This window comes from Mchenga conophoros, linkage group LG13 (genome assembly GCF_057382185.1).
Source record: "Mchenga conophoros isolate Kocher_MC1m ecotype Shallow Benthic linkage group LG13, M_conophoros_male_GT1.1, whole genome shotgun sequence".
Lineage (NCBI taxonomy): Eukaryota > Metazoa > Chordata > Actinopteri > Cichliformes > Cichlidae > Mchenga > Mchenga conophoros.
In genome coordinates, this window is record NC_140538.1 from 23,598,897 (window position 1) to 23,720,792 (window position 121,896).

Here is a 121,896-nt window from a genome sequence, read left to right on the forward strand (position 1 = left end):
AGGGCTGGCCTTCCCAAACCTAGTTTCCTCCCAGAGGTTCTGTTGAGAGGCCATACTATAACCCTTTTCCCCCCACAATATTTATTCATCCTTATTCAGCATTTTCTCTTTATATCCATGTGTGAAGGGCGCAAAAAAAGAAAGCTGCAACAATACATGCTGTTGCAGAGATATGTCAAAAAGTCTCTAGTTGTGACATTAAAAGCGGCATCCACATTAATTATGGTCCAATCATTTCATGCATATGATCCCAAAAAGGTCTGTTTTGCTCTTACTTAAATAGAATTGTGAGTTTTTACATAAAAACTTGTTTCGCCACATTGCAAAAAAACAAAAACAAACAGTTTAGTGCCAGTCTTGACATAAATTCAGGGTTGCATCAGCATGGAAAGTTGTTATCAGCTGTTTGTTTATGCCTCTAGTATCCATGGAAAGGTCCAATGTATAGTTCTGCTTTAGCATCCGGTATCTTCTAATGGGGAAATTATTTGGCTCTGTATATTTGCTGATACCAACCTACCAGAAGTGAAGTGAAGCCAGGGAGGAGCTGCCATGAACCAGCTTTCTTTTGCAAAAACAGCTGTGGTTGCAAAAACACTTCCAGTGCTGTAGGATTCTATGGAAAAACAGCCTTTGGCCCTGACCTAAGAAAATACTTTCCTGATGAGCTTATGGACACAGTCACTCCTTTTGGGTTGTACTAAATAAAACTTTAAGTTCATTGTGTAAATTCTGGTCAATCCTATTGTCAACACAGAGAATTATTCTCTTTGGTTTCATCACTACAAGCAGCTGCTTTTAGCTGAAGTAAATAACACCTATTATCTCTTCACCTGTGGGGGGGATATATTAGGGAGCAAGTAAACATTTTGTCTGTAAGGATTTTAGCTAGTTTGACAAAGGCCAAATTGTAATGGCCAAGCCTCATAGATGCACGTGTGATTGAATCCAACAGCCCTGTATATCAATTTATCGAAAAATCTAATGCTGGTTCTGATGTCAAAAAGATGTCAGAATACACAGTGCAGTTTTATGCAATACACATTGCATAAAATTAGGCAGGCGGTCTTAATGTTATGCCTGATCCATGTATATATTTGAGCTATTATTTTTGCAAATACACCAGTAAAGCTCAGTAGTTTCCTGAAGTAAAGGAAGGACCTTCTGATCCCATAAAAGTCCAGAAAAGGAATTAATGTTGATAGAAATAAAATTGAGGTGACTCTTGCTTCTTATCTTACCAGTGCAAAGAAATGGTTTCATGAGAAATCTTTTATAACCTCAAGCGCTTACGCAGTATCTAATCTGCATTTGGCCTTTTTCCTTCCTCACCTGTCAGCGGTATCAAAACACATTAGGTTCAAAGGTCAAGTTTAACACAGGAAGTGATATACTGTCTCGCAGTTGAGTCTTTGTTCATTGAGCTCTGACATTCCTTTTCTTTGTTAGCCATGTGTGTGTGTGTGTGTGTGTGTGTGTGTGTGCGTCTTTGTATGTGTTAGGGAAGAGGGATAACGTTTCCAGTAGCACATCTGCCTCAGAAAAGCTCCTGTCGCTGTATCCATTTCCTGTCACTGATACCATGAAAGCAATCGCAGAGATAACAAAAACCTCATTCAAACACTAAAAGAGGGACAAGGACAGGTAAGGACCTGTTCGCTGTCTTTCCCACAAGTGCAGGTTTTTATAGCCCTTTGGGTGTGTCTTTGGTGTTAACTGATGAAAAACCACTGTGATGCAACTGGGGCTTTATCCATGACAGTACACACAGTGGGAGGGTTTAGCTGTGAGCGCCTCCGGCTTCGTAAATAAATCATCCAAAGTCACTGAAGAGAAAAAGCTCCAACAATAAAAGATTTTTCTTCCCCGACGGGTGAGTCACCGTTTAAAGGGAAAAGAGGCCCAGATTCTCGGCTGTCGAGCATTCAGGCATCAATTTCACTAGTGTGAAAAGCCAGCTGACAATGGAGCTAATTGATGAGGATTATCCAGCAGAAAAGGAGGAAGCCTTGTGACGTGACTCATCGTGGCCATCTGTGCGAGTATACTGTATTTTCACAACCCATGCTTTGAGAGCAGAATAACTTCCTCTTTGGCACAAAGCCCCAGCAAACATCATCCTACCCTGACTGGTTCTGCTACTGCCTGGATAATACTTTCACTTGCACCTGTGTTTTAAACCGCCCTCACTGTCTGACTAGCTGTTGCTGAGAGAAGGCAAGTACACCCACTGAGCGCAATATACTGAGGGAAATGTGAGTCATACTGAGCATCAAAACACTTACCACAAAATGCTGAGACCTGAAATCACACATTCACACACACACAGACGCACACATACACACTCTGTGAAATTCCCAGTGAGTCGACTGGCTAATGACATTTCTCCATTACCAGCTAATCCAGACACAAAGGCATAAAAGAGGGCTCACAGGAAGCTTCCTTTTTTTTTTAATCATTAGAAAGTGTCTCAGCCTCACTATTAAAACTTCACAACTTTATAATCATTTCAGCGCCGGAGAAGCCAGACATCTTAAATATCAGTGACATATCAGTGGAGAGGGCAGAGCCGTGTGCAGCCTTCCACCAGACGCCCTTAATGAAAGCCGGACTGAATAACGAGTGTGCGGTCAAGATCCGCAGCTGAGCTTTAATCACATCTTTTGCCTCAGCGGCTCGATGTCCTCGTTCTTACATCGTCGGCTTTGTTTTCGTGCATTTTCCCTTTCTTTTTTTTTTGCCTTCATTCTCTCTCCGGGCTGTACACACGATCCTCATCATGACACATCACCACAAACTGGTAGTGTCTGTGTCACTGCGGTTAAATCATTTGCCTTGTGAGAGTGATGCATCTCAGTTTCACAAACATAAGGCCACTGGTGCTATTAGATATGCGTCTGAAGGGTGTATGTAGTTGCTGAATGTGCCACAGCTGGCTTTCCTCACAAGGGGAAATTACAGTCTTCAGTAGGTTATTTTCTGAGACAGTCAAAATGAAACTACCCTTTAACATCAAAGTCACCTTACAGGAAGCTCAAATTGAAACACTGGAGGCGGACCTTGTGCGTTTGAGCACATAGACGCGATGGGTATATGAGTGTTTGTGTTTATCTGTGTGAATAAGGGAGAGTGATGAAATAAAATGCAGAAAAAGCTGCCCTGGCCTTCCCCGTGCACACGCATATACACCGCCCTTCCCCCCTCAGCTGCTTCCCTTCTGACTCATGGGGGATTACTCGTCTGATCACTTTGATCTGCTTGTCGTTGCCAAAGCTATTTTCTCCATCCAGCCCACAGACAGGCGAGGCACATTCAGGTTAAATGTGCCTACCGACACCCAGACTGCACCTACTAAAACCCATGCTGCACAGCTAACAGGAGGCAGAGCCAATTTCAGTTAGGACTGGCAAGAACGGTATCTGGTTATTGGAGGATGTTGCACAACGCAGATGAATAACAGTTGCTTCTAACCACAAAACAGTTTGCTCCTGACGCAACAGGATCTTACACATGATACGGGCTCCGATATGAAAGGAGGGTCAAGAAGCTGACACACACGGGGCTTAAACTAAAACTAAAACTACAGGTCATGTCGCTGGCGCCACACGATTGCAGTGCATGAGTCCTGAATGCAAAGCAAAGGAGGGAAGTGTTCTGACTCTTTGACACTTATCTGTTTGAAGAAGTAGATAAAAGAGTGCAGCAGATAGGGGTGCATGAAGCTCTCTCTCACTTTAAAATTTCTCTCAGGCTACTTGTGCAGTCAAGGCACACAAAAAAATTCGATGACACTTTTTTCATGACACATGAATCAACGCGAGAGATGCGAAGCATGCCAGCCAGGCCGATGTGGCTGTGAGCCGTTTCTGCTACGCCTCATCTGGTTCACGATGTTCCTGTCACTGCCTGCTTTTGGCGCCAGGTAAACCACTCCAGCCGGGAAAAAAGATGCAGTTACATGATTCAGTTTCTGTGGGAAATGGCTGTCTTTCTCTTTGTCCGTAATATTTTTCTCTGCAACCTCCACCACCACCCGTCCACCCACCCACCCACCCATCCATCCTCCATCTCGGAGACTCGGAGGAGCCGGCGCTATCAGCGGGTGTCATTTCATGAGAGCCATCATCAAAGGCGGCTGCCTGGTTTCCATGGAAACAGCCCACTTCAGGGGAGAAGATCGGAGGAGGCATGTGTTATAATGCTGCGGGTTACCATGGAGACTGGAGCGACAGCTTACATAAGTATTCATTGTGCGTCTGTTGCGCCGAGCCACATTCCTCCATATAATTAATGCTCAGAGTGTTTGCTCGCTGCTGTCAAAAATTACAACAATGTCATTTCAAGTGGCAGGCAGCGGCAGCTCATCGGCCGCCGCCGCCACAGTCAAGGTCAGGCTAATTTCCCCGCCAATTAAGCCCAGCTTGTGCATGGAACAGCTGTCAACTGCCATCTCCAAGGTGACACATCAAATTGTATTTTTTCCCTTCCAAAAAGCCTTTCAACGCTTTGCTCACAGTCCCAAATGCTCACTTTAAAGACCAAAAGCCTCACAGAAGACACCCGCGCTCGTGCGGAAATAGGAAGTGTTCCCCGAAATGTAATGGGGTGGTGGAGGCAAGAAAGCATGGTGTAAAGGTGGACGTCAGTGTGTTTTATCGGTCCTCAGCTATTCTGCCAATAACTAATGGAGCTCTTTTGAAGAGAAAAAACACTGCAGTCAAATTGCCTCGAGTGCTCGGACTCCAAATGAAAGCAGACAAATGACGTCCATTTTATCTGAACTATGCATAATGCATTTTCTCTATCTCTGATTTATGCACTCATCACATCATATATTCCGCCATCTCCTCCGAGCTGCAGCCTTTTAAGTCCTGATTGCAATTAGGTGCTGTATATATGCTTCACTTTCATCTCAGCTGTATGGAGCTAACCAATATTCTGCTGCAGCAGTTGTAACACACCCAACAAAAAAAATTATTTGCACGGTGAGGGATTGCACCATAAATAAAAATAACTCCATGCCTTTACAAGTGAAACGAAGTGAAGCCTACACTGGCCTCATGCAAACTGCAGTGCAGTTCCTTGGTAGTCTGCATGGCATAAAATGAACACTTGTCTATATCGGTTTCATTTTCATTTATCTATTATCATCAGAGCATGCTATATTCAGAAAATAATGATAGTGTGGTAATTGAATCTCACCTTTACCCACTTCCTGTGAGTCACATAACAGCAATCACATGAGCTTGCAAGCATCTGAAGATGCACGAGAACCACATTTGTGTGACCGCATTTTAAAACCCAGCGTAAAAATTTGCAGGATTTTCGTACTTTTCACCCTGTTTGTGCTCGTGATTTGGCCTTGAAGGCGCTGTGCAAACAGGCTCGGGGGTGGGGGAACTAGGATACAGCCTGTTGTAACCAAAACCATGTGCTGTGTGCAGCATACCATGTGGTGCCTTCTCGACATCTTCAGACTGTTGGAAGGCAGGAGGGTGGGGGTTGGGGAGGGGAGCTGGTTAGGAAACCACAACATGACAAATGTACTAATAACGCTGTCACACCGACCAGTGCCAGTTTGGGGAAGACTGTTGGGTAGTCGTTTGACACATAAACGACTATATAAGGAGTTCCTCTTTGTGCATTCTAGTACTTTAACTTGGGCAAGGAGGGCTGCAGCTTGTTACTGTCGCCTCAGTGTCAACAAGACCCATTAACCGTTTGAGAGTTGCAGAAGTGAACTCATGTGACCTGTGATGCGTTTTAAATGCGGAAGATTCCAGGTTACTTGCATTTTCCTGCGCAAATATTTAGTGCAGTAATGAAGCATGTTTTGGCCACACGAATTTGCCCTTAATTAGTCCCATACATCCAGCATTCAGACTTCAGCGTGACATAGTTAAGCACATAGCAGCACGTCTTATAAAAGCAAGGCAATCTGAATAACTACTGCATGCTACTATAATACCAGAGACAGATGGCAGGAGAGGAATGCCGTCTGACTACCGCAACCCGGAGTGTGACAGGGACATGCTCTACTAAGTGAGAAGAATGCGTTGTGACACTCCTCCGGGGCACCTTGTGAACAGCGTGACAGTGGCATGAAAGCGTCAACATGCCAGTTTTCACAGCACACCCCTCTCTCTTTGCAGGACTGCCAAGACTAGCGACACTTCAGTTCAACTTCCACACCAAAGGAGAGACTTGCAGCCGACTGATCCCGCTGCTCTACCGTTTTGCCATCAGGAAGTTGATCCGTTTCGCCCAGCTTTGGAACAAAAAAATAAAAAAATATGACTCTGTGCGCAGCAGGATGGTAGATGAGCTCAACCGTTGCCCGAGGCTGCTATTGTCACTGATGGCTGCAAATAGATTTTATATAACTCAATCAACACCACCTTGGCTGCACAGTGAGCTCACTCTCCGCCTTTCATAAACAGCTGTTGCACCGGATCATATTCTGGCGTTACACAAAGACCTCGGCAACGCTGTGACTACCGTACAATGGTATTTTTATGTTGCGCACCAACAAAACAAAGATGACTCTGTTGGGTTTGCCCAAAAGCACAGATACACAGTAACTGGTGTCTTTCCAAGCCCAGCCCTCGGGAGTTTTGTGCTGCTTGTTTTGGCAGACAGAGAGTATTTTGGCAGACAATGACAAACCTCCTCAACTGTAATCAAACCAAAAGAACGCCAACACCCTCTTTCAAGTATCAGTATCTGTGTCCCTTTTTGTCTATCACTGTATGTTTGTCTGTTCTTTACAGTAAGTGCACAAACCAGATCCAGCTTCACCCAGTAATCAGTCCAGCACCGTCTAATTTAAGTAGGGAAACAAAATTACCATTAATGTCTTTACCAAATAGGGAGACTAGTAATCTCCTTGTCTTTACGTCAAGGGAAATGGCTCAAAAAATAGGTTGCATTCTCTCAGGATGAATTATTACCATTCATTCTGATGCCCTGCGGGCAGCTAACGCATCATACGGACCCATATTTCTTGGCAGCAAACATATTAGAGTTTGAACCCCTGTCATGACTACTCTGCAACCTTGCTGATACCCTGTAACCACCTCCAGTCGTAATCAGAATGTCAGACTGGAGGAGGGAGGGTGAATAATTGATGCTGTGTCTTTTGGGTTTGCTCATTTCACCAAGCAAAAAAAAAAGAAGTTTCTTGCCTTCATGGCCTGCAGCAAAACACTTAGCTTGCCTGGCACAGCGTTCAGCTTCTAAAGGGATGATGCATTGCTCAGAGAGCGCTTTTTGTGCCAAACCATCACATAAGATTCGACACAGGAAAAACAAACTTGTAGAGGAATAAAACTCCGGATGAACTCCTATAGCGCTGAAAACGAGAGGGAGACATCAAAGCAATTTTTACGACACGCACAAACGCTCATATCCACGAGGCTAAATCATGTCATTAGTGCATGAGATGACATCTTCCTGTAAGTAGAACACATAGTTTAGTAGGTGGAGGTGGCTGTGAGGCTGAAGGGTGTTGGCAGAGTCTTCCACTTCTGCCGTGACAGCCAGACATCAGACAAACAGAGAGCCGACAGAGACTTAGAGCTGAGAATAGCAGAGGTGCCCTTTTGTTTCCGTGCAGCCAGGAAACATTGAACTGTCCTGCAGTCTATCACATCCCACTTTGGGGGGGAAAAAAGCAGGATTTGCACACAAACTAACTCTAACAACATTAAAACAGGACCTGAGTCAAGACCATGTCGTCCCTGATAATGGCTGTCTTTCAACTGGTCATTTGCTAAATCCTGGATTCTGTTGTTTGGTGTGCTTTCTGTTCACACGTGGTACCAATACAGTTTCAATTACTGCTACCTATTACACAATTACAGCATGATAAAAAAAAAAAACACTGCTGGGTTTGAAAGATAAAACATAACACATTACAGTGAGGTGTAGAAGTCCACCCATAAAAATCAAAGATTTAAACTTCAGGGTAGTCTCCTTGGGCGGCGCTGCATTTCTTTTAGTGCACTTTTTGGAAGTCCTGTTTAGATTCAAGCTGGACTTTCACCGTGGACCCCAAACCTGAACAGAAAGCAAGCATCAGCCTCTGAAGACTTCTGAAACAGTCTAACTAACATTTGGTGATATGAACTGGGTCTCTGGCCATAGCCTGGTGACTTACAAGCACTGTAGTAATCTCTAGTATCCAAGGCCAAAGGACACACAAGATGTGAGGATCAGTTTTGCACTGGAGAATTTGGGGTTTGTTTCAGAAGAAACAACCTGCTCTGGAGTGCTTGTGATTTTGCCATTGTGCCGCGCACAGTGAAAACGGAGAAACAGAGTTTCTGGTGATCCCAAGAAAGTCTTTGCTAACAACCCACCCAAAGATTTGGCTCCTAACAACTTCGCCCTCTTCATTAAAATGAATATTATCTGCAGGTAATAAAATTCCATAATGAAACATGTATGTCACTTGCATTGCACGTGTTCTTCAAATAAATGCACAGTTAAAATCGGGTTTTAGAACGGTATCAACTACCTAACAAAAAATACCATGCATACAACTTCAACAAGTACAGTAATCCAAAGCTCAGCAGACCTCCTGACCCTAGTTACTAAGCCAGGATAAGCTATTACAATTGCTGTTTGGGGGAGGACTTGAGCAAATTGCCAAATATAAGTGTTTTTCCAACATTTTACCTCCAGTCTAAAGCTGACATATATCCAGAAAGGATTTGTTTTAGAAATCACTCCCATCTCCACGGCCAATGTGCCAAAGCCACCTGCAATCACAGCTTTTCTCATCTCATGTCAGATGCTAAAGTTAGCTTCTATGGCCTTATCTACAAACAGCACTAAACCCAACTGTCTTTAGCTAGTGTTATCTCCCCGTCTAAGTGATATACAGCACCTGCTGCCTGTCACAGATAGACTTAGCCCACACTAAATCCAGCCAGGATGTCCACATTAACGCAAACACGCCACAAAGTTCACCTGCATTACATGTTTTGGCAGAGAAATCAATGATAAATCTCAGTCTTCATAATGAAAAATGTTCAGGGAAGTACTTATTGCCAAGCAATAATCCCAAGGATGGGTTATTGTATTTTCTCTATTGATCCTTCAGATTTATGCACCCACACTTGGATTTGTTGCCTGTTGCTGTAAAGAAATAAAATGTATCTAGCATAGTGAGAGACACATTTCCACACAAAAAAACCCTCTTTAGTTCTTGGCAGGCTCGATATTAGCTCTTAAAATCAACCATTAATCCAGAGACATCTTGTCACTGTCAATCAGACAGGCGGATCCATGTGTTTGTCTGTGTTTGTCTCACAGTCGCTAGTCAATATAAAAAAACAACCTTGGCATCAATTTGTCAGCTTGTCGTGATGGGTCTTAAAATCAGGTCATTATCGCAGCAGGCACAAATCCGCTCTTAGATTGCTTGAGGTAGCGATTCTTACATAAGGCCACCCAACAACTTCCAAAACCATAAACTTATGAGAAACATCCAACAGGTTCAGACTGCATATCGTTCAGGGTGAGCTCTTGTTTGTACTGACCAGTAATCTGAACCTTTTCCATGTCGAGGTTAACAAGTTGCTTCTAAATTGGCAGATGAAGCTCATGTGCAGATGCACCCACTGGGTTTCTGATGCAACATGTTAAATAATGAGAATCGGAGTGGTACTGCTTTCTGCAGCCAACAAATAACTGAAGGGAAGTCGGGTTTGAACCCCAGTGGGATTTTTAAAGCTGCAACTTAGCACAGACGGGAAAAAAATTACAAAAGTGATATGTTTTATGGGCTTTCTCTTGATTGGCTGTCACCGAGCTAAGAAAATACTGCTCGGCTGTATCCTCCAGAGTGTCACTGCTCCAGTAGCAACAGGAAATTTATGGCAGTCCAAGCTCTCATAAGGTCTCTGGAAAAAAAAAAGAAATAAGATGGAGTCACTGGAAACAGCACACACTGTACTTTATTCTGTAATTCCTCCTTTTACACAACTAATTACGATTCAGTCAGCTTGGTGTCACAGGACTTGTCATCTGTTTGGAGATGACGCCAGCTGCAAGTTGTTCAAAACACAAACTGAGTCATGAGCCCAAAGCATCCAAAATCAGAGTTTGGTTTTGATCCTCGACAGAGAGTTTCCTTTAAAAAATGTTCTGGCAAAATCAAACATTTTATTTACAGTCAACAAAGGATTTTCACTCTCATTTTCAAAGTGAAAGTTCACCTTTCTGAACCGCTCACCACAACATATACCATTCATTAAGTATATTTTTGACTCATCCTCACCAGAGCGCGCCTGCTTTTCTGGAGGGCACTGCATGGTTCAAGACCAGGGTAGGGCGTGTACCTTCGAGTTTATGTGTGTGTGGGTGGCTGGTTTAGTGTCTGAATGAAACAGCATGGGAGAAGAGGGAGAGGAAGAGGGGGGGAATGAATAACGTGTCAGGCTTTTTAGTTGAGAGACTTCTTGTGTTGATGAATAATTGAGCTGTAGTCAGGCAGAGAGCTATTTCATGAGCTCCTCTGTCTCCTAGATAAAATTAGACCCTTCTCTCTGTGTAGACAGTCTCTTTGAACTGCTACTGTCTCAGAGCATCACTCGGCTCTCTCTACAGCCCGCTTGTGCCTTTTTGAGCAATAAGTCTCAGTAGATATGAGGAGTGAGACAAACATGCTCGGTGGACGAGGGGAAATCTGTGTTATACAAGCCAGGAAGCAGAAAAATTGTACTTTACCGGGCTCTGTTGTAGGTGAATTTCGTGTGTGTGTGTGTTAAACGTATTAGAATAAAAGCACTAGTATTATTCTTGTGTTGATTTGGGGCCCTAATTTGATATTCAGAGCTCCCCTCTGCAGAAGCTGTAATGAAGTTCTGTCTCTCCTCCGTCTACCTGTCATACCAAGATCCCCCAGGCTTTCCTGTCTTTGCCCGGCCTCTGAATACCCACAGCCCATCTCAATCTGTCACTCCTGTCAGACCCACAACGCCACCAAAGAACCCAGAAAGTAGGACACTGAGAACTCATAGCACACACACACACACACACACACACACACTGAGAGAAATGTTTCATAAATTGTAGTGAAAAATACACATTTTGCGACAGAGGCCTCAGAGTCCGTCAACGTAATATCTGGTGTTATCTGTGGACAGCCAGCTCTAAATGGGGCATTCAGTGACTCTTCAAAGCCCCCGTTTCTGCGGGGCAACTCGGGCTGCATTGTTACTGTTTTAATTAGAACTGCTTCTCGCCTGCTCCCTGAGATCCACCCAGCCTCAACATCAAAGCGCTGCTCTGAATAATGATGTACCCCTCCATGCCTCAGGTACAGCCTGAATCCCCACCACCCCAACCCACCTCTTCTCCTTATATCCCTACACCCCTCCCTCCACACCTCTTTGTACCTCTCTGCTTCCCAATTTACTGCTATTTCTCTGCGTGCTGACATAACACTATTTTGTCATGTTCAGGGCAGCGAGTTGACGGCGGGCTTTCCGTGCGTTCGTGTTCAATGAGGCTATGGTAGTCTGGCGCTTACAGTCTCGAGAGTCAATTTCTTTCCATCTGTCCTCTACGTACTGGGTTTAAATCTAACTTCGGTTCTTTCTATGTGGAATTTGCATGTTTTCTACAGGTACTCTAACCCCTTCCCAGAATCCTCAGCCTATGCAAGTGATCTTAACAGGAGATTCTAAATTGGCCGAAGCAGTAAATGTGAGTTTGCTTATCTGTCTCCATGTGTAACCCGTAGAGTGACTGATGACCTGATAAAGGTGTAAACCTCCCATCGCTCTAGATCCACCACCCAACCTCTGACCGTGCACTGGATAATCCAAAGAAAATTGATATAGATTTAATTTAGTCACATATCTAATTTTTCTGAACAAAAATCATTACAGTCCTTTATCAAAAGTCCAGAAAGCACAACATACAGTAAATGTATGACCTAATTTTACAGATCACATTTACAGAGAGAGATGAAGTCGATTTCATGGCGGCGGTCCCTTTATATCACAACAGAAGAAGAGAAAAAGGAAGTTTGATGTGTTACTTTCGCTCAGCAAACTAAAAGCCTCACAGTTCAGTCTTTGCAATGGAAATGCCAGCTGAACTCAAGGTCAAGCTTTTTGTTTTTTTCCAGCAGCTTTCGACTGTTCGAAATGATCTTCACCTGCATCAGTTACGAGCTGCCTCATCGAACACAGATTAAATTAATGTTGCGTAGCTCAAGATTAGCATTATAAGGGACAAACTCATTTATGGCTGCGTAATGAAATTCATCAGACTGCTAGTGAGGGCATTAACAGGCTCTTTAAATGCTTATTTGTACAAAAGCAATTATTTGTCACTGATTTACAATACATAAGAAGTAGACACACTTAAATGTTGCAAATAAAGAAAGCTACCCTCTTAACAATCAAACAAAGCTATAATAACAAGAGAAAGTAATCCATTGAGAATCTTTCTGCCCATGCTGGGCTCAAGCTTAGCTCTTTCCTTTAAAAACATCACCTCATATAATCCATCCTCTGTCTCATATTGGCTTTCACTGGCGTTCCTCTGTGCTGACTCAGAGCTGCATTCCTCATACACTCCTGTAAACACACACAAGAATGAGGCAACACCAACAAAGTCTCATGAAATATAAAGGTTATGCAATCTCTTGAATCACTGTGCACTCAGCTGATTATTCACTAGGCATGACACCCATTAAGGCAGATCATATTTTAATGAGTTTAAAACATAGTAGCATCTAGGAACCTAGGAAGCAATGCACAATTATGTAACTCTTAACCTTCTCTTGAATTGCATTGTGTATTGTATTCAAAGCAGGTCACGGATCATCCTCCAGTCAGATGGCGGCTCATTGTGGGGGCTTAATTTAATAATCTGATTTACATAAAACTGGAAGGGGTGTTTAAAATTGCAAGGAAATCTTCACCATGTGTGACTTTTCAAAGTCGTACAATGTTTCGGCTGAAGTATCAAAACTTTGCTAAAGTAAAGGTTATTTTAGCTCATCTATTCCCCTTTCCTGTAAACGGAAACAAAACATTTTCATTATAAATATAAAATCACCAGAACTTCTTTCAGGAGTTTGTCATATAATATTTCAATATTTAGCAATAATGTAACACAACAAATATATACACTCTAGTGTTCTCTAGTACAAAGTTCATGTAATATAACCTTGTGAGAATAGTGCAACTAATTATTTCCTAAATTCACAGCTAGTTGGTGTCATTTTTAAACCAAACATATTTCCAGTATTTCCACTAGTGCTACATGCTAGGCTAATTATAGCTAAACATAATTCTTACAAGTAAAACTGCCTTAATATAGCAAATTTGTCTTAAGAGGCATAAATGAAAGAATAGTTTTGACATTTTTAGAAAAGACATTTGAAAAAATAGTTATTCAATAATGAAATAAACAGAACTACTGGTAAACATGGCGCAGTAGCCAGGAGACAGCTAACTCAGCTTAGCATAGCAAATGAAAACAGAAGGTATGGTTAGCTTTCTATGTCCAAAATAGAGATATACTTACAAAAGTCACAAGAAAGTCCCTCAAAAGACATGCAGATAGCCCCCACTACAACTTTTTCCATTCCCTATTTGTGAAATGTTGTCAGTGACTAAGGATTTTTCTGAATAACTGTTGCTATTCTTAGTCTTTAAGCTAATCTAAACACTTCCTGACCTGCCTCTTTCAATGTATTCTTCAATGCATTAGCCAAATGTTTAACTAATCCTTTAAGAGCAGCAGTGCTAGTTTCAGGCTGTACATGTGATGTACAAACCATGTTTCAGCCCAGAAATGATGTAAATTAAGACTCCCTGCTACAGTAATAAGGTCAACTGAAGAAAAACACATGTTCTTGTATAAATCACATTAGCAAGCATTGCAGAAGGGATTGAAAATACATAATTTTTCCAACCTTTATATTCCACCCCTTCTTTTGTTACAGCAAGCTTAGCACAGTAATCCTACTTTGAGCGTGCTGCATTTGAATTTTTAATCTTAGGTAAAGGCGGTGTGCCGCTTTGCTTGTTAGGACGAGAATAGCAGTGCTACAGCAAAATTACCATGTGGCCTCCGACATCTTCATCAGGCAACAAAGTGCCTATTTTTGTTTGTTGTCTGGATAAAGGCCTGTCAGCTGGCTACAAGGCCGGGATTAATTGCCGTGGTTGAGGTGATGTAGTGTTTTCTTTGGTCATGTATTGATGGGGGTTGCTTTGGCCCGTTTAACCTGTGAGGCCTTTAGGGAGTAGAACATTGAGAGCAACCTAAGGCCAAAGTCTGACGCATCTATCATGAGGATTACATCACTTACACCATCAAAGGTCAGTCACATTAGGTGTTCACAGTTTCCTCTGTGAAAGAGTTGCAGCAGTTTAAAGTGTTGCAGTGAGTTAGCTGTAAAATGTCAACATGTTTCTTTGCAATTTAATCATTTTGTGTGGCGTCGGCTTCTCTTCTGCCTCAGTTAATGATGGTACTCAGACAAATAGATGGAGTTTTCTAGAGTAAGTCTTTCTACTGCAGCTTCCCGCTGGGAAAACGACCGTACTGAGAAAACAGTGAACTCACTGTACTCTATTTTTGTGTTATTGGATGAATACATGCATGTTTGTGTTTGTGCGATGGGGCGGGGTGGGAGCAGGGGGGTTGTGTTAGCGTGGGCGAGCCAGTGAAACAAAAATCAATGCTGTAATTGGCGCGCACCTCCTGATGAAGCTATTTGAGAATCGCAGCCCCAGAGGTCACGGAGAGGATGACCCATGACGATGACATCAGAGCCCAGAGCACAACAACAAACGCGGTCTTGTTGCAGCAAAAACAAAGGATGTTTGTTTGCCGGGTCCTTTTTTCTCTTTCAAGATCCATCCTGTGAGTTGAGAATGTGACGACGCAGTACACTGACCTTTGTTTCTCTGGTAACAGACTCTCTCTGTCGGTCTTCAAAGTACTGAAGGGGGCGAGGGGGTGGGGCTCAGAGTAGCCTTTGGTGTTGAGTGCTGATCACATGAGAAGCTGAAATAACAAAGCAGCCTGATCTACACACAGTCATGTGAGTCAGATCTCTAAATACCTGGACTAACACTGATTCCTGATCAAGTAAATAAGCATAAAGGAGAAAATGAGCCTAAGAAATGCATATTAAAATGGATCTATAAATCCTATACAGCCCTGCTGTGGAAGTACATTGAAATAGTATCATGACTTTCATTTCCCAGCCTCCTCAATGTCCCAGACACTGAAGATAACAACACCAGTGCAATGAGTCAGCACAGTCATCCATCCTTCTAAGGTTATTGGCAAGCCCCTCTGAGGATAACATGACATGACAGTGGAGCTGCTAAAGTCTTCTGTCTCCTGCCTCTTCACAGAGGTGTACGCAGTTATGAGGGGAACAAGATGCAAATTGCAAATGTTAGACCAAGCATGAAAATGCGAGGGAAAGTGATTTATGGTGCAATCTGTGAGTATCCCTCTTAATTAATATCGTGTCATATTGTCCATGGACGAGGTTTCTCTGATGAAGCACGGGAACGAGAAGACACTGGAAATCCTGGACGGCTTTCAGTAAAGGGGCACCGAGATAAATCAAAGATAGTTTTTGAAGTACGAGCCATAAGGGACGTGTGATTAAGTAAATGACACGGCGTCTTTCTCGCACACGGCAGGCCAAACGTGGCTGTAATATTACTGCCACGTGTGAGATGAATGGAAATGGGAACGTTGTGTCATTTACAGCCAGCAGAGAGTGTTAATGGCAGTGTGATGGCTGACATTAACATTTCAGGCATGTAACAAGCTGCCGGCATGGAGCAGCTACCTGCGATTCGTGCACATTATCACCAACGTGATAAGCCAAAGTCTGTGTTACAGATTGCTGCACAATTGTGTTATGTGTTTATATACCACCTTGCATTTAATCGTGAAATATTATTACGCTTTATTAATCCTCAGGTTTCATCCTGTTAAAAGGGGGTTTTTCTTTCCCGCTGTCACCAAGTGCTTGCTCAAAGAGGGTCATCTGATTGTTGGGCATTTCTCTCTATTTATGTAGGGTCTTTACTTTATTATATAAAGTGCCTTGAGGTAACTGCTGTTGTGATTTGGCGCTATAGAAATAAAACTGACTTGAAATTGGTTCTCACATATTTGTATACCACTGAAAAATGCAAAGCACGGGATAATAATGAGAACTACTGTAAGGATGTTTTTAATTAAATGAAAGGAGTCTGCACAAGTGTAATAAAATAGCAGCTTCAATACTTACCCGATGAAAGAAATACAAATCACTTTTTTTCTTCAATTAAATTGTAGTTAAACTTAGCAGTTGTGGTTATTGAATGAATGATAAATGATGCATCTGGTATTTCTATATCATTTATGTTATGCAACAGGAATGCAATGTTTTTATGTGAGATGACAATAAAGCTCTTACAAAACTCTTGAATATGATAATCGTAATGATTGTGAAAGTAAAATCAGATATCATAGTATAAAATTATGCAAGGTTACATCAGGGTTTCTCTGATTCTGTTGCTCTTTCTATTCTGATGCCATATAGGGAAATATATAACAGATATACTGAATTGTTGGATTTGTCATTACAAATGACATTACTTACGTGGGACAAGTTGAATCATTTCATATAAGTCTCACAGGTAAAAAGTGCTTGATAAAATAATTTAACCTTAATTTCCATTTGGTAGCTGTTTAGAAGCGACCTGGGTTTTTGGAGTTCAAACTCCATCTGCTGATGACAATTGTGTTGCTAATGGACAACCAAATGGGCTTTTACATTTGTTGTGGATGTCAGGAGTGAGCTCTGAAACTCTAGATGAAATGTAGTTTGGATCAAACGCTGCATAAAACTTTGATTGTGACAGGCTATCAGCAGCCCCTCCCTTCATGTATGAAAGGCAGCCAGAAATACTGCCAATCATCGGAGATAGAGAGCGCATCCAATCTTTGTGCTCACGTCTGTGCCCGTCGCTCAGCCTGGTACTGTCAGCAGTTCCGCACCCCCTCAGGATTCCCGCAGCGCCATGTGGCAACGAGGGTCACATTGCATTCTGGGAGAAACTCTCCTATGATCCCCCTCTGGGCACAAACCCCCACCTCTCCGCTAACAATCTTGCCCGGTCTCCTCCAAAAATTCCTCTGCCCCCCAGGGCACTGCACAGCCCAAAATAACAGGACACATCAGCACTTTCATCTGCACCCCTGAGCAAGCTCAGACACTGCAGCAGCAGCTGTTAGACCACTCGCAGGCACGGATAGTTCTGAAAAGTACTAAGGCACTATAGTTGGCACACCCCTTTCCCCCTCTAGTGATACGAGCACAGACTGAGCCAGACTTGGATAAGAGTGCCAAGCTAGGTGGGGCTGACAGAGTTGTCCTTTAGCCGTCCTTCAGAGAAAGACACTGTAAGATGAACACACTGCATAAACACCAGTTTGCCGCTATGGTATCCTATTAAGGCTAAGTCGGGGTATTAGATGGTAAGGTAATCAGTGACATGTAAGGGCTTATTGTCAAAATTTATACCACGTATGGCCACAAGATACATTCTTAAACTCCTCTGGCCTTCCTAAATTTCCCTGGCTATTTGATGAAAGCCACAATACAGACAGAGCAGAGAGAGTACTGAGATAAAGGAGGATTTCTTCCTGGGATACAAACTATACACTTCAAACAAAGCACAATACAGGCTGTTCCACAGATAAATATATTTATCGCTGTAAAATAAAAAAAATAATGGTATCAGCAGAGTAGCAGAAAAAGTTACTTAGATAAAGGTCACAGAGGCCGGTTAGGTTACTGTGTCACTTTGTAGATCAACACAATAAAACACATGACCTCTGTTGAAAGTTGCGACTTTGCAACAGAGAAGCCTGATGTATCTGAAGAGATTGTTTCGCAACACCTGATGGAGGAGTATAGACCTGCCGGTAATAACTCACAGTCAAGCTGTTTGCTGCAGGGTACAAACATCAACCTTATATGCAAAGGAGGAAACAGAAATATGTACTGTAGTGTAGGAAGGATACAAAAACCTCAGTACTTTGAAGATAAAATGATTTAGATATTAAAATATTTTTTTCAAAAGCATTATATTTTGTTGTAAAGGATTTCTTTACTTTTAAAGGAATGTGACACTCTAATTATCCATGAACATTAAGATTAACGTTGAGCTAACCAAGCTGCAAAACATGAAGACATGAAGCTGGCTCTCATAGACGGTATAAAACATTTTTCCAGGTTGGAAAAATAAAGACTTCCAATCCCATAGATGTCTGTTGGCTTCTGTCTCTACCTCTGTTAACGCATTCCTGCTGGACTTATAGCCTCATTCACTCATTTTGGGTCATATTAAATTAAAAAAGGTTGTGTTTTGTAAAGCTTGTTCATACCATGTTTCAAAATGAAGAATCTGTGATATCAAACCTCAAAAGACAGTCAGCTGTCAATAACAGGAAATTACCCAGTGAGCATGTAGTCTAATATTAAAACCCGCCCTTCTACTTTTGTGACATCAAGATGACAGAAAGGCTCAGCTCAACACTTCAAAACAAGATTTCACAAACCAACAAATTACGTAAAAGTAGGTCACAGTCATTATAGCTAAGTTGTCTTTTTTAATGTGTTATGGCTCCAAGAGGGACTCAGTCCTTATACACTTTTCATAAAGTTAAATAATAGATAGAAATACTTTTTTATACAACCTGCTAATTTAGCACTGACTGGAAAATGTTAATATCTAAACATTTCTTTACCAAGACTATTGCAACTTTGTGTGACTGGCTGCTTTCAATACATGTAGCGTTAGCTGCTAGCTTTTAACTTCACTTTAGCTCTGCTAATTGGCATCAGAGAGCTCGACTCAAATTGACTGTGGTTAACATACAAACCATCGAAGAAGGCTATACTCCAGCGCTGGTGAGTGATGCTCTCTTATTTTATAGTTATGCTACTTAATTAGCAGCTAGCTGTACGTTAGCCAAGCTAGCTAGTCGCTTTTATCATGTAATGCTAAAATCCAGGTGAAGGTAGCTTCACTTCTCATGTTTTATTCCCAGATGCCACATTTTATAAAAAAATAAAAAAAAACCTTTCTTTTTTTGAGTTTTTCTAATTTAAGTTAAATTTAATTACAAATCCCATGAACTGTTTCTTCAAGGCACTTTATAAACGTTTAATGGTGTGTTGCTAAATAAGTCACAAGCCTGCATTTCCAAGTTCCTAGTTGGAATTTGATTCTGGAACTCCCCCTCAACTCACATTTACCACTCGGAAAGTTGAAGCAAAGTCGAACCAACCCAAACGTAACATTGCAAGATGGCAACACATAACGTAAACAGCAGTAAAACTGTAAACTTTTAATCCCTTGCACTGATCAGGCTCTACCCATGAATGTGTTTTTAAGGGCACAAACTAGTATTATGCTGTACTACTAGTGAAACCAACCAAAACGAATCCTGTTTTTCCTCAAATTTTCTGGGACATGCTAACTCAGAAGTGACATCACTCCCAAGTTACAACATCCGAGTTCTGAGGTATCTGGAGCGAAGCAAAAGATTAACCATGAGAAAACCCCAACAGCCATTTGCTGAGACTGGTTGGGGGTAAAGGTTGAATGACCCAAATGAAGTGCTGACACTTTTTAAACCAGACCAGCAAATTTTACTGCAGCAAAGATATTTGGTCCCTGATCACATTTACTTAATAAACACAACTGACCATGTTCGAGGGTGGGAAGCCAGTTAGGGATGATGCCCTTCCAGCAGCTCTTGGTGGTTGGCTAAGTCCATGGGGGTTCATCATAACCCCCCTTTAGTAATGCTCTTCCCTAGCCTGGAGAGTAATACAGCTTCATTGAGCATTTTTGAGCTGGAGTTTAAAAAGAGGAAGAAGAGTGTAAAGTGTAGCAATAAGGTTTTCTATGGACTGTGTGTGCTCTCGCTGTTTCCCTGGCAACGGACATATTGACATGCTGCAGTGCTGCTGCTGGAAGTTGGCGGGCAGCCAGGAAGTACCCTGCCTGCACACAATCTCACATTCAGTTCTTTGCCAGCACTATCACTCCAGCTTCACGCAATTCCCATCTCACTTTTGTTCCCCATGTTGGTGGGTTTCTGAGACCAGCTGAACGCCAGTCTGAAGACTAATGACTTGGGTGGATTGTGCAGCGTGTGTTTGTTGGGTGTTGTTAGGCAGAGAGAGGAAAAAGAAAGACAGCACGATGGGGGGAGGGAGAGCGAGTAAGAGCCAGAGAAAAACATGGAGGTAGGAGGGAGGGGTGAAGTCTGTGCCATGCGGTGCTTGCATGTTAAGATGAATAGAGGGAAAGGAGAGGCTTGTGTTATGTTACAGGAACATAGTAGAGGCTCGGGGGGTTGGGCTCTACATCAACAGATGGATAAACCCGAGAGAAGAATGCGTGCCAAGCGCCAAATGTATCAGCGGCTTGCTGGGGCATGAAAATGTCAGGTGTCAGCGGCGAGCCACGCGGTCGCTGCTATTTATACAATCCACCATGTGCTGAATGTACACATAAGGCCTTGTGAACGAGGATGACGGGGGCTAAGGGTAGGAGTATTGCCATGCAGAGGAGGAGGAGAACTGGATAGATGAGTGGCTGACTCACCTCTTTATCTGCCATGGATACAGACAGCCTGAGAGGAGCCTCTGTGGCCCTATGTGTTCACTTGGGTTGGGCACGGAAATGTCAACACTACAGAGGGTTGCACATATCTAACAACCTCATAGAGGGATAAGGGCTAGCATTATCTCATCACTGCTGGGAAAGCTGTACTTAGATCTGGGGCAAGTGTTGACTGGTCATGTTAGGAACACACAAAACACACACTAGCTACCACATTTCATGCTTTCTTTTTCTGCCGCCGTCTTCGAGGGGCAACAAAATGACACATGCAGCTCGGAAAGGAAATTCGCCACAGCTCCATGCTGACTGAAAGCAATTTAGTGGGTTCTTACTCTCCAATTAGTGACCGGCTGGTGAACGAGTAACCCCATCAAAACACATCAGTTGGCATTTTGTTGCACGGCCTTTTTGCAAAGCCCTCGGGCTCTATGTCAACTGCGTCCTTGTCCAGACAAAGCCTCCTAAACCCGGGATTTCATTTCCACATTGTGCCCCGGTGTCCCCTTCATTGTTGATTTTTCCACTATGTGCAAGGCCAGGGCATTTGTACCAGTCTGTTAGGCCCACGTCAAAAGGAAAAGTATCTGCTGTTGATGGCTGGGCCATTCTTGTTATTCATGTCATGCCTGGTGGTTTAGTAGGGCAGGGTGCAGAATTTTCCAGAAGCAGCTGTGTGCTAGTGAAACTGACAGCGTGCCAGCCCGAAAGGGTTTCTATCTCTCTCCTCTCTCTCTCTCTCCAAAAGCCTCCCGCCCCTCCCTTCCCCTCCATCGGCATGCTTGGCTCGACGCCCGGACTTACTCAAACTCACACTCAACCAGAAATATCCGCTCTCTCCCCCCTCCTCCCTCCCTTGAACATATCCCTCTGGCTGAACAGAGAAGCTTCCATCACTGCGGATGACATTGGATCATTTTTCTCCCCCTGCACATTCCAGCCAAAGAGGAGGACAAGGGAGGGGAGCGGCTGCTGTTCCTGCTCTGTGATTATATCATTACAGAGCAGCAGACATGTATACAGTATATCAAGCGCAACCTGTCATTAGCATACTTTATTTCGTGATGGCTAAATACAAGTGCGCTTTTGTTGGATTCAAATAGATGGATGGATCGCCTTTGTGCCCGCACGGCAGAGTTAAATCTGCAAATGCTTTCCTCCGAGCACTCTGAATTTCACTCCATCAACCTTGAGCTATAAAAACCCTTCTGTTATTTACTGTACCATTATCCGCCACCCCCAACCCCAGACACCTGTTGTGACATAGCTCTGCCCGAGCTATCAGATACTCCAAAACGGCTCTGCTTGCGATCTAAATAAACCTGCCCGAGCGACGCAGGTTGTGTAACGCACTCGAAGTCACCGGCTCTAATAATAGACCACACCTGTCAAGCACAGGCCCTGCTTGTTCTCTGTGCTGACCTGACCTCCTCTCGCTCCTTAACGCCAACTCAAACGTTCCGCTGCTGGGAAGATAACCTAAACAGTTCCCGAGAAAATTAGTTCAAACAAACACAGAAAACAATAGGAGCAGAGGGGGAACGAGAGGTGGAGGTGAAATCAAGAGAATAGAGCACTTGATTGGCAAGGGAGACCAAACAAAGGCGATAAAAGCTTTATTCTGCCTCTGTAGAGATTGTGCTATGGCTGCCACTATAAGCCTTGATTGACAACAACATTAGCACTCGGTGAAGAAATGGCTCCCACTCACTGTTATGTAACATAAAAAAAATACAGCGAATTTGTGGACGGGTGTTCGTACGTGTGTGTGTTTGTGTGTGTGGGCATGTACGCATGACGTATTCCCAGATAAAAACAAAAGTGACAGGATATCTAAGAGTGTTGTTCTTATCTTCTGACAACTGTATGCCTTTAAGGAGATGAAAGGCGATGTACAACACACTGAAGATCTCTCAGGAATCCTGGATTTATGCAGCACATAAAAGTTGTCTCAGACATTTTGTGTGTGTGTGTGTGTGTGTGTGTGTGGTGCTTTGTTGTTTGGCAACACGACAGTGAAAGTTTAATTGCGTGTTTGCGGCGGAGGCAGCTGATCTCGTTGCACGCAGACACGGAGTGCTGTGTCCCGGCTTGAACTGGCCATAATTGCCCCCCTCCCTCTCTCGTCCCCTGGCCATAACCCTAGAGAGGAGCAGGCAAGGAGCAGAAAGGGACGGCAGGAAATGAGCAACCCGTAATACATCACCACAGATCTGCTGACACACCCCAGGGACCAAGCGATTCATCAGACCACCAGCCCGCCCTCTCATCAGGACATTCAGATACAGACCAGCAGTGCAAAGAAGGCTGCAATCAGAAGGACGGCTAAAACATTTTTTTTGCTGCATCATATCACTGCAGTGTTTCCTTTTTTTTGTCTCAACATGAATCATGATTATTAGAAATGATCTGTTTAACCTCTGTACTGTGATCGGGGCACACTCGACTCTCCGTACATAGGCTTGGCATCATTATTCAAGCTTTAAAGGCAGATGGCCCTCAGAAGCCATCGCATCCATGAAATCCAGGCTCTCAGCTGACTAAACAAGCATCTTGGGGGTGCAGAGAGACAGACAGTCACCTGAACACCCCCCCCCCCACACACACACACACACACACACACACAGACACGCAAACACAAGCTTGCACACTGTAACCACCACAAGCTGACAGCTCAACCAAAGCTTCATTCACCAAACACACAGGGGAAAAGACAGCACTTTTTTGAGCAACACTCCACCAGACAGTCAATCACTATGATTGCATCTGAGTTTCTGAAAAGGTCTGGCTCCCAGTCCTTCTGTATATATAGTGCATTTTCATGAACTCTAGTTCATTTTGGATCTTTCCCAAAAAAACCTCAAAGCACTGAAAATCCACAGCAGGGCGGCAGGCTGAGGATCCTTCTAGATCAAAGTGTTGCTCGCTGCTCCCGTATTTACTTTTAGCATGGCTCTTATTGCCAGCTAAATCTAACTTTAGTTTGGCATGTCAAAGGCAGCAGCAAGCATCTTACTACCCTGACTGGCACGCATCTCCCAAAGGCCCAAAATACTGTGTCCGGAAGGTAAAGAAGTCGTGGCTTCTATTAAACACGACTGCATTTCTGTCATTATTAAAACTCTGCAGGGGTGTGTTTATGTTACAAATGTCTCCAGTGGAGCAAATTTAGACCTCCTTGTGGCCTATTTTCTCCAGCCATGTTGTTATGTACCAAAAATTCTCGATTGCACGCGATAACAGTCCCCTCACACGCCTCCTGTTTTTCATTTGGCATAGTAGCACCACGCCATCTTATCAGCTGATCCTGAGCCAGAAGCTAGGAGTAGTTGCTCAGCAGAAAGAGGAGGGATTGTGCTGGGCTCGGCTATAATATGAGAGAAAGCCCAAATGCTCTTGGATCAGTCCCATGCTTTGTCCTCATCCCTCATGTTGCCTCTCTCCCTCGTTCATTTTTCATCCTCTCTCCTTTCATCTTTTTCTCCTACGCTTCTCTCCTTCCTCTGCATCCTGCTCACTCTCTTCTTCCACCTCTCTCTCTCTGCTCCACTTATAAGATTTGGCAGCACTCCAAGATCTGAGAAAAACATTGGAGGCATAGCCTCGTTCTGATGTCTGGAAAGAGGGGGAGACTGAGAGAGTGAGAGAGCGCCAGAGTCCTCATTTCCATTTCACAGACTCCATTCACTGCAACACCAGAGCAAAAAGGGAGAATACAGGAATACGGAGAGATTGAGTCAGAGAGAAATGGATGGATGGAAAGATAAGGCAGGAAGCGATCGCAAGGAAGAAAAATGGAAAATTAGGTTCCCAAACCGCAGCGATAAAGCTAATAAAGAAATCCAGAGACAAACATGAAGCATGAAGTGAGGGAAAGGTGTCCCCATACTATCTTTTAAACAAAAAAACAAACAAAAAAGCTGTGTGTGCCCTCTTAAAGACACTGTTTTTGTGTATGTTCAGTTCCACTGCCATCCAAAACTACATTTAAACACATGTAATTACAGCAGAGAAAACACTGAACAATTCATGGTGCTCTTGCAGTAAACAAGCCTCATACCAGTTTGAGGGGAAAAACACACATACACACACATTTGGCACTCAGCATTGTAATCATCTTAACTTTGCTGGCCTTCATGGTAAACAGGCCAGTCAGATGTAACACCCCCCCGGCCCCTCTCCCCACTCTGCGGACCAAGCCAAGAATCAGAAGGGAAATTTTACACATCCTGCGGATCCTCCTAATTGCTGGTTGAAGCCCCAGCTTCTCCCCCGGTGCTGAGAAGAGAAACCGTCATTACCAGTCTCGCAGGAGCCCGAGCCCAGCACCAAAGGGAAACTTTGATTGATGAAGAGAAAAAGAAGCAGATCTGAGCGTGTCCTCGATACAACATTTGCTGTGACCTTGTTTTCCCTGACAGGTCTAAAATTAACCAAGCGGCTCAGTTATACTGGGAGTGGAGAAATGTAGACCAGATTCTCCTTTTGGCGCGTCCCCGTCTCTGCTTCGCTTTCAGGGGATTACAGCAGCACGAGCACGCCTTTTGATTTATTGTGCTAAACATGGATTCATTAGTGAAACAGCTGGCTACATTGAGTGCTTTAGTGTCTCCCACACAGGCCTTCACTCCCTCCACCCACTCACTGGACCATATTCAACATTTTTTGATGTAAAATAAATGCCTAAGGATTAGAATTTGTAGTTGTGTTTTTCAATGAACACGCTTGTCAGCATTGGCGTCACGCTTGGCTGATGTTTCGAACAAAACGAACGTCAACAAATACGATTATCTTTTTTAAAAACGGTGTCATTTTTTGAGTATTTTTCCATACGTGAAGGAGAAACGCTTATCTGTGCGGTCAAGTGCTAGAATAAACTCATCTAGTGCTGTAAAGACAACAAATATGAACTCTGAGTTTTACTATCGCGCCGACATCTTTGCGTAATGCCCGAGTTAATCATTACCAGGAGAGGCAGCCAAGCAGCACACACTGGCTGCGTCACCTGTCTGTTATTGCCTTTCACTTAGCTTGATTAACTGGATTGTGTCGAGTCAATATCGATCAAACAGTCAGTGAAGGATTTTATGACCATTGATTGGACCCGCGGCCGCCTGATGAAAGATCGCCGGATTTCAGGGATATTTCAAACACTTGACTGTAGCCCAGCAAAAGCCCCAAGTTGCTATCCGGAAGCAGTGGGAAGAGAAGGAATCGAATTAAACTTTACCCAAGGTTGGACTTGGATTTCACCCGGTCAGGTTTTCTATAAATCATTTGAGGGTAAAAACACATCAAAGTCAGGAGCGTTCGCCTCACAAGCAGGGCTTAGATATTAAAAATCCCTGAAGGTTCGTGTAAGTAAACATAATAAAAACGTGAGTCGTTAACCACAAATGGTTCCTGCGTGATCGTACCGAAAGCAGGAGAGATGATTCACTTTTTTTTTTTTTCTAAAAAAGAAAAGATGTATAATCAGAAAAATTAAATCCGAACTTCATGCTATCAGCTCTGTGCGGCCCTGATCCTCACATGCAGGCTGTTTACAGAAAAGCTCCCTCCCTGCATATTAACCAACAGCCTGCACTAGAGCATCTGCCGTGCACCGATTTCACCGGTAACCACGCAACACCAGAGTGCTGTGTTATGACAGAGCCACTTCCAGGGACACAGTATCACTGTATTAGATATGGCGCAAGCTATTTCAGTCACCACTGGACAAACAGGTACTGCGTCTGCTGTCATATATCTTTACGAGCACAGAGGAAAGCGAGAGAAGGAGACGTGTTCATTTACGTCTCATTGCATCATCTTTCCAGGTTATAAAAACCTGGCTCTCAACTCTGATATTCTCAGATGTGGCAATTTTAATTTGGTTGGCAGTATAGTGTGATAAGGAACAAGTAGGTCAACGAGTCAACTGATTAACAAAAAAAATTTAATAAAATCTCTGAGAACACCACGTAAGGTGGAATAAGGGCGTGTTGTTGATGAGCACAGTAAAGTGCTGTCCTTTATCAATGTGGGCTGCATTTCTCGTTTTAAAGTCCAACTGATAAGATAGCTTTCCAAAGAACGGAAAAAGGGTGTATAAACAAACAGCTGCCTGGAAAACGCGCACTCATGAAAAACACGTTTCAAGCTTTAAATCATACTGTAAAAGCGTACGCGTGCTCTGAAGTTACCTTTAGAGTTTCCTTTATCCTTTGCAGCCCTTCCAGTCTTCTCGGTTAGGGGACAATAATTATACCTGCTATTCTTAGTCGGCTAAATGGGCGAGTGCAAAGGCTGTGTTTTCATTCAACATCATGAATCAATCAGTTAATCGGGGACACCATGCAGCCTGTTAAAGAAGCGGGTAATCACAGCTTTCAGGTGCCTTCCAAAAATACCATCTTAAACATGTCTGCCAGAGCAAGAAGGTCAGTAAATCCCCGGCTGAATAGCAGATTCATGGGGACCACGGTGAACAGTAAAGCAACAATGTCAGAGCAGTTTGTGGGCCTTTAATGAAGAAGAAGAAAAAAAACAATCTGCTTTTGGATTGTGTGCTCTGTTTGAAAAATCAGGGAGCTAGCAAGAAGCAGATTACGTCTGAAAATAATTACGCAACTGCCTGCTAACACCAAGCCCTCCTTTCTGCTAGATATCATCCTCCATGTCTGGGTCTGTGTGGTCAGCTACTCGGGAGCTCTTTGTCTGAGAGAGAGCAAAAATAGTCTCAGGATTGCTTTTCATCTAGACATACAGTAGCTGCAGTTTGTCACTTAATGGCCCACTGTAAGCTCCTCAATGCTTGTAGAGACCAGTAAGGGCTGCCATTAGCGATACAAGAGTTTGTAGGGGGTTTTGTGCACGTTTGTGTGTGACTCCACTGTCAAAGAAATTGCAGCAGCAGTTGCATTTACATTTGAAGGCATACAGAGCGAGGCTGGCATGTAAGGCAGCGTGGATGTTTACTCCGTTCTCAGCGTGGGGAAGGGTGCTGCATTATGAGTGCATGTTCAGTGTGACACAAAAGGCTAAAACCGAAAGCAAACAGTGTGTTGCTGCAGTGCTAATTGTACCTAACGTATGCTTGGAGTTGGTTTGTGAAGCTGATTTTATTCATTATCTGGAGTTTGTCATCTGCAGACTAAACCAAAAGTATGTTTTTTAATAAAAAAATTCTCTCTCCTTACATATATATATATATAGGGAGAGAGAGAGAGATAAGTTATATGTGTAATAAAACAAAAAAAGCCAAACACCTTTGTGACGTCAGACACAATCTGCATACAAGCTTGGAAAATACACGTCACCAGAAAAAAAACCCAAGGGTGGTTATTTTCAGGAAAAGTCCAAATTTGCGGTCACACGGCGTGGTTTGTACTATTGTATCATGTTGACATTCATGCACGTTTTCATTACTGACTCGACAGATTCCAGCTGACTGAACATGACTTGGCACCTAGTTCTGCAATCAGTTACAGCGATGCACAAAAGTCGAGGACAGTGTGTCTTGTATTTTTTTTCTTTTTTCTTGTTTTTTTCCCAGCCAAGCTTCTCCATGAATCACATAAGACATGTGTGCATAAAGAGAGACAGAAAAAAAAAGGCTCTTCCGTCCTGCAGCTTGAAACAGTAGCCTGCTCATGTTGTGCTGTGTTGTGTGCAGCGTAAATCAAGTCTCCTGAGCCGTCACAACAACAAGCCTGCATGTCAGAGCCGAGAGCGCTATCTCGTCATCTGTCCACAGCCCCTTGTGTCACTTATTCACTCAAAATGAAGCAAGCTCAGACAATATGTTCATACAAGATCAGAAATTGTATTTGGCAATTTTTAAACAAGTGCATACAAGTACAGCTAAAAGCATTTTTAGTTTTGCCAAGTGCTCGTAGAGTAGCATTAGTCACATTCTACGTTAAACAGGAACTGCCACCAGACCTAGAAGTACATCAAGAATTTTTTGTTAAACATCAACAAAGAGGAACGTAGTTCATTATAATGAGTACATACCTTTATCTTCAAAAATATAGAAACACAATGTATTCAAAAATCAAAAATTATACAACCATGTTTTACGAAGTATACTCTTCCCTTGGGTCCAATATGTACAAGTCCGTTAGTTTGTTTGAATGGTATGTATGTGATATTTATATATTTATACTCATATTTTTTTGCTTCCCCTCCCCAAAGAAGTGTTCAGACAAAAAAAAAAGAAAAAAATCAAGGGTCCCTCTCCTTTTTTACTTTGACATCTCCTGCAAGGATGGTGGCGATTTCTCCTTGCATGAAAGCCCATGGTACGTTCGAGCCAACCAGGGGGCATTTCTCTCCACTTGGACAGTACACTTCACCCGTGGCGCCTTGCTGCTTTATGCTTTCCCTTGAGCATGGGAAGCAGAACTTGTGAGAGGGCACAGACGGGCACTGAACAAAGTGTGTGTCCTCCAAACGCTCGTGGCACAGCGTGCAGCACAGAGGTATGCTGCTGGGTACAGAGGAGTCCGGAATGCTTTGTGGGGGGTGCACTTGGTCCATGCCTGGCACATGGGGGGTGCCTGCACTCGGCGCCTCTCTCTGCGCCAGCCTCCTCTGATTAATGGAGGACGGCGACAGGGGACTGCTGCTGTTCCTCCGGGTGGTGGAGTGGACTTGGTTGGCGTCCTTGGGAGAGCTGTTCCCACCTGCGTTGTCTGCAGCCATGATGAGCGCCGCCATGGGGGACTGACCATTCTGAGCTGCCTCCGGTGGGGTGGTGCGGGAGTGAGGGGATATTGTGGAAGGGGGAGAGGCGAAGCTTGGCGGGGGAACTGGAGGCATTTTCAGTCCGTCAGTAGGTGGTGGTAACCACTGCTGTCCCTCTCCGTTGAGCTTGGCAGCTGTCGCCTCTCCCTCCGGTTCAGGTGATGCTTTTCTCTTGTTGCTCCCCCGGGGATGTTTTCCTCTGTCTGGAGGTAGGAAAGGGTTAAACAGAGCAGTTGAGTTGCACAGCTCATACAAGGATCAACAATTAGCCTGAAAGGGAGATGTGAATTTTGCCAATTCGTGCTGCACCACAGGCTACAAAACAATAACAAACACAGCAAAGGATTCAAAAAATTTATTTATAGCCCTTATAATATTAGGGCATGGCTTTATAAATACCATTTTTACCATCTTGACACATTCCTGGGTGGAAAATTAATAAATCGGTAATAAAAATTACAATTTTAAAAATGCACAGTATAGATAAAATATTCCTGCCTTTTAATGCTCACCTGACTTGGAAAGAGTGGGGCCGGGCTCATAGACCATAGCTCTTTGTGGCATGGGCACATGGTCCTTCTTGTACCTGGTCTCGAACGTGGTGTGCAGAGCCATCAGGTCCCTCACCGTTTTGCCTTTGCCCATCCAGTCCGGGTCTGCCCTGTTTTTGTGGCTCTCCGAGATCTCCGGCGTGAGACTGTCGGGTCTGTGCTTCTCCTTCAGCTCTCTGTCGTGCTCGGTGCTGGAGACCGAGGCGGGTCTCTTGCCCATGTCGGCGGGACTACCGCCCGCCAGAGTGGAGGAAAGCCCGATCGGGTTCCTGCCGTTGACGGCATGCCCCGGGGTCAAGCCCCCGTTAGGCAAAGGCACTAAATTCGGGGGCACCGTGTTATTCCTGCGCGGGTTGGGGCTCTGGCGGTTCAGCTCTGGTGGCTCGTCAGGCTTAGGAAATCCATTAGGGAGCTGGATGCCGTTTGTCTGCCCTCTAGGCTGATACTCTGGACCCAGCCTGGGCGGGCGGTCGGACAGAGGGTAGCGGTCCAGAGGCTGCGGCGGCCGGGAGCCCGGATCTCCCCCCGCAGCGTGGTTGATCGCCTGGATCTCCTTCCCGGAGAGCTGCGACTTCCCCGGCCCGGGAGACCTGCCCTCCTGAAAACCGTGAGCCCTTTTAAGCTGTCGGGCCGTCTCGATGACAAACTCAATGCGGTCTGCTCCTTCGTAGTTGACACATCCCCTGCAGACGGGCTCGGTAAAATCCCAGATCATGGCCCAAGGCATGCGGGGCAAGTCGCATAAATAACACGACTGCCTCCTGGAAGAAGCAGCGACCGCCGCGGACGACATAGCGCTCGTCGTCGACCCCCCGAAAAGAAACCCAAAATGTTGCCTTCTTCCCCCGCTCTCTCTTGTTTTTTTTCCTTCCTCCCGAACTCCCCCGCAAAAAGAAAGCGAATAAAGAGCAATTTCCGTTAGTCGAACAACAACAAAAAAATGTAATCTCGTCCTCTCTCCGACTTCTAGAGCAACAAGGTTGAAGTTTTAGAGGGAGAAGTTCATGACGGTGTGTACTTTACTACGGCGCTCCTCTATCTATCTCCACTGACTCTCCTCTACTACTGGCTCAATGTAGAAAGTGACGTCACAGCACTAAGCGCCTACATCCACTTCAGTTTCTATTGACTTGATTTCTTCGACAGACCCCTCCACCCCCCCTCCACCACCATCACTACCACCACCACCACCTCTCCCCCCACTTTACTGCAGCCTCTTGTCACTCACCACTTTTCTCTCTCTCTCCCTTTTTTAATATTTTAACTTAATCACCTGAGCTTCTGCCAACAAAAAAGGCACCCAGTTCAGCTTCACCTCCGACTCCGGAATAACCCACGCTACTGTTATTATTATCATCAAACCTGCAAAAAAAATAGGTCCACCGGTACCAGCCTGCACGCTGCTAAAAGAAATATGGCTGTAGGTTAGCAACAGACCGCCAGGGGATAATAAAAAAAAAGCGACTTTCAAGCTCCTCCGGTTGCTGCTTTGTCCTAAATTCAGAGCATTATCCGGTTCAGGCTGCAGCTTGTTTTTCTCAATGCACCGCGCCTCGACGCAGTGAGCTGCTGCTGCTACTACTACTGTGCACTGAATGAGGTGGGTCGACCCTGAGAAAAACAGCAATTGTAATCCAATGGCAGATCTTATATTTATACAGAGGGTCTCAAAAATGTGTTATTGTAGCACATGGGCACAATTTACAGGCTTATTGGAGCGACTTTACAGCCCGCATTTTCTCTCTTTTATTTGTGCCAGCTCACCAGGGTGAATTCAGGATGTACACTGTTAGCCTTTTAGTTATGATTAGATAATATTTTCCTGGCTTGTTAATGTTTAAAGAAAAGAATGAGAGAGGGAGAGGAGAAGAAGAAGAAAAAAAGGCGCCTCCACCAGCCAGTAACCAGGAAGCTCAGTCATGAGGTGGGGATTTCCAGCCAGTGTGTTGTGAACTTGAATGGATTGGGGTTACAGCATGAATATAGCCTGCTGTAGCTGTGCCCACATATATATATATATATATATTTTTTTTTTTTAATATTCTTGTGCACGGAGCAGTCCAAATCTGCCACTGCTGAAATGAAATGAAATGGCACTGGAGTGAATTAGCGATTCAGACTCATTTCAAGCGACTTTAGCAGTCAAAGCAGCTCAACAGATATTAGTATGAAAGATTTAACAAGATTAATGACTCCACTCTAGTGTGGCATGTTTTACAGAAAGGCAAAAAGAAAGAAATGTTATTAGAAACAGGTCATGTGGCATAACCTCAGCCAAAATCCCCTGAAGTAAAAGTGGAGAGGCTTTTTGAAGTGGAGGAGTTGTCCCAGTAGTTCATTCCTCCCTCTCATCTGGTCTCATTCCAACTCATTGCAGCTTAGCCTCAGGCTTTGGGTGAGGCAATGCGTCTGAAACCTGCAGACACAAAGCAGGATATGTTTGTGCAAGTCCATGTGACGTTGGAAAAGAGGAAGCAAGATGTTTAGTCACGTACCCTCATCCGCCTCACCCTTCGACAGAACATCAGGCTATTCTGGCTCCCTGCCTGCCACCGTGATCCTGCGCTGTGGCGTTTTCTTCAAAGGATTACCAGAAACAAAACAAGACACGTATGCTCATGTGTTACCGCCAAGTACTTTGCCATATTGTTTTGTTATTCCCGTAAAGCTGCCGATATGTGAATGGGGACATTTTGCAGTGAAAGAGGATATTTAAAGAAAGTTTAACCCCCCCCCCTCCACCCCACCTTCTCTGTTAACACTGCATTGTCCCACTGCTTCCCATCGCCGCTTTCTCTCAAAACTCAGTCCCGTTTTGGATGGACAACACTAGGAAGTGTTGTTCGGCTTTATGACATAGTTAGGAAACGGCTGTTGTGAGGGACAAACTAAACAAATTCTTTCCTTTCTTCAGATTGGTGGGAAAATTGTTGCCTAATGCTTTGATCCTTTGGTTTCCACTCAGTCGATGTTTGTGCAAGCAAATAGCTGCACGGCCAAATAGCTATTATGCAAGACAGAGGCATGGTGTGATTCAATTAAATCCTAAATGACCTGATTCTATAATAAGTAGATCTACTGATTTGAAAAATAAAATGCTGCAGTGTGCTATGAAGCAAAGGCAGAGCTGTACTGAACAGAGGCAGCAAAGGTCTGAGAGGAAGCCAGACATGCACAGATTGTTCTGACTGGCCAATATGAATCGTGTACATACAGTGAAAATCACCACAGTGTCACCTGGGCAGTGGCAGGGTGTATAAAGCTGTATAAAGCAGTTTTGAACTTTTTTTTTTTTTCATGAGTATGTAAATTGAGACGTGAGGAGGCTAAATAAAGAGTGCGAGGTAGGTGACGGCCAGGGGAATACCCAGCATGTGACAGCATCGCGGGGCTGGTGAGATGATGATATTTGCGTCTCATCGCTCTCCGAGACTGTTAAATTTTATATTGGAGATCTTTTATTTATGCCAGCGAAACATTACAGATTCTCTGTGAAGTCTTCTGCCTAAGCAGAGCGCAAGCACTGGATTTTTTTTTCCTCTTGTGTCGTCCTCACTGCCAACATTTTATGTTATATAACCTTTTTAGAAGAACTGCTGAGGCGAGCATCAAACAAAACTGTAACATGTTGCACCGACACAAAGGGAGGTTACAACAGGATAGTGCGAGTTAAGCAGCTGTGGTCGTGACCCTGTCTTGAAGATTTAACTGGCAAAAGCTGCTAAGTATAAAGAGTCAATGTAAGGACTTTAACGTGCATGCTCTGCAGAGCTCCTGGAGCTTGGAAGAGGAAGAGGTAACCATAGAGATTATCACAGTAGGCTACCCCCAGCTACCATATATATCCTGTTTACGGTGCTATTTTTAGCCACACTTTTGCACAGCAAGGATTAAAGGGCTGATTATTAAAAAAAAAGGAAAAAGATCTGCAGAGCTCTGAAAGCTAATGAGCATCCATCTGCCGCCTCACCTCCCTTATTAGCGTTAGTTTGAGTATGTTTTGATTTTTTTTTTTCCGTGCAGATTCGTTCCTCATCGTGTTCGCTTGTGTTTAGAGCGGAGAAGCCGTGTGTGCGGCACATGGCAATTACAAACAAACAAATTATGGGATTTTTAAAGTCAGGTATAAAATGGTGGAATTCAAATAAAATGGAGGGTCGAAAGGGGGAAAAAATGTGCTGGGCGGCTGGAATCTGGGGGCTGGAGGCTGCAGAGGTGATGTCATTGGGCCGGAGCAAGAAGCGAGTGAAAAACAAGTCTCTCTCTTTATTCTGATCCTCTTTGCAGTCCTAGCAAGGGGAGGGGAGGAGAGGGGAGGGGGGGCTGGCAGTCAGCCAAGGCAAGGGCTGCTGGGAAATGGCAGAGGATGCCAAGCAGGCCCCACCGCCAACATTAGAAGCTCACATCTTTGTTCTCAGAAACCTGGTGTGCTGCCAAAGGCCTCATTTCAGCTCCATGGCATGATTACACTGGATGTAGGCCAACTACTGAGAGCTACTCTCCCTCTCTCGCTCTATCTCTAGCTCTCCCTTTATGCTCCCTCTCTCTCTTTTTCCACTGCCTTCAAAAGCTTTCTGCCAAACATGCAGCAGTTGCCATGGCTGCAGAGAATGGGACATAAAAAAAAGTGAGTAATGAGTCAGGCTTGGACCCAGATGTGCCACATGTGTATCCATTTAGAAAAAAAACTCAAGATGGTAACATATCCTCTTAATCTGCCGGGCTTTTTGGGACTCAGACAGCTTGGTTAAAACAAAAAACAAAAAAAAAACCCCACTGTGCTGAGATGGGAAAGTGGAAGAATTAAAAAAAACAACAAAACAAGAAAAAATCCCCACAGAAAAATGTAAATGAACAGCATTGTTTTCACATCCATTTTTTTCAACAGAAGGTAGTTTCAGTGGCCTGCAGTACAGATTCGGTTTGGGCAACCAGGAACAGAAAGAGCTGAACTTTGCTTCTGTAATGCCGCGCTTAAGCGAGCTTGCATGCATGGCTGGCTGACGACATCATTTCCTGTCCAGTGGAAACCCCCGTGTATTTTCAGTCATAACCAGACGTTAATGTAAACAACCTTTCTCTTATTTTTTGTTTTGTTTTGTTTTGTTTTTGTAGCTAAATCAGCACATGGCGTGACCTCAATGAATCACAATGCAGCTTCAGCCTCTTTTCATTATCTGAGGTTCAATTCAAAAGCCACTATTAGCCGCATTCCTTGCACAAGTCAATGCTGTCTTATTTATTGGCCTTAAAAGGCAGTTTCAAACCTGACTCACGGTTGTTATGTTTAGCATACTGAAGTGATCTGCGGAGTCATTTCAGCTCTCTGTGGCTTACTCAGACAAAATGTTAAAAATGTCAACACAGACACATTTATAATTTCCAGAAGGACAACATCGCCCACGGCCACTCCTACAGCAGCAATGCAGTGGTTTCTGTGCACCTGGTTTGTTCTTGACAGATCACCCTGCAAACTCCAAAGACATCACTCTGTAGAGCTCTGTAGTGTGTCTGAGCACATGTGCCTGTGTTAGATGGAAGTATAAATTTGGACACATAGCTTCTTTTTTTTAAAAATAGAGAAGCATGAAGAGTATTTCATGTGTTATGTAACCTCTTTCTCTGAGCATGAGTCAAAATATAACTTTTCCAAAGTAGGCTTATTTATTACTGCAGCTCCTGTCCATTTATTTGCTAGAAATGGACTCTGATGTTCCCGGAGAAAGCAGTTGGCACGGCACAGCTCAGGCTCGCAGATTCTTGCTGTCCTTTCCAGTTATTAGTTCGAAAACACAACTGATTTGTTTCATTCTTTCAACTGAAGTTGTGTGTAAATCCTTGGCAAATAATCCCTAAAAGAACGTATGCACATGCATATTTATAACTCCTTTATTTAGAAGCTGTTTCAGCGTGTCTGTTGGAAGAAGATCAAAGCTGCTCCTTTTCTAGTAACGTTTGCCTTGAAAGCAAATGGATGTATTATCCCTCTGATGTACAGAATACAAATAACACGACTGTGAGAGTCACCAAGAATAGCAATCTGACCTAATTGGAAAACCTCAAGTCTTCTCATTTTGGAGGAAGTTCTTCATAAATAGCATGTGGCTTGTTCAGCTCAGGAAAGCAAGGAAGATCATGGATAATGTGACTGTGGTTTATCATTTACAGATGCCGTGGTTGCATTGGGAAAGTTGTATTTCTTCTTTGGTTACCTCTAAACACGTTCACTTGGAAACAAACCTTTTCCAGTAGTGCCCATAAATCAGCGGAGGTTCCCGTCACAGATTCCACAGATGCTTATCTGCCCTCGCTTTGATTGTCTGGTTTATGGGGGACGTCTCATCATACGCTGTGAGCACAAGTGTCCTTCCTCCCCTTTCCATAAAAGTGCAAGTTGTCACGATGGTGTGGCATTCATTATCCGCCTGTGGTTTCGCAGGCCTGGCCCCTGCGCAGCTGGGGTGCGCTGGTTGTCAAAATCACTCTTCTGCCGCGGTGAAAGATAGAAGGGCAAGAGCTGAGTGCTGTCCCCCTTGTCTGCGTGATAAAGACCCCTTAACCACAGCGGCTGGGCAGCTGGGCGCACGGTGTCTCACCTCCCTCATCCACTTCAAAGCCTTGTCTCAGGAAACGGCTCACTGTGAAGAGCTGAAATAGAAAATAGAGTCCTGATGACAAGGACAAGCGTGTGAATGTGTACTGAAGGACAGTTTTTATAGTGTGGAACATTGTAGTCACAAATGTAATTGCATGTTATGATAATACCATAGATAGATAGATAGATACCTTATTGATCCCAAAAGATAAATTGTTGTGTTACAGGAGCATGATAAAGACTGAAAAGTAGTACAAATGAAAAACAGACAGTGCCACAGATGCCTGGTAAGGGCCGTATACTATGAGCAGAAATCTGTAAACACAACAGTGATTTAAAAAGAGAAAGAAAGAAGAGTAAAAATGAGGTTAGGTAGAAAAAACCAGTATGTGCATATATATGCTCCCAGGAGGCACCTTTTAAGGCTTCCTGCAATTGTTTCACCAACTGCAAGCCGCTTTGTAACCCACCTCCACCAAAATCCTCCTCTTTTTTCTGTAAGCTAACATAATTAATGTAACAGTTGTTGTCACTGACTTTCCTGCTACACACTGTGGAGTCTTTGCTGCTCCCCCTGCCTTAGATGGAGACAATTTATTATTACACAGGAAAACCCAGATAAATAGATGTTGTCCAGACTTGGCTGTCTGACCTGCTTTGTGCCCTTTTGCCCTAAAAAATAAAGAAGGCTGTTGTTGGCTTTCCTGAGGCAAAATGGGGAAAACTAGTAAGCGTCGCAAAATCTGTAATTCTGAAGACAAACCATCTGAGCAAAAGTGTAATGAATGAGCTTATTTTCAACACCATAGATTTTCTGACTGTTTAAATAAAACTACTTGCACAGCTAATTATATTACTTATATACTCAAAACTAAATTAGTTCTTGCTGTTATTTTTCCCCAGAAAAGTGAAAACTCCAGTGAATAAATTGCTAAAGATACTGGTAGGAATTAAGCCCAACAGTGAAAATGTATTTGAGGCTTTATTGTTATTATTTAAACTGAAACAAAAGTGCTGATGGTCTTGGGAACTTATGATCACATTTCCCAGCATTGTAATTGTCTATGACAAACTAGTTTTGCAACACAGCCACTGGCAGACGCTGGCTTACATACAGTCAGTCCTTACTAAGACATAGTGGATGGTTTAGTCACCACAACGAGCTCAGCTGAAGAGGTACAGTAAGAGTGTGGGAAGCACATGGAATGACTGTTAAACTCTTATAGCAACAGTTGAGGTCCCAGAGGAACGCAGGCGGGACAGAGCAGAGCACTGTGGGAAAGTTTGGTGCCCTTGAAGGAGCCTGATAAGGCAAAGGTGATATTAACCCGCATGTTTGTGTTGTGCAAATTCGTAACGACTACAAGCACGCCGCTGATACTGAGCCGTCTTACGCCATGTGTTTGCAAAAACCTGCCTGCCTGTCCAAAGGGCATGTGGAGCTGGGTGTGGTGCAACCTTTGTGATATCAGTGTGTGTGATGTAGGCTAACCCTTGTTTTGAGTGTGTGCGTGGAGGGCGGGCTTGGAGTCGTCCTACAGGTTTGGGCAGAGGCTGTTTTCCGTATAAAAGGTTGTGATTACATCTCCCTGTTTTTCTGTTAAGTGCTGGGATTCTCATTGTGCAGTAGGTGCACAGTGTGCAACCTGATCCTGCTCCATGCAAATGACTTGAAAGCTGTGTCTCTCACCAAACAGGGATAAAGTTCACCCACCCTGCATTGCCACACAATAGGGAGGGGGGAGGAGGAGCCAGACAGCCTTGAAGAGGAAACGCTCTCACACCGACTGTCAAGTCTAGCTGCACCCAGGGTTGCCCTGAAGGACAACGCACCAACCACCTCCTCCCCCTCCCTCCTTTCTCCACTTTTATTTTCACATGCGCGTATCTGCTTTGTTCATCGAGAAAACATCTTTGCAGACAGCTCAATTCTGTCTTCCTTCCTGAGGCAGTGTGACGTGCTCCGCTCTCTCGCTTTCTCTCCTCACGATAAAATCGCTCTGATCAGAAATGTCATTGCCTAACAGCAAGGCGAGTAAAGTTCAACCCCCCACCCCTCCCCCATGCAATAAAAAAAAAAAAGCTTACTAGCGCTCACATGATTCTTGCCAAGTTAACCATTTACAGCCAGGAGGAAGTGAGAGAAAGAGGCTTTTGCTGGGTAAACAGAGTGCTGTTTGCTGTCTTGAACTAGTTAACCCAGCTATTCACAGCCTCACCTCTGCGCTCATTAACGCCCAACGTGCAGGAACACGAAACTCGTCATGCCACACGAGTCACTCTGCACCGGCACACAAAGCTTCTTCCAAAAGCCGCAAAACAATGAATGCGGGCGATCAGAGCACAGCTCCTGTTATGAAACCGCTCTGTCACAAGACAAGCGCCTCACAGGAATGCTGTTGTGACACATGTGTGGTGTTGACACAAGGGTTAAATATTTACCCGCTTGCTCACTCACTCACACACTCACACACACGCACACTTTGACTGCCAAAAAAGGGCGGGAGGTTTAACCGCTGCACCACCAGTTTGTATTTATCTTTCCCCTTTGGCTGGCTGCGTCCTCCGCCACCTCCCAACAGACGTCAAGTTTATCAAAATCCTCTCTGCTCTCTAAATGCAGCCAGGTGCAGCACAGCGTAATGATTCACCCAGCAGACGCAGCACTCCACAGCAGACTGCCTCGTATGTTTGGAGCTCTGCAGAGGTCACAGGGTGCGCATGTGTGTGTTGGATGTCATGTGGTGCAGCTCTCTGGCTTGGTGCTGGTGCAGAGAGTTCAGCAGGAGTTCAGCACTGATTCATAATTCGTGTGTTTCTGTGCACCAAACGATGGCACGGCGAAGAGGTTTCTCTCTGACAACGCTCAAATGCTGTTCCCCCTGTTTTCACTCAGTTAGTTGTTGTTTTTTTCTTTTTTTCCCTTTTGTGTCAGCTTTCTCGTGTTTAGACGTGACCACGTGCCAAGCGCGGGGAGCCAGTCGATGCCCTCGGTTTAATGTGTGTTGGCTTTTCTTTGAAAAATCCCTGCTTAACAATTCGAGGAAAGCCGAGCCACCTGGAAATCTCATGACTTCCTGAATCTAATTCCAGGCTGAGCGATCAGACTGTCTGACTAGCAGCTTTCATTGAGGGGTGTAAACACTGAATGTCAGGCATGTTTCCCAGAGCCAGAGTTGAATCAGGCATTAGTGCTCATGTACTGCCTGTAGTGAACTCAAATGCCCCAGCAAAGCCCTGATTATATTTTCTCCCTGCCTAACAGATTTATTGTACACTGTGAACTCCCAAGAGAAAGCTGCGACTGGCTGGACTCGTGAACAGGTCCTTGCACACTCTTGCAAAAGTCTATTCTTGCTGTCTTCAAATGCAGTCTGCACTTTACTCCAACCATATAATAACAGAGGAGGCTGGCAGTTTTGATAACCAGCAATTGCAGTCTGAAACTGCAGCACTGAGGAAAAACAAGGCAGTAGAAGAAGACAAAGGGCAAAGGTATGACACCACCGAGGGAGAATCCAGGATAAAATCCCCTCTCATATCACGCCGTCCTGTGTTGGCGGACTGTGACCTCATGCGCAGTTAGCATGCAGCCGCCTCGGGCTGCTTTGTTATCTACAAACCAGCACATTCCAGCCCTCAACGGCAACAAAGAAAAAAAAAATGTCATCACGTCGCTGTTCCTGCTGCTCTGTGACAAACTCAAGCAAATGTAGTGGAGCACATTTGATAAGGTAAAACTGTGCCGGCCCACGCATGCACAGTTTAAAGCAGAGGGGTTTACATGTATGTAGGTCAGCTGTGGAGTGATTTGAAGCTTTGCATGTGTGCTTACTCAGCAGCCTGCACCCAAGCTCAGCTCGCTTTCAGTCTTTCTCTTTTTTTTTTTACGCAGACCACAGGGTAGTAAATAGCTACGAGGAGGATCAGAGCCTTCACAGCTGATTGGCTTGATGCTCGCCTGACATAAACAGGAACCCGGTCGTGCAACTCAGAGAGAGGAACGAGCAAAGACGGAAGGACAAGAGACAAGCAGAATGTGGTGGCAAAACAAAGAGGGAATGTGTGGAAGCCTGAGGGATTTAGTTTTGAGTGAGAGAGAGAGAGTGGAAAAAAAAGTAACACGCTATGTGACTCATGGAGGAATCCAAGCCTGAGATTCTCTGCATTGTCAGCAGGCGGTTTGCAGCAATAATGATGATGTGTAAAGTATGGTTTGATTGTGTTGGCAACAGCAGAGCAGGAAACCAAAAAAAAGATGATACTGTCGCTCTATAAGTGCACCATGTGATTCATGAGGTCATTCTGGGCCTGCAGTATATTTAAATATAGAAGTGTGAATGAGATATGCGAGCAGTGCTGCAAATATGAGACTGCGTGCATTTACACCTTTTTTTTTTTCTTTCGAAAGGAATTACACCTCCAGCACTGCACTTTGCATTTTGGAGCACATGTGTGAGTCTTCACCAAAAGTGATTTCAATTAATACCAGCTTGTATTTTTGTCAGGTTGCACAACTTGTGGGTTACATAAGCGAGCCACACAGTGGCTAAAATGATTTCACTTCCTTGTTATTAACCCTTCTGAGCAAGTTCCCTTTCGACATCAGCTCACAATCAAGGAAACTGACATTTGAGGGAATCATCATCAGCTGTTAGTTTCTTGTACTGATAAGAAACAGGAGGTAATAGTAGCTAATGTTGGTGACAGATCACGTTAAGATAGGTTATCTCTGTTGTTCAGCTATTGTGTTCCAGCCTCTGCTGGCTCTGCGTGCAAGGCGCCGGTTTGTTCCACGTCCCTCCGAGGGCTATGACGGAGCAAAAGCACTGAGTGGAAATAATGAGTGACATATCAGCCCTGCTACCCAGAGAGCTTTTAGAAAAACAGCCCTCCTCCCTTCCCTGTCAACCTACTGTCCTCGTGCATGGCTTTTGAAGGTCAGATGAGAAACAGGAGAAAGGACTGCCACCGCCACCTCCAACTGACTGGTTCAAACAGGCCCCGAGAGCAGAAGGAGGAGGAGGAGGAGGAGGGTGTGTGGTGGTGTTGCGTGAGACGTGAGGCGTGGCCCCTCTGAGCATGCCCAGTGGAGGAGGAATGCTGTGTGATGGCAACACAGCGGGCTCTCCCATCTGCTGATGCACTGTGCACTTCTCGCCCCGGGCCCTTTTCCATCCAGTCTACTGAGCAGCCAGATCAATTTACTGTGGAATGAACACAAAGTCAGCGGCTGATGCACGCACACACATATTCACACATTCTTAATGTGCGACGCAGAGATCTGCACTGCGCCGCGCTGCACTGCAGCAGGCCATGAACAGATAAGCACGCACAGGAATTTACTCATGCATACAAAAAGAAGAAAAAAATGGTAGGGATCGAGCCGAACGGCTGATATATTATTCAAGAAAAGTCCTCCTGCTTCATTTTCTAACCTTGCTGCACACAACCCCCGGATAACAAGATGTTCTACTACTTTCCTCCTCTCCGAACTCAGGCAGATAGTGCTGACTCATCATCATGGCTGTCATGAGCGTTTTTAAGGATTCGGTGGCACTGACTGACATTGCCATCACCCTGTTTGGCTAAAAATACCAGAACAAGAAGAAGAATTTCTGCAAAGTGCTATCATTGTTCTCCAGACACACACAAACACATGCAAAGTGAGCCCATATGTGTGTGCGCGTTCTTTTCTGTGAATAATTGAGGAGCCCTGCCTAGCGCAGCTGAGCAGCTGCTGACTAAGGCATCCAGGGTGATACGCTTAACTACTGTGACAAAAATGATGTGGCTTGAAAAGTGACGTTTAAGGCGGACTGATGCTGAGGCGTATTGTCAGCCTACTTTACCTGCCCGTGTGCTGCAGAGCAGGCAAACACCAGCGACTCAAGTGCTTCCAAAGTGGAAGCCCGGACGAGAGCTCGATAAATGTTAATTACCTTGGCTGAATGCAAATAGGGCTGTGACTCGGTTCTCTCCACTCACCCTCGTATTGTATGAATAATTGAAACATATTGCGGGGGGGATCTAATGTGTTCTTTTATTTGCAGAGTCACGCCTGTGCTTTCAGATATGCTAATGAGTGTATCCTTAAGTAATTGAGCCGTGCTTTAGAAAATCAGCCCGGGCCTAATGGGGTATTGTCTGGAGGATGATCAAAGGAGCAGCAGAGATGGGGAAGAGATGTTTTGCAATGATCCACAGATGACACTGGTAATGAGCCACTTGTGGAGGTGTGACGGACACTGCGGCCGTTTGAGTCACGAGCACGCCAAAAAAGGCAATCGAAATTCATTTTCAGAGTCGCCTCAAAAGGCGAGACGTCCTTCGGAGCTTCATCCTTCGTCTCCCTCCCCCTCCCCCGTCTCTTTGACCCTCAACCCCAAACCATTAAAGCCCACTCCAGACTGAGCACCGCAGCCTCTTTTCGCCACCCCACCTCTCTCCTCATCTCTGCTTCTTGCTTGAGGGTTTCTAAATTGGGAACATCTGACATGGCCGCCACCTACTCATGTGTCTCTCTGCAGCTCTATCTGACCTTGATCCACCTTCTCCACATGCGAATACTGTACGCACTAATCTTCCTATGATGTTTTATATCTGCCTCACATTCAAAACACAACCAGCGACCACATTTCCACACAAATAATGCCAAGAGCAGACAGACAGCTGCAGTTCAAAGCTTAGCAGCAGCTGTGTTCCATTGTCTAACCGGGAATTCGGTGACATTTGAAGCCAGCGATGGCTGCCTTTAAATGCATCTATTCTTTCCCTCTCCTCTCTGATTTGCTCCCTCCATCCGTCTCTGCCAGAAACAATTCTCATTCCTGTGATGTTTTGGGGATCGCTGTGGTCTGCCTAGATACCGCAGCAACTCGGATTGTCACATAGTAACCGGGGGAAGAACAGAATATGCTTCTCATTTGCTTCCTGCAGAAGGCAGACAGTCAATCCAACCTCTTCACTGTCAAAAAGGCGACGCAGATATACTTGGCGAGCGGTGTTCTGCACCCCTCCCTCGGTTTTTGCTTTCCCAGTTTGTGTGTAAATGTATGTATGTATCTTTTGAGCCCTTCATTTCCCAGAAAGGAGCCCGGGATTTGTGAGTGCATGAGCTGCCGCGAGCGACATCTCCAGAGAAGGGATGAGTGTTTCCTGCAAACAGTTGGGAGGGGAGGCGAGGGAGGTACTGCTGTGTGTGTGTGTGTGGGGGGGGGTGGACAGCTCCCATAGAAACACTATCCAGTAACACTTGAAGAAAGTCATTAAGAGGAGGTGTGTGCGTGTGTGTTTGTAGGCAAGTAGGCGTCTTTCTGAGAAAAAGCCCATGAGGTTGGGGGATCTGTGATTGACAGTTAACTCTGCTGATTACTGCCCCTTGAGGACAGACTCCTGACAACAGCTGCTGCCGCTGCTTCGAACCTGAACCCTGAACTATTGCTTCAGGTTCAACTTCAAGTTCACCAAATATGTCCAAACCTGAGGTGTCAGCTTAAACGTAGTATCTAAATCCATCTCTTTGTTTCCAGGAACGCTCTGCAGAAACCCGAGACGAGAGGATTGCACATTGCCCAACAATCCCGCTGAAGTGGCATGTATTTGCAAAGTAACCGAGCCCGTCATCATCACTCTCTCTTTATCCTCCGCCATTGGGTGCGGACGTGAGGAGTAACAGTGACTTCATGGTGAGTTGTGTAAGAGCGTGGGGCGAGGCTTGAAAGCCGAGCCATGTGAGACAAATGAAAGTGCTGATGTGCTGAAAAGAGAGCCAGTGTTTCTGGAGGCATGCAGATACAGAAACCCCCGGCAGAAGTCAGATGTCAGAGAGGACAGATCGAGGGGGGAGGGTCATCTATTCCAATGGAAAGAGAAAGGTCGCAGTGTAAACTGATAAAGGTAGGAGGCAGAGCTTGGGGCTGCTTCCAGGCCAGCTAGTCAGCTGACGCTTGCAGCTGTGTTTGGAACATCAATATGAGCCTTGTTCAGCCTCCCCCCTCCGCAACACCTCCCCTCCTTTCCTCTAAAACTCTTTTCCCTCCCTCCCCTCGCTAGCTCACTCGGCATCCCCTCTCACCACTCGCCCCTCCTCCTCCTCCACTCCCCATCACGCTGTTTCCTTTTTTTCCAGCTCTGATTTATGAAAGTAGGGCATGTGCCCATAACTGCTGCATCAAGGCACATGGCTGAGCCTCCAGAGGCACTGAGGCTCTGTTTACATCAGCCCAGACAACTGCACCGCATTGCACAATCGCCACAGGCGAGCTCTGTTATATAAAGTGCTGGACCATGTTGGCTCCATTGTTTTTGTTGTTCTGGCTTACCCTTTTTTCCACCTGCAATTTCTCCACCGCACAAATCTGCCTTCTGATCTCTAAGCGGCGAACTTAATGAACCCCTCAGCCAAGGACTAAATGTGTCAGTCAACCACACTTCAGCATCAAATGTGGAAAATTAGTCAAGCATATTTGGATCAGTTGGCCAGGGAGCAGCTCCGGGAACCTGAATAGCTGCTTTGCTTTGCAGAGTTTGTTGTTTTTAGCTGTTTAACTCGCTCTTCCACAGGATTTTGCAGGGCTTGTTTCAGAGGTTTATTGTTGAGAAGTACTGGAGCACAAGGATATTACAACAAAGAGAGCGAGAAATGCTGTGATTTCAGTTGCTAATGTGAGTCTGAGAGCGTGCATGTTTGTTTGGGGAGGACAATTAGTCTCAAATGAAGCACAGAGGCATTTCAGGATCAGTTTCCATGACAACAAATCAGACTGCTCAGCCAGTTTCTTCTTAATGACCATGAAGGGAAGCATTTGAGCCAGAAGCCTGCAACAAATACTGATATGACAGGGGAACTGCATAATCATGCCCTGAGCATGAGGACAGACTCTGAGTCTTTGAGGTCGGATGATTCATGTGTGTGAACGAGCAGGTCAGAGGAGTGGATGGAGAGTAAAAACATACCGTCATCCTTTGCTATTAATCATCTGACACACAGATGGAGTTTAATGGGTGTAACCCGTCTTTGAAACAATTTAATGGAAGCTGAAAAACTCGACCGGCTGTTGCTATCACAAACCATTACACATTCATGTAATTTGCTGAAGTGCAGACCACATTTTTGTTGTTGTTCACTAAACCAGTGCTGACCACACTGTATATTGAAAATGGACTTAGCCACAATGATGTCAGCCATTGGTTTGTGAAGTCCCATTTTTAAGCTTTAGTTTGAGTAATCAGCTAAAGCAAACTACTGAATCCATAGATAGTGTTGAGGCTTTGCAGTTATGTGACAGCTAACCACGTGAGGTTAACCTGTCTGTCATTTTGGAAGTGTGACAATGTAAAGACTGGTTCGCAAACATCTGGCAACAACCAGTCGCTAATGAAAAATGTGTTTTCCCCCAACCAGTTGGTGAAAACCTCCACGCAACTGCTTTGGATGCTAGGAGATGCCATGATTTGCCCGTAATTTTTTGGAACGTGCTGAAGTGTCTGCAGACACTTGCTAACTACTAGCCAAGCGGTACTGAAAGTGATAAAATTGCAACACAAACCAGAAACAGAGACCAAATGTCTTCAAGGTTGTGCCTTTTGAAACTTGATGATGAGGCACAACTCTTACTTTGAAGAAGATGGATCTTTGTTTCCATTTTTAGCCAAGTTTTAGTACTACTTGGCTACTAGTTAGCGAGTGTTTACAGAAAGGTCGGCATCTTCTATTCAAACTGCAATCTGCTAGCAACAAAAGCAATCATGGCGAGGTTTTTGCTGCACCTAGCAACAACCAGCAACCACTTATGAACTAGTCAGGGAATAGACATTTTTTCCTAGCAACAGCTGTCAAGGGGTGTAGATGCTAATAAGTGCTACATAATAGACACATAAAATGCTAAGATTTACTAGCCTAAATTGAGCACAGCCCTTCTGGACAGTTAGTTAGAGCAGCTAAATACACAGGAAGCTATGTTGTTTGTTAGGTAATTATATAAAAAAAGGTCTGGACAGCACCAACACTACAAACACAATGAAATAGTCCAGTTTAGTGACTAAAACTAGCAGCAACGTTCCTAATAATAAAAATCTTTAAGACTTCATTTTAAGTTGTAAGATGCTAAAAAAGTTTTTTAAAAAGGTTGTGTATAGCAGCGGTCCCCAACCTTTTTTTGCGCCACGGACCAGTTTATGTCCGACACTATTTTCATGGACCAGCCTTTAAGGTTTTGCGGATAAATACAAGAAAATAAAACCAGTACCGGTACCAAAATAAGAAGATTTATTCATAACACAGGAAAAGACCCAAGGAAGCAGAGTTAACGATAAAAAAAATAATGCTAAAAACCAATAAAAACCCTGAATACCATAAATTTCACACCCAAGCCTCAACTCTCGTGACCAGTGTTGGTCAAGTTACTTGAAAAAAGTAACTTGACCAACACTTTAAAAACACGATTTACAACTTGAATAGGTAATAAAGTGATAGATCTTTCAGCCCAATTCTACTTTTTCTGCATAATCCATCACACAAAATGTAATCAAATGGAAAAGTCTCTTTTTTTTTAACTTGTTTTATCAGTTTTAATCTTTTAACTTTATGCATCAAGTAAAAATTTAATTATATGCACCATTCTCTGACTTGAAGAAATTAGTTTAATATTTAAACCTATTTTCTGCACATTCCAGCACATAAAATAAAATATTTTTTGTGTTTACACTCAGTCTTTCAAATAGATGCATGTAAAACACAGCAAAAAATAAATAACATCAAAGACTAGCGGTCCTGTTGCTCTATTTTCACCTGTAAAGCAGGACTGGGGGTAGGCGGATGTTTACCCTGGTGCAGGTGTGCCGCGGTCAGTTGAAGAATCCACGAGTTTCTCTGTGAATTTCACATTACGTCGTTGCGCACTCGGTGCTTGATTAGGGTTTTTTTTTTCGCTGTAAAAAGAAGTTTTCTTCCCACGCACAACGGACGCTAATGTTTTTGTCACTTTTTATGGAATCAAACTCAAAGTAAGGTCAGTACTTCCACGCTTTAAACGCTGCACGCTCATACTCTCTCCTGCACTCGATATATGATCCATTGTTGATCTGCACACAGCTGTTGTCACGAACATCGCACTCGCTTACATCACTGTCATGAGACATTCTCGCAAAAAAATCACGGTTTTAGTAACGCAGTAACGCAGCGTTCCTACGGGAAAGTAACGGTAATCTAATTACCGATTTTGCGATAGTAATCCCTTACTTTACTCGTTACTTTAAAAAGTAATCAGATTACAGTAACGCGTTACAAGTAATGCGTTACTGCCCATCTCTGCTCGTGACCCAGTACCAAACGACTCACAGACCGGTACCATTAGTTAGCCAGCTTTGAATGGCCACTGGAGAAACTGCAGTTTTGGCTCTTGAGTGGGTTCATTTTCCTAAAAGCTGCCATTCAGTGCTGACTCAACAACAGGCCTTGTACTGCAGCTCCGCACCTGAGCCTCCTGGACTACAAGGATGCACAGTCATCACCATTTGTAGCTAAAGGCTTGTGTCGGCCTACCTGGAAGTCATTGGAGGCTGGAGGCCATTTGTATTGTCATATTAGAGGCAGGGTCGCACACAGGATTATACTAATTACTTCAACTTTACATACATCAAAGAAATTCTAAAAGTTGCTTTGCTGCTATTTAGCATGGGGCACAACACTTTATGTTGCCAGCGATGAGATGTGTCAAGTATTAATATTCTCTGGCAGAAAGCCGCAGCGAGAGAGAGCGAGCGAGAGATGAAAACCATGTTATTTTTCAATCCATAGCACTACACTAAATAAATGCAAAAAGTTTTTTTTAACCCTCAGAGATATTTTTTCCCTTCATGCTTCCAGTCTTTGTTACTCGCTGCTGTCTTTACAGAAGTCCTCGTATCCTCTGCTCTACCTCCACCCTCTTCCCCCACCACCCCTCCCAACGCCCACGCTCCTCTCCTCCGCTCTCATAACTCAGCTGTTACTTGGCAACGTGGTCCCAGCTGGACCCGGCATCAGCCGCGTTGCCACAGCAACACAACGCACACACGCAGACACGGTAAACATGTTGGTTTTTCAAGAAGCCAGAGCTACACGCACAATAAAACCCACATGTGTATTCAGCTCTGGGTGCTACAGCATCCATCAAAGAGGAACGACGCCTCGATTAATCAAAGCGGAGGTGACCGCCAGTGTAATCCCTTATGCACCTGCAACATCTTTACATCTGTTTTTCACGGTAGAAATCGAGGAAAAAAAGGAAAGATCTGGAGTGATGTGATGGATTGCTGATTCTGTGCGGTAATTCCTCTTCAGAGAATCTGGCCGCATTAATTTACTGCTTAATATTTTCTGCTTTCGTCTTCTTTATGAATCGCATCCAGCGTCACCATACATTTAAAGCCACACACTCGCAGCCTGGAGTTTATGGTTCTGGGAAACCAGCTTCTCTCCTCCACGCTCTGGGTAACACTGCATCTGTCGTCATAGCAACCTGATCCATCATCTGCAGGAGGATCAATTGATTCATTATTGAGTGAGGCGCAGCCCCCTTCTCTGCTTCCAGTTCACGTCTACTCACTCTGCCTCCGAGCATCCATTATTGACGTGTAAGCCTGCCCACTCGCTGGGCTGAAGAACAGAGAGCTGTCAAGTCTCCCTCGTAGAAATATAATTCAGAGTCCACATTTTCAACAGCGTGACTGTTGACCGATGTGAAACGGCGCAGGGTCGCGACGTGAGGCAGGTAGCAAAATGCGGTCTGTACAAAATGTTCTCCTGGTTCTGTCACGCAAAACAAAACCAGGTCAGATCACACTTTGCAAAACAGGATAAACTCGGGTAGCTAACCTAAAATCATGCAGAGGTCATTTCCACAGGAGGGCGGGAATTAACAAGTAGTAAAAAAAAGAGGTGGAGGTGAGAGAATTGTAGGGCGTGTGGTGTCTTTGTTGTGCAGACAAGATGAATTAGCATCTGCTGAAGCTTGGAAAAAGAAAAAAAAGAAGAAGAGCTAAATGTAACGTGACACACATACCCTGTTCAAAAATACTGCTTTCTGGAGCAGGGCATTTATAGCTGCAGGGGAATACATGCTTTGATTCCAGCCTGTCCTCCACTGTGTGGCTGCACACCTAAGTGGAGCCTGGAGGTACTGGGATGGGTGGGGAGCTCTGTTCCTAGGAAGAAAAAGCTGAGGGATGGGAGGGTGGAAATGGAAGACAAATGTATGCTATAGGAAAATCTGTGCTAAATGGATGATGTCAGCTGCAGCACTTTGACATTTTAATGTCATCTCTCAGGGAATTACATCATTAGCTCTCTTTCCTGGCCTGGCTCGGTGCTGGGAAACCTCCTAATGGATGTCAACAAGCCATCCCTCTGGAAGAATGGAGCGGCAGGGGTCGGGAGGGGAGATGGGGGTGTGGATGGTGAGGTGGCAGTGCCGGTGGGAGGGGGCTTTCACTAAGCTTTTCACTAGAGCTACATCCACACTAACATGTTTTCAGGACAGAGGCCTCTCACTGAGCGTCATCTGGACTAAAAGCCTTCCGTGCATTTCTCGCTACAAGATTAACTCAATCCGCGTTACCATCCTTATCAGACAAAGTGCAATCATCGGCGAGCTCCACTTTCCACCAACCCTTCCAGCTGACCCCGAATGACCCGGCGTGTAAGTGGAGTTGTTTGTTAATTATTTCATGCATTTATAATTATAGGAGCGCATTGAGCTGGCAGCTGGCAAGACTCCACAACGACTTTGCTCCTTTCAATTTGAAAAGCTGTCAGCTTTGCCTCTGCAGCCACCCAGAGATCAGATGATGTATCCGGTAATTGATTCATTAATCATCTACAAGTCCATTAAATTCAAATCAAGTCCAGGAATGTGGGCTTTCTGCGTGAAACAAAATAGTAAAGAGCTTATCTGGCTGATGGGCAGCCTCGTTTGTGGAATAATTTATGGGGAGAAGCACCTCAAATGAGATAAGGATATTTCCCCCCCAAAAACAAGCCTTTTATATGTTAATGAAACCAGGTTTGGAAACTAACAAGTTGCTAGGCAGCAATATCAAATCCTCACAGTAGCTGCCAAACAAACAAGAGGGGAAAACGAGGTTTTAGCTAAAATGGGTCAAATGGGGATATTCATGTGCTCTACGTGACATCATGCAAAAATAAATGAACCTTGTTTGCTGGAGAGGAACTAAATCTGAGAATCAGTCAAAAGGTGGAAAAGTAAGTGAACCGTCCAGTCATTTACGTGCCATGTGATGATTTGCAGGGTTGAAAGATGGGAAACAGCGGTGTGGCTCTGCGGCTCGGGTTCACCGAATAATTCTGAGGCTGACCGGGAAATAAGTCTTATTTCCAGATGGGTGAGAGAGCGAGCTTCGGTGGCACCGTGGGAATGAAATGTTACGTGTCTGTATTCTCCACAGCATCCTCATTTGAGAGTCAAAGCCGTCATTATCTCACCGACTATGAGCCCGTAATCTCCCTCCCCAGTCCATTGAGAAAAGAAGATTCGATGTGACAAATCCGAGGCCCCAGATGACAAATAAGTCAGGAATTTGCTGTGATAAGTACCACTCACTTTACGGTGCGGCTCCGTTGACTGGAATTGGGCGGAAATCTGTTTTACTTTGCTTCCCTTTCCCTTGGGTTTAAATGTGAGTTGACTTCAAAGTGTGCCCTAAAAGTACCCACGACTGCGTCCTCTGTGACAGATTTCACGCTAAACTAAGTGACATCCTTTTGGGCTAAAATCAAACTGCAGTTCCCCAAATGGCCACTGGAGCCTTCTTAAAAAAGTGAGTCAATGCCCATAAACTCCCATGTAAACAGCCAACCTGATAACATAACATGGTTTTTCATAATTCATATGTTAATTATTCCTTTCCTAGCTTGGTAGCATTAGCTGATAACGCCAACCTCTCATCTGAAGGTGGTTATTTCTGGTGCTGGAAAACAATATGACCGCCGCTAAGATGCTAACACCGAGACCTCAAAACAAGGCTTTACAAACCAACGTGTCAGCTTGTGTCGACTCTTTTGCATAAACTCTGTGAGCAAAACATTAGGACCTTTAATGTATGAAGTGCTCCTTTGTTTGATGCATTCAACAAAATGAAACCAGTTGTTTCCCTCATGCAAAGTTAATAAGTTGCCGTACCGCCACGTCTAAGCATTGGCCCTTCCACACACGATGCTTACATAAATGTCGAAAAAATGTAAATTAGTTCTGCATGCACAGCATGTCATAAATATAGTGCGCATGAATGAATAATATTAAATGAGTGGGGCAGATAAGCTACCCCCTTATGCGCTTGCCTCAGATTCAGATTTAGCTTTGCGTAGGGAATTGATAAGACACAGAGCTCAAAGCCAAAGTCTTCAAAGACCGCGGTTACACAAGATGCAAGGCGTCAAACCCACTTTGTAGTTCTCGGGTGAACGAGTGGGTTGTATCTGCCGAGCTGCACAGGGTGATACAGCAACAGAGCTGTGTGAGCCCAAGAAAAGATAATAAAATACAAAAGTTACACCAAGGTTACATCGTGTGTAAAGGAGAGCAGAAGTGACTTGTAGTTTTTTTCTTCTTCTTTTGTTATTGTACTCGGAGTTGCTCTATCATCTTTCAAGGTTGAGGTCCCTTTTATTGTTGCCACCGAACATGGCAGGTGTGAGAGAGATACAGGGGAGAGGGAACGCCGAGGGAGAGTGAGGGAAGAATGAGAAGGAGAGAAATAAAGAGGCGCTGGTAGTGGAACAGAGGGGTTTTTTGTAAAATACATTCAATTGTGTTCATGCAAAGACCAACACTGCTCTCATGTACGCCATTTAAGCTGCTATAGCCTCCGGCTTATGCCAAAGTCCAACTAGGGTAAACAGTGGTTTGAGACTGCGGCACGACCAAAAGTAATGCCACTGTGTGCAATGAACTTGCAATCTCTTTGTCTTTGAAATGATAGCTTTGAAGAGAGTTTGCGGCTGCGCAGTCGGCTGTCATCTTCAAAGTAACGCTGCCGCATCAAGATGGCGACAAAACGGCAATGAATGGCATCAGTCTGCAATCCACTTGTGACTGAATGGGGTCAAGTTGGCAATTACATGCAACGATTTAGTTATGGTTGCCTGCTAACACGGAAAGATAGAGATAGATCTGAAAAAAAAAAGCTGAAATTTCTCCACAAATAGGAATGCGGGCAATTGAAGTGCGAAATAACACAGGCCCTCAGCAGCGTTTTTATATATAAATATAACCGGAAAACTGGAAAGACACACATCGCAATGCAGTCACCGTGCAACCTGTGATTTTTCGTAATCACAGGTAGCTTAGCTTAGCTTAGCACACGTTAGACCAAGGTGGAAAACACACAATACTAGAGACAGTCCAGCACACATCCCCCATAATAATGGTTATTCGTCATTTTTACACTTCTTTAAATAAGGTATGATGAGGCTAGCTAGCATGCAGGCTTTAAAAAATAAAAATGTATGTATGTAAACAATCACTCAGTGCCTGCATGAGTAGTTTAAAGCTAATGCCTGTGAAGTTGGTGTTATTTGGACGTAAACATGAATGATAAAAGGTTAGGGGAAAAAAAACAGCAACTGCCTTTAAGTCACTTTGCAGGTTTAGCTTATTTTTGGCTGTTGACGTGTTTGTGTATCTATTTTTGAAAAATGACACCACAGCTCAGTGCTCTGCAAAAATGTGTCAGACGTGGCTTGTGCCATTTAATGCAGTTTCTTGGAAGTGTAAAAGAAAACCTGCAAACTTGTCTGTTTTAACAGTTTAGAGATACTTGTGCATGCTTTGTACAGTTAGGCTGCATGATTCTGTGTTTTCTGTCTTTGTGGCGAGCTTGTAAGCATGAAATGCAAAATGTGTCCCTTGCCTCACCTTTCAAATCTTTTTTTAAATTTGAATTTTAGCATGCGTGCTTTGTAGAAGGTCGGTCGGTGTCATTTTGCAATCGTTGCTCTTAGTGAGAAAGTCCTACCAGCTGTAAGATTACGCCTACATTATTCTTAACTTTGCATCATTAGCGGCAGTCTGCAGCAGCAAACTGTTTGTCTTGCTAAAAGTGAGAAAGCAGAGCGGAAGTAGAGGATTGCCACATTCTTGCGGAGGCCCCATATTCCCCAGAGCACCACCACAGCAACATTGTTGTTGTAGCTCGTACAGTTCCTCCTCTGCTCCCCCCTCCACCTCCACCTCCCCTTCTTCCAACCCCCTTGCTTCCTGTGCAGCAGAATGGCCGCTCAACCCTTCCTTCCCTCCCCCTCCACCCGCTCTAAGCTCGGTCAAGCTCCATCTCCCTCTACCCCGCCGCTCCAAATACATTATTTACACTGTCCTCCCCTCCCTACAGCTCAGCTCCAAAAATCAGGGCAGAGGGAAATAACACCACTGTATAACCCCCTCCCCCCTCCTTCTCACACACACAAGCTGCACACACCCCACCACCACCACCTCCCCACCTGCTCACTCTTTTCTCACTCTGCGGGATGAAAATACAGTGCGGGCACAGCCACGACAATGGGAAACTCTGTGAGGCCCCGGCCCTCCCATTAATCCCCTCTGACGTGCCTCCCAAGGGCAAGGATTTGCTACAAGTCAATGCAGGAGACTTACAGTATGCAAAACAAGCCTGTCTGACTCTCATGATGTTCAAAGCCTCTGCATTGCACTGCTTGTGAGACAGGAAGGCAGATCACAGGGAGGAGGGGGAGGAGAGAAAAAACTGTGCACACAGTCTGCTTAGTTAACCCTTTCTTCACCCTCCAGTTCAGCTTGTGTGTGTGTATGTGCGTCTTTCCCCCCCTTGCAGCTTAACTGCATGCCTAGATTGTGCAGATAACGCCAATGACAGGGTGAGAACTGATGCTGAGTGACACGTTCTTTTGATATTCTCCCCTTTTGTTCCACTTCATCACAAAATTTCAGCCCTCGCGTTATCAGACCAGAAATATGAAAACCGCTCAGTGTAAACAGGAATTCACAGGTCATGTGACGCACTCACTTCTCTCAGGCAACAGCCGCGCTATTGAATTTCAGCCTTATCAGAGATTTAGTGATCGGGAGATAGGTTGGAGGCTGGAGGCAGGGTGGAGGCAGTCAGTATGGTTGAGTGGTTGGTAGTGGGGGAGAGAAAAGGGGGGCACCCACACCCTTTGGCTCCCACTCACGGGGAATGTAAACAACAGAGCTCAATAGGCAGGCCTACACATGGAGGACAAAACCTGCCTGGCAGCAGCTAGCAGCAACAGCAGCAGCACAAGTTCAGTTACTAGCAGCAGAGTAATGGAAAAACAGATGACAGCAAGGCATTACCCCACAGAGAAAGAGAAATCTGCCAGGATTTGTAGCCTCCTTTAGATTCACGTGATTGGCTCCACTCTTGCCTCCCCATCCCACCCTCCTTTTTTTCCTTTCCAACCATCCTCAGACCCTTTGAGATGGAAAAATGGGTCATCTGTGTGGAAGTTAATACTCTGAGCACAGACAGTGCTGCTTTATTTTTAGGACGTGCCTTGGAAATTTTTTTCTCCGTCTTCTTTTCCCCTCGCTGGTGACTGACAAAGAGAAGAAAAAAAGGTGGCGGGTATTTAATATACCGTGTTGGTGCTGCGCGCACAAAGTGAGGGCACTGAGCACCACAGCCATGGCTTCAGCAGCAGCAGGACACAGACACCGATCAGCAAGCTACAGGCAGCAAATACCCCCCTCGCTGCTCAGAAGCCAACACTCAGAGGGTCTCAAATGCAGACCGGTTCAACCGAGAGTCTACGTGAAGCTGCCATAGCAACCACACACAACCGAGTTATTTCTGGCTGCCTTAAAATCCCAAACACAGCTGCTCCTACATAACCAGACATCTCCACCGGTCAGATAGCACTTGGTACACAGAAGCAGTAATCAGGCTTTGACATTCAAACTCACACACTCCAATAACACACAGCAAAGGTCATTAGCGATGCGGATAATTTGTTGACAGGATTTCCACTAATGAGTTGCAGAGTTCAGATTATTGTACTGATTATAATATTCCCAGTTCAACACTTCCAGCAAATTACAATGGCAGTCAGGCTGCTTTGAGCATTCCCTGTGCCATGATCGTGGGGTTATTTTCTCTACCTGTGGTGGAGCGATGTTTATGTGTCACCGTGCACACATTAGTAAAGCAAAACAACAACAACAACAAAAGGATTTTTTAAAATCACAGGGTATCTGTGCTGCAGGCACAGACATTGTTATTGCTGTCAACTGGAACTGTTGTGCTCTCAGCTTCTGTCCATTCAGTCGTCCTCAAACTGTGAATCTGTCTGCGGCTCAGTGTAACGCCACAGAGGTGTCCAAATACAGCCTGGAGCAACAGTGCCCCCTACTGCAAAACAACAGGGAGTTTCTTCATTTTTCTTCTTCCCGCTGCCAGCTTCATCAGATACAAAGAGCTGACTCATAACCCATTCATACAGACTGAAAATAGAGCAGCAAGGCAATTAAAAGAATGATGTTATATTAAAAGTATTACAGTGAGCACTCCATTCATTAGATTATTATCCCACTCTTCACTCGGGTGTGGTTTCTGCCCTGAAACTGGATTTGCTGTGTCATCCTTAAATCAAACAGCGTCTGTCCTCGTGTCAGGGCCTGTTTCAATGGGTTTATTTTGTGCTGGCACGCTTTCAGAGAAGGAGGGGCCTATCTGGCATCCTTCAGTGACCCCTGAGCTCCTTCCAGTCTGCAGGGGACAGAGCACGAGGCCAGCAGCAGTGTTTATTTACAGGAAAGGCAGGCCAGTGTTACGCTCCGTGGAGAAGTCTGAACCTGCTTCTAGCCTCGATCTGCCAGCAGCAGACCACAGATTTCAGCTTGACCTCCAACACAGTCTGTTATTTTTCTTCTCTGCCTCCCCGAAGGATAGATTAACAACGAGTCACTTCTTCTGCACGCACACACCTAGCGCCAGTGGACTCTGCAGGCCCCTGACAGGCTTCTCCATTTCCACCAAGTGGCTAAACACCAGGAGTGGTGGAGAAAAGACTGAAGAGTGATCACATGAGTTCATGGAAAATGGAACACTGTCTACCATTTAGTCTGCACTCGACATTTCTGGGCCGCTGTTCATTTTTTCATTCCTAATGTTGAAAAACTATTTTCCCCCCTACTCTTGTTTCCTGGCAAAACTTGAGGCCTGGGCTGCTCTGGCCAGAGCCCTTAAAAAAGAAAGAAAAAAAACAGCTGCAGAGAGGGATAAAAATAATTACAGCTCTATTTGTCTTCCAAGAGACACACATCCAAGCAGACCCACTCCCTTCCCCTACAAGCTGCTCCAGTTTTATATTCCTGCACACACAATAAAGACATTGTGGTTCATTGGACTCGTACAAGATGAGGTTTCAGCATTCTGGCTGGAAACAAATACTCTCACGATAGCAATTTAACCCCATTTCAGCAGCATGTTTTATTACTAATATCAGCAATTCACAGATCTTTTGTTTTGCACCTACATGGATGGGATAAGTACAATAGGTTGGCTCACTCCCCTCCATGTTCATTAATATTTATTGATACAAACATACTTGTCCCCAATTCCTGCACACCCTTTATTTGAGGGGAAAGTGAAAGTGCCCTTGCTCCATATTTCAGAACTAAATGCTTCAGGTTTTCCTGTGCATTGCTACTGCCATCTACTGGCAAGTGGACAATCAAAAAAGTCAACACATGTTATCATGTTTTATTGTAGTATTACACAGACACAAAAAACAAAAACCCAGGTGAAAGACTGGAATGCCTCTGTTTTTTGTTTTTTTAAAAAGTACATATTAATTAACCTGCAAAATCATTTATATAAACAATACACCACAAGCAAGTGTTCTGTAGACAGACTCACTTCAGTCCAAGTCACAAACAGAACAAACCGTCTACATTCCTGTTTACATACTTAGGTTGCACTTTAAATACAAACAAATGGCTACATAATAACCGATATGTTGGAAAGGAGGAATGCATTTCGATAAATGTAACCTGGCAGACGTTCATCCACCTCAAAGTGCTGTGATGGAGGGAAATTCATCTCAACCGATGGCCAGTGAAGCTCAGAATTCGCAAGCAACTGAACCGTGCAGCAGTGATAGTGTCTAAAACCCCCCTTCCCTCATAGATTTCCATCTCATTCACACACATACGTTCATTCGACGTCATCTTCTGCTAAAGACTGAGTGCCGATGAGTCGCTGAAAGAGAGGAAGAAAATATCTTTCAGAGATTACCCATTACAGAAAGGCAAATCAGTTACACGGGCCGTTAAGTATTTTTGTCTTAGAGGTGAAATAACCGAGAGCTACTGACACACAGCTCTCAGCTTTGGATGATTCTAAGGTTTATTCTTGCACCCTTTCTTGTCCCAGAAATCACAAATAGCAACTGGGGGGTTTTCAAGGATGCTAAACAAAAAAAACAAAACAAGGAGATGCAGGTAACTCTCACCTGGCTGATGCTGGGTAGTCTGGTGAGCAACATTTGGAAGACTGGAGCAGGCAGCGTCTGCTGAAGCACCTGAAGTAGCTGCTGAGGTTGACCACATACTGCAATGGCATTGGTCAGGTGGTCTACACCTTTGTCAAATTCACCTGGGTTAGGGAAGAAACAGGTTTACAGACCACATAAAAAACAAGCATTAAAAATGTATCAGGGCTTAAAACTTTGTAGAGAGTCACTACACCAGTGTAGCCACAGTTACAGTGATATGAGTGGTGTGCGTCTTGCGCATGCTGCAAGCTTCCATGTGTTGTCTGTGAATGAACATGTGGCTGACCTTGTGCTAGGAGCTCCTCTGCCAGCTGGATTTCCTCCAAGAAGAATTTCTGGACAGCTTCTTCGTCCTTCAAGTTCGGCAGCTTCAAAGTCAAGTTAATAAACAAAAAACAAATTTAAGCTCCAACTAAACAAAATGAGAGAAGAATCGATTATTTTCTACATGTCCTACCTTTGTAAGCCCAGTCTTCTCACTGGAAACCTTTTGCTTTCGTCGACCTGTGAGAGAGAAGTGGGTTTTTAAGACCATGCTGCATGTTTAGTTTGCTGTTGTACAACACGGAAAACACGAGGGAATAAGTTTGCTAGCTGTTGCTTGTAGCATGCTTTTTCTTCTTCTGCAGCTGAGGGAAATAATATTAGAGCAAATGTTACCATAGTCGGAGCTTACAAGGCTACAGAAAATACGCAGTCTTGATTAGTTTCCAGAAGCTTTAAGTGTTTTTTTTAACGTCCTCGCGGTCACATGGAGGCTAACGTGCTACGATGCTAAGTTTACGCCGTTGACATGCACACTTACGCTCACGTAACTTTTCCTTGAAACGGGGGTCACTCCGCCGCTTCCTGTCAAAGTAAACACAGTATGCGATGAAAAGAGCACCACACACCCCGGCGACCAGCGCGCTCGTCCTGCCGCTTAACATTTCTCAAACTACTTATGAACAGCCACGCTCGCCGCTGACTAGCAGCTAGCACGCTGCTGAGGAAGTGTGCCAGGAAGTACGTAAGTGATGACGTAGACGAAGGCGGGAAATGTGACCCAAATTACCCCAAAACATCTGAGTTAGCAACAAACAAGCTCAAACTAAGGAAATAAAACATCCACTAATAACCATAGACTGTATAGTATTTTATATACTGCCTGTGCTAATTAGCAAAGGCAAATATAAATAACGCACAAAGATTAGTTGCTTTTAACCATCATTAATCTGGTTAATAATCTGTACTTTACCAAAATTAATGTATAATGTAGTTAAATTACCAATAATAATCTGTCGAATAATTTGTTTGGCCACATTTCGCCCCTTAGCACTTTTACCCAGCCATGCTTTAAATTAAAATCAAAATGATGAAGAATAATATTTAAGATATAAATATTATAAATACATAATATAATAATAATATTAATATAAATTGATAAAAAGTTAAAATGCTGCATTTAAAAAAAATAATTATGTACAAACTAACAAAAACAAGTATTTAAATTTATGGTTTAAAATGTAGTCTTTCAGTTCTAAGGTTTTACGTCTTAGATAATAAAAAAAAAGTTTTTATTTCTTATTTATTTAACAAAAATTAGACCAAGAGGAAAAACTAAGCACACCCTGTTACACCCCGGCCAACAGAACCACCTCGCTGTGACCTTATCAGTTTCTCACATCTTTGTGGAGGAATTTCCACTTACTCTTTTTTATAAAGTTGCTTCAGATGGTTGAGGTTTGCCGGCATTGATTTATGCACAAATCTCTTATCTCACCGCAGCATTCCACTGCAGCACCTTCATCATTTTGTTTTTGTTTTTTTAAGCTATTCTGTTGTAGATTTGCTTCTGTGTTTGGGATCATTGTCCTGTTGCATGAACAAATTTTGGCCAAGCTTTAGCTGTCGGACAGATGGCCTCACATTTGGCTCTAGAATACTTTGGTATACAGAGGTCTTTGTGGTCGACTAACTGCAACATGCCCACGTCCTGTAGCTGCAAAACAAGCCCTAATCATCACCCCTCCACCAGCCACCATGCTTGACAATTAGTATGAGGGGGTTTGTGCTGATGTGTAGTTTGGTTTATAACAAACATGGTGCTGGGTATTATGGTCTGATGTATCTACTTTGGTCTTGTCTGCTCTGAGGGTATTGTTCCAGAAGTCTTGTGGTTTGTTCAGATGCACATTTTTAAACCAACACTGCTGCCATGTTCTTTTTGGGGAGGAAAGACTTTCTCTGGAGACAAAACACATGATACTTGTCCAGTCTTTTTCTAATTGTGCTGTCATAAACCTGGGGTGAATTTCCTGGGATGCCCACTCTAGTAGTTTTTATCTTTCTCGCTGTAGAGCGATTGGCTTCATATTGTTTGGACGCTGCATTAAAAGCCTTTCCAAATTGACGGGCAGGTTCCCCAAGATGATTGCTGGTGTCTTTCCTCGTTGCCGTTATGCTAACACACCGCTGAATGCTGCAGACTGGCAAACTGCCAAAACCTCTGCTTTGATAGAAGTGATTACAGTTGCTGGTCATCACTGAATTATATAATAACAGAGACGTGTCTGAGTAAAGTGCTTCAAAGACTTGACTAAAGTTACTTTCCACCACTGATGCAAGAGACACACCGAGTACTTCACAAACTATGGCATTTATTTCAAACAGAGGCTTCTGCTTTGCTTACATTTTTACAATAAATTACACAATGACCATCCTCAGATGAGCCTAATAAATACTATTGAGCATTTTTCAATAAGCTCCGTTACTTTCTGTTGATCTATGACACAGACTTTTTCCTGTATACAAGTTCATACAGCTTTAGCTTTAGGCCATGTACAGGTTGGAAAATAGTTCAGCCACATCCAAAAACCACCATTCTTCTCTCACAAGCACAAGCTATAGAAAAACAAAAGACACAAAGAAAAACTGGATAAAAACTAAAGCAAACATGAAATTAGATAAAGACTCAAAACTGATGAGAAAGGGAGAACAGAACAACATTAAATGAGCTCAAATAAACAGAACAAGAAAGAGGACAAAAAAACAAAAACGGAACATGCTGCAACCCTCAGTTATTTACACTCAAACTACAGTTAAAACCATAAAACTGTCTGTACAGAAAAGTACATGTTATTAACAGTGCAAGATATTAAATAGCTCGACTCAAAACACTTCTCAATATACAAATTTATAACAAAAGCATACAGTTACATACAAGTGCCGAACAAAATGTAACTTCCGGATATCATACAGTAGGGGGGTCTATACAAAGGAAACACTGGAGATGTCTTCAGAAATGTATACATGTACGTCACCTTATCATATAAATGCACATTTACAATATCTCTACCTTTATTCTGGTCATAGTACAAGAAACAGAGTCAAACTTCTTTTTTTTTCTTTTCTTTTGGTAGGGATGAGTGTGAGAAGCAGGCATGTCATGCCAATAAAGTGTGCATCATTTCGATGAAGTGAAAATGTACTTAATTAAATAAATTCATGTAGGTGGAAACACTGAAAACGTGGAGTTCGGCTTTGATTGTGTGTGTTCTGACTTTTGACTCGATCCGGTTGCAGATATGCAACATTAACATCAGTGAAGCTGATGCAACTGAAGTGGGGGGATTGAAAAAAAATGGAGGATGGAAACATAATGAAAAAAAGCAGATGGGCTTTTAAAAAGGCTGATGAACTGATTTAATGCATCCATTGCATTCGCCAACCTCCATCATTGCACATTTTAGACTGTTATCTCAACAGTAATCTGTGGATGAGTATTCAGTAGTAGATTTGCAGGTGATCCAACACAGGAGCTCTGCTTTTACAATTACCGTAATAATCCTAATACACTGATAACATCCCGTCGTTACCTGCCAAGACTTAGCCCTTCACTGCCCGCTCACTCGCTCACTCACAGCGTTCTGCAGTCTTTTATATGGGACACGTTGTTCCAGCTAACGCTCTGATCTGAGAGGAGGATCAGGAAAAGAAAGTACTGTCCTTTTCTCAAAGTGCCCCCGCGGAGAACAACAACAACAACAAGAAAAAAGAAAAAAAAGGCACTACAGTATCATTCCTTATGATCCACTGAGGCCATCAGCGGACATACGATGGTGCTGAAACCTTATCCATCACCACCTACTTGATTCAGACCATGTACAGGAGCGATTGCCTGTACATGGGGAGGGCAACCCCATCCACATGAAGGTCCTTTTTATTTTTCTTTGTGTTTTTTTTAATGAAACAGAGAGAAACATAGCAAAGTTACCTTTCCTATGCCCTTAATGCCAATGTGGCAGCGTCTCTCCTCCAGATTTCCAGAAATAACATGGCGAGCGCCATGTTGGGCTACGAGGACAGATGACAGATGGTCTTCACTGGAAATCATCCCTTTGCAATACAACTTTATCAAATGGAAACAATTATTGCTTGCAAAAACAATTCTTTTAAATGTTCAATTAAGTAAAGCACAAAAGTCAAATCTGTATATATGTTGGGTTTGGTTTTTTTGGACAAATTTCACCCGCCCCACCCCTACACAATCGTCATAAAAGTGCACTTAAGTGCCATTAGCTTGCCGAGAAAACAGTTGTCAGTAAAAAATAGTGCTTGTTTCTTCTCTTTTGTTTTGTTTTTTCGTGGTTTTTTTGTCTCTGGTCTGGTTTTTGTGCCCCGTAGTTACAGTATGTGGGTCGACTTTTTCATCCTGTTGAAAGGGAATCGGGGCGCTGACCCCAGGGTGCTGGTTAAGTGCTTCGTGCGGTGTGGCTCCTTGCTGGGTCGTCCTGTCACCTGCACTCCACTGAAACCCCGGAGTTCTGAGATGAGGACGATGAGGATGATACCGGAGGGTCTGCCAGCGTCAGCATGACTGCCGCTGTGAGCGAGCTGGAGGACGGTGAGGAGGAGGAGGATGATGAGGAGGAAGCGGCCACTGTGCCTGCAGAGCAGAAGCAGTGATTGGTTAAGCTGATTAAAAAAAGAAGAAGACGCGACAGTGACTTCCTGTTTTACTCCTCTTGCTTTAATGGTGAACCAAATTTAGTAAATAACATGCTAGTTATTATTCCAGGCAATAAAGAGCTGACTCACTTTCTCGTTCCTTCTTCTTCATGCGTTTTCGTCGTCTGTCGATAGAGGCGACCTCAGACTTGAGGGAGAGGTAGTGATTCCTGATGTCCTGAAGTTTCTCCTGAAGAAACGAGATCCTCTCCAGGCTGGTCATCTTCTCCAGATCAGCTGAGAGGACCCAAAATGAAAGGATAGGTTCACAAGAAGCACTAAAGAGCTGACAAGCATAAACCAAATGGGTTGGATACGCACACATCTGGAAACTCCACTTGTACACCCGCGGCGATCTTCCGTGGTTATCCCGGTGCTGTGCGTGGTCTGCATCACCCTGCTTGTGGTATTTATGGCTCGAAGGGGGAGATCGCCCGTGACATTTGGGCGAAGTGGCAGCCTTCAGCTCCGATGGGTTGTTTTTAGAGGCAGTTGATTTGGCAGTGCCCTCAACAACAGACTGGTCCTCGCTGTCACTGCTGTTGGCTGAAGAAAAAGAGGAAAAAGAAAGAAAATGCAGTGAACAGGAAACGCCTCAAATCCTCTCCTACCTGGCATCTGTTACATGATGCCTGCAAACGGGTTAATAAATGAAACGGAGACACATGAAAGCAGTGCTGGCGCTGAAAATGAGAACGTTAGCGGGTGTCATCATTTCTACCCACAGCTCTTCTTACCTGTTTTCCTATTCTTTTTGGGAGGCACACCGAGGCTCTTGCGGTTTGGCTTGTGTTTCTTTGTTGCGCCGCCAGTCTGTGATTCTTTCTGCCGCTTCTGACTCGCAGACGCTACAAAAGAAAAGAGTGAGAAGACGGTGAGGGAATAGGCGGACTGTGAAATGAGTAGTCAGCCTCTGTTTCTTTAGTATTCCATCCTGAAGAAAAATGAGTTGTGTCACTGAAAAATAAACCTGTTAAAATAGATTTTTGCTGCCACTCGTACCTTTGGACTTCTGTTCGCTCTCCTGCTGGCTGCTGTTGCTCAGCTCGAGGCTGCAGCTGCTGCTGCTGTTGCACGAGAGGCTGACGTCGAACACCTTCGAGGGGGAACTCGCCCCTTCGTCCTGCAGCTCTCCTCCTAGACTCTCCACCTCCACTGTGCTGCTATCTGTCTCGCTGCGCCCGCCCGTCACCTCCTCCTGTACTGGCCCTGTGGGAAGAGCGTCCGAAACCGGCTCTGAGGGCAAGGCAGCGGGTATGGATGGGGCCGGGGAGGAAGGCTGCGCTTGACCAGACTCTTCCACGGCGCTGCCTCCTCCTCCCGATGGGGACTCCGGCGTCGTCGGTGGCGTGTTGAGTACAGAGTTGCTCCCGCTGCTCGGGAACTCCCGGAGCTTCTCGGTCTCCATCTGCTCCTGCGAGGTGTCGTCCTCGCCTCTCGCGTCCTGCTCGACGCTCGGCTCTTCCATACACGAGGACACCGGTGGGGGAGGAGAGTTTGCGGCCTCCGTGTCCGAGTCAGAGAATAACTCCTTGAGAGTCTTCTTTGGCCACTGGGCCTGGATGCTGGACCACACGTCTTTTTGTCCTTTTGGGCGAACGGCGGGCCTTTCCTCTACATTCCCAGAAACTTTGGCTCTCTTTTCGGGAATCTCCCAGAAGCCTCCTTGTCGGCTGGTTTTGCTTTTCTCCTTCATTCCGTTGTACTTCTTGGTCGGTGACCCCTTGGTTTTGGGGCGGGTTCGCTCACTTTCCTCAGGCTGAGCCTCGGCCACAGCTGCACCCTCATCATCTGAACTGCTGCTAGATGAGGCCCCCCTCTCCTCTCCAGGAGCGGCTGCTCTCTCCTCCCCTCTCATCGGAGAACCCGCAGGTAGCCAGTCAGCACTCCTGGTGTTCCTGGTCTTAGCTTTGGATTGACCTTTTGGAGTCCTCTCTGCTGCGCTGTCAGCTTTCCTCTTCCTCGTACTTGCCTCTCCCTCCGACTCTGGTTGGCTTCTGCGCTTTCCGGCATCTGGGCTCTCCACACTGACGGTGTCCTGGGCCTTTCCCGTGACAGGACAGGGTTTGGACCCTTCGGACGGGGCTCCGCCCTCCCAGCGCTCTGGAATTTGCGGTGGCTCTGGTTGGCCTTTTCTGAGACGGCTCCCTGGCTGATCCTCTTCGTTATGCTCTCCCTCCTCAGCTTCATGCTCGCTTTCATCCGTGGACACCTCGGAGGCTGAAGCAAACAGAACAAAGCTTTATTAGGTTGTTAAAAAAAAACAACAACAACACACATCAGAGTGACGCGGTCCTAATCTGCTGCAAGTGTGCATGACCACTACAGGCTAATGAGTGTTGCTACCTTGCAGGCCATTGAGGATAGAAGTAATTTCTATAGCCTTGACTGGAGACTGCTGAGGCCCTTTGTCCTCACCCTCGTCCATCTTGGAAAAGACGTCCTGGCTCAGGCCACACTTGGAGCGCGGGACACGGTTAGCGTTGGACGAAGGGCCGAGGACCTCCCTGTCATCGAGCCTCTCCAAATTGTCTTGCATTTTCTGCCAGAAGTCAACATAAGTCAGTCAGCCTTTCACTTCACGACACCAAACCGGGATTTTAAGACTTAATAAAAGTCACCGGCTCTCCAAAGTCATACCTTAATTTTTTTACGGTGCTTTATTTTTGGTACATTCTTATTGGCGGGTCGCACAATCTTGTCTGCTTTGATCCACTCATCATATCTATAAAAAAAAAAAAAAGAAAAGAAAAAGAAAGAAAGAAAGAAGAAAAAAAAAGGAAAAAAAATCAAGTACAAAGACGAGAAAGAGTTTCATCATTTAGGACTTTGAAGAAGGAGCTGTGAAATATTCTCTCACACCACCCACCACCACACAGACGCTTCTACTGTCTGACCCCGACATATTGCTGTGACACAGTAAGCCTCAACAGCAAGAGAAGAAATCCCATGGTGTTATGTGGAAAAAAAGACACAACCTTTTTACGATGAAGAAAGAAACAAGATAGAACACCGACCACCACACAAATCATATTCAGTAGAATTCACACAATACCGAGGAAGTGGGTCGTATGAGGAGGAGGGGAGGGGGGGATGGAAGAAAAAAGTTTCACAACATCACACACAACAGACACAATGCAGAGAACATCCCACTGTCTTTTATAGAGTGCTAGAGGACCACACAACAACATTGAGACGATGAAATGCCGATTGCACTAGTTAACCTCTGTGTCATGGTACCCTAACACTCTACTCAACACTGCGTTTAACCCTGACCCGCTGGGGAGGGGGGAGAGGGTTGAGAGGTAGAGGTGAGTGTAGCAGCACTTAGGTTGGCCATTCAGTGTTAGCTCACATTCAAATATCACATTGTAGGATTGGAAGTTTTGTTTGATTGTTAAAAGACTTCAAATTGGTTAAAAAAAAGAAATAAATAAAAAAATCAGGCTGTCTGTAGATCTGTTTGAGAGACAGACAGCTGGGGGACAGACAGACAGGGGATTTTGGTCAAAACTGAGAGAGAGGAAGCTGAGGAGTGAATCCGCATCAACCCGATACTCAGTTGTGTTTCTGCCACTAGATGGCCCAGTGCTCTCCATAATCAGAGTGCTGACCATGGCACTGGTTCACACGAAGCAGAATTGCGAGGAAGGGTTACTGCTGCGGGGACACCCACGTAGGCGGTGATCCCATGAGTTAAGAGATGGATTTTTAAAAATTTGTTTTTTTGGTCTGTTTTCTTTTGAATTAGGGTGAAAATAGACGTTTAGGTGATTTCTCCCCAGGTCCTGTCTTACCTGACGTTCCAGCCACAGTAGTGCACCAGGTAGAGCACCTCTCCCCCCTCCACGTCTGCCTCTTTCACAGTGGCCTCGTACGTCTTCAGATTGCGGCCTCGCCCATACCTCACCTGCACCTTCATCCCCGGGGGGTAACACTCAAACTCCTCCCCTTCCTCCCCCTCCTGACTGCTGTCATCCCTGCAAGAAAAACAGTTCAGCACTTCCTGGCCCTAGGCTATAACACCACAAAAACCACCACCCTCACCCATCCACCCCCAACTCGCTGCCTGCTGCTATAACAAGCCTGTTTTCTAGTCTATTTGCTCCACCCTTGCCTTTCCCTGTCTCATTACAACACTACACCTTCACCTGCACAGAAACATAAGCTGCCTTAGCTCTAGTCCAGCTGCATCATTAATAGAAAAGCCAGTCAAAGAACAGTACATGAAGTGTTTCAGCAAAAAAACAAACAAAACACATCATTCTTTATTCTTTCATAGTAAAAATTAATGATAAGAAATCACACTACTGTTATGCTGTCTAACCCCACACACACACACACAGGGGATTCTCATTCACCCTCGTACGCACGCTGTAAAGAAACAAAGCAGCCACAAGAAGGAGCTAGAGGGAAACAATCAGGAGATATAGGGGTGGTGCAGGGGTGTCAGTAAGTGTTTTAGGCGCCAGGGGGCCTCGTGGGGTGGGTTAAGCATGGCAAAGCGCAACGGGACAGGCAACGCAGCAACTTAAAGCGAGGCTACAGCACTGAGAGGAAGCACGGCTGCGAGGTCCTAGTCGGCCCGCTGCGACGAACAACATCTACAGCACAACACGCCTCACAGTCCCTCCCAAACTTAGCTCCTCAGAACGTGCAGACGGGCTTATTTCCAGGAGCCGACTGATTTTTAAAAACATTTCCACCCCTGATTGAAAAATAAATAAAACACACAAATATCACGTAGATTAAGACTCGGCTTGCTCAAAATGAGCACAATTCAACTGCAGTGCTCATCATTATGAGTAAAAGCCAAAAGGTCAACAGTCCAAGTGAACTTTCCAGCAAAGCCGTTGAGAAGGCTTCATCGTAAAAATAAGCACCTGTCCAGCAAGAACTCAACAATAACTCATCGATGTCTCCTACTAATGCATCGCCTTCTCGTTTAAGCTCACAGTAAGCTAGTTTCAGTGGCTACACGCCGTCTGTGCTGATGCTGGAATGAAAACATGACCCTGACACAACACCCGTCTGTTCCAGTTTACAGCCTGTAAACATCAAACAGGTTTGATATGATCAGAAAAGCTCAGATCAGATCATCCTGCGGCTTGTCCACTGAGTGCATCCGTAAACTCGTAATCTGCAAGGACGTTGATCCCGACAAAGCCGAAGGATCAAGGAGACTTCTGACTGTCATAGAGGTCACAAGTGGTCTTCTATCAGCAGGTATCTGTGGCCACGGTTGGTGTAAACTACAGATAACCTCCTCATAACGTGCAGGAATTTTGCAGTCCTTCAGTCAGACACAGAGACTCAGTAAACCAAGAACCTGTTTTCTAGCTTTCACCAGTCCAAACAACACAACTGTACATCTGTCACTGTGGACGTTGAACAAACAGGTCTGAGCTGGACAGACGGCGCTAATCACAGGAGGCAACAGGGAAAATGCAACTGCTGAGGCCAAACTGTACAACAATCCATTTACCAACACTCAGAGTTTTCCTCTAAAAGCATCTCAAGCACTGTATATATAAATATATATACATATCTCACAACTGGAGGGTTAATGCATCTATGACAACATTCACACACATGGAACATTTAAATAAAGCTGAACACTGAAAGCCAAAAAGATGAGAGAAAAGACAGGAAGAGGGTGGCAGAGAGAGAGATCAGGAAAGGGCAGGAATCAAGAAGAGCACAGCCATGTTGTGCACTGAGTGAGAGAGGCTCGGCATGGTCAAACAATCCCAGCGAGCGAGAGACAGCGAGAAAGCACAGCATGACATGCCAGGTGAAAGGTAGCAGTCAGGCTTTGGTGCTCTAAGATGTCTCTGCCAGCCGATGTCGACTAAGCAACAAGGAATAATAATAGCACAAAGGGCAGTGGATAAGAGCTTAGTTAGAGGAGAGAGAGGAGAGCGTGCCTCTCTCTGGTTAGCAGGTAAGAGTATACGGCGTATTAGTACTTTTAAGGTCAGAAGGATCACTGCTCCTCATCTGCTAATGGTGTTCTAGCATCGTGCTGCCACCAAGGAAAGCAAATACCTCGAGTCCTTTTGCATTCTTATTTTGCTTTCACATGGAATAGTTTTACCATGCAGGAGCTCATGTTTGTGCCCTGACCATACGTTTTGTTTTTTAAGCAACTGTGGAGGAGGGAGCATCCCCTTCAGTGAACCTACCCAGAGTTGTCCTTGCTCTCCTGCTCCTCATCGTGCTCCTCCTTCATGTCGTCGGCTCCGAGGCGAGCCGTCGACGAGCCCTCGTCGGCGTCGGCTTTGTGTGGACCGTCCTCTTCTTCGTCATCGCCATCGTTTCCGCCCTCTTTCCCCTCGCTTTTCGATGTTTCGGATTCCGTTTTACTCGGGGTCGAATCAGGTTTCTCGTCCTGTGAGAGAAGGACGCTTTATTATTGTGAAGGTTATAGACTGAGAACCTTCACAGACATGACGCTTTATTATGAGAAACATGGGAGGTGTGCAGAAATTCATCTAAAATAACAGACAGCACTCGGGATAATGCACCTTGCAGATAACGGGCTGTGTGCTACAAGGTTCTCCGTCCACTTGGGCTTTCGGCTCTTCGGCAACTGATGACGTAGGAGCCGTTTTCCCTGCCTCCCCCTCAGGTTTCCCCTCCCCCTTGGTCCCCTGCTTCAAAGGGAGGTCCATTTTGAATGTGATGGCAGTGGAGGTGCAGTATTCCTCAAATCCGTATAAGTACCTGCGTGATGAGACATTCAACACATCCAATAAGATTTTCCAAAGTTTAATCTTACTGCTCCAAAGCGTGCGCACGCCGACACACCTGCGTCGCTCAGAGTTAATCACACAAAGATGAAAAGCAAGTCGACTGGAGGATTTTGCATTTTGAAAGCTTTCGAGCTGTGGAGTGTCTGTACGTACTTGCGGTAAGCACATTTGACGTTGTAGCCAGCAGCTGAGTTGAGCACGGGGATTCCCAAATCCTGATAGACTTGCTTCCAAACAGAACCGCTCTCAATCTGCTCAACGAGGGAGACAAAATTCAGAGAGAGTCGACACCAAACGAAACGAGAGCGACATCAAACTGCTCTCAGGGGCGGGCAGTAGCACTCACATTGTCAAAACCTCCCAGTTTGTGCACCAGCCTGTAGAGCTTGAACAGGTTGAGGTTCCTGTAGCCCAGAACCGGCCGCTTGTTAATGGGAGTCCCTGAAGAGGAGAAGCAGAAGGCATAGGTGGATGTGGTAAGAAAAGCAGCACAACATGTTTGTCTGCTGGAGAAAATTATGATTTTTCTTTTTAATAGGGAAAAAAAAAAAAAGAAGACAAAATTCACAACCTGTCTCACAAATGAAAATAAACCTCAAACATCACACTGGTCCCTGCCCTGCTCTCACCTCTGTCTTCCATGAACTTGTAGAGTTGCTGCAGAAAGTTCTCCCTCTCCTCGGGGAACGGCTCCACCTCCTCCTGCAGACAGGAAACAAGACAGTTTGGCATCTCTCTTTTTTTCTTTTTTTAAATCTGGGAGGTTGTAGGATAAGAGGATAAGTGCGCTCTGCTGTCTCTACCTCCTCCTCTTCACCACTCGCATCCTCCTCCTGCTCCTCCTCTTCGTCGTCATCATCCTCTTCGCTGCTGGAACTTTCCTCCTTCACTTCTGTCTTCCAGATGCTGGGCACGACCAGCTGCCTCTGGAACTCCAGGGCTGCGTCCAGCGCTGAAAGAGCGGATTAATCGAACCTCGTAAACACTTCTTGGAGCTGTGCGTGCATCACTGCATGCTCAAACGACACACTTATACCTTTAAAAATGTGTTCTACACTATATACAACAATAACAATAATACGCCCACATAAAAGCTACAGTATAAAAAAGACCAGGAACTCTGGAAGCATGAAAACCTGCCAGTGTTTGCACAGTGACGCACAGCAGCTGAAGCATCCAGCCACAGTGTCACAGGTGGGTTTTAGCAGTATCTAACCACCTCGGCAGATGCTTGTTTTACGCTTTTGTAACGCGGAAAATATCACAGTTGTGAGTCAACCACCTGTGAATATCAAGATGGGGACAATACAAAGCTGTTTGCTAAGTGCAATTACGAGAGTACGAGCTCAGCGGTGGAAAAAAATTTGAATAAAATGAAAAATAATGTAGCACTTTTATAAAAAAAGTTTAGTGAGGACTTTAAAAATAGACTGCAGAGTGACAGGAGCTCTCCACCGCTGCGTTCTCTCCAGAACATAAACAAAACTTCTCTGCTCTTCCACTCTGCGAGTGTTTTCTGCCAAGTGTGTCAGCGTACAGAGCTGCTCGCAGACGGCTGATAAAAGGTATGCTCTGCTGCGCACCACTTCTGTAGCACCGACTTCAAACTCACCGGGTTTGAGGCTCGCGTCAGCTTTTGGAGGGCAGCTGCTGTCGAACTCACGGACGTCCTTCTGTAGCACCATGTAACTGCAAAAAATAAATAAAAATATAGCAACTCTGATTAGAAAGTGTGGAGTAGAAAAAAAAAAGTTTTCTTAAAACAACAAAGTCTAAACAGCTCAGAGCTCTACCGTATAGTCTTATTCATTAAAACAACCTTACAGCTGTGCGCCAATCAAAGCCTCCAAAAACCTGAGCGGTCACAGACTACTTTCTTACAGCACCCCTAAAGCGGCTGGGCACAGTCAGCTGCTGGCGATTTGGCAGACACACGGATCAGTGAAGCTTGTAAGCTGAAAGCAGTCAGAGGTTTGGCTGGTGAGCAATGTGAGGCGATTTGCTGTGGTATCTGTAGGCAGCTGAGCAGATCCAATGACTAGATTTGTCATGGAGTGAAATTTTAAAGAAACAAGTGTATAAAAGCTAAACAACCTCACACTGAGAGAACGGCTCGGTTTCCTGGCATTTCCTTAGATAATCACTACAAACACGGCACTGACAAGGACACCTGTCTGTAACTCGGAGAAACCACGTGCAGGTTTGTTTAGCTGAGGTTTAAAACCCACTCACGCTCATTACACTGTCTTTTTCCGTTGCAGGTTAAAAAACACAGACAAGTTTGCAAGCTGGCTAAATGGGGGAAAAAAAGTGGAAACAGGAAAGACTTGTCAGATCTGGTTACTGTAGTAACAGTGGAAACAGTAAGACCACTTCCTGACAACTCCTGCCTCACCCCTGGATCTGACCTTCCTTTCCCTCAAAATGTTTTCCAAGCCATTGTTTTTTTTTTGAAAGACATATTCAATGGTTATTAGTAACAATATACAACTCTCCTGAGGAAAGCGAACACACTGACCCCGGGTGCTGTGCGGGAGAGGTCACGTGGCCTATGGATGTAAACCCCTTGTTCAAAAAACAAACCACACCAGCCTGATAATAGCTGAGAAGAGGTTGTCAGAAAAGATAAAAAGTGGAATAATAAACAGTGACAAGTGTGTGCAGAAGAATGGAAAGGCACTTGAAAGCAGTAAAAGGGCTAAAGGAAATCACACAGCACTGCAGCGACAGAGAGGATGCACACTCAGCAATCAAATGTGCTTAAAATATGTTTTCTTATGTCTCGCTACTACACTCTAAAAATGCTATGCGTAACAATAATGATACACATGTTGGAAATTTTGCTTAATGCATATGAGAGCAAACCGATTGGAGACGGAAACAAACTGAAAACAATCATATAGATTTTCCTCCTCCTTTCATTTGCTGTTTTTTGCAATCTCACCTGGATGCACAGTAGCGCTTTCAGCGACTTAAATCAAATAGCTGCAGTTCAGAAAGAAAAAGTACTCCAATGCGATTCCACTTGCAAACAAGACAAAAAAAAACACCACACAGGTTTTTCACAGGGTGCCCTCGGTCAGAGAGGAAATACTTCACAGCCGTACAACTTCCAGCTGGTCTCCGATTTATCATTCTTTATCTTATCCCTTTCATCAGCTCTACCTTTAACCGAGTGATAAGACTTCCTGTGCTGCATATTTGTCTTCAGCCGCAGATTAAGGAGGTCACGCCGGCGACTCGCTCAAGATTCCTTTTAAAGCAAGTGTATTTAGTCATTGTGGGAATTCAAACAGACAGGAAAGTAGTCTTTGGAGCGGGCGAACAAGCGCCAGATTAATTTATGCCGAGTGTGGGCTATGTTTCTACCCACATGAAGAAAGGCTGCAGTAACACAACCGCCAGCTGAGCTCTTGACAGGACTTATTTCTTTCTTTACCACAGACAAAACAATCTGGCTGTGTGGTTCTATGCCGAGGGCAGGCTGCAGGGAAGCTACACTACCTCTCCACACCAGTAACTCACAGCCTCAGGACAAATAAAATAACAATAGGCGATGCTGCAGAGGAAGGCTGTGTGCTTGAGGCCTATATGAGCCTATATTCCTCTAATCAATGGAGATTTGAATTCATTCACCAAACACACGCACAATTACTTAGTCAAGAAATACAAATGTTATCTGACAGAGCCACAATGGCCGTACTTTACATTAGTATTAAATGGTTAGTGTGCAAATTGACTTACAAACAAAAATGAATCAAGAACAACTTATATAAATGATCAAGGGCCAGCGCAAAGCATCTGCACGCCACAGCTTTACTACCTCTTAGTTTTGTGGCCGACAAGCGGCCCAAGTTCCCTCTGTCTCACTTTTCATTGATTGCATCATAAATTATGCTGGATAAGCTACTAATAATGATTAGTGCAGAAGCAGCTTAACACAACAGAATGTAAATGTCGCTTTGGGCGAATTATTAATGACTCACAATTTTCCATCCTTGAACGAGCGCACAAAGACGTTGTCCTTCTTCACGGTCATGTCTTCGTGGCAGTCGGGGGAGATGACCTTGTTGCACAGAAACAAGAGAAAGTCAGAAAAAGGTCACGTGAGGTGGTGCTGAGGCAATAAAAAGAAGAAGAATAGGGGAGGGGTGGGGGTGTATCAGAGAATGACTTAATGACTAAAGCGGTTTCAGCAAAAGGGCACACTGATTGATTACAAAATGTGCTGCCTATGATACAAAATCAAACTAGCAGGAGAGATGAAGAGCGAGAGATGACGAGGGGTGGGCACCCGCCAGCATCATTAGCAGCTGGAGCTGAGGAGGAGAACTAACGTGAGGGCTGCTACTCCTGCCGGGGTCTAACCCAAAGGAAGCAGCGCATTTCCAGCAGACCTGCGTACACTCGGGCTCACGGGATTGGATGCTTTCACTTCAGGTCCATGACTCACGCCTGCTGTGTGATTTCGAGCTCTGTCACATACGCTCACACGTGCACGCTCGTGTCTTAGAACTTTTACATAACAAGGCCACCCAAAAGAGCCCCTGTCTATCACAGCCGCGCATCATCTGTTGCACGAGACAGCTGCCAGTGTACCTACTCCACCCCTCTGCCATATGGTTGCAGTGTAAACAATGACAGGCTACTGTGCAGTGCACTTCTCTCAACTGTCACAAGGAGGCAGCATGGAGCTCAGTCAGTAGCAAGCCAAGAACAACAAATCCTGGAGGCGGGGCCCCTGCTGACTACACAGTAAAAGGGACAGCTTTCCCCACCCTCTCCTATTCTCCCAGTTCTACTTGTAACACTTACACAAACAAACAAGGCCTGTCACTATTTCATTGTGCGCTAACGGTGACTGAGAGTTACAGCTGGGTGGATGGAAATGGATAGGCAAAGACTGAAGACATCAAACTGATGTCTGTCTGACATTTCGCACACATCATGGAAAACAAGACGGGGGTTTTTTCTTCTGCAAAATAAGACTCGAGCTCTTTTTCGTCCTTCAAGTCGGAACATGAAGTCTGTCTGGATATGAAATGTTATTACATGCATATTACAGCATTTGATGGAAGGCAAATTCTAGCACAATAACATAATCCTGCTGAGTGCTAAGGTTACATAAGCAGGCATTTTGATGAAACTGCATAATGCCGTGACTTCACTGGAAGCCCGGCAGCAGCAGCAGCCCCCGTTCCTCCACAGCGATGCTGCAGAGAGCAGCAAAGGAAGGAAAGCTTATCAGCTCACCAGAGCAGGATACCACGTAGTCTTCTTTTTGTCCCCGGTGGGAACCCCTTCCACGCAGACCACCTTGCCGAACAGGTCTTCATTCTGCCGCTGATCGCTCTCCTCCTCTTCACTGGAGGATGAGGACAACTCCTCCTCTTGACTGTGGGAGGAAGGGAGACTTTGCTCAATGGACAGAACGGCACAGCGAGCATTCATATATTACACCATTTACACCATTTTACCTTCATTACACGAATTCAAGTATACCACGTGAGAGCTGCTGTTGATTTTAAAAGCCACTTAGCAAAAATGCCAAACATTCCTAAGTAATGAATCTGATTCTGAGTATTTGCTGCTTTTCTCTGTGTTATGCAATATAATATAATAAAGAGGCGCCGTGAATGGTCGTATTCCATTTATATTTCAGTTACAGAAAACTGCGTGTCTCAATTTAAAAAAGGGAAAAAAGGGGGAGGCAGATGATTTCTGATAACCAAGTCATCATTTAACTGCTCCTCAGATTAAAAACAACACCTCCACCAGTCTCCACCTAACAATCCATCATTGTCTTATCATGTAGCACAGTGAGACATAAGGTTGCCTCTACTGATGAGCTCACTCATTAGGATCGGTGGGTAAAAAGGAGCCGGCTCGCTGTGTGCCGTCTGACAGTCTTCCTGATGCTCGGGCAGAGCCCTGACAGATAGCCTCGTCTCTGAGTGATCATGCAGGAAGCACCGAGAGGCAAACAGACCCTGCTTTTCTCTTTTTATGGCTCACGGGGCTCTGAGCACAGCTCTATGTACATATAAACACACGCAGCATTTGGCACCACTCAAGAGCTGTAAATCAGCCAGGCTGCTACTATTACAACAACAACAACAACTAAGCTGTGAATCAAAGTCACAAAGAAAACACTAACTCTTCAATGAGGCACAGACTATTATTCATTTAGGGGAAAAAAAAGAAACGTTTTCTCCACTTGTAAAGACTGATGTTGCAGGGATTGCTTTACAGTTGTCGTTGCTTTTAAAGGCAGCAATTTAAATAAACACATTCTGAGATACACTCGCTTTTTCTTGTTGGAGGAGACGATTGATGGCACTCTTACCACCAAACAACACGGGTAACAGCTCTCCTTATGCTCCTTAAAAAACAAAGTAAAATAAGCCTTAAAGCAACCTAAAAATATCATTAATTAACAGCTCGTCTATTTCTTGGCATGGTCAGTGACTCCTTCTCTGTCGTCTGGCAAACTCACAGCTACATAAACTTATTTCCTCTGTTTCCTGTGTTTATGTTAATGCATATTTCTCCTCTCATTTAACTCAGGAGGGCAAATTAGCATGTTTTCCAACTATACACCCCCCACCCCCCTTTTTTTAAACAACAACTTAAAAGCAGGCCTTGTGGCTGCTATCTTTACAGAGCAGCCAATCCCTGCAGTTCAAAAGCTGAAACACTATTAGTGCACGCTAAAGAAACAAAAGGTCCGAGGTGCTAATGTGCAGCTGGGACCGCTCCGAGTCAATATTGCATCAATGCTTAGAGTAATATTGACTTCTCTGGGCCCCATTAGCAAGAGAATAAGATTATCTAGCCAAGTGTCCTCTTTATACCAGAGAGGAGCTACGAATATACCCAGCACCAAAAAAAAAAAAGAAGAAGACCCTCAGCAGTTCTTATTCCCTCAATGAAAACTGTGCCGTCTCCCAGGAGCAGGGACATCAGAGCATAAAACACTCACTGCAACATTAGACTCAAAGCAGGGAAAATTAAATAAATAATTAAAAAAAAAAGAGATAACGTTCAGCAGGACTGTGCCACGCTCATTCTGCCTCTCCAGCATGCATGCGCACACACTCAGGGAGCCCGCTATGATTAAGGAGCTGGAGGAGGCGAGCAGGCTCTCTCTCCTTCCAGGCCTCGGGGGCTCTTTATGAGGGGATGGAGATGAGAGTAAATCTTTCATTTCAACTGCTGTCAGCACACTTAGAGCAGGGCGAGTCTGTTTCTGATGGCGGAGGATCGGAACAGAAAATACCTTCCCACTGGCATCACAGGCCTCTGATAAAATGAAGCTAAATATGAGCGCTGCGGGATTGAGCACAGAGACCAGTGGATGATACTCACATCGGGTTTGATCGCCGACCGCGGTTCCCCTTCTTGCCGATGACGGGTGTGCCGAAGTGCTCGGGGTTGGTGAGAGGGAGTCGGTCAAGTGTCTGCGGTGGAGAGAACACAACCGGACAAAAAGGTTTACCCTCTATTCGCACACTTATAAATGGATTTATACACAAAATGAGCTTCATTTCCCCAGAAAGCAGAGATGAGGCTGTTATGGGACTGAGGGGCAGTGAGATACTTGCCTCGCTCTCCGCAAAGTGACGCGCTCCTTTCAGGCAGAGGGAGGAACGCCTCAGGGTCTTCTCATCGCCGTCATCAAACACTGCGGAGATAAAAGACCAACTATCAGACTGCGAGCCCACCGGTACCCCCGCGCCCACACAAAAACAAACTCAAGCACAGACAGACTCCTGCCTCAGTTGCAAAATGCCATCGCGCCTCAGATATACTGCAAACAAATGATGCTCGTCTTTTAAGGCTCATACGTTCTCCAGCAGGCAGCCACGGTTACTTTCAGCTCACAGATTTACTCGAGCTTCAAGGACCCTCTGCTACACAGAGCTGAGTAAACAGCAAAATAAAGACGTGAGGAGAAGCGTCTCAATTTAATTCATATCTCTCTGATATTTTATCCATAAATGAGCAGCCATTTGTAAAATGCGCTCACATGTGAAAGAGCACTAAATCTAACATTAAATTTAATAATAATGACCTCAAGGACTCTTAAAACAGTCTTTTGGATCGCAAAGACAAACCCTGGGTTGTTCATTGTTCAAACGTACTTGTAGACAACAATGAGGGGAACACTTGAGGTAACTTCAACAGTGAGTTATGTTTTTGTTTTCCCCACCAGCGAATGAAAAGAATGAAAATGTGCCGAGATGAGTGTTTTCAAGGCGCAGAAAACCCCCACGGGTGCTCTTAAGTGACGAGCAGCTGCCGAGAGACTGGAAAGCTTTGCAGCAAGTCTATATGCTGTGTACTCTGGATTATCCAACAATGTAACTGCGTGCTCTTGACAGACTCGCAATTACAAACTGTGGGCACAAAAAAAAACCAAAAACAAACCCCAACACCAAATCTGTTCAGTTAGAAGCTAAAACTTGGGGTTTTTGAGGTTCTCACCACCCTGTCATATTTATTTTGAACTTTTTATAGAGCAAATGATTGATATCACACTTCATCCCCCTACATGTAGCATCACCAGCATTTCTCACTTGCTATCTTGTGTTATATTACAGTGATTCCCGTCTTTTTGGCCCACAGTGTTCTTCTGGTTGTTCTTTCTGGTGTTAAGATTAGTTTAAACTTCATGTATTCATACATAGATACTCTAAATTATTCATTGTTTTAGCTAACTATATACTAATTGCTAATAAGACACTTTTGGTTTCCGCTATTTAGCCAAATACACCTACTGGCCACTTCATCATCTGTTAAAGTGCTCATTAATGCTAGTACGTAATCAGGCAATAACATGACAGCAGGTGATTTAAGTGACTGGTATTTTCCCATATAACCATCTCTAAGGCTTACAGAGAACGATCTGAAAAAGAGAAAAGATCCCAGGAGGCACAGTTCTCTGGGGGAAAGTGTCTTGTTGATGTCAGAGGTCAGAGGAGAATGGTCAGACTGCTTCAAGCTGATAGCAAGGCAACCAAGGGACATCAAACCCTGAAGCAGATTTGCTACAGCAGCAGAAGACCACACCGGGTGTCACTCCTGCCAACTAAGAACAGGAAACTAAGCCTACAGTTCACACAGGGTCACCAACCAGTGTAAACAACATGAAACCATGGGGAAATGGAGAATCATGGATGTGCAGCTGACGCCATCATTTAAATATGGACCAAAATCTCTAAGCGATGTTTCCAAAAACTTGTTGAATTAAAGCAGTTCAGAAAGCAAAAGTAGGTCCAGCCTAGTATTTGTCCTGTGGTTTCTTAGGCTGCGTTCACACTGCAGGCGAAAGCGCATCAAATCCGATTTTTTTGACCCTATGCGACCCATATCCGATCATGGTATGACAGTGTGAACGGCACAAATCCGATATTTTCAAATCCGATCTGGGTCACTTTCGTATGTGGTACTGAATCCGATACATATCCGATGTTTTAGAAAGCGACTGTTGTTTGAACAGTCATGTCGCATTAAATCCGTCTTTTACGTCACTGACACAAGACAGACACCAATTATCAGCGCCCGAGAAGACATCGCAAACGCTTCCTGGCCAATAAGTGTAGATGTTAGTGAAACTGTTGGGAAGACAACGTTGGGGAAACATGAACATTTTATTTTCACGTATATTTTATTTGTACTGTATAATCTGCAGATTCTGACAGAAATCTGCAACTATCCTTTGAAGCACCGCTCCTCTAAAACAGCAATAAGGATAATTATTAGGTTATCTACATTGTTATGTAAATAACAAAACTTAAAGCAAAAATTGGGAAACGTAAAGTCCGAAGTCTTTATATTAAGGCCCATCAGTCAAACAATATCGTTTGCTCTGGGTGTACAGAGCGCGTTGTGTGTGACGTCTTCTTTTGCGCATGCGGGCCACTTTGAGCATTCACACTAGAGCGCGTTTGCTGTCGCATTTTATTTGTAGTGTGAACAAGCAGACAAAAAAAATCGGATTTGACCATTGAGACCTGCAGTGTGAACGTAGCCTTAGAGTAGTGGTTTACACACTGGCCTATTGGTCCCAGCAGGAGACTCAAATCCCACTGGGGATGAGTCAGGGAGGGCATAAGGTGTAAAATAAATAAATAGTTTTCAACTGAAATATGTGGAGCTACCTGCTGAGGTGAATAAGAGAGCAGCCAAAAGTATCAGCACAGTTAATCTTTCCATGCACTAGGGCTGCCACGATTAGTCGACTAGTCACGATTACGTCGACTATCAAAATCGTCGACGACTGATCTAATAGTCGACACGTTGTTTGAAGCTTTGTAAGCTCACAAAAGCTGCAGGAATAACTAGCAGGATTTAAGAGTGTAATAACGGACTGAAACAGAAGATGGCAGCACTGCATGTACAAGGATGCCAGCTGCCGTTAAACCCCGAAGAAGAAGAAGTAGCTGTGTCCCAGAATTCATAGCGCAAGCCAGCTCAGTTTCCAACAATGGCGGCAGCTAGTTAGTTTTAATATTACTCTTATTATTCTTTCTGGGTCACAAAATAAACATTCAACATATTTTCAGGCGAGAATGTAGCTGCGTAAACCTCAAATATCTGCTCAGGTTATCAAGACACCACATATTTTCAAAAGCACTCCGACGTTTTCGGAGACGTCTGTTACCCACTAGCTCGATAGCTAGCCGGGGGCTAGGCTCACTAGAGCCCGTGAGAACACCGGACTCCTGGCAAATAGTTTTCAAACCCACCGCCGTCTTTCGCTACTCAGGTTAAACATATATATAAGTCACTTAGATAACTTAAAAATGTTATTGTTTGGCTTTTTTTTGTAGTATTTTATTTGTTCCTGAGTAAATCGGTTTGGCTGAGATTAAAGTTATAGTTTTTACACAGCTGAATAAACGTCAAGCAGACAGCTGATTATCAGAAGTGTGAGATGCTCGAGAATTTACTCTGGTGTCCCGTTATGTTTTAGATAGCAAGGAGTTTATTCAACTTCAACGAAATTTAACAAACTATCATCTTGTCTTTATTTTTAGTTAGCACACACCTTAAACACTTAAAGCTGTAAGCTAATGATAGTTATATAAGAGCAGATTTTCTGTCAGTGTAAACATGTTTTTTATGAGGTAGTGGTAGAGTAAAGAAGAGTGTGAGAGGAAGGAGGCAAGGCAGACAGCTTGTTATTGACTTACCAACTGTATATATACTAGCATCGGTCAGCTTATTGATTGTGGCTTCTTGGTAAACTCCATCCTGATTCTTCACCTCCACAACAGCACCCACCTGTGGGACGGATACACTGCTGTTATTCTGCCAGTCAGTGCACTAATTATTATTATATTGTGGTGATAAATCTAAATGATGTATTTTCAAGTAATGAGAAGATGATACTGCTGCTACATAAACCCTTAATGTAGTGAAATTAAATTGCAAAGCTAATGCTTTGCTGCCCCGTGCGCTTTTATGCAAAGGGAGGGTGAAGTGTAGCTTAGATACAAACAGGAGTGAAGCTAAAAATAAATAAATAAAATAAAATAAGGAGTCTTAAATTCAGACAGGAGGGATTCATGACTAATACTGAATAATAATAATAATAATAATAATAATAATAGGTCTCCATCTTTCCTGCCTTACCTTTAGAGGTCCTTTGATGTTTTCATCGTGAACCTCAGCTGTGGTCAGATCTGTTTTAAAGGTCACCTGGGGAAGGTGGGAGGCAACAGTAGAGTAGAATCAGTAACAGCATAAACAAAACAATTACCTAAAGATCTGACCGGATCACACCAATCATCCTGCTTACACAGGCAGCAAGTCTCTCCTAATACTGCAGGACTTTTACACAATGACTGAACCCTCAGTTGATGCCGAACATCTGACCATCCCCCGCTCTCTACATCTGCAACGTCCACCCCCTAAGTGAGCCACGGCAGATCATAATCTGATCACGCTGTGGTAATCTTGTATCTGCATGGCAACCTGGCATTACTGTGAGACAGAAAAGGCCACAAGGCAGGCACACACGCACTTAAGAGCCATCTACTGCCACGTCTTTTCCAGAGAGCATGTGCAAAAGTTTGAAAGCAGCCAGAAGTGCAGGATCTTTTTAGTAGATGTGGGCAGATGGATCCAAATATCAACAGTATCGATACCAACACTAGTATTGGTATCAGATCGATATTAATGTGATAGCATCAATACTTGAAAGTGATCTATTTAACAATGAATAGTTTTAAATGGATCACTTTTGGACAACTGGCATCACTTTTATTGAGAGCATATGCACACAAAAAAATTGTAACATAATTATAATGGAAAACTGGCATCACTTTTATTGACTGTGATTCAGTTTAGAATAAGGTGCTGTACAGAGGAGAGAACGGGGGCTAAAAAAAAAAAAAGTTAAGCACCTCATCCCAGAAAACAAGCCTGCGGGTAACAAATTCAGACAATGCTCGAGTCAGTTTCAAATATAACAACAGCAGAAGCAGCAATCAAGGTCTCGCTGTGAATGCACAATCAAGACAATGAATGAAAGAAATGCATACTGTAAGATTGTCAGGTAATAAAATAGGGGGGGAAATAAAAAGCTTCCTCGGGTAGCATTTCATCAGTTATGGAGATAATAACATTCCCGACTGGGGGAATAAAGGAATCCCTTTCTTCTCTGGGGATGGCAAGAAGCTCGACTCCCCCCAGACTTTAGGTAGGGTGACTCCCGCTGTCCGAGGCCTTGGCTTCAATAACGGCAGAGCGCTCTGACGACTTCCTAACTGCGAGCCGTACACACGGCACAGCCACTTAGGCTTGATAACAAATATTGGAATAAGATATGAAACCATATTTCTGATACAACAGAGCCTCGGCGCAGCAATTTTATGCTGTGAACAGATTTATGAGGAGCCAGTAGTCCTTCATGCTCCGTTTTCTCTCAGCAGGAAACGAGAGCTGTGAGAAGTGACTGCTTTATTCAAGCAAAGGTGGATTCTGTGGCCATAAACAGCTAAAAGGATTTGACACAGTAATAAAGCCCTCCACTGTTCTGATTTTTATATGTTGTTTTTTTCAACATTTATTATTTATGCTGAAAAAGATATGTTTCGGGAGTACACACCTTCACCATTTGTGCCTTTATAAATCTGCTTTTCTTCACCTCACATGTTCGCATCTATTTAATCGACTTTCCCTCCATTACAACTGCCTCGAAGTATCGCTTCGTGCCACACAGCAGGAGCACAGATTAACAGGACAATGACATCAATATTTACCTCCAAAAGTCAAACACCTGGCTGTTTAAATAAGGAAAACCCACATAAATATTTAATCTACAGTAACCTAATCTGAAGCCTAGAAATAGTGTCATTTAAAATGGGGGGGGGTGGATAAATAGATAAAAGAGCAATGGTGAAGCTTTCTGGTGCCTTTTTTGCTAAAGCGACATAACCACAAGGATAAAACTGCAGACTTTGTGAGGCACCTCAAATGCACAGAAGTGGAATTTTAATCAGTTTTAGGAAGGTTAGGTTACATCATGAGTGGCATTCACACGACTGAGTTAGTCAGCACTTGTTTGAGCGTGACATTTCTGAAACAGCACCATCCTAAAGAGGAGTGGGCTTTCTCTCAGTGTGGTCTGCAAGTGCTCAAAGAACCGGGAAATGTGTTTAAGAGAAGGAGCTGGTGTTCATCTGTTCTCCACGAGTACTTCAAAGCTGTTAGTACGTGCAGCTTCATCCATTTACTCTTTAAATGAGTCAGAAGAACCTCACAACGAGATTTCACAATTGCTTCATCTGAGACACTCTTTTGTTTGCATGCATATAAAAATACTACAAAGACTTATATATAAATACTCAGCATTAGTCCTAACTGCAGTGATTGATACTAACATGGTGTTAATCGGTGTCTTACGTGTTCTCTAGCGCAGCTCAATCTTAACCACGTGTTTGTTTTTTTCCTCCACTAAGCCTTAAAAATCACTCAAAAGACACCGGCGCTGTACGCTGCAAACATCGACTTTGATAAACAAGCAGACAGAGATTAATGAACCAAAGAGCTACGAAGAAATTCATTACAGCGGAATATTCAGACTCACAACGACCACGGAATAATTGCCATGTTTCAACATTTGTGTAACCGAGCTCCACATTCACATCGCAGCTACCCGGGAAAAAACAACAAACCCTACTCTCATCTAATTAGTATGGTAATTAATTTATGAGCTGAGACTGTCCTATTAGATTCATTTCAGCCGGCATCATTTAAACTAAGAACATTGCGTGGTCTACTTTGTCATGGTGTTTGTCCCCCGTCTATGAGACAAAAAGAGGACGTTATTTGATGAGTTCAGCTGGTGTGCTGGAATAGCAGAGCATCTCTGCTCTTTTGTCTCTACAGGGGGAACTACAGTGCACTGACACAGTGAAAAAGCCAGCATCCAGTCTTTGTTCCTCCCACACACTCCAGCAGAATGAGAGACAAGCGATCTGTCTCTATTGTATTATCCAGATGCTCCAGCCCCACTGGGAAATGAGATACCGTATTACGTGTATCATGCAAAACCTTCATCAGGAGGGCTGAAAACCAATGGGGAGGCGGCAATCGCTCTCGAGGCCGTGACAAAGCAGAGAAGCTCCGGGTGAGAGGTGCGCTCGAGGATGCAACGGGTACCGGGTGATCTCGCATCTGCCGCAGCTGGGCTCCTGATCGGCCTCTGACTGACGGCGTAAACCAGGTGACGGGCCTCCAGCGTGTGAGCAGCACAGCTGGATTTCTGGCAACACTGGAAACTAATCCTGGTTTGACTGTGGCAGACTCTATTATCTAATAGAAGGATCTTTATCCAATTATCCCAGGCTAACCCGGGCTCTGAAGGAACGTTTTGGATAATGTGTCTGTGTCCAAACCAACAGCTCTGGATGCACAATAAAGCAGTGCTGTGTGATGTTGATTGTAGCCGCTTCACACAAAGACAAGAGCACCCCCCCGGCCCGGCTGCTATCCACTTCATACACAACACAGACAGATAATTAAATATTAATGTTGGATCATAAGCACTTTGAAATATGACTTACCTTGGCCTTGACTAGCCTCTTGGCAGTCTTAATCTTGGCTTCACAGAAAGCCCCTCGGTACTTGGCGCTCACATCCGTCCCTACTGTCAGGTAGGGGGGCTCCTCCAGAGTCTGAAGAAATAAAAAAATGACACAGAGTTCAAACCCTTTTTAATACAATACAACTTAATGACACAGGTGTATTCACAAAGCTAAAGCAGGAGGACGCACACATACAGGCATAACAGAGTCCAGGGCAACGACGCAAAAAACCCACCCGGCTCAGTGATTCATCCATGGAATACACATACCATCTGCTCTGGGTTTTGGAAAACAAGCCTCTGAGGGAGCAAACAAAAAGGCCACTTCACTACAGCTTTGATGCCTACAAAGAAGAAGCTATCCGAAACACACAGCACCATCTTGTGTCATCAATGGTTCAACACCCCCCTCCCCAGCTTCCTCCAAGAACAGATTTGCAGAGGGTAGAGTACACAGAGAAAGCAGACCTTCTGTCTATAGATGGGGGCACATGATGTTTGTGCTTCATACAGTGTGAAGATGAATTTACTATGGTTGTTTCAGTTAGACTGGAGGAAAAAAGCCCAGCCTAACAGCGGTATATTTAGACATCTTTCTAGAATAAGAACCAAAGTGGGCCACACTTCCTGCTACTCCTGAAAGCAAGGAAAGCAGCTCAAACACATGTAGCACTTCTGCAGTACACTGAAAAAGAAGAAGACCTCTCATCTTGTCTGAATGAAATCAGTGAATGAGCGCCAGATGGAATGGAGATGCTCAAAAAGTAACAAGAACAATCAATTTCAAATGAAGTTATTCACAGCAGGAAGTTGGTTCTGCTCATTACTCATTACCATATAAAACCATTTTCCCTTGCAAATTGTACCTGTTCAATTTCACACGACAAGATGATAACTTGTAAGACTTGGTGAGATGCACACCTCTCCTTTTTTTTTTTCCTTTTATTGCGACATTTTCATTTTCTACGCTTTAAGAGATTCAAACCACATAATTTGTGGGGGCTGTTCATAACAGTTGTTCATTGTTCCCACGAGGAGAGCAAAGAGTGCACAGGTTGTCATTCCAGCTAAAAACTACACCAGCGGTTAGCTGTACTTGAAGCAGTGAAGAGGAACTAATTGCTAACGCCAGCTGCATGCAGTCCACCATGGCACATACTTGTGTCATGACCGAACCACTTTTTCAGGCCTGATATGCTCCAAAGTCCTAATCCTGTCAGGATGCTTGGTAATTTGTGAGCTTTACAAATCTCAATCCTAATTAGAACCTTAGCTTATTGTAACCTATCGAGCTCAGAAATGCCTAAAATGACCTGCTTCCATGGAGTGACATGGAAATGGGGGAAAAAAACTAAACTCAGAGGACTTCCGCATTGATGGAGTGCACAGAAGAAGCGAGCACAGCGGCTCTGGGAGAAGCAGCTGCTACTTCAACGTTCTGCAGGTGCACGGCGCCTTGTGCTGTTGGCTGCATCTCGCCTTTGAAACGTGTGTGATTTGTTTAAGCAAAAACAAGTGACAGACTGACAACTTCCTGCTACCATATCACACAAACTAGGCAGAACAGTGAAGACATTATAAACACAGAAAACACTCATACTGCTCTAACTATCAGTAATTAGTGGTCAAACATGTAACTGCCTGCACTTTAATGGGTTTTTATTGCTATTAGATGTAGGCCTGCATTAGAATTGCCTGTAGAGCTGTCTTCAGGACATGGTGTTAATTAGTTTGTCCCGTAGAGTTAAAATCCTCCTTCTTCTTCTTTCGGCTGCAGCCTTTAGGGGTCGTCACAGCGGATCATCTGCCCCCATCCCACACTAACCCTCTGCATGTCCTCATTCACTACATCTACTACGTATTTTTCTTGTGCCTGGGAGCTCCATCTTCCACATCTTTTGTCCAAAATATCCACTATCCTCCTCTGCACATTTCCAAAGCATCTCAACCATGCCTGCCTAACTTTGTCTTCAAACCACTCAAACTGAGTTAAACACTGAAAAGATTATTTTCACAATGGTTGATTATTTACAAATGGTTGGATATATGGCCCCCAAAATCCCTCCAGAATTCTCTAACCCAAATTACCATGAGGGGGTAGAAACAGTATATGTGAGCGGTGTCAAACATGCAGCCCGCAGGCCAGTGTGGGCCTGCCACAGGGTCTAATCTGGCCCACTTGTAGTGTAAAATTTACAGTCATAGCTTTAATATCTTAACTTTACTACACAGGCTCGCATTACAAATTATTTCTTGATTTCAGCCTGACAGATATGATTTTTTTTTTTTAAATCCAATACCGATATTTGGAGATTTAAAAATCTGATATTCCAAGTGGATTATATTTATTTATTTTTCCTTTCAGAAACACAAAACATTAAACAGATTTCCCCGTTTATACTCTTGATTGTTGTGTCTGTGGCGTTCAAACCCCATGTGCTGCCTACAGGAAATCTGCAGGCTGCCCTCTAGTGGACAAGCTATGCAACATCAGTACTTGTAACATCGTAGAGTGTTTCTTCAGTCTCTTTAAAAAAAAAAAGATTTACCAACCGCTATAAATGCAGAACGATCAACAAATAGCTAAATAATAAAGCTGATAATATCGGTCTGCCGATAAATCGGTCCTAATAAGACGTGTTGTTGAAACCGCACTTATTCTAATTATTCTAATTCTGAATGTTTATATCTTTACTTGAAAAGAAAGACAGGTTATTATACAATCATTTCACTCTTGCAGCTCATTTTAGCCATATGTGGCCTATTAGCTAAAGCGAGTCTGCCATCCCTTGTATACCGTATATAAATATTATGCTAATATGTAACAACAGAAGGTGATATTTCAAATAATCATCAGAAATAATCACTCTCCTGGAAACTTTACAAAAATAACTGAAGCTTGCAGCTTAGCAAATTTGCATCTTTTATGTGAAATGCTGGTAAGCTTTTCTAGTCAAACCAGAACAGGCGGCCTCGTCTCCACACTCTCTGGGATTCTGACAGATGGGATTCGGGGGCAGAGTCCAGCGCCCTCCAGCCTCTCTACCTCTCCGATAAACACCTCATAAGTCTGTAGCAGTCTGGCCTGAGCACCAGCGGCCCTAGCCAACTATGGGTTTACATGACGCAGCAGCCATTTCCACTGTCTCACCAACTCTCTTGTCAGTCACGGCTGTGCCACAAAGCTGTACCACTACAGTCTTCAGACCAGTGTTCAGCCTCCTCTTTCATACTATTACAGGTCTCCTTTTGTCCTCTACGCACTAACCCATTTCCTTTCTTTTTTCTTTTTTTTAAAAGGAGAAGTCATACTAGGGGACTCAGAAAGGGCAGTTTGGGTTATCTCAACAGCTGCGCTAGCCAAATATGCACAACCTAACCAGACAGGGCTAACAACACACTACTGAGGCCTGAATTACATTTGTCATGCTCACATTCCAACACAAACAGAGGAGAGTTTGTTGTTTCCACCGATAATGCCCTGCCGCCCTGCACTGAACCACAACTATGAAAAGAAAACTCCATTCCTCGGATTAGATTGCTATTTGGCCTACAGCTGTCTGGAGAAAAAACACTGACTACTTCTATTTATTTTATTTTCATTGCTTCTGCCAGTGCTGAATGATCTTGTGTTGTTTCCCCCACTCAGAAGATCAACCAGTCAAGATGACTAAACTCAAAGAAGTGGAATTCCTATGCCTTTGGGATGTGAAACATCCTCTCGTCAACTCATAACAACATCATGCACCTAATGAGAACGGCTTTTTCCCAAGATTCTGTCATAAAAAAAAAGACAAAAAAAAGGACTGAACAGTATTTATGATAAGCCTTAAGCGCCACTTCAGCCACTACATGCAGAAAGTCAGCATGATGATAGCAGCAGCACTACAATCAAGACCAGCTCTCTGGCTATTTACCTAGCGCTACTGATGTGGAAAATACTCTCCAGGCACATGTGCTTGATTAAACACATACAAATGTGAGTTGGCATGGGGTGACAAAACGCACCTGCGGCTACCTTTCATAGAAATACGCACCAACTCCTCCAAAAGCTGCACTCTGGCTTCGAGAGGGAAAATAATGATGTCCAAGTTGTAATTATTAGTATGCTCTACTTGGCTATCAGTCAAACATGCACACCCAGGATAATAGCCTTATGTGTAATCATGCCTTAAAAGCTTTTTTTCCCTCCACAATGAGCCATCTAAAAGAAATACCAGAGGTGAAGGTGCACCACTGTTATTGGTCATAAAGTACTTCTGTCTCGGATAGAGTACGAGTGCTTCACTGATTACTGATCATCCAAAAACCTATTCGACGTTTAAGCTGTTCTGGTCGGAAAACAAAAGATATCGGTACATTAAGACAGAGCTTTGAAATCATCGCCGCTTTAACCAAAAATAAAGCAGTCTGGAGTGACACTGACAGCGGCAGAATGAGATCAGTTTCTACTCAATAAAGACTCGGGTCATGAAAAATTTAACAGCCGGCTCCATGGTTGAAAATAAGCTGCTGCTTATGGCGCATTTCTTAGACAGCCTTAGTGACTATAGCATTTTCGTTCTACAACTCAGTAAAAATAAAATAAAATAAAAATCCTGGCAGCTATCAAAAGGTTAAAGCTCCAGTGCTGATGGTATGGTGGGAGGTAATGCATACATAGGGCCTCACTTTATAGGGACACTGGTAAGTCTCCATGGATTTCTTAAAAGCCCACAGACTCTGGACACACGCAGTCTTCTGTATATCACTCTCTACTAGGGCTGCACGATTAATCGTTAGAAAATCGCAATCTCGATTCACACTTATGTGCGATCTCATTTCCAAATGACAATGATTTAAAAAAAGAAAAAGAAAAAGAAAAAAAAAGACAACGACGACTGTACCGCATTTTGATCCGGGACGTAATCTGCATGAAAACAAGCCTCACTCTTCCTGCTCAACAAATGACATGGGCGGAGCCTTATACCACGTGATACAGAAGCTGTGCCGCGTGATGCTAAAATTAGCAGGGGAAAAAACAACGGAGAGCACGTCAGGGATGACGAGAAAGTGACAGGAGAAAATCCGTCCCGGTCAACCACCCAAACATCAATAACGGGAACCTTATACAGCGCTTCCCTATACACGTCGAACTCCCGCAGGCACAAAGAAATTACGGAGGCTATCACTTATCACCTGACCAAAGATATGGCTCCCATCAACACTGTGCAAAACGAGGGATTTAGGAAAATGATCAACACCCTAGACAAACGCTACACAGTGCCGTCCCACAACTATTTTTCTATTGTTGCACTACCTGCTCTATACATGCAGTGTCGAGCAACGGTGGAGACGGAATTTCAAGCAGTACAACATTTTGCGGCAACAACAAAACGTGAGACATTTGTTGTTTTTATGTTTATTTATTGTTTTTATGTTCAGTCTCAACTGTTACGAAGTTGATGTGCAGTTAATAAGTGCAATAAATATTTATACTGGAAAAGAAAATCGTGAGAGAATCGTGATCTCAATTCTAAGCCAAAAAATCGTGATTCTCATTTTATGCAAAATCGTGCTCTCTACCATTGATTCTTCTCATGGAAAAGCAACCCAGAGATACGGAAAGGTGGGTCAGTGTAGCACTATACCAACCACACTGCATACTGTGCAGCACAGACTGAACAGCAGACCTGTGTAGGTACATTTAATTCATCAGTGCAGACACTGCAGCAGATGAAAAAGAGGAAGAGGACCCAGGAAGTTTCCTTTCCACTTCCAACATGGAGAGCGTAAGGTAGCCTATAACAGCAGAAGCATGGTTAATCTTGCTCTCACAAAGCCATGAATGATTTATTTGTTTAAAAAAAATAATGCCCAAATACTGCCAGACAATAAAAGGTTATCTAGTATTTAGTTTAATAAGATATTATTCATCTACCAAGGGTGCACCAATGACTCCGTGTCATTTATTCTTCTTGACCACAAATTCAGTCACACAAATTCAAAATACAACAAGACACATCGCATGACAGATTATTTCTGCACCAAAAAAAGACTTTTTCAAAAAAAATAAAAAAAATAAAAAATCACCAACTGTGAAATTCTGGGCTGATATTAATGTTTAAAAAACAATTTGGCCAAAAGATGATACCAGTGTTTTTGTTATGTAATTCCCTTTTGTGCCAAGACAACAGAGAAATTAAAAAATAAAATAAAATAAATTGACAAATAACAATGCTTTTTAAAGTCTTTCAGCTCTTTGTCTCACTGTCTTTGAACATTTAACTAGCCACAAATTGCAACAAAAGAAATAAAGACGGTGACAAAAAAAAGTTGCAAATGAAACACTACTACACACAGATATTTGCAATTATTTGAGCTGATTCAACTTGCAGTCGAATATATATATGTGATTAACTTATAATTGACGATGCAATATATTGCATTATCTTATTATGTGTAATCTAATTAAAAAAGATATACGAGTTAAAGTAGCATTAAAAATGTAAATTTAACTAAAGGAGCATTCTCCTGAACAATCATTGACATACAGGACACTTTCCTGACATGACTTCATGGTAAATGGTAAATAAAATGGTAAATGGCCTGTATTTATATAGCACTTTTCTAGTCCCTAAGGACCCCAAAGCGCTTTACATATCCAGTCATCCACCCATTCACGCACACATTCACACACTGGTGATGGCAAGCTACATTGTAGCCACAGCCACCCTGGGGCGCACTGACAGAGGCGAGGCTGCCGGACACTGGCGCCACCGGGCCCTCTGACCACCACCAGTAGGCAACGGGTGAAGTGTCTTGCCCAAGGACACAACGACCAAGACTGTCCAAGCCGGGGCTCGAACCGGCAACCTTCCGATTACAAGGCGAACGCCCAACTCTTGAGCCACGATCGCCCCTTCATTTCCAAGAGTCACATGATTTGTCTCTTGTCTTTCCTGTAGCTAACAAGGCCTTCTCCTCATCATCGCCACCTTTAGGTCAACGCATTGGGGCTTTTGTCATTTGAATACGTTTTTATTCCCTTTTAGGGTTGACCTGCAACTGTTAACTTAGCTAACGTAACAGCCTACTGTTACCAGTAACCATTCTAAACACATATAAAAATAACAGGTTGTTTTTTAAGGCATGGCCTGAACAATGCAGCTACACTGTGTGGTTGAGCGAACAGAAGAGCAGATACTGTCTGATGAAAATCTCACAGTGATGCGACTAAAAATCATTTAGGTCCCATCCAAAAAGAATTTAAGACAATTCATACCATTTGAAAAATATAATAGAGCGTATTGTCAATCAAACAGTTTATAGATGCTCACACTGTCCTCTAAGAAGAAGAGCTCTAATTAGGCACTTTAAGTGAAAACACCTGTGCGTGCGTGTGGGCGACACTTTAAGACTTCAAATCCACAACAAATTCAAACTATGAAACAGTAATACTGATTAACCTGGCAAAGATATTGTGAATACTTTCTAATTTACTTACATACTTTTATATATTTAAAACATGACTTATGTAGAGCTGTTCTCATTGAAATACAGTATCAGAATATTAAAAACCACTGTTAATTAGCCGAACTCTGATGATGTGAACCCAGATCAGATTTAAAATTGAAACGACAGGAAGCTGCTTGCTGTTCAGATCTCAGAGTCTCTTTCTTTTTTCCACTTCACACCATCACAGAAACTCACACACTTTGTATTTGTGAGACATAAAAAATTAATAAATAAAGAAACTGTTGCCATTTCCCAGAGTACTGTGAATCAATACATGTAAAATGACACACATGCTAGTTTGAATGTGGTTTGATTTAGTTTAGGTTTATTTTATTTTAGGCTGTATAGGATGACATAAAACACAAATGTCTCAGTCTATTAAGATTACTGGCACATCTAAATCTAAAATCTATTATATTTATCCAAGAGAATTACAATGCTTTAATGACTGTAGCATCTCTGAAATATTATAAACAATAGTTTTACACCCATTATACTGTACTGTGGTGCTCACAGGCCAAACAAAGGAACATGCAAGAGGCACGCAGGAAAGAATTAAGCACCCTCCCAGCCTAGCTCACACGTACAATAATCCTGCTGTGAATCACCTCTTTGTCCAAACCAGAGTCGCCACAATTCCAGTGACTGGTGCTTCAGCAGGAGTTGCCCTGGCAATGCCATGGCAGCTCTGAACTAGAAAAAAAAATTGCAATCTTAATACTTTTTGTTTACGCACTCACTCCCCCACATTTAGGGCATTCACCATATTCACGCTTCCTGTGCGATCAGCAGCAGTTTAATCTACTTCGAGAATTTCAGTGCTTCTGAATTTAGTTTTTTTTTTTTTTTTTATATTTAAAAAAAATTAAACAAGTCTTTATCAGACACCCTTTTTCTAATAAAGCATATGGACAGACCCTTGATGATAAAACACTGATCAACAGGTACAATTCAACATCAGATTAACAGACTGGAAAACTTTTCTTCTCGACTAAAACTGTACAGTTTACAGCTCTATGGGTAAACTTATCTACATACTAGGGCTGCACGATTTTGCATAAAATGAGAATCACGATTTTTTGGCTTAGAATTGAGATCACGATTCTCTCACGATTTTCTTTTCCAGTATAAATATTTATTGCACTTATTAACTGCACATCAACTTCGTAACAGTTGAGACTGAACATAAAAACAACAAATGTCTCACGTTTTGTTGTTGCCGCAAAATGTTGTACTGCTTGAAATTCCGTCTCCACCGTTGCTCGACACTGCATGTATAGAGCAGGTAGTGCAACAATAGAAAAATAGTTGCGGGACGGCACTGTGTAGCGTTTGTCTAGGGTGTTGATCATTTTCCTAAATCCCTCGTTTTGCACAGTGTTGATGGGAGCCATATCTTTGGTCAGGTGATAAGTGATAGCCTCCGTAATTTCTTTGTGCCTGCGGGAGTTCGACGTGTATAGGGAAGCGCTGTATAAGGTTCCCGTTATTGATGTTTGGGTGGTTGTCCGGGACAGATTTTCTCCTGTCACTTTCTCGTCATCCCTGACGTGCTCTCCATTGTTTTTTTTCTGCTAATTTTAGCATCACACCACGGCTTCTGTATCACGTGGTATAAGGCTCCGCCCTTGTCATTTGTTGAGCAGGAAGAGTGAGGCTTGTTTTCATGCAGATTACGTCCCGGATCAAAATGCGGTACAATCGTCGTTGTCTTTTTTTTTCTTTTTTTTTTTTTTTAAATCGTTGTCATTTGGAAATGAGATCGCACATAAGTATGAATCAAGATCGCGATTTTCTAACGATTAATCGTGCAGCCCTACTACATACTAGCAAGTATTCCTAACAAAGTATTAACTGAAAATCTCTCAGCAATGTTGAATGAAAGGTACACTGAAACTGAGTTACAAATCAAGCTAAGTGAGTGTAAATGTAAAAAAGTATAATCAGTATAATTGGTTACATTCACAGCTACTTGCGCTATTATTTTTTAAGTGTCGCTACTGAGACCAGGACCCAAGTGAAGTAATATAAACAGTTGAGTGAATGTCACTTAAAGATACAACGTTGAAATTTAAGTACAGCTAAAAATCATGAATGAACAGGCTGACTTTACTTTTACTTTATGCATTTTTTAAACATATAAAAATGTAAGTACTGTATTTTTACAAAGAATGACTATATTGTTTGTATCCAGATCTACGTAATACTAACCAAAAGTGAACCATAGCTTTTAAATGTGATCATGAGGTGTACTTTTCAAAGCACATTAGACAGCCTACTGTACCTGACCTCCTGAGTCCATCTTCTCAAATGCAAAAATAGGAACCAAATGACTGCACTGCATACAGTTTACGGCCACAGAAATAACTAATTTCACTGTAACAGCAAAATCTGCATACTCACTGCTTTGACACAACAGAGCAACTCTGGACTAGAACTGCAGTTCAAGTTTATAAAGGACAGATTTAAAAGGGGATGGTCAAACTTAAAAGCCGAGCTCTCCTGATATTCCTAAAATGTAACTCAAAAACATCTTTCATCAGACCTCCCCTGCCTCATTCTTACACACCCAGCACCTCCAGTTTGCAAGCCATGCTTTTTTTTATTATTGATTTTCCAGTTTTATGACCATGTAATAAAAACACTGACAAAGTTGTTTGGAAAAATATGGAAAACTTCCTCTTTATAAGATCAAACTGTGATGAAAATAAAGTCGGAAAAGTACTTTTCCTGTAGTGTTGTTTTGTCGTATAGAATATATAGAAAATCAACGTTTTCACTGTTGTGTGAGTTTAAGCTTTACACAATTACACTCACACACAATCAAACCATTTTGTTGTTATTAACAAAAGTGACGAATGTCCTTAATATTACTGACTGTGGTTGAATTTAGAGTGGTCCGCTGCTATTGATACTACTACATAAAAGGAGAAGCTTAATGTATTCCACTTCTTTTATAACAAATTTATTAAGGATTTAAACAAACATCCAACACTTCTAACTTCTTATAATGGGTCTAATCTGTACAGCATTTCATCTTACACACTGTATTACAGCAGTGTGTGTGTGTGCGCGCGCAGCTGGTGAAGAAAGCCTGCAGACCATGAGCCTAAGTGACATATAACGCTAAGTGAACATAATGAAAAGTTGTCCTACTTACAGAGCAATTTACAGTTTAGGCATTGAGCAGATGCTCATACACACAGCGGTAAAATGAGTGAGCACTCCTCTAGCATCAATAGAGCCACACAAACTCAGAGCGCTGTGAAAACAACAAATGCTACAACATTAAACAGAAAATGTCAGTGTGGGAACATCACTGCTTTCAGCTGACGCGTGGATGTGAACATTTAAGCATAATAATCATCTACTAGAGGCCTACTGCAACCCATGTGGAAACAACAATAACTGCAAAATGGTCACAGTTACTAATAGCACCATGTTTCATGAGTTTTTATATGTTTAGCTTTATTCAAAGAGACGTCGGGGAAATTAAGCAGCAAAAGGCCAACATAACATGCGAGTCAGGCGGTATCTGCTAAAGTCACGTTTTTCCTCAGTGTGCATCTCGGCTTATTGAAGTGCATTTCCAGTATTGGCAATCAAAACTCCTCTCGCCACACAAATAGGTCATTATATAATCGCAGACCACCCAGTAGCTTAAGTTAGCGTTACCACTAGGACAACCAACAGAAAGAGTTTGGATGTAGACAAACATATCAAAGTGGCATCTATCTTTGTATCCCCCTGCTCTTTCTGCTTGCACTTTAATAACTGGATAATTTGGCTGAAGGTGACATGTTTATTAGTGGGTGGCGGTTTAGTCCGATTAACCACAACAAGCATAACAAAGTAGCTAATCATTACCAGAGCTGCTTGTAATGTGGCCACTATCAACTCTCCGATCACAAAGCCTGGCAACTTCTTGTTCTACTTGGTTTATGTTCCTCACACATCACTATTACCTTACATGAGTCAGGAAACAAAAACAAACAAACACAAAAAACTCATGTGCGTTATACTAATTGCTCTGCAGGTTACGAGGCAGCATAATGACTCATGTGGCAACAAATGATAAGTTAGGACACTGCCTGCAGTCATAACTGCAGCTATAACACGAGAATAAATAGCTCAAATCACTGAGAGAGACAGCTGTGTTTTTTCAGGCTAAATAAGGCTGAAGAAAACAATGTCATGACCAAGTTTTTCTTAAATCTAATCATGAAGTTCACAAGCCACACCTTTGGTATAAATGTAGAGCCACATACACATACATCACTTCACATCCACGCCCTCTCGTCTTATAATTCAATGCCAACACATAACAAAGCACAACATTAATATTACAATTTTCAATTTGCATTTGCAAAGCAAGCTGAAGACACTAGAAACTCAACATCGGGGACATCAAACAATTGTATTAGTCTGGCCTTTATCCAGGACGCTGTGTTTACATTTACATTTAATAGGAAGATCCAACCGTTTAATTCCTCTGGTTAAGTCGTGTTTACATAAGAGCTGAATGAAACTGAGCTGCAGAAGTAGTAGAGCTAATGGGAGCTTCCCCGTGCTACTGAGCACATGCAAGATAAAAAAAAAAAAATGAATGAACATACCTTCATCTCTCTATGAGTCCTCTAGGTGACCAGTTTAACGGATCCCAAGCTGGAAAAACAAAAAGGTAGGAGAAGCTGTTAGAAATTTCAGAGAGTGCCAACTTATGTCTGCCACAACAAGACACGATTATGTTATGATGACATCACTTCTTCTGCTACACTGCTGGATGCAATGAAGAAAAAGCTGGGCGGTAGATGCTCACTTTAAACGGCTTGGGGAAAAAACATCGACGACTGCACACGAAACATCTTTCTTTTCTTTACATCCTGCAACACATCTGCTCGAGAAAGAGACAGACAAGGGTGTGTGTATGTGTGTGTACGGGAGCTTTCCAGTCCAATAATATGTGTTGCAAAGTACACCGTGGCAGGCTGATCGCTCATTCGCAGAGCCTTTAAAGCCGTTTATGTAATGCCCAGCGCACACTGTTGTAAGTCAGTCAGTCAGCGCTAGTCAGCCAGACTTGGCTTGTGACTAAGAACGGCGAGCACAAACAAAGTAACTAGTCGCTACTCGAAGCAAAGGCTTCCTCTGTGTGTGTGTCTGTTTGTGTGCACAGATGGATAATATTGTAGCTGTTTAATGGAGTGATGGACAGTGTTAACAGCCGCACGGCGCTCGTTTCTCCGAGTACACGGCAGCGTGGTGTGCCTGCTGTCTGCACTGCACTGACTATACCAACGCTACAGCAGAGGATGACGCCATTTCTGTAGCTGACAGTAAGCTAGAAAAGGAGAACAGTTGAGCAGGCAAACACTGGGAAAATCCAGGGAACCGCGGTCGCAAGTCACCTGCCCGTGTCACGGCCATTTCTCTCATCGGAGACTGGGATAACGCTGTGTTTTTTGTTACAGGAAAACTGCACCGAGACCATCCATTTTCGTTTTCGCTTCTCTCTCTCCCTCGGTGTCAGTGCACTGCTCTCTGCGGAGAGTGCGCTCGACGGCAATAAATAAATAAATAAATAAAATATATATAAATGTAGAGCGAGGGAGCGAGATAATAACACAGTAGCTAGACCCCAAAAACCTTTACAGATATGTCATATCACCGCCCTGGTAGTACAAAACACGTCAAGTTGAGCCCCCCCGAAAAAAGAAAAAAAGTGAAGCTCGGCCGTGCAGACCGATTGGAAGTCACTTTCTGAACGGAATGCTCTACTGTGGCATTTCGCTGAACGTTCACGGAGCAGCGATGAGTGGAGATTTGCTCCCGACAAAGAAACAAGTCGACGAAACGGTTCGCAACAAGGTCAAGCTCGAAGACTTGCAACGCAGCAACATCGCGTTAATCCCCCCCCCCCCCCCCCCAAATCACCACCACCACACAATTTTATTGTTGTAACACAAGCCAAGGTCGCAGTCCTCCTTTGGTTTAGTTCACGGAGGATACAATGTCATCCGCCCCAGACAATTTGCTAGACCGAGCCGATGCGAGTGAGTGGACTGACCACCACTGCTAGCACCATTCCCAACAACGTTAACACACTCGTACAAGCTTCGAGACTCGGTAGTCTTTTCTCCTGTTCTAAAAGCTGCTACAGTGATTAACTAGAGCGTCGAGCTCATTTAAACCTCTCCACTAGTTATTCACGTCCAAGCAGTTTGTTACTTAACATACGTAACATAATAATAACCACAAAAAAAATACTGGTCAAGCACCCACAACACCGAGAATAACAAGTCATCACTAGCAGTAGGTGGGGAAATATGGATAACCTTTGAGCTGATTTTTATCCCCACAACTGATCAAATGGGCGAGTTCCTTGATACACGGTAGCTCCAACCTACATTGGACAAGTCAGTCGTGAGGAGCCAGACGTTACTGGTGGCACAAAAGGAAAGCCTGACAATGCATTTTACCTCCGTTTAACTATATCGTCCGCCCGCTGCTCGACAGATCTCGTCACGCTAATAAGAACTCACCGATTGTTTCGGGTAATATCACTTTTTTTGTTTAAATGGCTATTCGCGAGCACCGTGGCAGGCGCTACTCGACGACAGCGTCCCCGAGGATTCCTCCGCTCAACAACACAACACTCCGGAGCCTGTCCAGCACACTTGAAACTATTCAGCCACGGAGTAGCATAACCTTTCACTGCGCTCATCCGCCTAATTTGGCTGGCTACGGCTTAACTTTGTTATCGAACTGAACAAGTTTTTTTTTCCTTTTCTTTTTTTAATCTGCAGGTTTCTACTGCCCTGTTGCCAAATTCATTCATTCCTCTAAACCACCCTCCCTAAACACAACACAGCATTAGTTAACAAGTTAGCTAACGTCAAGGTTGGCTTGATAGCAGCAGGGAAGCAAGCTAGTAAAATGTTCTAAATAGCAACGGCTCTGCCGAACAAAAGCAGGCTCACCTATGCTGTCAAGTTGAAAAACACCTCTGGTTTTCGACGAAAGTGGATTAGTAATCCATAGGAACATTTATGAGAAAAATGCGACAGATTTAAACGTCGTCCACCGATTGATGTTGGATGCGGATGGGTAAAAGTCGTTTTCGCAGAGCTGCTGTTTGCCTTGTTGAGTAGCTCCTCTAGCCTAGCTCTTTCTGTGATCCTTCCCCCTCCTCCTGAGAATGATTGACGGGTATACTAATCCCGCCTTTTCAAAAATAAACCCCTCCAATTGGATGGCAGCGACAAAGAAAACGCCTTAGTAACACATGATTGGTCAACCGTGGAGAAAAAATAACCATGGTAAAGTGTCCGATGTACCCTACTGGGTGGTTGTTGACACAATACCGGAGACAAAAATGTTGAAAAACTACAACACCCAGTCTTAGAGTACTGGTGTGTTAGGTATGTATGACAGAGTAGCCCGACAGTCGAAGTAAGGTTTTTCTTGGTAACTTACATGTAAGGGATATTGTACCGGGCAATGTAGAGATTTAAATGCAACGGAGATTAATGCGCTGCACCTATCTGACGTTGCCTAGCTACTTCGCGCCTGCTCTGTAACGTAGACGAAACATATATATGTAGCTCATCAACACTAGCTGGAGAAGTACAAGGCTTGTAGCGTGCTCTATTGTAACGGCGCTAGCTTAGCATAGCACCAGATGAAGTAGCCGACAGCACACCGGTTTAAAATGATATGAAGGTCTGGATATAACAGTTATATTTTGTGCCTTACTCGACCAGCGTGGAAGTGGATGATTTTATCTTGAGAAAGAAAGACATACTGAATGGTGATACACCATTGTGTTAGCCTGCTAACGCTAGCCCAATAGCAGTGTGGCTAACCGGAATTCAGCACCGGCTAGTTAGCGGACTGAGTCTGCCAAGGTGGGTGGAGTTAAAGTTTCGGTATGTGTTAAGATTCCACGGTAGCATTGTATTTTAAAAGTGGTGTTTTCTGCTCTGCCGGGCATGTTTCATTTCAAATTAATCACTACTGTATGTTCTTAATTTAAAGGGAGCCAGCAAGACGCGAAAACATGGTGCAGAAATGTTTCGTAGTTTTTCAGTGTGAGCGTGAAGAAAAATGCAGCTGTACACTGGTTACAATGTGGCTGAAAGTGGCGTAAACGAGGCAAACTTCCTAAATTGCGATGAATTCAGTTAACCTTTCGGTGCATAAAAGTTCAAAACGACAAAAAATACTGCAAAACTAGTGATACATGCAGTTACAATGTACACACATCAAACATCTGATCAAATATAGTTCCATAGTTTTATTTTTGGTGTCTTTATCACAGACTTTTCTGATCTAGTAGTCACAAATCCAAAACAGCCGCACTTTTTTTTTTAAATTAAGCCGATCTTTGGGAGTTGCCTCACAGGTGAAGTAGTTGTTTTAAGTTATCCAGTGGCTCATGTGACAGTTTTGTCACCACTACAAGGGGAGTTTATAGTTCTGTTGCCCAGTTCTGCGTAAACAGGTCAAAGTGTAACCCATGGTAACCCATGGTTACACTTTGTTCGTATGAGTAAAATGTGCTATGTGTCTGATTTCAGCTACACTTAAATGGCCTTGAGTCTCACATTCTTCTTGTCATGTCAGCACTCTATTTCCTGTAAAAAGATTCTGTCTTCAGAAAACTTGTTGCCCAATCTGTTATTTAAGAGCTTGGTCGAAGTTTGACGGTGACAAATGACAGATACAAGTAACCTCACTAATAGTATACTTCTTTTTACTCCAGTGTTAGGTGTGTCAAATCTTCGTTTTCTAGAGCTCAGTAGTGTCAACATTAATTCCACCATATTACTTTAGGGTCATTCATCGATTAAATTTAACTGTTTTCTGTTGTGATGTGAGTTAATGTGCTTTTAGTTAATGTCTGCATTTAAAATGTTCCTTTTTAGCATTTGTTAGATTTAAAACTAAATCTGAAGAGCAACTTTTGGTATTTTCTTCTGGTGAGTAAAATTTTAAAGCAAGAGCAAGTGTTACCAGATCACCCCGGGAGTGAGTTGCTGCCCCAAGTGGAGTAGTTAAAGTATGTAGTACAGGGGTGGGGACCTCCAGGCCTCAAGGGCCAGTGTCCTGCAGGTTTTAGATATCACCCTGGGTCAACACATCTGAATCAAGCGATTAGTTCATTACCAGGCCTCTGGAGAATGTTGAGACATGTTGAGGAGGTAAATTAGCCATTTGAATCAGCTGTGTTGGATCAAGGACACATCTGAAACCTGGAGGACACCTGCCCTTGAGTCCTGGAGATCCCCCACCCCTGATATAGTAGTGAGGGATGACGGGAGCAGAAGATCATATTTGAGCATCATCTGCAGTGTGGTGCTTGTGGTACCAGTTGGTCGTAGTGACAAGAGTCCTGAGCATTAAAGTTAAACTGTCAGTTTAACAGTCTCTGTTCCTGTCCCCAGCTATGGTCATGCAAACAGCTTAAATGAGCTTTTCAGGCAATTCCAGTGTTTTGGGCACTTGACTAGGATTCTTCCTTGACACACCTTAGGTGTAGTGTTTCAGGCAGGCTTCACCAGGAGGACACCCGGAGTAGACCAGGATACACTGGAGAGATCTCTCTACTAGTTTGATAATGTCTTGGTGTACCCCTGGAAAGGGCTGATGCGGATGGTTAGTTATTCCACATTCCAGATATTTCGTAACTTGGATGTCAGAACTTGGGAGTGACGTTACTCTTATAATATTTTTTTCCCCTTAAAAACCTGCTGCAAATCATTCATGGATGGAGCCATGAATGTCTTAGACTTTACTAGTGTTTATGCTCAGTGCAGACATCTTGGATTGTTAGCTCTGGGATTGTGGGGCTGCGCTGATGTTCCAAGTAGAAAATCCAAGTTGAGGGGGCATTCCAGATTCAAATTTCAACCGGGAACTTGGAAATTCTGACTTATTTAGGAATACACTTTGTGTCTCTACTAGAATGCTGCCCCTGTAACCTGGACCAGGAGAAGCAGCAGAAAATCAGTCGACATTTAGAGTATATAAGTCTGTCATTGTACATTAGATGTATTTAACTATTCTGTTTAATGCAAAACGGTTCTAGCACTTAAAAACAAATAAATAAGGCTTTGAAAAATAATGAACCCTGAAAGAAGATGCAGACATTCACACTTTTAGGACATGACTGGGCTTGAAGGCATAATGTTCATTAATGAATTCAAAATTCACATTCCACACGTCAAGCAATAAAAATAACAAATCCAAACAGGAATTTTTTTTGTATATAATAGTTAAAATGGCGTTTTGAATTCATCAGAACTTCAGTGTTCAAAACAAAGTTGCACCCATAGTGGGGTATTTTTATTTTTATTATTATTATTTTTTATGGTTTGTTCTTTGTTCTAGTGACGTTGTTATGAGGCCAAATGACACAGTGCATGCATTCGCTCAAAAACCAAATTTTTCTTTTAATAAATTGCTTTTTGTGTTCTTTATTTTCCATTATAGATATATTGTATAAAGTTGAAGCAATGGACCATGGCACGGAGGCTGCTGCTGACCGAATCTTGCTGGAACCATATAAATACTTGTTACAACTGCCAGGTGAGTCTCTTTGTCTCTCAGTGACCACAGGGGCAGGAAGGAGATGTAGATAAACAAGCAGCTTTAATGTCTTAAGTTTTTAAGTCAGTGCCTACTCAAATCGACCTGGCATGGTTCTCCATGGTTTTCAGGGTTTTCCACTAGGCCATAGTACCTGGTACCAGGTACTTTTTTTTTAGTACCTGCTCGCCCCGGGTTCAAAGCGATCTGAGTAAAATACTAAAATGCCATCGATACTAAAATACTAAAATGCCATCGATTGGCTGGTCAGTAGTGTCACTCGATGAGTCATAAGAGCGTCTCATTCGGGAAAATTAAACCGCCATTTTTGAAACCCAGCAACGAGGGAGATGATTACAAAAATCAACGCTGTGATCCCCGAGTCTGACAAAAAGCCACAGACTCAGTAGCAGGTATATTCATGCGGCAACATCCACCTTTTTTGTAGCATTCGCGTCATATGTTAATTACGTCGCAGGATGCTTGGATGCGTTGCTATGACGAAAACCATGCACATTATGTAGTACTGGATTGTAATTGAAAACCAGTCGAGTTGTGGTGATCCGTGGCGAGTCGATCCAAGTAGGTACTAATGGAAAAGGGGCTTTACATATAGCTGATGAGTACTTTAGCTACACTGACCTGAGCTGCTTGCTTCCTTTTTAGTATTTGTGGAACAGAGCATGAGGACAATATCTTGGATACTGAACACGATAAAAGGCTCCAGTTCAGACACAGTCGGCACAATAAAGATTGGCAGATGTTGGTCTTTTTATAAACACCGTATGATGCTGCAGTACTGGCATATTAGGTGTTAAACTAAAGAATGTCACACAAGCAGTATTTGTTTCTAGTAATCAGGTTTGAAAACGTGGGGGTTGTCTAATTTATGATAACTGGAATAGTCTCATGATGTCCTCACTGCAGGAGTAAACATCTGTCAGACAGTCAAGAACTGTGGGTTTCACAGACGATGAGCTCAGAAACACTCAAATGCTAACTGTGAGAGCAAATGATTCTGACTTCTTCGGGAGTCTGATAAGGGAGTGTGTGCGCAAGTCTGTGACTAATAGACAAGATACACAGATATGGGTTTGGATGTTAGCATATTTCATATTTTATGAGGGGAAAAGGTTCATTGAGGATTCCAGTCTTCTTAAATTATTGGTGTCTGAGGGGAAACTTTGCCAAAAGGATGAGTGTAAAAGAATTATGGTTATACATTGGAAAAGGGATTGTCTTATAATCAGTTGAGCATAATCATAAGTTATAGCTTACAGATTTCAGCTTTTAACAAAGTATTTCAAGTAATTTTGGTGTTTGGCGCATTCGCTCTAATGTCTTTGAAATAAAACCACACTAACTGACTGATATTTGCTATTACATTATAATATGTAGTTTTACAGCAGTATATTGCTTTCTTTTTGTTGAGGGTATTATTTTTTTTTCTAAGCTTTAAAGTTACATGCTTTTTTATTTCAATGTTCACCACAGACTGGCTTGACAATAATTTGAGCATAAACCAATTTGCTGTATTTGTAATCTCTTTGATTCGAGTATGAGGCTGTAATTCACAGAATAATGACTTCTAATTAGAGCTGGGCGATATGAGATTTTTTCATATCACGATATGTTTTTTTCATTTCAGGCGATAACGATATCTATCACGATATAAGCCAAATAACTATATTTGTAAGATTTAAATGTGCCGTTGCTCACAAGTAAAATGTGAAATAATCAGCACCTTGTTTTTATTTAAATATTTATTTCCCATAATAAGTTCAACAGGGTAGATGTACTTAAGGAACATGAGACTTTTTCAGATAAATAAAGGCAAATATTGCAAACTACACAAAAGGCAGCCGCTAAAGCGTTTAAGTTTCAAAATAGAACAAACGAAACAAACTAAATTGTCAATTCCACTTAGAAACAAAATATTAATTCTAAAAATAAATCTTAGTTTGTTTTACAGAAGATCAGACAAAACTGACTAACTTTTGTCAATATCAAATAAACTGAGAACTAAAAGGAAATTCTCAATCTCTCCTTGTTGTATAGCTGAGCTTTTCAAACAGTTTTAACAGTTACTTTAGTCTGACAAAAGCCGAATGACGAATTAGCGCTTCCAGTCAGAGACTGAGGCTACGTCCACACGTACACGGGTATTTTTGAAAACGGAGATTTTCCGTTTTCGTTTTAAAAAATAATCCCGTTCACACGTAAAGGCAGAAATGAAGGAAAACGCTGCTATGAACATGCCAAAGCAGCAGGTGGCGCTAGATTCCTAACCGTGCAGAAATGTTGGCCAATCAGAAGTCTAGAAGCCTCGGTGGGAAAAAGTAAACAAAGCTGCGGCATAGAAGCAGAACCGAGTCGTATGTGTGGAGGGACAGTAACTGTGTGTATATGTAAGCATTTAAACACTGCAGAGAGTAGAATTAACAGTAACAGTATTGTAGAAATCCATTTCACCGAAACAATAACGTGGCGCACAGTGTGACGCATGCACCAGTTTATTGTATTTCCAGACTTGCTTTCGGCACATTTACAGTGCACGCTACTCTGTTTTTTGTCAGACTTGAAATAGCTGAAATACCTTCACACTACGGAACTTCTTTGGCTCTTCCGTTCGACAATCTCTCCGGCATTGGAACCATCATCTGTTTTCTCTTCGGTCACGCTCGGTTGATTTTTCTAGTCGGCACACTCATTTCCTCCATTACGCGCTGGCTGCTTCCCAAACAAACACACGTGCGGCTTGGCACTTGTGCTGTACGTAACAAGTCACGCGACGTGACGCTGCGGCTGTGATTGGTTCGGCTCTGCGCTACTTAATTTGGATTGGCTGACCTTTTTTTTTTTTTTTTTTTTTTTTAAGAGGACAAGAGCGGCGAGGTCTATCGCGATAGCTTAATTTCTCTATCGAGTAAAAGTTATATCGCGATACATATCGTTATCGTTCTATCGCCCAGCTCTACTTCTAATATTAATAAAATGGAACAGCTGTAGAAATGAGACAATGAAACCCTGAAATGAGCAAGCTGTGCACATCTCTGTGCATGTTTAAGTGTTTTCTTTAGTGTGGATTCTCATTCCTAGCAGCTGTTTTTGAGATTTAATTATTGCTTCAGTTTTGATTGGTCACTTCTCGTCAGTAGAGAAAAGCCTGACCTAACACCAGACGTTAATTTGGATAAATGAGACATGTGCCTGGTATTTGTTAGTAGGGTTGTTTCTCTGCTAGAAGTTGCACCCTTTTTCCTTCCTGGCTCTGTGTTTCACAAATTACATTTTAAATAGGGCTGAACGATATATCGCATTTGCGATAATATCGCGACATGATCAAGTGCAATTTTCTAACCGCAAAGGCTGCGATTATACTGCGATTATATTATACAATTCATGGGCTGCATCCTCCTGAGGCCGCATTTGTAGACCGATTACGTCACAGCGACGCGCCGAAGGCTGTCCAAATTACTACCATATCCCAGAATTCATAGCGCGGCCCAGCCAAACTCCAGTTTCCAGCAATGGCGGCCGCTACTAAGTTTTAAAATTACTCATACTAATCTTTCTGGGTCACAAAATAAACTTTTAACATATTTTCAGGCGAGAAAGTAGTTGTGTAAACATCAAATATCTGCTCGGTTTATCAAGATATCCCATATTTGCAAAAGTGCTTCGACGTTTTCAGAGGCGTCTGCTACCCACCAGCTCGACAGCTAGCCGGGAGCTCGAGGGTTACTGATGCGGCCGAGAACGGCACAACTCCCGGCACATCATTTTCAGATCACCGCGGAGTTTCGCTGCTCGGGTTAAACGTAATATATAAGTCACTTAGACAACCTAAAAATGTTATTGTTGGGCTTTTTTCAGTGTTTTGTTTGTTCGTGAGTAAATCGGTTTGGCTGAGATTAAAGTTATTAGATTAGATAAAATAAAACTTTATTAATCCCCCGGGTGGGTTCCTCCTTGGTTTTCACACAGCTGACTAAACGTCAAACAGAAAACTTATTAAACAGAAGTATGAGACAGTCGAGAATTTACGCCAGTGTCTGGTTATATTTTAGATAGCAAGAAGCAGACGGCCGAGTTTATTAAACTCCACCGAGACAGCGGTGACGCTAATCAGAACTAGCCTTCTGATTAGCTAATCAGAAGGCTAGACCGTCCAATTTCACGCCTTTAAACTTTAAAGGTGTGTTTGTGTGTGTGTTTATACAATTGCTATTATGTTTGCACTTTATGTGTAATGTTACTGACTGCAGAGATCAGTAAGATGTGTGTATTTTTTATTTATTAGTTTTATTTATTTAATATTATTTTTTAATTGAATGACTGTCTAGTAGTTCACAGATGTCGAAAAACTGAGTGTGGTAAAGCCACTGATTTTTTTTTATGTATATTTCTGCAATCTGCACATTGTACTGACTTTCATTTTAATGTTTACACCAGGGTTCCTTGTCAGCACTTTATGCTCAGATGTTTGTAAGCTAAAAATAAACTATTGTGTATGTTCAAATATACTGTTGTGATTGAAGAAGTTAAATAAAAATGTCAGTCATCAATTCATGCATCACCTCATGTCATCATAACAGAGGTCTGTCTTCCAGGAAAGAACAGTTTAAAATTAATGTAATATAGTATTGGCCATGCTATATGATGTATTGCTTGTCTTTGTTTAATAATACAGAAGACAAAGACCTTAAAAAATAATCGCATATCGCATCGCAATCGCAATATTGGGGCAAAAAATCGCAATTAGATTATTTTCCATAATCGTTCAGCCCTAATTTTAAATGGAACAAAGGATGGCGCCAGGTCTCTATTTTAAGTTGAGGCGATGTTGGTTAATATTGAAAGAACTGCATTTGGAATATACTCGAGACCTTTTAAGGCATAGTGTCTCAATTGTAAGATAGACATATCATTATACTCCTAATGGTTTAGACTATGGCTTTGAGCACTCGGTGAAAACTGCTTTACAGCACAGTTCAATAGGATGAAGGAGGAAAAGATGCCTTAAATGTTGTCTTTGAAGATAAAAATATCTGTTAATCCTGCCTGTGTTTCCAGCTTTTTAGTGTTTTAGTCAGGTAGGAGCTCAGCGGGAGCTGATCAACTAATGGTTTAAATGTTCACCCTCACTTAATCTTCAACTGTGTTTTGTATAAGTGGAGTTAAAATGTGTTTTATCTGTGTGAGACTGGTGTTTATTTAGCCTCATTGCACACTAAATGCAAAAGCAATTTCTTTGAGAACACTCTGTACCTGCAACTCTATAATTAAAGCTTTGGTCCATACGTTTTCGTAAAGTGACAAAATTTTTGTGATTTTTACCCCTGTGCAGCACAACAGTGGATTTTTCACTCCAACAATTAAGATGTGAACAGACTTCATGCTTAAATTCAAAGGGTTTAACAAAAGTATTGCATTAACTGTTTAGGAATTATAGCCATTTTTATACACAGTCCCCGATTTACAGAGGCTCAAAAGTAAATGGCCAAGTCAGTTACAAGCAGTCAGATCTGTTTTCCTTCATTATTTCATGACATATCAGAACTCTTAGTTGGTGGAGTAGTCATTTACTACGACTACTGGGGCCTCCACCAGAGCCCAGCATGTGATAAATGAAGATTATTTTAGATTGGAAATCAAGGAAATTGACTGTAATAGAGTGAAGGAATGAAAAAAGGAAGGTTTAAATGACCATAATGGGTCCATTTGGGGGTGGGACAACCCCGAAATTGTCCACATGAAGTCTTTGTGTGAAGTAATACCACTGTAGATGCCACGTCCTTTTAGGATAAAACAATTGATCTTTTACTTTTTTTTTTTCTTTTTTTTTTTTGTTCTGCTCTTTCGGTAGGAAAACAAGTGAGAACAAAACTCGCCCAAGCATTTAACCACTGGCTCAATGTTCCCGAGGACAAACTGCAGGTGAGAAAAATCATCCGTTTTGCTGCCAGAGCTGTCTGGTGTTAATTGTTGCTGACAGATTTAGGAAGGTGAAATGAAACTGTGCTCGTTCAGAACAGGTAGTTTATTTTTGCAATGCGACCATTTTGCATTTTATCAGCAGAGTTGTTCCTAAGTGTAAAGCTTGTGAGAAGAGCTTAGAGCGCACATGATTTATTAAAGGAGATTGTTAATGCAGCTGAGGATTAAGTGGAACGAGATGGTGGGGAAAAAAACGATGCAAAGCTTTTAAAAACTGTTCAGTTTCTCTGCATTTTAAACCCTTGTTTCTCCAGTTTTAATGAATTTCTAAGATTGAATGCATTGTGTTTACCTTTGGTGTGTTATATTTGTTCATGTTGCTGGAGCATTAGAGATGCACACTTGGGTAACACAGTGACTTGCATATACTTTGTATGTCGCCATTGTGATTCAAACACTGGTTTTCAACTCCGCGGTGCAAGTTTTATCCATGGCTGTGCTAGTTTGTGGTGCCAGAAGTTGCCTTATTTGGACTAGAGTGTAGTGCCAAGTTATCAGCTAAAGCTAGATATTTTGGTTAACAAAATTAATTCATGGTTCAACAGCGACAGATCTGCTAATTATTACAAAGTAACATACTAATAAACTACAGTTACACTCGCCAAGACTGAAGCACAAACATCTGTGATGAACTGTACCACACATGTACAGTCAATCGGCTTAAAACATGCACGCAGAATGAAGAGGTCCAGTTTAATAAGGTAAAGCCTAGTAGACTATGAAGTTGGGCATCTTTAACGAGTGTCTATGGGGATTGGTTCTGTTTTTGACGCTGGTCTCAAGTGGCCACCACAGGAATTTCCAGTTTTATCACTTCCTTGTTGGCTTCCTTTTTCAGCCTGCTGCTGGTTAAAGGTACATTGTGTAAAATGTCACTGCTAGATGTCGGTGGATTGCAGATTTCATTCAGCTGAACTTTGTTTTCTTACCCCTCCCAATTCAAGTGATGGTGGCTGCTGTAAGACAAACAACTCTGCCCAGCTGTAGTGAGTCAGTTTAGCTCAGCTGTCAATGCCTCCACATCGGTTTATTCTCGAGAAGGCTTTATAACTTTGTAAAAGGAGTTCAATATGAATTGATGAGTCAGTGAAGCTCATTTCTGTCTGATGACAGTGATACTGAAATTAGTTGTTGAGGACTTTTCTTTCTGTAAGTGCTGCCGTTTTTGCTGCTGTTAGCGGTTTTAGTGTGACTGATCTAACATTGTTGAACCTGTTTTTTTTTTTTTTTTTTTTTTGTTTTTGTTTTTTTAAAGGACAGCCAAGCTTAACATTAACTGGCATAATGTTAGCTTTTAATCAGCTGTGGTTGATTAGCTGGCTCGTTGTCAGCAGTTTGGAGGCTAATTTCCTGATGATATGTAATTGTAACAATATTGGGAATAAATAAGTTTGTTTATGCATGTTTTTGTGTGTTAGAGCCCTGACTTCAGCTTAGGAGATGGAATTGGGTCGGCAACTGTATTCAAGATGGGAGGGCAACATGGTAGCTTCCAAAAACCAGTGCCCGTCTGTCTTTGTAATGGATTAATTCTAACTTGATAGGAATGCATCTCTGTGTGTTGGCGATGCCGTAATTGTTGCATTACGTAATTGCATACCAATCGCTGTGCGCTTAGAAGTAAATTCTCTTTTTTATAAAATAACCTCAAAATGACTGACTGTACCTTTTTAATGAATTGTCATTTTATAACTGCTAGTGACCTTGTTTACATTACATGTAGCCAGCTGACTGCTTTAAGAGAGGAGTGTGAGGTGTGACAGCTACAAGGCATGATTCCTTATCCCATCTGTACATCTCTAAATTGACGGCCACATTATTACACGTTTAGAGGGCCGATTCAAAAAGACCTCATGTTGCTCTGATGACTGGTCATTGAGCTAGTTAGAGGCACAAGGTTCATTCATCATCCAGCTTTGTGGCTTGAAGCTAAATTTGATGCAACTAACAACACCAAGCTGTGTCAGATCAGGGCATGTTGTGTAGACATTTTTATTTATTTATTTATTTATTTATTTTTTAAATCTATTTTTATGACACTGATTTCCATCCCCTGAATGCCACAGAAGCTCCCAGTAAACTCCACTAAGGAATGGTCTACATAGAAATGCAGAGAAGAACAAATGAAATATGTCAAACAATCCCTTTTATTGGCTACACTATATAAAGACATTAAATGCAATACATCAGAAAAACAAGATAACTCCATGCCTAGAGGTATGCTAAACACTGTAAAAATGTATGTGGTGATACATGTTTTACTTCCAATAGTACGTGTTTGTGGCTTTACTCACTGAATTCAGTTCAGTGTATATTTGTTCATACAAGTTTCACTGCTTACACTCTTTTTTTTTTTTATGAGTTTGTGTGCATGCTGGGCATCACATCACCCTTTCACTAGAAGACTGGGATGGAAATTTCATAATGATTGCAGAACTTCTCAATTGTCTTCTTTTGTTTCATTTTCTCTGAAGCTGGATGGACAAATGAAAGCAAATGTGGATTAACAGCAGTTTCAGTATGATGTGGCAGCTGCTGTTTATATTGGGATGTTTCAAGATGAAAAGCATTTAAAACTTGGATGATCTTTTAAAGAAAGTTATGCTTAGTTGTAGGTTTTTTTTTTTTTTGTTTAGTTTTTTATAAAAGTGGGTAGGCCATAGTCGCTATAGATTATTTTATACAATATATTCCAGATGTTAGTAAATCGTAAAGTAGGGCTGGGCCATATCATACCATTCATGGTAATACCGGTATAATGTTGGGCAACGATATGAGTAAAACGCGCATGCGCAGTGCCGTCGGTATTACCGTGTTTTGTTTTGTTTTTGTTTTTTTTTTTGGGGGTGGGGGGGAGGATACGGCAAAATCGACAGTGCCCTGTATAATCCCATGGGCCTTATGTATGAATTCTGGTTGTGTTTACTGACCTTTATGTCGTACACGGCACTCGAAAATCTGTCAAATGTTTTAGTACGACTTTGCAAAGCTACGAAGCCGCACTGCTTGATGGATTGTCGGAGCATTATGGCTATCGTAGGCAGGAGCCTCGCGGAGTGATACGTACTGTGCTTCAACATAATATTACCGTATTGTGTGTGTGTGTGTGTATAACCTCTTTTAAGTTTTGTGGATATTATACATGGTTATGCTGAGGATATGTCGGCCAATTTCCACTGGAAATGTCTTTTGGTTAAACTGTCAGCAAGGAATTTGCATTTGCACTATTACATTTTTATATAACATTAATGCACATAAAAAAACAAACAAAAAAAACAGCTGCTCGTTTAAGTGAAAATACATTGATGTTTTTTTTTTTTGTTGTTTTGTTTTTGGTTTTGCACTAATAAAGTTGTGGAGTTGTAAAGTATTTGGTCTAGTTTCAATTATATTGTCAGTTTTATCGTTATCGCAAATTTTCAAATGTCTATTGTGATAAATATTTTTGGTCATATCGCCTCCCGCTCTAGTGCAAAGCATGTATTAGACAGCATCTGGTGAATGTTTATGTATTTAAGATGTACTGTACTTGCGTTAATCTCCAGTGAAAGGCTACTTCTTTTTCAGCTTCTTGTGCTCTGATCACCTTTGTGAGACGGGGATTAGTGGATTCAAGTCACGGACTGCTTCCAGAGTAAAAACCTACAGTTCCACTCATCCATTAGATTGTTGTAGCATGTTCTTGGCTGCCTGATTAGAGTGCTACAGACACATTGAAATACAGACCGCAGGCAGATTGAAATTTCTTGAATTCCTCCCTTTTTCTCTGTCAAATGAATTTCAGATTAGCCATTCTGGATTTATTGGTTTTATTGAGCAGGGCCCTTGCCTTTGTCTCCTTAGGGCGATCAGGCTATTGATCCTATTATACTGATAGCATTAGCATTGTACTGACTCAATACTGTTCTTGTTTGCATTGACAAAGCTACCTAATCTGTGTTTTCTGAATCTGCATGCCTTTTTATGGTGGAAAATGCAGAAGTGCTGAGCCTGTCGGGTCTCATTACAGTTGCTGTTCAACAGGTCTGTTTGTCCTGAATGTTTTAAAAACCCCTCACAAATAGAGGAATCTTAGCTCTGCAGTAAAGTGAGGTCTCTCACGGTTGTCTCCTGTATAGTCTCCCGTAGTTTCCAAAGAGGAGTCCAGTCTTATTTTTGATGACCATTTTCAGGCATCTATTTAACAAAAACTAAGTACACGGATACAGTTTGTGGGGGAAAGTAATAAAGTTGTCATCAGTGCGGTCATGTCAGCGGTTCCCATGAGACACTGTTTACCTCAGTCTTTAATCACATTCTGCAGCTTTTACAGCAGATTGAAATAAACTCAGATTGCAAAAAGAATAACCTAAACAGTTTAGCCTGCAGTGTCATGTTTGATTATTTTCACACTGTATGTAGGTCAAATTTATTAAAGCTGAGAAAACACTTTATGAATCCTTAGTTTTGAGTTTGGTTGAGTCTGCGATGTTGTTGACAGGGTGTATGACGTGCATTCATAAGCAAGCTGTGTGAACATCTACTCGCGTTCTCCTGATAATTCCACTTTAGTGGATACTTCCCTGTTACGGTGCAGCAGTTGGTTTAAATCTACTTCAGATACAACAGCCCTGTCTCTTCCACGCATCTCCCTCCGTCTCTGTAGAAGCCCCATAAACTCCTGCTGAACCCACAATGCAGATTGAGAGCGCGCTCCTCGTCATCATTAGTGTACTGCCAAGAAGTCATCGTTGCCGCCGCCATGGAAACAACCATGGCTTCAGATAGATGGAGGCAGTGACAGCGGTACTCTCTCTCGTTCACTTGGCAGTGCATTTTTTATCAAGCCCCATATGTGCTTCTGTACTGCGTATGACAGCACAGGTGGTGGAGGCTTGGGGAAATTCCCCGTGTTCATCATTTTCCTTGTGACCTTTAGCTGATGGCTTTCCTTTTGTTTTCTCTGACACTGATGCTATATTTTTTTATATACAGTCTTTTACTTTAGATGATGTTCATGAGTGCTCGCAACCTCAGGCCAAGAGCTTCTCATGTTTTTGTGACAGAGTGGGACAACAGGGGAGGAAAAAAAAGACTTGGAATCAATGTCAGGTTCTCATGAAATATAATGTGGATAAAAATGTAACTACTGGAATAATGAAGGCATGCTTAAAGTATTTCCGATGCACGGGCTGGCATTTGAACTTGTAATATCTGACGAGGTTATTATTACATGCAGCGGATGACCTGCAGACAATCACATCACAGTAAAAGCTGGACCAGGTTAGATAGTCAGCAGCATCAGTATCATACGTTATAAGAGGAAATTTTCAAAACCATGCATTTTGGTAAAATAAGGTTAAAATACCGATACTTCTCTGTTTTGAAAACTGATATGAAGATGTCAAGCTCAGTAAGTTGTGCAGAATAGTGAAGAAAAGTCTTTGCCGTGTATGGGAGTATTTTAGCTTTAATCAAGGTGAATTAGTTTGTACGACTTGGTCTCAAAATGGCTTAAAATGGTAATTCTTTGAACCGCCTCTCTGTTCAGTCCATTAATGTGACGTTATCAGCCAAGACAACAAATGTCAACTGGTTCTTCAGCAATAATCTATGGAAGACGTTAGGTGAGTGTCTATTAACTAATTTGCTATGCATTTAAATGGAAATTTGGACAAACTAGTCTGAGATTTGGAAAGTTTTACTCTTAAAACATGGGCAGCACTGTGGCGCTGTGGTTCGCATTGCTACTGGGTTTGTTTGTGTGGGTTCTTGCCGGGTACTCTGGCTTCTTCCCACAATCCACAGGTCCCTGCAACCCTGAATTGGATACGTGGAAGAGAATGGATTGATATTCCCAAACGTTTCTAACTTTTTTATTTTATTTATTTATTTATTTTTTACAAAGAATCATTTAGGAGATGCGAAACACATCTGAGCCCATAGTGACCATTACTAATGAGTATAAAATAATATAAATTATTTTATGCCACATGTCTGCTCTGCAGTAGGTTATTACTGATTTATTTATTTAACTAACAGAACAGTTGTGAAACACGGGGGGGATTTTAGCATGTTGAGGCCTGCTTTGAAACAGTAGCTATAAAGCCTATGCAGGTCGCTTTGACTCAATCCTCAGATCCAGAATACCAGCAAGCCAGCAGCATTGACAGTGAAAGCAAACAAATCTGTTCACACACTGTTAAACCCTGTTTACCTCTGACTTTTTGTTTTGACTTGGATTCCATAGCTGAGGACTAGTCATTCATGTGTATGTGTTCATGCAAGCACCACTATTGATGTTCAGCAAAAGGGGGATGCGGTGCCAGGGGACAGATGTAGGACATGACCCACATAATAGCTAAAAATACAACATTAAAACGTAATTTTTTTTTCTGTGTATAGGGTTCACATTTTCTAACGTCATAACTCTGATCTAGTTATTACCAGAGACACTGGTTGTAGTACAAACCATTTCTACCATCTTCACCTTCACTTCACGTATTGACCCCAACCAGTTAACCAGCATTGGTTTAAGCAGCTATTTATGGGCTCACTATTTGTTACCTAGTCCTCACATTTATTGCTACGGTGACTAACATCACTATCGCTGTGTGCCCAGAAGAGGTGTCAGGTTAGAAATGTGGATAACTATTTGTAATAAACCTGTATTACAGGATTTCTCTCACAGTAGTCAGTTATTTAATTAGTTCAGAGCTCACTTATCCACATAGTTGAAATTTCTCTGGCTTCACTGCACTGCTTAAAAATGATACGCTTCTGTTTGCTCTTATTAAAACGAGCATGTGAAGGCAAAATATGGGAACTCGGCATAAATACTAACATGATTATTTATTTTTAAATGAATCCCAGATAACAGCTGTGGATTTTTCAACATTGGCAGAATATCTATAAATCCATAAATCATTTGGACACTAAAACACTAAAATGGATGAATGAAGCTATTTTTTTGTGAATGACACAATCCAGTAGGCATGGTGTGAGTGACCAGTGCTGCAGCCTGCTTCAGGTATAAATGTGATCACCTGCTGTAATCTCGCCAAGTGTGACGGTTTTATGGCAGAACATAACTGGCTTGTTGTTTTCATTTACCTCCTGTCATCATGTCAGACTCGGTATGCTTGTTTTTTGTGAATGTGTCTCTGCATTTTTAATAGATTACTGATTATAGCTTTAGCAAACTGAGTTTCTGCGTCACTAACCTCTTGTGATAATCAATATAGACTTGCGGAGTAGTGGCACTCGGGGCTCAAACAGCATTATGCAGTGACAGCCTGACTCATTAAATTCCTTGGAGAATGGAGACACTTAAAAGTCCAAAACCTGAAAATTGTTTGTGCTTGTGTTCGGGTTTGATTGCTGCTGCTGTTATCTGAAGCGCTCTAGCTGAATTTCAAGTTGATTGAGCCATTGTTTCTTTTTTGTTTTTTCCCTGATGGTGCATTGTAATTTGCAGTGAACCTTTTTAAATACTTCAGGTTGTTGTTGTTGTTGTTGTTGTTGTTGTTGTTGTGTTTGTTTTTTCCATCTAAATAATACATTTTCATGTTCATGCATGCATTTATTGTAGCTTTATCCACGTCCCCTGCTTTGTAAGTGGCTCACTGAGGTTTCAGGGTGAGCAAGTGTTTGGGACCCTGCCGAAGGAAAGGTTGTGTTTGGCTGATAAACTGCTCAACTGGCCTAGCCTTGGCCATCTGCCTGACCCACTGAGTCACTCTTTGTGCTCTCAGGCCTCATACAAACAGCTTTCATTACCAGGCCACCCCACTTGTCTTTTAAATCAGCAGGGCACTCGAGCAGGCTGTAAGGCCAGCTCAGGACAGCAGACACCTGATGGCCACTGTGACTGTTGTGAGTCGACGTGGGCCGTTTTTGGGTTAACTGGGTGTGTGTGTGTGTGTGTGTATGTGTGGGGCTCGGTTTTCCACTGATAAATGAATACTATTATTTGGCATTGGTTCGTGAAGCACAGCATAAACAGTATGTGGTACATGTGTGCTGCCACATAGTGGTGAAGATCAGGATAGAATATATCTACAGTGCCCTTGACTCACCACAGCAGTGCTCTGTATGTTGAGGCTGGTAGGTCATATTGTATTAAAAAGCTTGTCAGTACACTCATCGTAATGACTAAGGTTAAGCATTCAGCCTTCCTCATCGTCTCTGTGGAGGAGGTTAAAGTGCACCAAGCCCAGCAATGACGCCTCTAATTGCTCAACCATGCATTTCCTATAACCTCGTCAAAGCTCTGTGTCTCTCCTGACAGCTGCTCCGTCACAGTGTGAGTCTGCTCCGGGCCAGAGTGCATCTTTGCTGAGCTCTTCATGCTCAGACTGACTGCTTAGCTTGTTTCAGCACCAACTGTTTTGTTTACTGATGAAGACTTTGACTTGTGGAGCAGTGCAGACAAGAGTGTAGACATGGCACCCTCTGCTGTATACAAGTTGTAATGCATAATTTACACAGAGCCTCTGACAACCTGTTGGAGTCGGTTTGAGCTGGAGGAGAGACTGTTTGTTTCTTTAAAAATATTTCCTCTGCACTGGAAGCTCTCGTAAAGATAAAACATTAACAACTGTACAAGAAGGTATTTTACTTCCGGATACATTTTTATATGAATTAACACAAACACACTTGTTCTTATGTCCAGGTGATCATTGAGGTGACTGAGATGCTACACAATGCCAGCCTGCTGATAGATGACATTGAGGATAGCTCCAAGCTGCGTCGAGGCTTCCCTGTGGCACACAGCATCTATGGCGTTCCTTCTGTTATCAACTCGGCCAACTACGTGTACTTCCTGGGGTTGGAGAAGGTGCTGATCCTGGAGCACCCTGAGGCGGTGCGAGTGTTTACCCGTCAGCTTCTTGAGTTGCATCGCGGTCAGGGCCTCGACATCCACTGGAGAGACACCTACACCTGTCCCACCGAGCAGGAGTACCGCAAAATGGTGCTGCAGAAGACAGGAGGGCTGTTCGGCCTCGCTGTAGGCCTGATGCAGCTCTTCTCAGACTGGAAGCAGGACCTGAAACCCCTCTTGGACACATTGGGCCTTTTTTTCCAGATCCGTGACGATTACGCCAACTTGAGTTCCCGCGAGTACAGCGAGAACAAGAGTTTCTGCGAGGACCTGACCGAGGGCAAGTTCTCCTTCCCCACCATTCATGCCATATGGTCACGTCCAGAGAGCACTCAGGTGCAGAACATCCTGAGGCAGCGCACGGAGAACATGGACATCAAACGATACTGCGTGGACTACCTGGAAAAGGTGGGCTCATTTGCTTACACCCGCCAGACTCTGCGGGAACTGGAGATTGAGGCCTACCGGCTCATTAGGGAGTTTGGGGGAAACCCTCAGCTGGAAAGCCTGGTCAAACATCTTAGCCAGATGCATCACGAGGCCGAGGCCACAGCAGAGTCTAGCTGTGAGCCGCCCTCCAGCCAAAACCACTGACCGGATATTTACCTTAAATGCTGCGTGACTCCCATGCACTCCAGCACACAGATCCTTAGCTGATGCACTGATACAGACACGCACATTCCTGAAAACCTCAGTACATACCAGAACATCTCCTTCACACACTATGCTGAGTCTTCATCACTGAATTCAGAAAGCAGACCAGTCCCAAATGTTGCCTTTTGGTTTTGTGTTCATGAAGGCATCCTGCAAGAGTTGCTTTATTGTACACATAACTAACTTTTGTATCAAAGTGTAACAGTTCAATCAGCGGAAGACATGAATTGAAATTAACTTTGTTTGGTTTTTTTCCATTTTTTCTGAAAATGAAAACTACCAAGATGGCAAAAAAGCTTTTACGCCTTTTGATGTGCACAACAGTGCATAAATGTATTTCTCCCCTCCTTGTAAGCAAATGTAAATTGTTTATCTAAGAGCAAGTCTCTTCCCCCCCCCTCTCATGTTTAAAAATAGGATGTGGATGTCTTGGGCTTATATGTGGTTTGGAGCTCCTTAATCATCAAACCACCAGAGTGCCAAGCTTATAGGAAAGACCTCCACCACTGTACTGTCTCCTTGTTACGTAACACACTGGTTTTACATGCAAAGTAGTGTTCCTGTTGCTCATGCTCTCAGTATTTGAATACTATGTTTTTGTTTCAACAGAGGTCTTTACACCTCGAACACTTCATTAGTGTCATACTGGTATTTATTAGGAAACAACTCTGTGCAGTAACACCTTGTTTGTACTTATTTAATAAAAAAGGTTCTTTAAAGATCACCTGTGGAAAGCAGTTCCTGGCATTAGTGCCAGTTTGATCTTTTGAATCTATTACAGTAACTAATCTGAGGACAGATGTGCAAATGACAGAAGCTGTTCATGGAGATTCTTCAGCACTGGAGTAGTGCTAGTAATAAAAATTACAATTGCAAAAATATATTATATAATGAATTGAGTCACTATAACAGCAGGGGTTGTTATAATCTGGATGTATAAATTTAATTGACTAATTTTAATGAATTGCACTGGTAATTGATAACATTGATGTTACTGAAATTTCTTTTTTTTTTTAAATAAGCTTAATAAATGGAAAGCTGAAGTGAAACTGGAAAGTCTAAGTTATAAAAATGTGGGGTTTTTTTTTTAGATTAAATAAAATCCATGAATGTTATGTCAATTTAAAAGATGAAATACTGATAACATTTTAAAATTTATGAAAGTCGCACTTCACAAAGAATCTGTTCTTTTTTGAAACTGAAATAGCTTTTTGCCACAAAACACACCTTTAAAAAAATATATATATATTTACAACATATCTTAAAGTTTTAAATATTTCAGATATTCTGATTCTTTTCATACAATGACATTTCTGCCCTTTAGTGTCACCTAATGTCCTCTGTGTGTGGTTAACCCCCCGAAACAGCTGTGTATTATGTCAGGAGATGCAGTTAATAATTTCCAACAATTTTGAAGGACAAAGTTTTGCTCACATATACAGTAGCAGTCCAACATAAGAAATGACAATTACAACTTTTTACAGGCCAACCTGACATGTAGCTACATTTCTCCAGAGCTACACATCAGGTTACGTATGTTTCCCGGTGAAGAAACAGTTTAATGTTGCTAATTCAATCTGTTTGCTGCTGCCCTCTTGGCCATGTCTCCTTTGTTTTTAAAGGGAAAAAAAAGATCTTGGCTCCTGGTGGGAGTAACCTGGTTAAATAAAGGTTAAAGAAATAAATAAAGTTTGAGCTTTTTGACGTGACTTCCTGGCGACAGTCATCAACAATACTCAGACTGTGCTGTTTAAACAGTGTTCAGTTGGTACTAAGGGGTCTGAATAGGAAACTGAAAGCGTTCGACCCCTTACATTTATCACGCTATATTTGTCACACTTACATGTTTCAGATCATCAAGCAAATTTTAACATTGGACAAAGCTAACCTGAGTAAATACTAAATGCAGCTTTCAAATGATAATTTCGGTGATTAAGGGAGAAAAGTTGTCCAAACCTACCAGTGTGTGTCTCTCATTTATCCTGCACACACACAACCACAACACATGGGCCCATCATTACAGAACACAGAGGCATCATTATCTGTAGTGTATGTAATCATAAGCTGTCTCCTGTTACAGCAGATGTGTATTTAGTTTTCAAGGTTATCGGTGCTTTTACATCTGCATGCTGAACAGTACGGCCTCTGAGATTATTACAGAATTGCCTGCTTTGATTTGAGGAAGCTTGACTGAATACATGCATACAGAGCCTGGCTCCTCTGGATGCGGTTGGTGCTTGGTCTGAAAAAACAAGACAACAAAACCAAACTGGGCGCCGCTCATCTAAATCCTGCGTTAGCTTCTGTTAATACTGTGGTGAGTTTTTCCTGAGCTGCTGAAAGACGGGCAGAGCTGCGGAGGGCGGCTATCTGTTCTCAACAGCTCTGTTCACTCAGTGAAGCCCCAGATCTTGACAGCTGCAATTCAATTAATTACGTGTCCTTAAGATTGAATTATGGTTTCACTAAAAAAAAAAAAAAAGCATCTATTAATCAAAATGTCCATTTTTTTATAAATCTGTGGGACCGGCGCCTCTGCTAATTTGCCTTCCAAGCAGCCGCAAGTGCAGGAAAATGTGATGCAAATGCATTTCTGATTTGATAAATAGTGGAGATGTATGAAGTGGCTTTCGCAGAGCTGACTTAAGTCCATCACAATAATCAAAGCCTCTCACGGTTCTCATTTCTTCTCCCCCTCGCTCTCTCGCGCTCTCTAGGTTGACTAGATTGATTTTCCTCACCCACGGTGTCTGAATTCTGTTTGAGAGCAAAACAGAATAGCTTTTGTGCTCGCTCACTGTCTCCTTCATCCTCTGCAAGCTTTAGATTATTTATCACTGGGCCGTGCTTTACACATCTGTGTTGCTTGGTAGCACTCTGATGGATATTTCATAAATATTCTTGTGACAACAAGAGAAAAAAAAATTGAAAACCTTGTTTCTGAAAATGTAAATATCGGGCACCGTGTGTACTCCACTGCCTTTCTGGTGATTCTGTTGAATTGAATCATACCATTAGCTTCTATATTCTTCTTGTTGCTCAACTATGTGGGTAAGTTTTCACGCGATCGCTGGAGGTTTCACCTTGCACACATTTGCACCTCTGAGCTGGCAGGACCACTGCAGTCCTTCACTGAAGCACCTGGCAGGATATTAAAATTTTCCACAGTAGACTCCGAAGAAAACCACCCACATGACCGCTCAGTGGCTTCTGTGACATAAAACAGTCGACATGGTGAACACAGTCATAAAATCCCCTGAAATGACCAAAAATCTACAATGTTCGCCCTCCCGAAACTACTACCACTGTGTTCAGCGTTTTTGTTTTGTTTTTGCTTT

General features: G+C 43.1%; 4 protein-coding genes, 2 long non-coding RNA genes and 1 other non-coding gene across 11 annotated transcripts; 1 reads left to right on the top strand and 6 right to left on the bottom strand.

Annotated features, from left to right (window-relative positions):
- Positions 1 to 9,625: 9,625 nt before the first annotated feature.
- On the bottom strand, positions 9,626 to 13,799 carry LOC146561325 (uncharacterized). Its single transcript, XR_014888028.1, has 3 exons — positions 13,552 to 13,799; positions 12,514 to 12,596; positions 9,626 to 9,908 (listed from the first exon to the last, which is right to left on the bottom strand). It is a non-coding gene; the product is annotated as an uncharacterized LOC146561325 (long non-coding RNA).
- A 14,675-nt stretch (positions 13,800 to 28,474) lies between these two features.
- Positions 28,475 to 31,112, bottom strand: irf2bp2a (interferon regulatory factor 2 binding protein 2a). Its single transcript, XM_085297320.1, has 2 exons — positions 29,930 to 31,112; positions 28,475 to 29,620 (listed from the first exon to the last, which is right to left on the bottom strand). Exons 1-2 carry the CDS (start codon positions 30,759 to 30,761, stop codon positions 28,896 to 28,898), a joined length of 1,557 nt encoding a protein of 518 aa, XP_085153446.1. The 5' UTR covers positions 30,762 to 31,112; the 3' UTR covers positions 28,475 to 28,895.
- A 166-nt stretch (positions 31,113 to 31,278) lies between these two features.
- LOC146561327 (uncharacterized) lies at positions 31,279 to 32,681 on the bottom strand. The gene is made up of 2 exons (XR_014894866.1): positions 32,464 to 32,681; positions 31,279 to 32,384 (listed from the first exon to the last, which is right to left on the bottom strand). It is a non-coding gene; the product is annotated as an uncharacterized LOC146561327 (long non-coding RNA).
- A 24,625-nt stretch (positions 32,682 to 57,306) lies between these two features.
- tomm20a (translocase of outer mitochondrial membrane 20) lies at positions 57,307 to 59,123 on the bottom strand. Its single transcript, XM_085297321.1, has 5 exons — positions 58,919 to 59,123; positions 58,571 to 58,617; positions 58,400 to 58,481; positions 58,072 to 58,214; positions 57,307 to 57,818 (listed from the first exon to the last, which is right to left on the bottom strand). The coding sequence occupies exons 1-5, from the start codon at positions 59,040 to 59,042 to the stop codon at positions 57,774 to 57,776; spliced, it is 441 nt and encodes a 146-aa protein (XP_085153447.1). The 5' UTR covers positions 59,043 to 59,123; the 3' UTR covers positions 57,307 to 57,773.
- LOC146561329 (small nucleolar RNA SNORA14) lies at positions 57,895 to 58,031 on the bottom strand. The gene has a single exon (XR_014888130.1). It is a non-coding gene; the product is annotated as a small nucleolar RNA SNORA14 (small nucleolar RNA).
- Positions 59,124 to 60,732: 1,609 nt separating the features above from the next.
- Positions 60,733 to 99,661, bottom strand: arid4b (AT-rich interaction domain 4B). Of its 2 annotated transcripts, XM_085297328.1 has the most exons (24): positions 99,432 to 99,661; positions 97,068 to 97,116; positions 84,935 to 85,045; positions 81,498 to 81,563; positions 81,056 to 81,146; positions 77,462 to 77,541; positions 77,226 to 77,317; positions 75,111 to 75,252; positions 73,844 to 73,923; positions 71,470 to 71,546; positions 70,661 to 70,809; positions 70,487 to 70,559; positions 70,204 to 70,298; positions 70,011 to 70,108; positions 69,630 to 69,828; positions 69,288 to 69,493; positions 66,900 to 67,082; positions 65,743 to 65,827; positions 65,449 to 65,644; positions 64,105 to 65,322; positions 63,840 to 63,950; positions 63,424 to 63,648; positions 63,193 to 63,339; positions 60,733 to 63,040 (listed from the first exon to the last, which is right to left on the bottom strand). In XM_085297328.1, the coding sequence occupies exons 2-24, from the start codon at positions 97,071 to 97,073 to the stop codon at positions 62,889 to 62,891; spliced, it is 3,882 nt and encodes a 1,293-aa protein (XP_085153454.1). In that variant the 5' UTR covers positions 97,074 to 97,116; positions 99,432 to 99,661; the 3' UTR covers positions 60,733 to 62,888. The 2 variants fall into 2 exon arrangements, with proteins under 2 accessions (XP_085153454.1, XP_085153455.1); XM_085297329.1 differs by lacking the exon at positions 66,900 to 67,082 and having other exon boundaries at positions 99,432 to 99,660.
- Positions 99,662 to 99,663: 2 nt separating this feature from the next.
- Positions 99,664 to 119,614, top strand: ggps1 (geranylgeranyl diphosphate synthase 1). 4 transcript variants are annotated; one of them, XM_085297335.1, is made up of 4 exons: positions 99,669 to 99,872; positions 102,946 to 103,041; positions 108,911 to 108,981; positions 117,695 to 119,614. In XM_085297335.1, the coding sequence occupies exons 2-4, from the start codon at positions 102,969 to 102,971 to the stop codon at positions 118,496 to 118,498; spliced, it is 948 nt and encodes a 315-aa protein (XP_085153461.1). In that variant the 5' UTR covers positions 99,669 to 99,872; positions 102,946 to 102,968; the 3' UTR covers positions 118,499 to 119,614. The 4 variants fall into 4 exon arrangements, with proteins under 4 accessions (XP_085153464.1, XP_085153461.1, XP_085153462.1 ...); XM_085297334.1 differs by lacking the exon at positions 99,669 to 99,872 and adding an exon at positions 99,898 to 100,358; XM_085297338.1 differs by lacking the exon at positions 108,911 to 108,981 and having other exon boundaries at positions 99,664 to 99,872.
- Positions 119,615 to 121,896: the final 2,282 nt, after the last annotated feature.

Coding starts and splice junctions, on each gene's coding strand:
- arid4b (XM_085297328.1), bottom strand. Junction 71,547..73,843: donor TCGTTCAAGGATGGAAAATT/GTGAGTCATTAA, acceptor TATTTTTTGCAG/TTACATGGTGCTACAGAAGG. Junction 63,951..64,104: donor GAGCGAACAGAAGTCCAAAG/GTACGAGTGGCA, acceptor TTTCTTTTGTAG/CGTCTGCGAGTCAGAAGCGG.
- irf2bp2a (XM_085297320.1), bottom strand. CDS start 30,761: ATGTCGTCCGCGGCGGTCGCTGCTTCTTCCAGGAGGCAGTCGTGTTAT. Junction 29,621..29,929: donor CCCCACTCTTTCCAAGTCAG/GTGAGCATTAAA, acceptor TCCTACCTCCAG/ACAGAGGAAAACATCCCCGG.
- tomm20a (XM_085297321.1), bottom strand. CDS start 59,042: ATGTTAAGCGGCAGGACGAGCGCGCTGGTCGCCGGGGTGTGTGGTGCT. Junction 58,618..58,918: donor CAAGGAAAAGTTACGTGAGC/GTAAGTGTGCAT, acceptor TCTCTCTCACAG/GTCGACGAAAGCAAAAGGTT. Junction 58,215..58,399: donor AGAGGAGCTCCTAGCACAAG/GTCAGCCACATG, acceptor TCCCTAACCCAG/GTGAATTTGACAAAGGTGTA.
- ggps1 (XM_085297335.1), top strand. CDS start 102,969: ATGGACCATGGCACGGAGGCTGCTGCTGACCGAATCTTGCTGGAACCA. Junction 103,042..108,910: donor ATACTTGTTACAACTGCCAG/GTGAGTCTCTTT, acceptor CTCTTTCGGTAG/GAAAACAAGTGAGAACAAAA. Junction 108,982..117,694: donor TTCCCGAGGACAAACTGCAG/GTGAGAAAAATC, acceptor TCTTATGTCCAG/GTGATCATTGAGGTGACTGA.